This window comes from Megalobrama amblycephala, linkage group LG1 (genome assembly GCF_018812025.1).
Source record: "Megalobrama amblycephala isolate DHTTF-2021 linkage group LG1, ASM1881202v1, whole genome shotgun sequence".
Taxonomy (NCBI): domain Eukaryota; kingdom Metazoa; phylum Chordata; class Actinopteri; order Cypriniformes; family Xenocyprididae; genus Megalobrama; species Megalobrama amblycephala.
In genome coordinates, this window is record NC_063044.1 from 63,107,870 (window position 1) to 63,229,765 (window position 121,896).

At 36.5% G+C, this 121,896-nt stretch overlaps 8 protein-coding genes across 12 annotated transcripts in view; 4 read left to right on the forward strand and 4 right to left on the reverse strand.

Moving 5' to 3' along the window:
* Positions 1-11,823, reverse strand: part of itgb3a (integrin beta 3a) — a 16,270-nt gene extending 4,447 nt beyond the window's left edge. Inside the window, exons 1-13 of the mRNA XM_048208168.1 lie at positions 11,648-11,823; positions 11,323-11,408; positions 11,005-11,209; positions 8,971-9,223; positions 8,718-8,880; positions 8,215-8,376; positions 6,279-6,374; positions 6,077-6,166; positions 5,603-5,737; positions 4,897-5,326; positions 1,178-1,400; positions 828-925; positions 340-459 (exon numbers count right to left, since the gene is read on the reverse strand). Of these exons, the coding sequence (XP_048064125.1) occupies positions 340-459; positions 828-925; positions 1,178-1,400; positions 4,897-5,326; positions 5,603-5,737; positions 6,077-6,166; positions 6,279-6,374; positions 8,215-8,376; positions 8,718-8,880; positions 8,971-9,223; positions 11,005-11,209; positions 11,323-11,408; positions 11,648-11,708 (2,122 nt within the window). The 5' untranslated portion in view covers positions 11,709-11,823. The remainder of the gene's footprint in view (positions 1-339; positions 460-827; positions 926-1,177; positions 1,401-4,896; positions 5,327-5,602; positions 5,738-6,076; positions 6,167-6,278; positions 6,375-8,214; positions 8,377-8,717; positions 8,881-8,970; positions 9,224-11,004; positions 11,210-11,322; positions 11,409-11,647) is intronic.
* A 7,556-nt stretch (positions 11,824-19,379) lies between these two features.
* On the forward strand, positions 19,380-19,724 carry rprml (reprimo-like). Its single transcript, XM_048197640.1, has one exon. The coding sequence runs from the start codon at positions 19,380-19,382 to the stop codon at positions 19,722-19,724; it is 345 nt and encodes a 114-aa protein (XP_048053597.1).
* A 28,460-nt stretch (positions 19,725-48,184) lies between these two features.
* Positions 48,185-51,049, forward strand: zgc:163079 (uncharacterized protein LOC100006550 homolog). Its single transcript, XM_048162871.1, has 6 exons — positions 48,185-48,337; positions 49,100-49,120; positions 49,230-49,398; positions 49,507-49,772; positions 49,873-50,015; positions 50,418-51,049. The coding sequence occupies exons 1-6, from the start codon at positions 48,283-48,285 to the stop codon at positions 50,697-50,699; spliced, it is 936 nt and encodes a 311-aa protein (XP_048018828.1). The 5' UTR covers positions 48,185-48,282; the 3' UTR covers positions 50,700-51,049.
* Positions 51,050-54,515: 3,466 nt separating this feature from the next.
* On the reverse strand, positions 54,516-65,362 carry hirip3 (HIRA interacting protein 3). Its single transcript, XM_048208184.1, has 8 exons — positions 65,200-65,362; positions 64,535-64,655; positions 62,028-62,187; positions 61,317-61,940; positions 60,580-60,737; positions 58,025-58,175; positions 55,159-55,257; positions 54,516-55,011 (listed from the first exon to the last, which is right to left on the reverse strand). Exons 1-8 carry the CDS (start codon positions 65,265-65,267, stop codon positions 54,818-54,820), a joined length of 1,575 nt encoding a protein of 524 aa, XP_048064141.1. The 5' UTR covers positions 65,268-65,362; the 3' UTR covers positions 54,516-54,817.
* A 395-nt stretch (positions 65,363-65,757) lies between these two features.
* kctd13 (potassium channel tetramerization domain containing 13) lies at positions 65,758-73,298 on the reverse strand. The gene is made up of 7 exons (XM_048208198.1): positions 73,117-73,298; positions 71,389-71,665; positions 70,437-70,606; positions 70,224-70,310; positions 67,728-67,780; positions 67,102-67,297; positions 65,758-67,011 (listed from the first exon to the last, which is right to left on the reverse strand). The coding sequence occupies exons 2-7, from the start codon at positions 71,627-71,629 to the stop codon at positions 66,760-66,762; spliced, it is 999 nt and encodes a 332-aa protein (XP_048064155.1). The 5' UTR covers positions 71,630-71,665; positions 73,117-73,298; the 3' UTR covers positions 65,758-66,759.
* Positions 73,299-75,492: 2,194 nt separating this feature from the next.
* Positions 75,493-99,159, reverse strand: sez6l2 (seizure related 6 homolog (mouse)-like 2). The gene is given in 20 exon segments (XM_048208211.1): positions 75,493-76,730; positions 79,751-79,862; positions 80,173-80,290; positions 80,393-80,431; positions 80,547-80,738; positions 82,165-82,359; positions 82,538-82,732; positions 82,817-83,013; positions 83,090-83,228; positions 91,459-91,653; positions 93,570-93,733; positions 93,998-94,181; positions 94,308-94,493; positions 95,396-95,530; positions 95,533-95,587; positions 95,807-95,943; positions 96,096-96,317; positions 96,429-96,557; positions 96,682-96,760; positions 98,675-99,159. Coding segments are annotated over 19 exon segments (2,682 nt in total). The 5' UTR covers positions 96,740-96,760; positions 98,675-99,159; the 3' UTR covers positions 75,493-76,700.
* On the forward strand, positions 98,257-107,238 carry asphd1 (aspartate beta-hydroxylase domain containing 1). Of its 5 annotated transcripts, XM_048208242.1 has the most exons (8): positions 98,260-98,544; positions 101,861-102,033; positions 102,129-102,204; positions 102,621-103,063; positions 103,183-103,389; positions 104,740-104,947; positions 105,078-105,191; positions 106,515-107,238. In XM_048208242.1, exons 4-8 carry the CDS (start codon positions 102,638-102,640, stop codon positions 106,622-106,624), a joined length of 1,065 nt encoding a protein of 354 aa, XP_048064199.1. In that variant the 5' UTR covers positions 98,260-98,544; positions 101,861-102,033; positions 102,129-102,204; positions 102,621-102,637; the 3' UTR covers positions 106,625-107,238. The 5 variants fall into 5 exon arrangements, 4 of the variants coding, with proteins under 4 accessions (XP_048064209.1, XP_048064199.1, XP_048064190.1 ...); XM_048208233.1 differs by lacking the exon at positions 98,260-98,544 and having other exon boundaries at positions 101,275-102,033; XM_048208252.1 differs by lacking the exons at positions 101,861-102,033; positions 102,129-102,204 and having other exon boundaries at positions 98,257-98,544.
* A 1,905-nt stretch (positions 107,239-109,143) lies between these two features.
* Positions 109,144-118,610, forward strand: cabp5b (calcium binding protein 5b). The gene is made up of 8 exons (XM_048208268.1): positions 109,144-110,232; positions 110,526-110,663; positions 111,122-111,209; positions 112,485-112,515; positions 114,200-114,343; positions 114,540-114,649; positions 114,742-114,889; positions 118,217-118,610. The coding sequence occupies exons 3-8, from the start codon at positions 111,156-111,158 to the stop codon at positions 118,243-118,245; spliced, it is 516 nt and encodes a 171-aa protein (XP_048064225.1). The 5' UTR covers positions 109,144-110,232; positions 110,526-110,663; positions 111,122-111,155; the 3' UTR covers positions 118,246-118,610.
* The last annotated feature ends 3,286 nt before the right edge of the window (positions 118,611-121,896 follow it).

Sequence of the window (121,896 nt, forward strand, 5' to 3'; positions counted from 1 at the left end):
TGTGTCGCTTCACTGCCATTTATAAATCCTCTCCCATGGCCTCATGGGATACTAGCATCCATCAAATGTGCACTTCACAATCTCAGTGGAAGTAGTAGGTCATCCAGGGACTTTTTGCCTACTGACTTTACGGACATACTACTCTTCTGGAGCACTGTTTTTCGCATACTAGTAGGGAAGTATTGGATTTCAGACTCAGCGACAGAATCTGTGACAGTAGGAGAGGTACAGCCAGTATCTACCCATCTCTCACAGAGGCACAGAGAGTTTATTAGCATGAGCAATGTTTGACAGCTACATGTCACATATTGTCTTGCTCTGCCCCTTTTATCTTCTCACCTGGTTTTTTAACAAGATAGAGAAAGGATTTTCCACTGGCATCTTCATAATACTGGAAGTTCTGAACACAGTCATCCTCATCCTTATAGCTGCAATTGACTGCGTTCTTCTCATGAAAGACTGGAGAAAACAGATGATTAATAAATCAGCAAGAACAAAAACTGAACAAAATACTGCATGAAAAACTCAAGGTTAAGTCACATATAGCCAAACAAAGCCGAGGTAAATAATGGCATTAATAACAGAAATCAAAATATTGCAGTTATATACTATAAAATTAGATTTACAGTTATTTTAAATTGTAATAATATTTCACAATATTTTTTTTCAATATTTTTGATCAAATAAATGCAGTTTTATTAAGTACAATAGAAAAGACTTCTTTCAAAATCATTAAAAAAATCTTAGTATATACTTTAAAAGCAGATTTATATAGGCTACTGCGGTTGGGAGGCATGTATTGTGGATTGATTGGAGGTAGAGATTACCCAGCTCATCCACCAGCACAATCTCATCTCTGCAGACGTGATTGCAGTTCTTCTCAAACAGATCCCCTCTTTTATAATGTTTACACTCCACACACTCCCTGCAGATGCACACAGATATCCACTTTAAACAGTTAAGTAAAGAGAAAAAAAACACATAAACATACTCCACACACAAACATTAAGCTACCTAAATAAATATATACCATAGTCTATTGATTTTTACATAAATATTCTAAACTTTCACCCTACCCTTTAAGTCACAATATATATATTTTGTTTGAGATGTCACTCCGAAGAAGTTTCATCATGTTCTGTGATTCTTCTAACATCTGAACGTTATCCTCACTCACTTTTTGATGGTGCAGGCATCTGGGCAGGTGGGACACTTCTCACAGGTTGATCCATAAGCTCCTGGCTGAGTGCACTCACAGACGCCACACACGCAGTGGCCACGCCCACTACAGAGCATTCCTCCACCCCCCATACAGGTATCGGTGCGGGTCGAACAGTCACAGCTCTCGCCGGACCATCCAGGATTACAGTGACAAGACCCACAGTTGCACTCACCATTACCTAACAGAGACAACAAACAGATTCAGACCTTATAGCAATCATCTGGATCAACATGTGGATCAACATATGTGCAATCATCTGGATTAACATGCACATTGCACAATTTCTATATCCTAATTATTGTTAATGTAATTCATTTTTCCAGGAGCTCATTGCTTCTACGTTCAGTTAAACTGCTAACAGTGATTGTAAATAAATTGCCTAAATTATTACATTATTTGCTAACTGCATTCTTTAAATTGTAATGTTGACATGCTTTCTCTGTAAAGCTGCTTTGAAACGATATGTATCGTGAAAAGTGCTATACAAATAAATGTGAATTGAATTTAATTTAATTATAGGAAAATAATTTCAGGAAGGTGATTGTGAAGTTTTTCCATAAAGGAACAATTCGCCCAAAATGAAAATTCTGAAAATGAATGTATTATTTTTTCAATGGAACATAAAAGCAGAAATCCTGAACAACCTACAAGCAGCTCTTGCGATACAACAACTGTTCATAGTGACTACAGTTGCAAAATGATTCTCTATGATTCTATACCATAAAAAACAGGTAGCATTATACGTTTTCTTTTGTAAAATATCTTTACGAAACAAGAATGACACTCTCTACTGTTTATAATTCACTGCAGTAAATGTTACCTAGTCCAGTATAAAATTATTATTCCTAAGTTTTCCCCTTTTGTATAGATGCCAATGAAATTGAAAGATTAACCCCTGTGTAGGTGTTCTGTTACATCTAATTGCTTTGATAATATTTGATTTTTTAGATTCAGAATATATTTCAATATGGCATTATTGTAGAAAGCAAATTTCTGTCTTATGAATTTTTGTATTATTTTTAACTTAAGTTTAACAGTTCTGTAAACGTGCAAATTGGCAAGTAGATACATAGAGTTTTGGTGGTTTTTGTCTCTAACTGAGAAAATAATTCATTTAATTTGAAAGATGTCATCATTAAATGTATTTTGTGCCAAAGCAATGATAAATAATCCAGTTTATCCCACATAGACTGCTGTTGTGCTCACTGTGTGAAGAGTTTGAAAAGTGACATAAGTATTGAGAAATGTATCCTAGCAATTGTAAAAAACAAAAAAAACAAAAAACTGTATTATCAATGTTGAAAACAGTTGTGCTGCTTAAAGGTGCCATCGAACGTTTTTTCACAAGATGTAATATAAGTCTAAGGTGTCCCCTGAACGTGTCTGTGAAGTTTCAGGTCAAAATACCCCATAGATTTTTTTAAATACATTTTTTTAACTGCCTATTTTAGGGCATAATTAGAAATGCGCTGATTCAGGCTGCGGCCCCTTTAAATCGTGCTCTCCGCCCCCTCCCGAGCTCTCGACTCTATCACTGCATAAACAAAGTTCACACAGCTAATATAATCCTCAAAATGGATCTTTACAAAGTGTTCGTCATGCATGCTGCATGCATGCATCGGATCATGTGAGTATAGTATTTATTTGGATGTTTACATTTGATTCTGAATGAGTTTGATAGTGCTCTGTGGCTAAAGCTAACATTACACACTGTTGGAGAGATTTATAAAGAATGAAGATGTGTTTATGCATTATACAGACTGCAAGTGTTTAAAAATGAAAATAACGACGGCTCTCTTGTCTCTGTGAATACAGTAATAAACGATGGTAACTTTAACCACATATAACAGTACATTAGCAACATGCTAACGAAACATTTAGAAAGACAATTTACAAATATCACTAAAAATATCATGTTATCATGGATCATGTCAGTTATTATTGCTCCATCTGCCATTTTTCGCTATTGTCCTTGCTTGCTTACCTAGTCTGATGATTCAGCTGTGCACAGACCCAGACGTTAATACTGGCTGCCCTTGTATAATGCCTTGAACATGAGCTGGCATATGCAAATATTGGGGGCGTACATATTAATGATCCCGAATGTTACGTAACAGTCGGTGTTATGTTGAGATTCGCCTGTTCTTCTGAGGTCTTTTAAACAAATGAGATTTATATAAGAAGGAGGAAACAATGGAGTTTGAGACTCACTTTATGTCATTTCCATGTACTGAACTCTTGTTATTCAACTATGCCAAGATAAATTAAATTTTTAATTCTAGGGCACCTTTAATATTTTGAATATTAAAGTTTTTCTGTAATATTATAAATGTCTCTACTGTCACTTTTGATTTTGATTTTTGATTCACTTTTGATTATATTAACAAATCCATGCTGAATAAAAGTATTTCTTTAAAGAAAATCTTGACCCCAAACTTTTGAACAGTTAGTGCATATAAATGAATATATTCTAAATTAAACCACAGGAAGCGTGTGAATTCTGATGAATTATGAAATAATTCTGACAAAATATAAAATGATGTAACGTAATACCGACATAGTGTTATTGATGCAACAAAGCATTAAACTAACATTTACCCCAAGTTTCACAGACAAGGCTCATGCTAGTCCCAGATTAAATGCATGTTTGAGCTGTTTTAAAAGAAAGCAACTTGCACTGGCATACCTTAAAATATGTCAGTGTCATTGTTTTGTCTCAAGATAACAGACAACAGTAATGTTTTTTTCTAGGGCACGTTTATAAAAGCTACTTTAATGCCCTTATTGAACTAAGGAGTAATCCTGGCTCAATACAAACCCTGTCTGTGAAACCAAGCCCAACATTTCCCAATCTATCATATTCATTTCAACACACAGAATTCATGAAAGAAGCATAAACCAGAACATTTCAAACTGGTGCCAGTTGCATAAACACGGTCACTATGTTAAGACTAAGTCTTAAGAACTAGCAGTTAACCAAGGAGTAATCAGACTTTTCAGATTCAAATTAGACCAATCTTTGTCTTTGGTTTGTACACTGTTTTATTCATTTTGTGTGTGTATGTGTATGTGTGTGTGGTCCTGGTTTGTACAGTATAAATAAGTATATGTATTTGGAAAGTCCCCATAAAACGTGTGTGTGCATGTCTACTGACACATATATTTTCATTTATTTATACTTGCTGACTCTTATTCTTCATGTAGTTCAAACACCCATATACCAACTCTAAGCTATTGAGCTATTGTCTAATCAAACTAAAAAAACTAAAAAGCATTTAACTAACAATACCTATCACACATGCTACTCAAAGTCTCATATTTTCGACCAGTACATTATTTCATGCATTAGACTCAATGTTTAACTGAAGAGAGAATATGATGTGTGCAACCTAAATCATGTGACAGACTTCAGGCTGCTGGCACTCTGAGCAGGTAATGTGCACAGACATGCAAAACTGAAGATCATCATTCCATAACATCTAATAAATCGAGCATAAGTCAGATGCATAAGTCAGACGCTGTTTTGGTTCCAAATGTGGATCAAATTTTGACCTAATATGGTGAAACACTGTCTCTGTGATTAGCGAAAAGCTGTGTAATCATTTACAAACATGCAATGCTAAATGTATTTTTTTCCAGATATAATGAGTCAAGGCCATTGTGTCCAACCTTACCTGAACATAGCTGTCCTTTGGAACGGAGGCAGCTGAAGTTGTCACATTCACAGTACGGCCCCCAAACCTTCCCAAAATCACTCGAGCGACAGGCACACTGGCCGCACACGCAGTCTCCGCGTCCGCTACAGACCGGCGTCTCTGGGTTAGGGCTACAGCGGTCTTGTTGGCTGGGATTATATTCGCCCTCAGAGCACTCGCATCGAGAGCCCAGTCGGCCCGGATCGCACAGGCACACGCCGCACTCCAGCGTTCCATTGCCGTGGTGACAGGACGGGCTATCGGGCTCGGAGGACTGCTGACAGCCACAATCACAAGCAAAGTCCACAGTGACCTGAAGGCTGTCTTTAAAGCCCAGTGGCTTCACGATGAAGGTCCGATTCTTCTCTTTGGGACAGCCGTGAAGTTTTGCCTCAATGTTAAATGAAACCTATGGGAGAGTAAGATAAAGAGCATATTCCTATAGCTTAAACTGTAGAATTGTGGTGCTAACAATGCTAAGGTTATGGGTTCGATTCCCAGAGAATGCATGAACTGATAAAACATATGGCTTGAATGCGATATCAGTCGCTTTTGATAAAAGCATCTGTCAAATGTGAATACATTCCTTTTATTACAGAATGAATAGTGTTTAAATTGAACCTTACTGACAGGTACATAAACTATATAGTTGCTAACTATATAATTGAGTGCATCGGGTGCTGACCATATCTCCAATTTTGAGTCCGCCGCAGGACCGGACACCTTCGATGACCTCTCCATCCAGGCATATTGCGTTGATGAATAGAGATAACTCATCTGGCACACCCAACAGCTCCAGCTCAACCTTAGACCTGATCTTCTACAAAGACAAATGGCACATAGATCAAAGGTCAACCTCTCTGACTTCTCCCTTTATTTGAGTTTAAGCCCTACTGGCTTGTAATGGTAAAATACGAGAGTGTTCAGAGTGGCATACCACCTACTAAAATTGAAATGAATTTATGTATACTTTCAATTTTTTGTAATACAATCGGAGAACACACGGACACTATGTATTTGCAAAGCTAAAATCTGGTTAATTTGTTGAAACACATAAAAAACACATAAAAAATCAAAAGCAAAACAGAACACATAGTTCTCATAACTAACAAGTTCTCACAAATCGGAGACTGTATTAATTCCTGCCAAAGTGATTTACCGCATATGCATCCAGAATGAGTTGCACAACATTTCCAGAGTCTTTGGAGAGCGTTCCAACCGCAGAGCCAGGAATCAGCTCGCTGTAATTCTGTGAGAATGCAGGAAACATAAAAAACTCCCATTAATGTGTTTGTAAATGTGTGCATGTTATGCACAAATGTGTTGTAAGCATATGTTTGACAAAAAATATAGAAACTCACTCGATATAGTGGCATTATATTGCTGGTTACAGCAAAGATGAGGTTGATGTTATTCTCAGATATCTTGTCCGTGATCATGCCAAGTGAAGGATAGTCCTACAAATACACATACAATTAAAGCTGCAAGCAGCGATGAAAGGGCCCTCGCACCCGGGCTCACTGCCACCCATTGGCCTTAGGAAAACAGTGAACAGTGGGCGACATGCATGTAAGCGAGTGAATACAGGAGAATTATGCCAAAGTCATTTCGAAATGCCACACTTCCTTTCAGGTGGCGCTTTGACCGTCACTGAATATTGCCATGTTGATGTCTTCAGGCAAGGACTATCATCGAACATGTGAAGTTTGAAACAGATCGGACATTGTATGCCTGGGTTACAACAACTTCCTGTTTCATGGCGAAACATCGAACTTTGCCAGGCCGCCACGGACACGCCCTTCAGTGAAAACTCTAGATCTTCGCAATTTAACGTCTCAAAGGCCTTTAGATTAGACTGACCAAATATGACATTGATCTGATTAAAGCTCTAGGAGGAGTTCGTCAAAGTACGACATGTGGAAATGGCAAAAACTGCCAAAATTTTGTAGAGAAAATTCAAAATATCTCACTTCCTGTTGGGTTTACAAACTTTGCACCCTGGGACTTTTTTGTAGGTATTGGGCTGTTACATCTGTCTACCGAATTTCATAACTGTACGTGAAACGTAGCACGAAGGGCGCTTAATTGAAATTTTGTAGGTGGCGCTATCGAGCCGTTTTGCCACACCTAATTCTAAAACCCATATCAGATGTAAATTTTCACCACTTCTGACACGTGTGCAAAGTTTCATGAGTTTTTGAGAACGTTTAGGCCCTCAAAAATGCGATTCATTTTGGAGAAGAAGAATAATTGGCTGAGCAATTCCAATAGGGTCCTCACACCATCGGTGCTCGGGCCCTAAAAAACTATATATACTGTATATAGTTTCAAAGGTTTGCGGTCAGTAAGATATTTTTTATGTTTTTGAGGCTGCATTATTTGATCAAAAATTTTAACATATTTTCAAATGTTTTCAAAGGAATTTTCAAATTCCTGTGATGGCAAAGCTGAATTTTCAGCATCATTACTCCAGTTTTCAGAAATCACAATATGATGATTTGATGCTCAAGAAACATTTCTTAATATTATCTTATTATCACTGTGCAATAATAATAATCTAACTCTGAAACAGAGAATTAGTCACTAGGACTGAGTGTTGTGATTCAGAAAAATTCTGCTGTGCTGGCTAGCATCCTTCTAAGGATAAAAAATAGTCTTCGAGGAATTGTTTCAACCTATTGAGTAATCTGAACTATTAACCCTGAGACATTTTTAATGATCTTGTGATTCAGTTTTTCTAATCTAAATTTATGCGGGACAGAGAAACCGAGATGTTTTCTTAAATCTAAACCAATCGTATTGAGACTGATGATAATGAGTAATAGATCATGCCATACTGACTGTGAAGTGTACCTGAAATCCTATAAAACCTGTTGTATTCCTTTGTTCGGAGAGAGATTCTCTGGAATTGATGAGAACTCTCCCGGCCGTGATTAAAGCTTTGAAGGACAAAAACTGGAGTCTCTGGTTATTGCTGCAGCAAGTCAGGTTAGGAAACAAGGTTTAAGGGGGTCAAGACGTTGACCTGAAATGTTATTAAGTGTCGATTAGGAGACACTCCGAAAGATCAGGAAATTTATTGAGTGTCGATTAGGAGACGCCCCAGGAAGGTAACTTAAGTCAGGAACGTATGTGTATATATATATATATATATATATATATATATATATATATATATATATATATATATATATATATATATATATATTTATTGTATATATATATATATATATATATATATATATATATATATATATATATATATATATATATATATATATATATGTGTTGGCTGACCAGTATAGTGGACTTGTCATATTCATTGTTGTTATTGATGTGGCACTCTCCATCATGGGGCTGGACAATTCCGGCCAGCTTTGCATCCAAAGCCAAATGACTTCTGTCATCACTTGTGAAGATTAGCAAATGAGATGCATCAGGCCTCCATCCAATCTTCTCCTGGTAGAAAGAGAAAGAAGGTCATATAGAATGGTAAAGAGAACGGATAAAATGGATGAGACACAACCTAAGAGAAAATTTGAGAGTAAGTGGATATCATCGGGTTGTTTAATTTGTAGACCAACCGCTAATGTTCCCTGATGCATAAGGTTTATAGTGTATGTCCTTTTTTCTTAACAAATAATCAAAATGGAGCTCAAAATGCTTTTCTTTAGGCTTTGAGACTACAAACAGAACAACTTTACTCAGATTTATTTTTAAATATTTTTTTCCACTAGCGACCTTATTGTGTAAAGGATGAATATTGTCAGTTTTTTCTTTGTGTGTACATTTTGTCTCACCTTGCATACTACTGCTTGCATGATAGCATCAAATCCTCCCTCAGGAGCATCTCTGTTTCTGGACACTTTCTGTTTCTTCACTTCTTCTGTGAACCGCTCTACTTGCTCCGTCAGAGACAGTACATTACGATAGCCGAATTGCGGAGGGCAGGGTTCAAAAGACCTAAAAAAGACAGAAATCACCAAACTTAGTCACTTGCTCCAAATGTCATTTGCTTCTCTATTGGCCAATGTGAAATGAACTTGAGCTTACTTATGGCAAGGATTCCTGATGACTTCTTCAGAGTAAATGTACATATAAGGTGAGAGCGGTTTGTCTACAAAAGCTCCGAATCCCATGCGCAGATTACTGGTGACGCCACGTAAGGCAGTGGCCAGATCATTACCAAGTGCATAAAGTTGCTGCAGGTCGTCCTTCATGGTATTGGTCATGTCCATCAGGTAGTACAGGTCAACTGGGTAATCAGATACTTGCTTCACATTGACAGTAAATTTCTTTGAATCACCTTAAAGAAATGGGAGGGAAGTAAAAGTTAGAACTATCTAAATTTAAAGACAATGTTTCACAGACAGGGCTTAGATTAAGCCAGGATTAGGCCTTAGTTCAATTAGGGCATTTAAGTATTTTTTATATATATACTCTAGAAAAAAAAATATTACTGGTGTGCATCTTGAGACAAAACAATGACACTGACATATTTTAAGATATTTCAGTACAGGTTGCTTTCAGTTAAAACAGCTCAAACATGCATTTTAGTCTGGGACTGTCTTAAAGGGTTAGTTCAGCCAAAAATGAAAATTCTGTCATTAATTACTCACCCTCATGCCGTTTCACACCCGTAAGACCTTCGTTCATCTTTGGAACACAAATTAAGATATTTTAGTTGAAATCCGATTGCTCAGTGAGGCCTCTATAGACAGCAATGACATTTCCTCTCTCAAGATCCATAAAGGTACTAAAAACATATTTAAATCGGTTCATGTGACTACAGTGGTTCAATATTAATATTATACAGCGACGAGAATACTTTTGGTGCGGCAAAAAAACAAAATAACGACTTATTTAGTGATGGCCGATTTCAAAACACTGCTTCAGGAAGATTAGGAGCATAATTGAATCAGTGTACTATCGAATCATGAATCGGATCGCGGGTCAAACCGCCAAACTGCTGAAATCACGTGACTCTGGCGCTCTGAACTGCAGATTTGACACACAGATTCACAATGCTCCGATTCTTCATGAAGCATCACTAAATAAGTTGTTATTTTGTTTTGTTTTTTGGCGCTCCAAAAATATTCTCGTCGCTTTATAATATTAGTATTGAGCCACTGTACTCACATGAACTGATTTAAATATGTTTTTAGTACCTTTATGGATCTTGACAGAGGAAGTGACATTGCTCCCTATGGAGGCCTCACGGAGCAATCGGATTTCAACTAAAATATCTTAATTTGTGTTCTGAAGATTAACGAAGGTCTTACGGGTGTGAAACGACATGAGGGTGAGTAATAAATGACAGAATTTTCATTTCTGGGTGAACTAACCCTTTAAGCCTTGTCTGTGAAACCGGGAGTAAGACATCAGTTTACTAATAGCAGAAATTGACATGGATTCTTTGAGAGCATGATCTGTTTGGGGTCATATACTTTAAGATTTAAATATCATGTGTAAACTTCATGATTTGTTCTGATTGTACAAGATCTTGAAATCTCAAACTCAGTAACAAACTTTAAAAAACTTTAAAAAAATATGATGATAAATATAATTTTGGTCTAGTGGTTTTTGTTTTGGTCACAGTAATATATAAAAAGAATTTGAAGACTAAAATAATAGTGACATTTTGTTGTTGTTATTGCTATTATTATTTAAAAAATAAGAAAATAATAATTAAAAAAATGCTTTTTTCTTTGGGAATATAATAATAATTAAGTATTGTAACTGTTGTTATTGCATTGGTATTACTGTCATTGTTGTTAAAAAAGGATAGAAAATTGCAAAAAAATTACATTTCTTATTATTGCTGTTGTTGTTGTTGTTGTTTAAAATATATAATAAAATAATAGTTTTAATAATTTCTCTGGGACCCCAAAGATCAAGATCATAGTATCAGGGTTTTAATGTCAAAAGAAAAAGAAAAGAAAAGAAAAGAAAAGAAAAGATGGGGAATTTACCAAAAACTATGCAATGAGAAATATGTAATTGGATTGCAGTGGGAAACATGAGTTAATATATACAGGGAGCATGTATCTGTAATAAGCACATGTTTGTTTTGTTGAAATAGCATACCTGGCCTGAGGGTTAGGTGGATTTTTTGGGGTTGGATCTGAGTGATATCGCTGGCTGAACCCCTTGCCTTGTCACTCAGGGGTACGTCTTCTAGGGTCCTCATACTGCTAACTGGAAACTCAATAAACTTCACGCCACAACCAGACTGAATGAGACTGTCTTTGAGATCACACCGGGACATACCTGACCCTCCCTTTCCAAAGATCTAACACACACACAAACATAACAATCAGAGCGAGACATTTCAAACAGCCATTTGAGTGTCTATACGGGTGTGTTCATTTATGCATGTGGATGAAACTGTGTTTATTAGTGTACCTCCTGAGAGCACCAAGCACAGGTTGGATGGATCGACAGACATTCTTTACAGGTACTCACTCCTCTGGAAGTGCAAATGTTAGAGCCTAGAGTAACAAGACTGTCATTAATCTCATACACTTACTTTAAATAGTTTCTTGCTACTCTTTAGAAATTAGTTTCTTTCAAGTTCCATTTAACAGCCTCTCAGTTGTGTTGAAACAAGTCAAAAAGTAATCAAAGAGTGCAAAGAGTAATTTTAAAAAATGTTTGCAGCACATACACATTCTTTACATTCTTTGTGTCATTAACTAAACACACAACAAATAACAAAAAGCAAACTTACTCGCAGCTGAGGAAACTAGAAGTAAAACTGGTATCCAAACTTCCATCAAAATTTGTCCCATTTTAACAGAACCAAATTACAGAGGGCCTCCTGCTGAAACACTGTTTCCACTCTGATTCTCTAATGTACAAACTGGGAGTGGAAACTACCGTTCCGAGACATGTAAGGACAGATGACCTAATGTGTTTCAGCATTTCGCAAATGCAGTCTGTTTCATCAAGACACATGAAATGTGTCACCACAGGCAATATAGCCTAAGACTCAACGTGTGAGCACTCCCTTACTAAAAAATAAGTATAAGTATACTTAAGTGAAGTTCAAGTATATTTTTAATGTAGTAAGTATATTAATATCAATGTACTAGAAGTATACTTGTAAGTGTACTGTTTCAGTACTACTTGAGACTAAATTGCCCCTCTTTTGGGGTACGGTTAAACGAAATTAATTATATGCTTAAAACGGAGAAATGTTTCCTTTGAGTTTTCCACGGACAACACCATTGTCAAAACGATCCCCATTCATACGAATCCGTGGAAATGACTAAAAATTCTGCTGTCAGGCCATTAGATGGCGATGAAACACTATTTTCACAGATTCGCGTTTTTGTTGTTTACACGGAGACCGTTTTCAAAACTTTGCACTTTGAAACCCGTTTTCAAAATGTTTTCAGGCCACCAAAACGCAGTTGTTGTGTAAATCAACAGCCAAAATGCATAAAATGTTTTATGTTTTTAGTTGAAAACGGTGTCTTGTTTACACAACACCGTTTTCAGCTAAAAACTGAAAACTTTTTATGCATTTTGGCTGTTCATTTACATGACAACGGCATTTTGGGTGCCTGAAAACGGGTTTAAAAGTGCAAGCGTTTTGAAAACGGTCTCCATGTAAACAACAAAAACAAGTATCTGTGAAAACGATGACGTCGTGCACATTTTATCAACAATTGAATGTGGGTAAGTCTTATATATAAAAACATTTAACCCTTAAATGCATACCTCGGGTCTTTTGTGACCCGGGACATCATTCACTACCCTCCTCCTCGTTCATTTTTTAAAGTTACACATCAACCTTCTTAATATTCCTCAATCAATTTATTATAAAGAATATAACAAGAAAAAAATAATAAAATTATAAAAAGAATGCCTGTTTTTGCGTTCATTTTGTGTAAAAATTGTATAGGGTCGCAAACGACCCGAGGTGTGTATGAGTGTACATATATTTTTTTCTGCACAACAATAATTGAATCTTAGATGACAGAATAAGTGCAATTCACCGTTATTCCACAAGGTGCCAATGTCTGATACACAATGCTGAAGTGGCGACTCATTCAGACAGAAAACGAAATAATAAGAAAAACAAGAAATGGCTCAGCGATTTACTGCAGAACAAGTACTGAACGCAATCAAATATGACTGTAACTCTTACTGGATGGATCTGGTGAAGCTGTTAGCGATCAAAATATTGATTTTGAAGATGTTGAAAATTATATAGTTTTGAGAATACGTTTGAGATCGCGAATGTGCTCATATTCGTGACCTCAACCATAAAACTAGCCCATTATTTGCTGAATTTACTGGGAAATGAGCTCTGACGAGGACAGTGATGATGGCATAAAACATCTGCTCAAACGGAGCCCTTTCAAGCTCCAAAAGGTAACAAAATATGCTTTATTTCATTCTTCTGTAATTGTTACTCTAATATCAGAGGAGTTTTATATTATTGCGACAGGTAGAGATCCTTCTGTGTTAGATATAGATCCAGGTCGATAAAGACCCGAATATGTAAGAATGGTTGGCGAAACAGTCATGCATTTAAGGGTTAAATAAATAATAATAATAAAAAACTACATTTTAAACAAAAAGCTTTGAAAATCGCATTTTTATCAAAGACTACATTTAGATCGGATTCAGAACGATGATCAAAACGAATGAAGTAGATTGCGTCCAAAGGTTCACAGTCCTATAGCTCATCCTGGGTCGACATTTCATTCAGTAACGTTAGGCAGTTTTGATGCTGTTTAATGTTTGACAATCACGTTATTTTACATTTGCGTAAGCAATCTTCTATCACTTATTTCTGCTTCTTCTTCACCTGTGTTTTGATCCGGAGATTCTGAATTATTTCAGTTCTCTTTACGTTCACACTGTCCCTATCTCTGAAAGAGGACTCAGATCCTTTTTTTGGTCCACTTAAGTAGGAATGTGGTCTCAGACCTCTTTGTGTTCATACTGTTGCTTTTTGGATCAGTGTTTGATGGCTGACCCTATGGCCTTCAAAATTCGATCCCATTTACTAACTTATTCAATTACCAAGAAATTTGTTTGTAAAGATTTGTTTGGAGTGTTCACATATTGGCCAAAAATTAGGCCTAAACGAACCGTGCTCAGACCCCTGAAAAGAACCGAGTGTGAAAACACCCTTACTTAATTAAAATACACTTTTAAGTATATCTCGATCAAAAGATTGAGAACAAGAATGGCCAAATATACTTAGACTTTTCTGTCAGTAAGTCAAGTATACTTTAGTGCAGTTTTAAGTATATTTCTGAGAAGTAGGCCTACATAAAAAGTAGACTGAAAGTATACTTTTTTTATTTTTTAGTTTAAAAGAATTATACTAATAGCACACTTGAATAAACTTATTTTTCATAAGGTCTGAATGACATGGGGCCTCTGCATTTTGCATGCACATGTAATCAAAGGCACAGTATAGATTTCAATAAGTTATTTTTTTTCCGACAGCTTCCTTTGTTTTGTTTTTTTAGAAGTTGCTGCTTTACATAGTATAATCATCTAAATCAAATAAAACTTTTAAAAACAGCCTATTAAATATGGGGCATTTACTAATATTTGGGTCATAATTTTTCATTTTTCCATGTATTCATTTTGTGTGTTTGTTTGTTTTATTATCTAAGACTTTTGTTCAAAGAATAACTCAAAGCTGTATAATAACCACACCTTCCACCTTATTAGCCAAGTTGAACCAGTTGTTTGCCACCATCTAGTGGCCATATTAATGTTACTGAAAAGCATGTCAAACATTCACCTCAGCTATGTTAATTGCATTTAAAACATATTTCAAAGAAATATATGCACTTCACTCCTGCATGAGATGAAAATATTTCTTATGGAATTGAAAATTACGAAATTTTACTGGAATGATTAAGATCCGATAAAGTAGTAAATTAAAGTATTTTAAAAACTGTGCAAAACAACAGCAAAGAAAGAAAAAAGTAAAAAAAAATGGTCATATATAATAAAATATGCAGAATAAAAAAACGGAATAAGATAACCAGAACATTTTGGCTGTACATTATGTTTAAAAATAATTGGCAGTTATGCAAAAATATAATTCACTCTAAAAACAAACAAACAAAGTGAGAAAAAGAGAGAAACAGTAAATAGTAGTAAATTGTTAATAATTATAAAAAAATAGAAAAACACATGAAAAAAATGTTTTTGTGCACAAATTTACGTGTGCATGACCCTGAATTTTTATTTGGCCAAATACTTTATAACATCCAGCGCTGAAACTGCAAAGCTCATTCGCAGTTCGTACAATTAAATATTTTATGAAACAGGTTAACTCTGTGAATCTCTCTCTTTCCAGCTCTCAGCATTCTATCTACTTACGTTTATTTTTACAGTCCATTAAAGGAAGTGGGAATGGAGGAAAGGATGAGATGCATGCTGGAGAAAAATCACATCTCCATGCTGAGCATGAGATAGAAGCCTGAGACAGTGCTCAGATCTCCACTATAGGATATAAACTCCTTTCCTCTATAGGTGGCTCACACTTCACCTTTCTTGTTATCCATCCTACTCTCTTGCTTGTTAAATTTTGCTTGATGCTTGCAATCTGTAATGTTGTATATCACTGTGTGTGAGAGTTACTGTTATTTTTGATCATTCTGTTGCCCTCAAAGCACTGTAGTGGAAATTACAATTTGATCCACATGCTAATTGTTTCTGAACCCAGCTAAGCATTTTGACTGTGCTGTACATAGTTAAAGGTGCTCTAAGCGATCCTGGGTGGAGTAACTTCCTGTTGACGTTCGAAGTGTTGTCAAACAAAATAGAGGCTAGCTAGACCCTCCCTCCTCCTCCTCCTCCCCCTCCCCTCCGTGCTTTCTGAAACAGTCATGAACGCGCATTTAAAATCATTCTTGTCGGTTATTGGCTGGAGCGTGTTTATTATGTTTCGTGGTCCAGACTGCACCAGTTTTTTTTGTTTCCGTTTTTGGAGCTTGTGGCGACTACAGAGACCGCGTTTTTTTACAGTGTGTTCAGGGGACAGGCAGCTAGTGGATAGTGAGGAGATGTTTGCTGTATGTGACAAAAAATGTTTTGGCCTAAAAACGCGTGACATCACTTAGAGCACCTTTAAGCATGCTCTAAATGTGAAGGTGGCATGATAGAATAACATTAAAGGGTTAGTTCACCCAAAAATGAAAATAATGTCATTTATTACTCACCCTCATGTTGTTCCACACCCGTAAGTTCAGTGGTTCTATCTTAATATTATAAAGCGACAGGAATACTTTTTGAGCACAAAAAACAAAATAGTGACTTTTCAACAATATCTAGTGATGGGCCGATTTCAAAACACTACTTCAGAGCTTTATGAATCAAATCAGTGAATCGGAGCGCCAAAGTCACGTGATTTCAGCAGTTTAACCGTTTTGTTAGGAGATCCAAATCACTAGTTTGAAACAAAATATTCATAAAGCTCAGAACCTTCATGAAGCAGTGTTTTGAAATCGGCCCATAGATATTGTTGAAAAGTCGTTTTCTTGTATTCTTGTCGCTTTATAATATTAACCACACGAACTGTTTCAAATCTGTTTTTTGTACTTTTATGGATCTTGAGAGTTTGAATGGCTTTTTTTCTCAACGCAGGCCTCACTGAGCCATCGGATTTAATCAACAATATCTTAATTTGTGTTCTGAAGATGAACGAAGATCTTATGGCTGTAGAACGACATGAGGGTGAATAATTAATGACATTATTTTTGGGTGAACTAACCCTTTAACAGATTTCTGTTAGTAACTCTGTCCTTGTTATTTCTTTGATCACTAAGTCATGCAAAAAAAAAGCTTTCATAATGCTTGCAAAATGATACTAGCCTCTCTAGTGATTTGACTTTGCTTTTATTTCCTGTCATGATCTGTTCACACTGTTTTATATCTGTGACAGTATTGACGTGTGAACAGCATCTCATGTTACTTTCCAGTGAAAGTCACAACATTAGAATCATTTTATTTCTTCCCAAAAACACAAAAGGAAAGTATTTTTAGGCAGAATGTCTGAGCAGCTCTTTACCATAAAATGAAGATGCAGATTTTTACTGCCATGCTACAAAATAAATAAATAAATCAATGAAACACCATAATTATATTTATGTTTCTCTGATATACTGACATGGAAAAGTTTTCTTCAGGATTTATGAAATTAACTGTTGAACAACTTGTAATTAATAAGGAAATAAATAGCTGTACAATTTGAATCCTTGGTGCTTTAAACTCTCACTTTTTGTGACATCTGCACTGAAAACCATGTGTAGTAAAAAAACAGCATTGATGGTCAACAAGCATCACCACCAGAAAGACCATGATGGTCGACCAGCAGCAAATGAAGAAGTAGCAGAAGTATTTTTGACTTCTGGTGCTGCATGGCTTTGCTTTGTAGTTGGTCTTTGCCAAGTCTGCCACACAAGTCATGAAAAGTGAAGCCAAATCATTTCACCCCCTGGTGGCTGTCTGCAGTAAAGGTCATAAACACAGCCCTCTCTATGAGAAAAAAGAAAAAGAAAAAACACACACACCCAAAAAATGGTTTCTGTCATTTTAGGTAGCTCTTATCATGATTGTGTATGTTCAAGTGTACATTTTTCTAATAAGTTGGGTTTTAGTTAGTTATTTGATGCAGTAAAAACTGGGTGGGTGTCATGATTGACAGCTGTGATTGACTTTTTATGGATAGTAATGCGTTATGTTAATTTTATGTTATTTTTTCTTACCAGGGTAGCGTTTCCTAAAAGCATCATAAGCCTAAGTTGATCATAGATCCATTGGTGGCAATGGTTCTACTATCAACTTAGGCTTACTATGCTTTTGGGAAACGCTATGGCTTGACTTGGTAGTTTGTTTGTTTTTAACAAAAAAAAAAAGGTTCTCTTTGGCAAAAGTAAAGGCCCTTTTACACCAAAAGTGAAATGACTAAGGAGAAGGAAGTTCAACACTCTTGTTTCAGCAAAAAAAAAAAAAAGAAACACAAATGTGAGGTTTAACTAAAGTCATTTTTGCTTAGCATGTTCGAATTGAATCGTCGAATTTCAACAGCAAAGACATTGGTTAATAAAGTGACATTTTAATAATTTTAGGTTTGCTTGATAGTTTTCATTTAACTGTTTTTATTCTTTTTGATGAATACTGAATATGTTTTTTGTGCAAGTGAGATTAGTTTAATGCATGCTCACATTTAGTCTAGAAATACAATAATCATCATATTTACTAGCGCACATTACTCACAATTTCTCTCAATTGGCGACAGGAGAGGTGTCAGTCAATAAATGTGGAAACGAAGTAACTTGTGTTGCTGGTTTGAAAAAGTAACTCAGATATTTTCCTATAATGTAATAGTAATGCACTACTTTACTCGTTACTTTAAAAAAGTAATCTGATTACATTACTTGTAATGCGTTATACCCCAACACTAGCTGTAGGTGCTACTTCAGTTCAAGAACATACGCAGCGATAAAGGCTTGATAATTACTGCAACATATACATTGTTAGTTACTGGAAAGCATGCATATTTGTTGATATTATTATCTGGAATATGAACAAATAGCCACGCGGACCAGGGACTGAGGATGTGAAATCCAGTCAAATCTGTAAAACCATGAAAGCTTGATGTACCAAATATGATACTCAACAAACAAATAATTATTTACAATATTTTGTCTAAAAGTTCAATAAATGGTTCCATTTAAAAAAAAAAAATAGATTTTTCTGACAAGTATTAATATGTTTGGCATTAAGAAAGGTAATGTATCATAGGCTGCCATGCTTCATTTCCAAAGTTTTTGTAATTGGCTTCAATCCAAACACACTACAAAAAAGTGATGTCCATTGGGATAAACGCAGAGCCTGAATATGTCAAGATGAGATAATAAGACTTAGACTTCAAAAAATCACTTTCTTTAAAATATCATATAGGTGCGTCCAGCTCAGGGCGTGGGCTTCTGGTGATTTTCCAGACCGATCATGAGTTGACATTTTTGAACACAGGATCAAATCCCATTGATGAGAGCATTCTCTTAGCTCTGACAAAGAACAGTCTCCCTGGCGACATCCAGGCTGATCGCGCGCGCTCTCTCTCTCTCCCGGCCCCCCACCCCCTTCCACATGGACCATACGCATGCACACACGAAACCTGCGCGCAGGTCTCAACTGAGTTGCATTGGCTCTGCAAATGGATTGGGCGTTGATCGTGGTTGCAAAACTACTTATTGACAGCCAAGTGTGAGAGAACGCAACAGAAACGGCACTTTTTTATCCAATTTGCGTGTAAACTGGTGGCATGAACAATCCCAAATGATTTTAGGAGATACTTTTATTACTTTTTTCTCCTCACGAAACTTGCCCGACTCAACAGGCAGTTGCAGAAAGTGACTTGATGCCATAAGAGTCTCGACTGTCTTCAGCTTCAGTGTTCTGCGTCTCCCCTCAGGATGAACGGAACGTTTTTCAACCACACGGTGTTTACGCACGGCGTTCTGCTCAACCGCAGTCAAGAGCTCGCGGGGACACTAGTTGATTGCTGCACGGGTAACGGGAGCGAGGTGACCGCAAACGACGGTGGCGGGTCTTTAGTTCTCGCTCATGACGAGCGCAAGCTGTTCGTTACGCGCATGGTGCAGATCGCGGTGTTGTGCGTTCTTTCACTCACAGTGATGTTCGGGATCTTCTTTCTCGGCTGCAACCTCATGATTAAGTCCGAAAGTATGATTAACTTTCTGGTCAAGGACCGGAGACCATCCAAAGATGTCGAGGCGGTGATGATCGGACTGAGTTAGCCACGGGTGTCACCTGCAATTGTCCTCAGATTGGGAGGCAGGAAGATATGCAACTTACGTCTTTGTGTTCTGGGAAGAGAAGGCGATGTGGATGAAATGTTCTTGAAGCAAAAATGACAGAGATACAGCTGCACGTTTACAAAATGAGAATGTATTTATTCATGTTTACGTAGCTTTTTTGTATTTGAGGTCATTTTGCTTGTGATTTTTTTACATTGAAGTGTTTACACGTTTTTACCTCATAAAAAGCAGAGTATGTATTCCTGCATTATGTTTGTAAAAGTAGCTATGCGAATTATACAATGACTTTATAGCGTGAGGGGGCTCGACTTGTGAAAGGAAAATTGTAGCTATTTTGGGCGCAACTATTCTAAAAGTTCTTTATCTACAATATAGTTTAAACAAACACGAATATTTTTGTCATAACACAGTGATACACGATAACTTGTGCTTTTTTGTCGCACCCGCACAAAAATCGGCAATCGTGTTGTCATGGTTACTTCCTTGCCAGCACAATTTAACCACTTGTTAAAATAAGCGGTCTAACTTTTATTATCAATGAAAACCCTGTTTGAAACCTATATATGCTTGCATGAAGAAAAAAAAAAAAGTACATTTACAAAGATCCTCCAAATCTTGTGTTTTGACTTTCTTTTGGTGGGGGGGTCAAGCCTTATAAATGGAGAAATATTGACTTCCCCAAACTCACCACCCTGCTTTGTACTAGACAATCACTTCCAGAAGCATGTTGTTGTGTGAACGGTGACTTTTGCACCTTGAATCGCAGGTGTTTTGATTTTGAAGATGTCAAAATGTATTTTTCTTGGAGTTTAACTTGTGGCCGAGAGCACGTGAGGGGGGAGATGCTTGTCTGGTGGGGGTGTTTTCAAGTGATTTCTTCCCTGATCCCAGCGGTTGACGTCTCTCCCTCTGCATGCGCGGTGCTCGGTGTGTCAGGCACTTTCTAGGTAACACCTCAATGCTGCATGGAATATTTTGTAAACTATACTGACTTGAAAACTTGAAGTTGTGCAGCATGCTTTGAATAAAGTTGTTTAAAACATTGCATTGCATTTGTTTATTTCTCTCCAGTGGTCAGCCATGCTGAACAGTGTAAGTGAAATAACTGGACAATTTTGCCACATTTTAAAAATAAGTCTATGAAAAAGGTCCTTCTTCTGGCTTCACTTTCGATAGGTGATTGGTGCAGATAGGTCATTTTTCATATAATTCTAACACTTGCACACTTATACACACAGATACAGATGAAAATTCTCAATATGATGTTTTATTAACGTAGTTAACGTATACCATTTATTTTATCTGACTTATTTGTAAGTGTGAACTCGTGAACTGTAAACACGCATAATGTCAGGTGTCTTTCTGGTCATTTATTAGTACATCTGCAGAGAAAGTCTGGTTCTGCTTACAAGCTTATGACATAAGAGTCTAGTCTCAAGTTTATTTATTAAGCCCTTTCCACTACAGAGTAAACCAAAAGGCTGCACAATAAAAAATCTACAAATAAAACAACAAAAACACAATAATCAATAATAATAGAAAACAACATTGAATAAAAGATAAAGTACACCTTCCAAAATTTAAACATTTAAAAGCCATTGAGAACAAATATGTTTTCAAGATTTAAAAATGTCAATTGAGTGTAGATCTGATGTTAAGTGGAAGGGTATTTCACACACAGTCTTGGGCCAGCAACAGAAAATGCCCAATCCCCTTTAGTTTTGTGAGTTTTCAGAATTGCAAATAGTAAACAATGAAATGATCTTTGAGGTCTACAAGAATTCATATGAATCAAATTTGTAATATATCCTGGGGGCCAGACCATGGACAGCTTTATAGACGTAGAGCAACACTTTAATGAATCCGATATTTAACCGGAAGCGAGTGCAGCTTTTCCAAAACTGGGGTATTATGCTCCTTTTCTTTGTGGTCATGAGCAGCCTCACAGCTGCATTCTAGACCAATTGTAGTTTTGAAATAAGAGATTGAATTTACTGACTACAAAGTGGGAGGAAATAAATGCGTGAATCACTATCTCAAGATCAGCAGCAGACAAAAAAGATTTCATTATTGCAGCAGTCCTCAACTGAAAAAAGCAACTTTTTACCACACACTTAATCTGATCAGCAAATGTTAAGGATGAGTCAAAGATTACACCCAGATTCCTTATCTGGGGCCGCACATTTGTTGACCATGGACGGAAAACATCTTTTATGTCACTGTCTACCTGATTTGGCCCAAAAATGATAACTTCAGATTTAGTCACATTTAGCTGGAGACGATTTTGCTCTAACCGGCACTTCACCTCCTCAAGACATAATAACAACGATGAATGAAAAGATGATCCTCCAGGCAAGTAAATCTGAATATCATCAGCATAAAGATGACATGACATACCGTGTTTTTTAAAGAAAAGACCTAAAGGCAGCAAAAATAATAAAAACAAAATAGGCCCCAAAATGGAGCCCTGAGGAACTCCACAGTCATGAACTACAGAGGAAGATATTCCCTAAAGTCTCACTGAAAAGGATCTTTCCTTCAAATAAAAGGAAAACCATTTTAAAACAGTCCCTCTCAGACCCACAACATGCTCTATAGCGCTCAATGAGAATATCGTGATCTATTAAATCAAAAGCACTAAGGTCAAGCATAATTAGAGCTCCTTGACTACCCGAGTCCCCGATGTGTAACAAGCCAGTTCCTGCCCTGAAACCAGACTAGCATAATTTTTAGGCAAAAAAGAAGTCAACTCCAGTGTTGACACTAAAAAGTGTCATTTCCTACCTTTCCGTCTAACACACAAAACCTTGACATAATGCTTTCAGTTTTTCCAGTGAAAACACTTAAAAACTTCTTAACAACATTCTGTAAATGGAGGTATAGTGACACAAATAGGATTAAGAAACCTATTAATGGTTTGAAACTAAATTTTAGGCGAATTTGAGTGGCTCGATGTGATATTTGAAAAAATAGGCAGCTTTAGCATCCTTTACAGCTTTCTGAAACCTAAGAAGTGAAGCCCATAAAATCTGATGAGACACAAGTCTGTTCTGACCTTCCTACACTGCTGCCTCAAAAGACGAGGGCTGATGATTTGCCTTACAACACTTAATGTGATCTGTAGCATTAATTTTGATCATGGCTTGTCTAGAAAAGAAAGCTGGAAAAAACAAAGACAATGTGTTTGGAGCAAGTGGTGGTTTGCTGTTGTCTCACTAATTGCATCATCGGGTTCTGCGCTCCTATTGGTTTGTGATTTGACGGTTGTCGTCACACTGCGGGACTGTGTGTCAAATCTTCTGACACTGCCAGAATTTCGTCTGAGGTAAGATTTGATTGCAAAGGTCATTAATCGGCTCTCAGCGAAAACATGTCAAACCTGCAATCAAAGATCTTTTGGGATTCACAACATTTGTCTCAGACAGCCAAATCTTGGTCAAAATCATACAGTGTGAACCCAGCTTAAGACATCAAGTCCCAGTCAAGGACCTTTTTTTCTTTTTTTGGGCACACTGTCTGTTGTCTGCTTAGAGAGACTTTACTGTGCCTGACAGAGAGTATTCAGAGTACTCAAATGGTGGAGTCACTGCCAGTGACTGGTTTTCAGTGGTTAAAGGTTTAGGTAATAAATCGTGTCGGTTTTTGATGGACTAAAAGTGATCTTTATGGTCTTGGATATGCCCAGAGTGCCTTTAAAGCACATGCTGGAAGCTTTTTAATGTTCTGCTGTTTCCCATAAGAATTTGATCATTGACACAATATGGCTGAAATACCTAAAATCCTTGAGGTTAAGCATACCCAGGGTCATTTCACCATCACTTAGAAGGAATGATGAACCTATGAAGAGCCCTCGGCCTGTCTAAATTGCCCCACTGTCTTCGAGGAACCCATTAGTCCTGTTTCTTTGAACACTCAAATTAGAGAAGTAAAATGCTCTTCTGTACCCTGTTAACCATGATAAATGCCTTTGACTGTTCGATAGCATGAAGAGCTCTTGACACACATTACACAAGATTAGTCTGTGTCAGCCTTTTTATTCTCTCTCACCTTTTTTTTTTCAGTCGTAGTGGCCTGGAAATCTGTAGAAGCCTTGATGGGAGTTTTTCAATCCAAGCCAGCATACATGCAGATGAGAATTAACATCTTTCTAATCACATTGCAGCTCTTTTGGCATGAAATTGTTCTGGTAGGTTTGATGTGATGAAAAGCACTCAGCTAGAAAATAGAGTTTGGTTATTAGATCAAATGCCATTTGCTGGTCAAATGATTTGATGCTGAAGAAAAAGAAATGACTTGGTGCTCGGAACTGAATTATACATACAGAGTCAATTTAGTATCATTAATGGAGGCTGGAAGGGTTTTGTAGAGCAAGGCACCAAAGACATCTCCAATCATCACCTCACATCATATAAATTAATAATATTCTGGTTCACTTCCCTCTTGTTATATACTTTCCAGTATACAGTATTGCTGCAAGGTAGCATGAATAAAGGAATGCTGCAACAATAATCAAGGTGAATTTAAACTAAAATTTTGAACTGTTGTCTGGAAAAGGTGTTTATTTAAAGCATTAGTTCACCCAAAAATTAAATTTCAGTCATTAATACTCACCCTCATGTTGTTCCACACCTGTAAGACCTTCGTTCATCTTCAGAACACAAATTAAGATATTTTTGATCAATCTGATGGATCAGTGAGGCCTGCATTGCCAGCAAGTTAATTTCCTTTTTCAATGCCCAGAAAGTTAACATATTTAAATCAGTTCATGTGACTACAGTGGTTCAACCTTAATGTTATGAAGCGACGAAAATATTTTTTGTGCACCAAAAAAAACCAAAATAATGACTTTATTCAACAATATCTAGTGATGGACGATTTCAAAACACTGTTTCATGAAGCTTCGAAGCTTTACGAATCTTTTGTTTTGAATCAGTGGTTCGGATCGTGTATCAAACTGCCAAAGTCACGTGATTTCAGTAAACGAGTCTTCGTTACATCATAAGTGTTTCGAAATGTTTAGAAATTTCAATGGTTCATGTGACTTTGTCAGTTTGATTCACGCTCTGAACCACTGATTCGAAACAAAAGATTCGTAAAGCTTCGAAGCTTCATGAAGCAGTGTTTTGAAATCCCTAACCCTTTAAATACCAGATTGGGGCAAGTTGTCATGTTTTTTTACGTGTTACTTTTTTGTTGCTGTCTTAAGAATTGCTCTGTGTTTAATTGTTGTCTTTATAATTTTTTATATAAATATTACAAATTACAAATATTATTTTAAATGTATTTTTTCAGTATATTTAATCACAAAAAGTTCAATGTGTGTTCAATGAGTATCTTTTTTTCTGTGCAATAATAAATGTTCAATAGCTTTCTTTTCATCAAATAATCGTGAAAAAAATCAGTTTCAAAGTTTCCACAAAAATATTGAGTAGCAGAATATTGAGAACTGTTTTCAACTTTGATAATTATAAGAAACATTTCTTGAGCATCAAATCATCATATTAGAGTGATTTCTGAAGGATCATGTGACACTGAAGACTGGAGTAATGATGCTAAAAATACAGAGTTGCGTCACAGGAATACATTAAAATAAATGACATTTTAAAACATTCAAATAGAAAATGGTTATTTTAAATTGTAATAATATTTCACAATAATACTGTTTCTATTGTATTATTGATCAGCTAAATGCAGCCTTGGTGAGCATAAGACACTTCTTTTAAAAACAATAAAAAGTTTTACTGACCACAAATTTTGAAAGGTATGTATTCAATGGAGTAATCATCCAGACTTTTTCTGACTAAAACACATCTCTATCCTATCAGACACAACAGCCCCATATCGTGAGATCACAATAATTCCCTTATGCAGGAAAGAGGTTGGGAGAAATAATGAGTGTTTAAAAAAAGGGGGTACATGAGGCCTGATTAGATCAATGCTAAAGAAACCGCAGACACCACTGGACCCATTGATTCTGTTACCCCATCCCTCCTGTGTCTCTCTGGGTTTTTTTTCTCTCCCCCTCTCTGGCCTGTTGCTTAGTTACTGCTTAGTGTGCTGGAATTGTGGAATTGTGTTTGAGATAGAGAGGTAGAGGGATAAGCCACAGTACACAGGCTTGATCTGCGCCATTGTGTGTGTGCAGGTGTCTGCGTTTCAGTTCTCCTGACAATACTTCCTCAATAATCTCCATTACTCACCTGTGACTCCACTTTCATTCATGCACTTTGTGTTTAGACAGAAATGCCTAATAGATCGCCGGAGCTCCAGACCCGATCTGGAGGGTCAGCATGGGCTAATAACACATAATACATGTTTGGATTGAGCTCTGCTGGAGAAACTGATCTTTGACCACATGAAGCGAGTGTGTGTGATGTGTACTCCCAGAAGAGGGCTGAAAGGTGACAAAAAAGAAGCAGGAATAATTAATGCAGAAGGTAGAAAGCTTTTATTTGTGTGTGTGTGAGTGAGTGTGTGTGTGTGCAGAGCAAGTTTGAACTCTGCCGTAAGAGGGTCTCCTCACCGAGTGAGTCTGCCTTAATCAAAGCATCATTATCTGCTGATCTCACTGATACGCACTGTATTCCTAAACTAGACAAAGTCATACTTGTTTGAGTCCCTCAGTTGTCCTCAGTGTGAAAGGATGGATCTCAAAATCATACTGTCACTGCCTGAAAGGGCTCAAATATGCAAAAGATGCTGGAAAATCAAATCATTTGCAGGACCAGGAGGATTTTTCTGAAGAATGTTGGGCAGTTTAACTTCTCAGGACAAACAAGAGACTCATGAACAACCATCACAAAACAAAACAAAAAACAGTCATAGATTATCCAGGTAACCACACAGAGTATTAAGAATCAAGAGTATGTAAACATTTTTATAAATTCATCTGTTTTTTTGTCTTATCTTGGACTATATGTAAACATCTTTTATTTGAAATATCTTATTCAGGACAGTACTAAATAAAAATAGCATGCATTTTGTATGATCTCTCTTATTTTGTTAAAATAATAAACATTTTGAAGATTCTGCAAGGGGTTCACAAACTTTCAAGCAGTACTGTATATATACTGTATACAGACAGTAGTGGCCAAAAGTGATGTCTAAAGGGGGATATTTGTTTTTAATGACCCCAAGTTAAGTTAATTAAAGCATCAAAATACTATTTTTCAAAATACTTTAAATATGATGGAAGGACAAAACACTAAATTTTGTTAAAGGGTTAGTTCACCCAAAAATGGGTTAGTTCACCCAAAAAATTCAGTCATTAATTACTCACCCTCATGTCGTTCCAAACCCGTAAGACCTTCATTCATCTTCAGAACACAAATTAAGATATTTTTGATGAAATCTGAGGATTTTTTTCATCCCCAGCAAGCAACATAATTGCCACATTCAAGGTCCAGAAAAGTAGTAAAATCGTTAAAATAGTCCAGTCCATGTGACTGCAGTGGTTCAACCTTAATGCTAAGTGACAAAATTACTTTTTGTGTGCAAAAACAAAAGAAAAATAATGACTTTATTCAACAATATCTTCTCTTTATATATATATTGAGTTAAACTGTGTCAGAAACAATTAATCTTAATTATGTCAGATAACACTTAATCAAAACATGGTCAGGTCAAAGTGTCTGAATAATTTTTGGTTCCAAATTTTTATCAGTTTTACTGGTAGTCCACTGTAGAATTGGCTGAATTGAAGAATTTTTGGGTATAATATGTCACAATTTACTTTATTTTGCTATCCTCACTTACATAAATGAACTATAGTGTCTGCACCCACTAGTAAAAATATATAAATATTTATACTAGTGGGATTTCCCCCCTTCTGGTCTATGTATCCCTGCCTCTGCTGAATTATTTTTTATCCCCGGGGGGGATAAAAAAATATCCCTCCCGGGTGATGCTACTCCACAAACCTCCAGCAGAGCATTTAAAATATCAAAAACAAAATTTTTTTTATTTTTTTTTAAAAACATCGCTGAGTAAAACGCTGCGTTTATATAGAACTGTCTCTTTACGACCACAACAAACAGGAAACTTTTCAGACGCGCATTCCGACTTCGCCTCAGCGCCAGGCGCCAGTCAAACGCGCGCGGAAAAGGTGCAGGTGACGACGAGGGAGCTTCAGTTGAACAACAGTGAACTGCGGTCAGATGAGATGTTGTCAGGCTATGTCGGTTACGTCGGTAAAACTAACATGACTGTCCAATCAGCCGTTATACTGTGCTCGTGGCGCGCACTCAAGAATTGCATGCGCAAATGCGCTGCATAATTACTTTATTGTAGATGAAATAAAGCGCAAAAGAAACTACGAGCAATGACCGTCGTTGTTCTGTTGTAAGTTAAGTCATGAAATTACCAAGCATGCGGTTAAAGATGCCTCAAAACTGTGCATGTATGTATTTGTTGACATGGTTTTAAAGCTGTTATCCAATTTGTTGGCCTTAAAACGTCTTAAAAATGCATATATGTACACTAAGGAAATCTAAATTTCATGCCCCCGAACCCCCTAGCAAACTACATTTTCTGACCTCGGTAATTAAACGCTGCGTACGGCCTATATATAATATGGTACAATATAGTATAATATAGTACATTTATTTCATTTATATTCAGAGCGGTTGGCATTGACAGCAGTGGAGTGGATCACAGGTGTTAGGAAGACAAAGAAGGTGAGTAAGACAACAAGTAAGGTGAGACCAGACAACAAGTACGCAGAACTATAGGTATATATTTGGTTCCTAACTGAGATGTGACAGGTGTGGCTGCTCAAAACTCTGGTGATTGTGATCGGATGGGTGGAGCTGAAGGACCTGGTGCTGATGGCATGCTGGCTGAATCCATGACAGTACTAATACATATATATATATATATATATATATATATATATATATATATATATATATATATATAAAATACACTACATATATTTATCAAATGTATTTTGTCCAGATTTTATTTTATTTTTTTTTTGCTATGAGTTTCTTTTAAATAAACGCACATAGATACACGCACAGCTGAATTCCTACCTTTTAAGCATGGAGAATCTAATTGTGCTTGCTTTGAGAGTATGATGTTTTTTAAATAATAGCTGAAGTCAGCGACGCCAAGTCTCTCACACAAACTCAAATAAGTCAGAAGCAGAAGTAAGCACACACAGCACCATGCTGCGAGACCTCTCTGGGTCTTCTGGTTAGCGCTAGACTGCTAATGCACTCGCTGGGTGATCTCAGCAAAGTGCCATTTAGACAAAGAGAGGAGGTTTGAACCCCCCACAGAAAACAAACAGTTCTAACTATGTGGCAAAGGAAGGTTAAAAATGTATGATCTTCCTGTTTTATTCAGAATCAATTGTGATAATTATACTTAAAGAACAAAGAGGGAACAGCGCGTCCTGTTTAACTGCACATACTTGTTTGTGAGCATGTTTGTGTATGTGCAGGTTTTTTTGTGTCTCATTGCTTTGTTGAACTTCACCGCTATAGTTTCTGTGTGCAAGCATCTGCGCGGTAGGAAAAGGGAGTGAAGCCTACTTGGTTGCTAGGGGACATCTTCACTTAAATTTAGTTGCTAGGCTGCCAATTCCCTCAGTTAAGTGGAAACATCTCCCCACTTTTCTGACCGTTCACCCTGCAACCTCCTCTGTCTCTATCCATGCATCACATTCCTTTCCTTCATCTATTTGTCCAACCAAAATAACCAGCCATCTGTCACTATGCATAAAGGTTGCCTGTTGCTAAGAAGTGTAGAGCTCCGTCAGTATCTAAATTTGTGAAGTACGCAGTATTTCAGCTACATGCTGGACTCATAGGAATAGTAATATGTGTCTCATCTAGCCAGGATGATGAATAATTGTTCATTGTGATCTGCAAAAGAAAGCACAAAGGACGTTAGTAATGTGTGAAGTCCACTGAAACAGTGCGGGAGATATGCAGCATGTATGTGTTTATGCTCTTAAGCTTCTTTCATATTAATCCATGCAATAAATGATGGAAAGCACAAGGCGAGTACACAAAGAAGGGTTGAAAAACATGGCACTGCAGTCTTATTTATAGCAACAGCTGGGCTAATTGCATTCTACACAATAATCTAATTTGACCACATCATAATGCTGAAGGGTTTGGTGAATAAAGTGACCTTTGCACAAATTAATTAAGTACTTTTCTCAAACCAGCAAATCATTCTTACAGGCAGGTTGTCTGACAGGTAGAAAATAGTCATTTGCTTGGAAGTAGAATAATCCTATAATCCTGTTATTATATTTCAGTGCCTCTATTAATTAAAATACGCTTTTATCACTTTTTTTGGCAAAGAGAGTGAAGAATCAATAGTGAGCGCAGAACAGCTTGAGTTTCACAGAAAAGTTTGCTCTGGTTTTATCGACACTCCGTTTTTCATTTCTTAATTTATCCCTGTCTCTTCTCTCCCACGTTTTTCTCTGTCAGTATGACATTTGCCAGCCACCGCATGCACGCCCGTCCGCCCGCGCGCTCTCAACAAACTCGCCTGGCAGCATCTCTCGCACTGTCCTCACTTTTTCGAATTATTGGAACATTTCTCTAGAGAATACTGTACTCTGTGTAAATCAATCCAATAGACTTTGTTTGTTTCATAATTCCTGTGATATTTGGACCTGCACTGGCCTGATCTCTTGGGAAACCAGATGTCATTTTAACCTGTTCAGACCCTAATTATGTTCAAACGGCCATTTATATATATATATATATATATATATATATATATATATATATATATATATATATCCCATGCTTTACTCTAAATGCAGCCATAAACATATAATGAAAGTGAATTGGGTTCAAGGTTGTGTTGGACATTGATATTTGGACACACACCCCGAGACATTGTTCAAAATATCTTCTTTTGTTTTCCACAGGAAAAAAAAGAAAGAAAGTCATACAGGTTTTGAACGACAAGAGGATGATTAAATAATTTATTTTTGGGTGAACTCTCTACTAAATATTGTAGTAAATATATTCTGCAATATTAAATCATATTTTGACTTGATTAAACCAAGTCAAAAATATGATTTAAAGGTGCAATGTGTAAATTTTAGGAGGATCTATTGACAGAAATGCAATATAATATACATAACTATGTTTTCAGTGGTGTATAAAGACCTTACATGATGAACCGTTATGTTTTTATTACCTTAGAATGAGCCATTTCTATCTACATACACCGCGGGTCCACTTACATGTTAAATCGCCATTATGCGGTGGCATGTTTCTACAGTAACCCTAAACGGACAAACTGCTCTGCAGAGCGCGTTTGCTTGACTAGCTTCCCTCTGCTGTCTCATACGACGACATATTTGTCCTGTGTTGGCCACTGTAGCTTCTCTATATTGTCATTTGAAGACTTCTGAGTGCCGTCTGAAAATTTCTTCTAAAATAAGCATTTTTATCAAGATTGTATGTTTATGTACAGTTATTTCACTTTAATGGCACTAAAAAGGACCTATTAATTGCCATTAAGGTGAAATTACTGAACCTAAACATACGAGCTTGATAAAAATGCTCATTTTAGAAGAAAATTTCAGACGGCACTTAGAGGCTTTTGCATCTGAAGTCTTCATTTACATCCTCACCGCTAGATGACGCTAAAATTTACACTATGCACCTTAAAATAATCGACATATTCAATCTTTGCACAGAATCTTCTATATTCCTTCAGTCGCCTGATAAATAGTCTATACTACTTTTTTATCAAGTAAAAAGCAGGTAACACTTTATTTTACAGTGTCCTTTGTTACACATATCACATGTAGTTACTGTGTTAATAACTATAAATTATGCTTAATTACATGTGACTATCCCTAAACCAAACCCTAATCCTAACCCTAACCCTATAGCAAGTACATGTAGCAAATTTTTATTACTCAGTACTTAAATATATAATTACACCGTAACATGGACACCTTAAAGTGAAGTGTAACCAAAAAGCCTTTTAGCATAATTGTAAAAATGGCCACCTTCAGATCCTGGCACACGTCTCTTTGATTTTTTTTTTTTTTTTTTTTTTTTTATGTAAGTAAATGCAAGAATAAAATTTATATTGTTAATAATATTTCAAGATGAACACTTGTTGGAATGAGCAACTTAGGTTTAATTGATAATCCATACATAATTTTTAGAAAAATCATTTTTAGTTCAAATGTGAGCATCATGATACATAAGGATTTTGAGAAATGTTTCTTTGTACATCTCTCAACCATCAATTAATTGTATTGAATTATTTGTTTGCATTAAAACTAAAGGGCTTTGATCATAAGCATTTAAATATATTATATTATTTGAATATATACAGTAGAGTGACAACTGATATTTATATATGCATTTTATGTAGCCTGCTATATGGTTATAAAGATTTTATTGATTTACATTACAAACTATCAGAATTTCATCTTACTTTCTAGCACTATAAATGTCAGCAACTGCATCAAATTGCATATTTTGCCCAGTTTGGGTTGAGGACGTGTTTTATTTTTCTCCTTGAGTACGAGCACCATATTCTCTTAAAAACACTTAGTGTTTTTAACTCTGCTCTGATGTCTTGGACTCTGTTGCTCCTTATAAGATTAATGACAACTGAGATCCTACAGTGTGACATGGCTTACAGCAGGGATCATGTTCGTACAGTCTGACAAGCAACCGTAGTAAAAAACTATTATAAAGCACACAGTGTGCACCCAGCGAAAATATGAAGTCCTGCATCGGTTCAGCAGAACAAAATGTGAAGCAACCAGCCAAAAAATATCCTTAAGAGGATTTACAGTAGCTTTCCAACTTGGACCACAAAACTCAGATGGAGGTGATGGAGTATGAAAGGAGGTCAAATAGAGTCATGGATGAGTTCAATTCTTGTTATTTCTAATAAATCAATCAACACTGACTATATCTGCAAAATAAAAAAATATGCGATCACACTTTATATTAGGTTTCTTTAACTACTACACTAACATTTAAATTAATCATTTGATACAATGCACTTATTGTGTACATATGTTATTACATTACTTATATTTTAAAAATACCTGCATGTAATTACAGCTGTAATACATTTCTGTAAATACATCTTTAATTACACTGTTGAGCCTTCCATTACACCTTAACCAACCCTTAAACCTACTCATACCATCAGACCTGTCCCTAACCTTACCCGTATCCCACCTCAATAGCAGCAATACAATACAACATGCACAACATAGCACTTATTTTTTGATGCAAGTATAGAAGTTACAGACACCTAAAGTGTGACCAAACATGCTTTTTCAGTTTTGGACTGACTGCTTTAGAGGTGAAAACGGCACTTTCACTAGCAGCATTCTGTACTGGATGAAACTGATATTATGATTGTGGATTATATGCGTGTATTTGTTTATACATGCAAAGTGTGTGGCTTGTCTCAGTTTGAAGGTACACGAGTGACATCATGACTTTTAAAAATAGTAACTCCAAATGAACTCAATATTTCGATACTAACATACCTCATAAGTGCACACACACACACACACACACACACACACACACAGTGTCATCACCACCTAAAGCCTGCGATCGCAGGGTAGGGTTACCATAGCAACCAAAAGAGATAATGGCCATATAGCCGGGCACATGCCGCAGGGTGTGTGTGTGTAAGAGAGAGAGATGTCTGTGTCAAAAAGTCACTGACACTAAGTGGATGATGGCTAGACATCTTCTGTTATAATACATCAACCAGTTCAGACCTCAGCACTGATCTGAATGATCTGGATTTTTAGATCACTCAAGTGAATATTTTGTTATTAAATAAGACCATTTTATGGTATTTATTTTGTTGTATTTTATGTACTTAATATATTACCTAGTAATAATATATACCTAGTTATTACCCAGTTATTGTAATTACTGTAACAAGTACGTCATATATACATGGGGAACAGTAAAATACAGTGCTACCATTTATTTTACAGATTCTGATAAAGAAAAGGATGAAAGGCACATTCATATAATAATTATTACATTTTGACATGAAAGCTTAATAAACAATACTACCATTAATAATCTGTACCACCATTTACTGTCATTGTTCTATCAGAATACACAGTCTAGTGTTACAGAAACTTAAACAGACTGACACTAAATACTAGTACAGTGTTTTAGTGATTAAAGATGCCATCAGTCTCTAACACGAGATCCTGCTGGGACGCCTGGCACTTGCTAAATGAAACTATTAGATGAAAAATAGATCTTAACTGAAACAAAAATTAAATTTATTGCATAAATAAAATAAAATGTATATATAATATAAATATATATATATATATATATATATATATATATATAATTAAAATGAAAACTGAAAATAAAAGCAAATTCAAAATTTTAATAAATATTATAATAGTAATACTAAAATAAAATAAGTGTATATATATATATATAATATATATATATATATATATATATAATAAAATTCAATTCAATTCAATTAAAATGAAAACTGAAAATAAAAGCAAATTATAAATATTAATAACTATTATAATACTAAAATAACATAAAATAAAATATATAAAATAATATAAAATAAAATAAATAAAAATAAAAAATAAAATTATATATATATGTGTATATATATATATATATATATATATATATATATATGAAAACTGAAAATAAAGGTGATTCAAAATATGAAGCAAATTCAAAATATTAATAAATACTAAACAAACACTAAAATAACAGGTTTTAATAGAAAACACTTACTGTATCTTTTGTTGTGAATGTCAAAGGTCATGTTTGCAATTAAACTACAGTATTAAGGCACACATTAGTTCACTTGGGCAGGTTGCATGTCATGCTCTCATCCTTGAAAACCAAGAACAAAACTATGCAAGGTGAGAAAATTACAGCCCAGAGATTACATTTAACCTGAATATAGAAATAACCATGACCCAAATATGTTTAGTGTGATGAATTAATGGCTGCTGAATGCATGAAATGCTTCAAATGCAATTGAAAACAATCACTTAAACTGTAAATACTGTACATCATATACAACTTTTATTTTTGCATTTGATTTCAAGGACATCTTCTGTGCAATAAATGGTAATGTTATTGAGTTGGGTTACCATTTGTTGTCCAGAGAATACAAAAAACGTTAACCTAAAAATGTGCTAAATTGAAAGTCAACTTAAACTCAATTGTCCTAAATACATTAGGGTTACAGTGGGTACGGAAAGTATTCAGACCCCCTTATATTTTTCACTCTTTGTTATATTGCAGCCATTTGCTAAAATCGTTTAAGTTTTTTTTTTTCCTCATTAATGTACACACAGCACCCCATATTGACAGAAAAAACACAGAATTGTTGACATTTTTGCAGATTTATTAAAAAAGAAAAACTGAAATATCACATGGTCCTAAGTATTCAGAACCTTTGCTGTGACACTAATATATTTAACTCAGGTGCTGTCCATTTCTTCTGATCATCCTTGAGATGGTTCTACACCTTCATTTGAGTCCAGCTGTGTTTGATTATACTGATTGGACTTGATTAGGAAAGCCACACACCTGTCTATATAAGACCTTACAGCTCACAGTGCATGTCAGAGCAAATGAGAATCATGAGGTCAAAGAAACTGCCTGAAGAGCTCAGAGACAGAATTGTGGCAAGGCACAGATCTGGCCAAGGTTACAAAAAAAATTCTGCTGCACTTAAGGTTCCTAAGAGCACAGTGGCCTCCATAATCCTTAAATGGAAGACGTTTGGGATGACCAGAACCCTTCCTAGAGCTGGCCGTCCAGGCCAAACTGAGCTATCGGGGGAGAAGAGCCTTGGTGAGAGAGGTAAAGAAGAACCCAAAGATCACTGTGGCTGAGCTCCAGAGATGCAGTCGGGAGATGGGAGAAAGTTGTAGAAAGTCAACCATCACTGCAGCCCTCCACCAGTCGGGGCTTTATGGCAGAGTGGCCCGACGGAAGCCTCTCCTCAGGGCAAGACACATGAAAGCCCGCATGGAATTTGCCAAGATGGTGAGAAATAAGATTCTCTGGTCTGATGAGATCCAAGATAGAACTTTTTGGCCTTAATTCTAAGCGGTATGTGTGGAGAAAACCAGGCACTGCTCATCACCTGTCCAATACAGTCCCAACAGTGAAGCATGATGGTGGCAGCATCATGCTGTGGGGGTGTTTTTCAGCTGCAGGGACAGGACGACTGGTTGCAATCGAGGGAAAGATGAATGCGGCCAAGTACAGGGATATCCTGGACGAAAACCTTCTCCAGAGTGCTCAGGACCTCAGACTGGGCCGAAGGTTTACCTTCCAACAAGACAATGACCCTAAGCACACAGCTAAAATAATGAAGGAGTGGCTTCACAACAACTCCGTGACTGTTCTTGAATGGCCCAGCCAGAGCCCTGACTTAAACCCAATTGAGCATCTCTGGAGAGACCTAAAAATGGCTGTTCCACCAACGTTTACCATCTAACCTGACAGAACTGGAGAGGAATCTGCAAGGAGGAATGGCAAGAGGATCCCCAAATCCAGGTGTGAAAAACTTGTTGCATCTTTCCCAAAAAGATTCATGGCTGTATTGGATCAAAAGGGTGCTTCTACTAAATACTGAGCAAAGGGTCTGAATACTTAGGACCATGTGATATTTCAGTTTTTCTTTTTTTAATAAATCTGCAAAAATGTCAACAATTCTGTGTTTTTCTGTCAATATGGGGTGCTGTGTGTACATTAATGAGGAAAAAATGTAGAACTTAAATGTTTTTAGCAAAAAATTTAAGGGGGTCTGAATACTCTCCGTACCCACTGTAGATCAGGTAAAAAAGTAGCTTTTTAAGGTAACTATTGAAGGACACCACTTGAAAAACCACTGATAAACTAGCTGCTTTATAGTCTTGAGGCAAATTTGTTTGTGAAAGAGTGAAGATTGTCTATAGAATATCATGAAATGAGATAAAGAGAGAGACAAAGAGAAAGAAAAGACTCTTTTAGCAGCGGAAGGCTCATGTATCTAAATTCCTCTTATCACCACCTTTCATTGATTTTTTTCTCATCCAGACTTGAACAGTTTTAATAGAGTTAGTGTGAAGATACAAGCAGCTCAGATGGAAGACACCGAGCTAAATGTTGTATTTGATATCTTAGAGCCAAATGCACTCATAATAAATGAATCTGTCTTGTTTTTCCTCCCTCTCTTTCTCTCATCTTGTTTCTCAATGTGCCCACAGTGACAGGGCTTTTAAAAATAGCCTCTCTTCCTCCTGATTACGGCACGCGTCTTGATTAATTACAGTGTTTGAGGTGTTACTGTGTGGTGGGTGTGATCGTTGTGGGAGAGGAGCATTGAAATGAGTGAGAGAACCGGAGAGTGGGAGCACACTGAAGGGAATACGCAGCGCTTTCATTAAACTCTCGTGCCTCCAAAAGTTTGCTACAGTTAAAGCACTCGCTGGTTCACCAACGGACCTAACACTCTAGGTTCTTTATTGGCATTGGTGGTTCCATGAAGAACCTTTAACATCTATGGAATCTTTTCTTTCCACAAAATGTTCTTTATAGTGGAAAAAGGGTTGTTTAGATCAGAGATGCACTGTAAAAAAATATTTTCTTGATTTATTATTAAAACATTTTTTCTTTTGTCAAATCAACTTAGATAATTAATGTGGTTCAGATAACATATTATTTTGAGTTTCTGTTGATTAAACAATTGCCTTCATTGTATGAACTCAAATTTTTAATTTCAATGAACTCAAAATTTTAAGGCAACCAGGTAACTTACTTTTTTATGTTAAACCAACAATTTTTTGTTTCTTTTTTTGATGTGGAGGGCCAGTAGCCTGCAGTTATTTTGCACTACAGAAGTTATTTTCTTTGAATGTTTGATTTGCGATTCATTAGCTGCTTTAGGTAAATAAGAATAACAAAGTGTAGTAAATGGAATTAATGACAGTACATAAAGTAATAGTAATATGGTAAGTTTGCAATATCAAGCAGCATAACAAGCTGTTTTGTGCAGCTAAAAATAACTGGAAACATATGAGACCAGAAGCCAATTTAGAAATTGGCTGCGCCTGCTCTTACTTGAAAAATAAGGTGGATAGGAAGGGTCCAAAAGTCTGTTAATTGGGGATTCAAAATCTAATTTAAGCCTGGAAATAAGAGAACATCTTAGAGAAAGTTCAAAATGAAACATTATGATGGAAAATGATGAAAAACAATTCACAATTTCAATTCACATTTCACATGACAGATCATGTGACTATTAAAAATGCTCTTTGGATCATCTTAATCCTTGAGAACAAGATCATCAGGTTTTACACAAACTTGTTGATCTCATGCAGCTTGAGTGTTGCTCTCATTAAATCAAAAGAGAGCATTCAAATACTTAGACATTCTGAAAGCAGGTTCATATTTTAATTCAACTTTTGTAATAAATATAAATTGTATTAAATTAGAAAAATGCAAGATAAAAGCATTTTAACCTTTAAAGCAAATGGTAGGGAATATATTACTAATACAACAAGACTAATACTAATGTGTGAATAATTAAAACAAAAATTACACTTTGAATCAGTTGAGTGACTGACTCTCCTGTATCTTCTTTCATGCATGAAATTAAATCATGGACACCAGAAAGCAAGTGCTGCCACATATCCACTGACTTACTCATCTTGGCTTTCTTTGACCACAGCTTTCTTATTTTTGTTTTTAGCAATTGATATCAGAAATGTCAGCCTGTGGCCTGCATATTTGAGATTATACACATACCAGTGCACACATAAACACACTATATTTACAGTACAACAGTTTACCACAGAAATGTGCTGAACAATGCCTAACTTTATTGGTTCCCAACGGAGCTGAAAAAAAAAGTTACCTCAATATTGCACATAATGATCGGCATGTTCAAATGAGTTTGATACTGCTTTATTTCGTTGTGATACTGTTAATCTGTGATGTCCTTTTTACAAATTCTTTGTTATGATTTAAGTGTGACAATCTGTTCATTGATTAGATCGATTCATTTCTTCATTTGTCATACGTGTTTAGGATGCATGAGGCTGAGAATATAACGACAGATTTTCATTAAAATCTGACATAAAAATGTACTGTATGTACAATATTTCTACCTTTGTTGAGACAAAAGGCCTCCACCAATCCTTTATTTTGTCAAAAACAATTATATAGTGCCGCCCAGTGGATATTTTGGGTACTTCAGAACACTAATATTAACTGTAAGATATAATAGTTCTATAAATATATTTATTGAATCATATCATACCATAATCATACAATGCCATTTTAAAACTAAAGGGGCAAACAAAAATATTTGTTGTCAGTAAGGTACTCACAACTGAAGTTCTGCACATGCATCTTTAGGAGACCAAGTTGGCTAACCAGTCGAGCTGAAAAAACATTTTAAAGATTTTTTTTAATCTTAAGACAAAAACATCACAAAACAAAAAGAAAGAACCTGCAACACACTGCTTTAAAGTCGGCATGAAATCAAAATTGACCCTATTTACTTTGTTAGTGCATATTAAAGGTGACCCTAGAATCAGAATTTGAATTTACCTCGGCATAGTTGAATAACAAGAGTTCAGTACATGGAAAAGACATACATTGAGTTTCAAACCCCATTGCTTTCCTCCTTTCTTATGTAAATCTCATTTGTTTAAAAGACTTCCGGAAAACACTCAGATCTCCAACATAACACCGACTGTTACGTAACAGTCGGGATCATTAATATGTATGACCCCAATATTTGCATAATGCCAGCCCATTCGACGCATTAGACAAGGAAAGGCAGTATTAACGGCTGGATCTGTGCACAGACAAGGTAAGCAAGCAAGAACAACAGCGAAAAATGGCAGATGGAGCGAATAATAACTGACATGATCCATGATATCATGATATTTTTAGTGATATTTGTACATTGTCTTTCTAAATGTTTCATTAGCATGTCGCTAATGTACTGTTAAATGTGGTTAAAGTTACCATCGTTTATTACTGTATTCACAGAGACAAGAGTCGTTGCTATTTTCATTTTTAAACACGTTGCAGTATGTATAATTCATAAACACAACTTCATTCTTTATAAATCTCTCCAATAGTGTGTAATGTTAGCTTTAGCCACAGAGCATAGCCTCAAACTCACACATAATCAAACGTAACCATCTAAATAAATATTTTACTCACATAATTCGAAGCATGCATACAGCATGCATGACGAACATCTTGTAAAGATCCATTTGAGGGTTATTTTAGCTGTGTGAACTTTGTAAATGCACTGTAATATAGTCGAGAGCTCGTGTGGCAGATAGAGCGCATCTCTTAAAGAGGCCGTGCTGAAAAAATCAGTGCATAGTTAATGATGCCCCAAAATAGGCAGCTAAAAAAATTAATTAAAAAAATCGATGGGGTATTTTGAGCTGAAACTTCACAGACACATTCAGGGGACACCTAGGACTTATATTACATCTTGTAAAAAAACAATCTAGGGCACCTTTAATAAAAAGTTCAGTCATGAAACTCTAACCAAGCGCTGATTTATGGCGTTATTTTACTGTCAATTGTCGAGAGCACATTATTGTGACGCGAGAGCATATCAATGTAATGCGCGAGCGCAAATCTGTCCGCTCGCGCGCGGATTTCCTCTGCTCTCGCGCAAATCTGGACGCGCGCGCTCAAATATACAGTGCTCTCTTATGAACTGCCTCTCCTCTCGCTCAGATATTGCGTGTGCACGCTCAAACTGTTTCCTGCGTGCTCAAACGTGTCCTGCGCGCTCAAACTGCACATGTGCGCTCACGAATCTCTCTGTGCTCTTGCAGAAATTAATTTGCTTTTTGATTAAATGCTGTTAAAAGTTATAAACCAATCAGAAGAGACGACTGATCCATGAAAATGCTACGTGGAATCTTATTGGCTGAGAGTGAACTGCGCCTGGAATTCTTTCGACAAAAATATATATTTTATTTCTTTACAATTTAATAATATTTATCAAATGTAACCTAGTCTAACTGCATCACATTACAGGTCAAACCCCTATTTATCTAAACAAACAAACAAAAAATGTTTCTTAAAGTTATTGTGGTCATACATTTTGTGTTGAATTTTTTTTAAAAAAAATAGGTAACATTTTACAATAAGGTTTTTATTTGTTAACATTAGTTAATGTATTATCTAACATGAACTAACAATGTGCAATACATTACTGTAATTATTAATCTTTGTTAACGTTAAAAATACAGCTGTTTGTTGGTTGTTTATTTCACAGTGCATTTAATAATGTTAACAAATACAACATTTGATTTTAATAACGTATTAGTAAATGTTGAAATTAACATTAACATATATTAATAAATGCTGAAGAAGAGCAATTCATTATTAGTTAATGTTAACTAATGCAGTTAAATAATGATAACGCAACCTTATTGTAAAGTATTACCAACAAACATCTTCTGATTTAAGACCGAACAAGATCAGGGTCAAATCGTCATTCCCTTAATACTTAATGTGGAGATCACATATACCACCATAGTCAATTTCTTTTGAGGTCTGGAATTAATGATTCTGATACATCAAATACATTCTGATACATCAAATACATTTTAACAGTCACTGGTCACCACCTACTGGCAGAACAGTGTAACAACATTAGTTTCAACATTCATTTAGCTACTTATTTTAATTGCTGAAATCAGTGTATATTCAGACTATAAATTGTTATTGCAATACTTGCATTATTATTTAATGTTTGCAACACAGATGTAGCAATAGTATGTTGTTGAAAACACTTTGTGAAGCTGTTTAAAACATATATCTTACATGACCACTGCTTTCAGCAGCAATGCAATCCACATTAAGTATTAAGGGAATGACGATTTGACCCTGATCTTGTTCGGTCTTAAATCAGAAGATGTTTGTTGGTAATACTTTACAATAAGGTTGCGTTATCATTATTTAACTGCATTAGTTAACATTAACTAATAATGAATTGCTCTTCTTCAGCATTTATTAATATTTGTTAATGTTAATTTCAACATTTACTAATACGTTATTAAAATCAAATGTTGTATTTGTTAACATTATTAAATGCACTGTGAAGTAAACAACCAACAAACAGCTGTATTTTTAACGTTAACAAAGATTAATAATTACAGTAATGTATTGCACATTGTTAGTTCATGTTAGATAATACATTAACTAATGTTAACAAATAAAAACCATATTGTAAAATGTTACCTATTTTTTTTTTTTAAATGTCAACACAAAACGTATGACCACAATAACTTTAAGAAACATTTTTTGTTTGTTTGTTTAGATAAATAGGGGTTTGACCTGTAATGTGATGCAGTTAGACTAGGTTACATTTGATAAATATTATTAAATTGTAAAGAAATAAAATATATATTTTTGTCGAAAGAATTCCAGGCGCAGTTCACTCTCAGCCAATAAGATTCCATGTAGCATTTTCATGGATCAGTCGTCTCTTCTGATTGGTTTATAACTTTTGACAGCATTTAATCCAAAAGCAAATTAATTTCTGCAAGAGCACGGAGAGATTCGTGAGCGCACATGTGCAGTTTGAGCGCGCAGGACACGTTTGAGCACGCAGGAAACAGTTTGAGCGTGCACACGCAATATCTGAGCGAGAGGAGAGGCAGTTCATAAGAGAGCACTGTATATTTGAGCGCGCGCGTCCAGATTTGCGCGAGAGCAAAGGAAATCCGCGCGCGAGCGGACAGATTTGCGCGAGAGCAGAGGAAATCCGCGCGCGAGCGGACAGATTTGCGCTCGCGCATTACATTGATATGCTCTCGCGTCACAATAATGTGCTCTCGACAATTGACAGTAAAATAACGCCATACTGATTGGTTCTTTCTATGCCGTGGCACAGCCAATCAGAAGTAATTCCAAATCCACGCAACCATATATATCATACCCTAGCCTGCGATCGACAAGCTGCGCAACGTGAAGCGATGTTATCCCTTCTCCTCCCCAGCGCCACCTGTAGAGATCTGTTACGAGGTTCTACCATTCTTGTTGTTTTATTTGACTAAGCTGAACAAATTTGTATTGGCTCAGCAGCGTAGCAGATTTCGTACACCAAAATCAAGCCATGTTTCATGCCCCATGCCAATAAATGCAGGTTGAATTTAATCCACTCCGAGAGTTGTCATGATTGAACTAGTCTTGTGGTGAACAATGAATCCGTGCAAGTTAATACTCAGAAAAAAATTGTTTGTTTTGTTGTAATCAAAATCTGAAAAGTTACTTCCAGTCTGGAATGGTTCCTTCTCTGATGACGTCAGTTTGACGGCTTGGGTTGAAACACTTAAACCACTCCCCTCCAACCCTTAGTCTGCAATGAGTGAGAGATAAAAGGAGGAGCACTAAAGTAAAACCCTGCCCTCTATTCAATATTCCGTTTCACTTGGAAATATGTCACAACACTGGAGAAAAGTCGTTTGCAACTTCCGGTTCACGCGGACTTTAAGGGTCCAGTCCATCAAAGTGACGTTTGTAGTCTTATTACATATTATCTAATGAAAACGCATTGCATCAACACCTGGCATTTAATGTGGTAAAGTGAAACTGCATCCGAAAACCGTGGCAGCTGACTTGTAACTGTTGCCTCGCTGCCCTAACAGGCGATGACTTGTAAAGCCCTGGATACACTGCACGATTTTAGCAATCCTATAAGATCATTACTTTATCACACTATGCGACATGGATCTAGTAAACTTGGGTACGACCAAAGACTATAGAATAACACAAGACGTGTCACTCGTATTGTTTTGAATGCGAGAAAGTGTAACGCGCAATATGGCGGAATAAGTCCCGCCTTCTAAATAAGAGCCAATCGCCGACTGGTAAAGTCATCGCGTCACTTCAGCAGCCGTTAGAAGCACCGGTTTCTATAGAAACAGTCAGACGCGCGCCTCTGAAACATGGCAGAAGAGACGTTGTCATATTTGTCATCTGTTGTCATATTTCATTGGTGATTTCAAATATGAAATGTAATCGTAAGGTTGGCGAACAGTTTTGGAGAATTTGATGTTTCCCCATTCAAAGAGATAGGGCATGATGCCCAGGATGCCCGAGTGGCGTTTCAAAGATGGCCGCCGAGTGAAATGACTTGTCTTAAAGGGACTTTGGTACGACATGCATGTAGACTACGTTGATGACCTGTTGACCCGTATGCTACGATGCAAGTTTCTATAGAAGAGTCAAACGTCATCAGCATGCGCTAGTGCTAAACAAAAGACCATGTTGAATCACACTTTGGCAGCTGAGATTATTATGTGTGCTGAAAAAAAGGAAGTGGTGAAAGAAGAAGAGAAAAGAGCTTGAGGTAAGTAGTTTTAAGTTTTAGAGTCAAGTTTTATTAAGTGATATTCTTCAAGAAGCTATCCATGGGTTTCAAAGACGTCACTTCCGCTATGCCCGCCGCCATATTTGTGTCCGGTCACAGCTGCGCGCTCTGTTTAAGTCTATGGTGACAGCAGCTACAACTACCAGAGGAAGGCCAACGAAACACTCTCAGAAGGTTCACAACTACAATTCACAATATTTTAATACAATATTGTATACAATTATAATGTTATGTAAATGACAGTCCCAGCAGTTATTAATGTTGTGCATTGCTGTTTGGCTGCCAGTGGTGTGGTCCTTTCTGAATGAAGCCAATAATTCCGCCGATCTAACTCCTTTGGGATCAAATAAATTTGTAGTTCTGATGACTGTTCAAACGGCTAACAGCACCACATATCCCAGACATATTGTAAATTTGTTGTGAATCTTCTGAGAGTGTTTTGTTGGCCTTCCTCTGGTAGTTGTAGCTGCTGTCACCATAGACTTAAACAGAGCGCGCAGCTGTGACCGGACACAAATATGGCGGCGATAAAATACAGTGACGTCACATGAAACCCATGGATACGCTGTATGTCCTACGCCTTCCCTATTGTACTTATGGAAAAAAATGTAACTGGCGCCGCGTTCGTTCTATAAGTAGAATAGGGAAGGCGTAGGACAAACAGCGTAAGCTTCTTGAAGAATACGAAAGTGCGGTTTTGGTGGAAGCACGGAAGGCGATCATTTGTTTATATAAAGCATATACTTTTACATTTTTTTCAAAAATGACCAATCGTTTCGCTAGATAAGACCCTTATTCCTCGTCTGGTATCATTTAAAGCCCTTTGAAGCTGCACTGAAACTGTCAATTTTGACCTTCAACCGTCTGGAGTCCATTGAAGTCCACTATAAGGAGAAAAATCCTGGAATGTTTTCATCAAAAACCTTCATTTCTGAAACCTTCATTTTCACATGAACATCTTGGATGACATGGGAGTGAGTTAATTATCAGGAAAAGTTTATTTGAAAGTGAACTAATCCTTTAAGAGACAAAAATGTCACATTTAGATATTTGTTAAAGCTTAAAGTCCATAAGTTTTGCCTCTTTGTCGCCATCTCTGTTTGAAACCTGCAGTTGCAGTTATTTGCGAAATTATCATCTTTACGTGGGTTGTGCATCAACATGGCTCCTCAGTGCGGATGAATCTATTGCTTTGAGGAGAATGTGTGGCTGTCAGTCACCGCATCAGTGGATACTGTACTTCAGAATCACAGATTGTAGTCTTGGAAGAATGTAACATGTAAGTAACAAATCTGCCACTTTCGTTCTGACCAACTGAGAAAAAAAAGAATTACAATAAATCGTGCTGTCCAATGGTGATTAAATCTAATGATCAGTTCCTTGTTGAAAAAACAACATATGCTGGTTAGGTATGTTTTGAAGCATGGAAGCTGGTTTGAGCTGGTTTATGCTGGTCAAGCTTAGGACTATCTTAAACCAGCTCATGACCAGCTAAGGACCAGCATAAACCAGCTCAAACCAGCTTCCATGCTTCAAAACATACCTAACCAGCATATGTTGTTTTTTTCAACAGGGTTAGCTGACATACACAAGGTTAGGTCTTTACTTTGTTCTCAAATTGTTAATGCTAACAACATCAGCATTGTGTGACTATGGGTATTTAGTGTGTATTTGCGTTACCTGTAGATTTCAATTTCTAATCTCTAACGTTAATTTGTCATATCATACAATCCACCATCAAAATGTTAAGTCTGCGCTGAGAAAAGGCTATAAATGATCTGCCACCTGCAGCATCTTCACATGCATATAGTCTACTATCTGGGACTCCTTCTTTATGTAAACAGACATGACTTAATGATGTAAAGATGAATGGTGGCATGCTCAAATTTGATTTTGGATCATTTTTAACCAAAAAAAGTTATGGTCTGCAGCTTTAATTCAACATTATAAAGAGATTTAGCACAGAATAAATGACACAAAACAGTTTATTCAGTAGTTTTCTCCACTGATCGCCATTACAAATGAACAATGGGATCCTGTGTTATGCAATTTTAGTTAGAGATCCTTTGGAGGATTTTCCTATGGAGATCCCCTGAATGAGGAAACAGATATCTATTTTGCACAAACAGATTGTGGTTAAAGGGATAGTTCACCCAAAAATAAAAATTTGATGTTTATCTGCTTACCCCCAGCGCATCCAAGATGTAGATGACTTTGTTTCTTCAGTAGAACACAAATGATGATTTTTAACTGCAACCGCTGCCGTCTGTCAGTCAAATAATAGGAGTGAATGGGAACACAATCTATAAGAGTCGAAAAAACATGCACAGACAAATCCAAATTAAACCCTGCGGCTCGTGACGACACATTGATGTCCTAAGACACGAAACGATCGGTTTGTGCGAGAAAACCGAACAGTATTTATATCATTTTTTACCTCTAAAACACCACTATGTCCAGCTGCATTCAGCACTCGCTTAGTGAGGTCTGATCGCGCTCTGACAACGGCAGTGATGTCTTGCACTCATTGAAGTCTATGCGCGAGACATCCGGTTTCTCGCACAAACCGATCGTTTCGTGTCTTAGGACATCAATGTGTCGTCACGAGCCGCAGGGTTTAATTTGGATTTGTCTGTGCATGTTTTTTCGACTCTTATTGATTGTGTTCCCATTCACTCGCATTATAAGACTGACAGACCGGCAACGGTTGGAGTTAAAAATCATCATTTGTGTTCTACTGAAGAAACAAAGTCACCTACATCTTGGATGTGCTGGGGGTAAGCAGATAAACATCAAATTTTCATTTTTGGGTGAACTATCCCTTTAATAGGTACTTACCATCAAGTCACTCACTTCACCATCACAGATGATTCCCTACAGGTTGCCCCAGGATGCTGCTGTCCATTTGGGATGGCCTGACAAGAACAGAAGTGCAATATATTGACATTTATATTATGCTATTAGTAGTTGTTGTTGTTTTTTTTTTCAGAAACATACAAATGCCAATACCACACAAGCAATTACCAGGAAATGCATACCCAGACATAATTCCTTTCATTATTAAATGAATACCGAATGTGCACACCCAACAGATAACATTAACTTCCCGCATGTATCACTTTGGCAAAGATAGTAAACCATGTGCTGGGTGTTCACCCATATGCCATCCACACATTGTTCATGAAACACAAGAAGAACCAGAAGAACCAGAGAGAGGGGAAAAAATATATATAATTATTAAGTAAACTTTCCCATGTAATTGAATGCAACAATATGCACAAATATATATGTAAATACAGTTTACATAGAAATTAGTTCTGCTTGTATTTTATGAATAAAGCCATGTGTTTAAATAGCAGGAGAAGCTGTGAATTTAAAAGCCATTAACCTTTGTAGCCTTTATCTGTCTCTCATTGCTTCCATTGACAAAGGTTAAATAAAAAGGTGAATCAAAATAAAAGGAAATGTGGATATTGTGATTTATAAATAATTAACATGTAATTACATAGGTAGACCAGAGCCAGAATTTGACCAGATAGACCAGAATTTGTTGATGGCTCATAAAAGCATGAAATTTACTTTTCCTGTAATTTTAACTTTCTTCTCTGTGAAGAAAATGAGAGATAAACAGAAAAAAATGTGAGGAGTGTGTTGTAAACATGCTCCTGCTTTTGAGAGATGACATATGGGGTGAAGGTGCAATAATGAACTGCACTGTTAACAATAATAAAAGCAGCACATTGAGTGGAACAAAGGGCTACCTATTAAATGCTATTCAATTCTTGTAAAAAAGGTTTTTTTCACTCTTTCACTCAGGGCTGTTGGCAAAATTTTCATAGTAGCACTGTAACATTTTCTTTGTTCATAAAACATGGGGCATTATAATATGACAATCAATTAATTATGACAAGCAATTAATTTATACCCAGTATATACTGCAAATCTTCTATTTAATCAAAACTCCTAAAATGACTGATAGTAATAAAATGATGTGTTTTGATCATCACTGGTCTCCACACTGTAAATACCAACAACTTCCAGGAGAAAAACATCAGGTGGGGTGGAGGAAATACAGGAGTACTTCTACCTCTCAGGACATTAGAGATTTGACAGCAGTCACAACACTCACCAGAACAGAAGTATGAAGTTTAACACAGTCTTCTGTGTGGCTGGAGCCATACTGCTCAACATAGCAGGTACATCTACAAATAATTTGCTTTTGTTAAATTACTTAAGTTTATTTTTAAAGTATGTTAAATAATTGACTGAAATATTTTTTTTAAAAAATCACTTTATTTTCTTTGTGACTGTTGAATAGTAAAATCTAAAATCATTAAAATATCATGTTAATAAAACAATCATTTCTGATCAAATTTTTTTTTTTTTGCAAAAATGAAACAATAAAATATTTATCAAAATAGCCTATATTACATAAATTATATAGTAAATATATTTGCTGAATATGAAACCTGGTTACTTTTTAGTTCCTGGTTTGTCCTTGTTAAATATAAATGAAATTGATCAGCTATCATGCTTAATTATTAAGTTAGTCGCTTTTTTTAATCATCTATATGTACCACAGATAGCTGACTGTAGATTCTTTCTTATATATGTTCACATAATAACTATTATAAAATATAATATATATTTTGTAAATGTATATTCTTTTTTATCTATTTTTATCAGCTTAAGTGTTTCCTTCTGTATAGCAGGGATCAAAAAACATTCATAAATCTTGTTTTCTGTTTTATAAGAGTTCACTTCATGTGAATTGAATGAGGATATAGTTGATGCATAAGACAAAACTACTTAAATCACTTTATCGGCCCTGTACAATATATATTTTGGGATCTCCATTTTTATTGCTTAGCCAATTTTGACTGATCTGAAAATGTAGATCAACAGGACTTTAACAAAGAACTGAGTCTAAGTATTTAATTTTTTTCCCTCCTATATAGGCTCTCTGGGTCAATTAGATGGTAAGTTACAATTCATACTTATGTTCAGTCACACAGTTTTTTGTTTTTTTAATGTGTTGTACTTTTTTGAGTAGACAGGGAATTCTCATATTATCTTTTCTCTCATCAGTATGTGGCGAAGCCCCCCTCAACACCAAGATTGTGGGAGGGCAGAATGCGATAGCAGGGTCTTGGCCGTGGCAAGCCAGCATTCAGAATGCGTCCTCTGGACGCTATTTCTGCAGTGGGTCTCTAATCAGTAAAGAATGGGTTTTGTCTCTAGCTGACTGCTTCATAGGGTACGGAGGGCCCAAGTTTAATATTTTAATACGTTTTTATATGAATTTCAAGTGTCCAAGCACCATACAGTCTATAATAGTGTAATTAAATTGTTCTTGTATTTATAGTATCTCTGAGTCTGACCTTCTGGTGTACTTGGGACGTCTGACCCAAAATGGTTCAAACCCACATGAGACAAACAGGACAGTGATTAAAATCATCAAACATCCTAAATATGTTTACAGTCATGACCAAAAATTAGCTCTGCTCCAGCTCTCTTCACCTGTGACTTTCACTGATTACATTAAGCCGGTGTGTCTGGCTGCTGCTGGTAGTATATTTGTTGATGGTACAGAGAGTTGGGTCACTGGATGGGGAACAGTCAGTGCCAATGGTGAGGAACATTGCTTCAAAATCACACCCATTCAAGGTGTCACATAAATTAACTAGAAATGTTTTATGTTTCCACTGATCATAATTATTTTGTGTGACAGTACTCAAGCTTCCTGACATACTACAGGAGCTGGAGACCCCTGTTGTGAACAACTTTGAATGTGATGCTGCCTATGGAGGCATCATTACAAACAACTTGATATGTGCTGGATTTTTTAATGAGGGAGAGAAAACCCCATGTGTGGTAAGACATTTCATCATGCACTTTTTATCCAAAACGCATGCTTTTCCCCTACAATTGTGAGCAATTGTATAATTTAATCTTATAGGTCACAGTACTAAAATACCAACCCAGATCTTTATCCATTTGTCTACTGTAAAAAAAAAAAAACAGTGACATTTATGGGGAAAAAAAAAGTTGCCGTGGTTGCAAGTAAAAAAAAAAAATGGAATCAACATTATAGTTTATCAACCGTATAAACAATATAAATTCACTTCCAAAAACTGTAAAATTGCATGTCCTGGTAGATTTATTACAGTTTCTCTTGCCATTAAAATTATGAAAATTAGAGTGCATTTCATATTCATGCCTTTAACAGTTGTTGACAGTGATATTGTAGAGGTGTAAAAATGTATGCCTTTGCAGGGAGACGGTGGAAGTCCACTGGTCAGTAGGCAGGGCTCCAAGTGGATTCAGTCTGGAGTTTCAGTCTATTCGGGATGTGGTCTATCCGAAAATCCTGCTATATACGTCAGAGTGTCTGAATATCAGGACTGGATCAGCTATTACACAAACAGCAGCATGCCTGGATTCGTCCCATTCCCCCTTATTCTTTATATCGGAGATGGAGCCTCAATCATCCTCTTCCCATTTTCCCTTGCTCTTGCATTCTCCATCATCCCTCTCATCTTCTTTCACGTTTTTTAAAGATTGTGTGAGTCATGATCATTTTATTGATACAGTTCTGTAATGATACACATATGATACATAGGTGAAATGGGTGTTTCTTTTTATAATCTCTTCTTTTGAAAGAAACTTTCGTATTCATTAGATTCTGGGATAATAATTGTTTATAATAAAACACATAAAACTTTGATATAGTTCAGCATTCTCTTAAATAAGGACATTTACTGACAGGATTCATTACAAATGCACTGCATTTAATTTTTAATAAGATTTTATTCAAATAAATAGCACCTGTTACAATGTAATCATATATATTTTACTGTATTTTCCTTGAACTAATCATTTACTATGATGAATAAACAAAATACAAATGCAAGAATTATTTTTGTGAATGCTTTTTCATTATTGTATATCTCTATTGTAAAGTATGGAAGTGAGTGTTAGCATACAAAATCAAGTGAAATTCTGAACTAAAAAAATAAGGGAAAAATGTAAAAGTAATTCATTACTACTTTTATTTTCAAAGCTGCACAAACCTCATTCTATAACATTTTAAAATGTTTTTGCTTTTTAGCCACATTTAATGGGTTAAACTAGCATGGGTGTGAAAATGCATTATAACAAACAACAGAACATAAACATACTCTTGTTCATATCTAATTTAACACATGAATGATGAGTTGCTCATAAAACGCAACTTGCAAACGTGGAAAAGCTCCCAAAACATTGAGTTCATCATGATGTATCTTGATACACATTTCTGTATCAAAATTGTAGTGCAAAAGGAATCTATTTCCTTTTGCACTACAGTTTTGTTCTCATGATATGTTTTATATTTAGGACTGTGGTACTGTGGAATGACATCTCATTTCCTTGTTTATCTCTACACATACTGGGACTACTTGAACTTGAATAGCATTAACCTGGTAACCAAAACTACCAAAGGAATGTAACTTAACAGGTGTCATTTGGCACAGCATTATGAAGATTGGCATAGAATTATGATGATTCATGTGCATGTGACTTCATCCATGACCACACGCAATCTCCACGACCAGTTCCTCCAGCTCTTTATTTTAGCTCAGCCACTTTCAGTTTTATGGATTGGCACAGAATGTAGGCCAAAATCAAGTAGAATGATGATATTTTAATGGCAATTCACATGGAAATTATTATTATCATAATTATTATAGTGAATAATATTTAATTTATATAACAATATGAATATACAAAATATAGTTTAGAATGTATGTCTTTTCTTCACTTTCACACAGCATTGCAATGTGCTGTATCTTTTCTTTAAGATTAATTCCTTAAGCCCGAAGTGTCCCGCCAGCGGGACCCACCTCTCCCGCAAAAAAATTAATAATCAAATTACTCAGCAAGCTCTGACAGGAATAACACAAAATAGGTATAATTTTAAAGCTTAGAAACTCAGCTATTTAATGCATCCAACCATTTTCAACTCTAAAAGAGTGCTAAGTCATCACTCTAAAACTGAGTGTACCTAGCTACAAAAAAATTAATAATCATATTTTTCAAGACTCCTGCCATGATCATTCAAAAATAGGTGTGATTTGAAAGCTTAGAGTCTGAACTTTTTCAATGAATGTAGCCAATGTGATTAACTCCTAAGTACTGCTGAGTTATTTGCTGAAAAATAATAATAAAGAAAATCATAATTTATCATGATTAAAATAAGTCCAACATCAGCATAATATAATAAATCAATCAAGAGATTTTGATCACACAATTACGACACATAAAACCCCACAGGCGCACAGATGCTAACTAAAACTAAAATGTAGTTACATTAGATAATTACTTACAGTGGATGCTTCCGACTGAAATGAGTCCAAGATCAACATAATCCCATGCATCAATCACGAGTTACTCCACGTGAAAGAAGGACTTTAAAAATGCCCGTTAGGGGGCGACAATGGCTAAACAAAAAAGGCTACCTTGGTTCCAAATGCTGTAACTTTTGATTTCTTTATGCTATCACCACAAAATTTGCTCCAGATACAGCTCACATATAGAAGAGAATCACCAAAAATGTCCTCCTACCTTAATTCTTTCCTGAGTTATTGCATGTCAAATAAGATATGTAAAATTTCCCTTGAGCAAACTTTTATTTTTTGTCTTTTATCAGCAGTTTCTCAGCATGAGAATGTCTAAATGTAATTAATTTTTTTTTATTTAAAAATGTAAAAAGTTTTCTTTCAAATGATACCAACCTTTTTGACTGTCCTTGCTAGAGATTTAAAGTTATGAGTCGTTATTTTTGTGCATGTCACTCAGAGAAAAAAATAAAAATGTGTACCTTTGCTCTAAATGCTGAAACTTATTTCTTCATGCAATCACCACAAAATTTGATCCAGATACAGCTCACATATAAAGGAATATCACCAAAGAATGATATTGCATGTCAAATTAGAAAGATTTTTTTTTTTTTTTTTTTTTGCTGTTTATTTGCAGTTTCTCGGCATGAGAATGTCCAAATGTATTTATTTTTATTTTTCATTTAAAAAAACTCTGAAAATGCCTTCAGGGCTTATGGGGTTAAAGAACAATAATAAGATAGTTATGGCTTTTTGATGAAGATGAAAGAACTGTCTCTAGTTTGCAATTATCTACAAGCTGTGTCTTATACAGTAGGTGTGGATTTGATATTTGGCTAAAATCTGAGGCACAAAAGTATGCAGATTGCAAAGCATCCAGGAAATAAAAGTTTCCCTTTAATCGTTCACGTCTCTGTAGGAACTGAGATTTGAGACTGGCGAGCCACAATCTGGTCTCTGTAATCAGATCTTTCATTTACTATTCACTGCATAAATAAAATAATTAAAAAAAAAAAATTATTGTAAGAATTAATTTTGAGAATGTGCTGTCTAATCTACTCAAGCCTTTTACATCATTCAGAGCAACAAAAAAAGATATGAAAGAGGAGGGAGAATGTAAAACATTCTATTTAATAATTCATATGTAATTTTATTTTCAAAGCTGCATAAACCTATAGCCTACACCTTTGAGACACTTATTTCAAAGTACAAATTGAACTTGATTTGTTTTTGCAAAAAGCAAAATTTGTGATAACATGAATTTGTGTTATTTCACTTATATTAGAGCTAATACACCCAAACTATTTAATCGCCTCAACAATGAATTTTCTTTTAAAGAAACAAATGAAATGTTTGTGAAGACTTGTAGAACCAGTCTGGCATTAGTGATGCAAGCTGTGTTAACACTTCAGGTCTGTATATGAGTGTCTGAATATCAAGACTGGATCAACTCTCACATAAGCAGCAAACAGCCAAGGTTTGTCCTTCTAGAATGAGAGTGAAGACTTCCACAACCTCCTCTCATCTTCTTTTGCGGTCACATTCTCCATCATCACTCTTATCTTTTGTCTCTGTAATTTGATGGTTATGGACCTTAAATAAAGTTGAGAGTTTCTTTTAAAGGTCTAGTTTTTAACAAACTTCAACATTGATTAGTGGTTATATTCTGGGGTCATCATCAACATGAAAAAGCTTAGAACATAAAGCATTTCTCTTCATTACAAATGCATTCACTTTATTAAAAGATTTTATTTTATAATACTACTTAATATCTCAAGAACTGAATTTTTTGTATTGAGCTCACATAAGCAATCTATTCTCTGCAATGTAATCAGATTTTTCTTTTTAGAACATGTATTAAAGGCGGCAAAAATGCATTGTTTTGTCTGCATCGTGAAACACAAATACTCAAGCCTTTAAGTCAAAGCACATTTCTAAAATAATTTATACCAGTCAGCAAAAAGAGACGCATGGAAGAAGGAAGGGAAATGTAAAACAGATTCAATAAACATTTTATTTTCAAAGCTGCATGAACCTCATTCTACACTTAAATATGCCAAGTACAAACTAACAGTTATAAAACACATGAAAGTAGAGAACAAATATATCGGAAGAAATCCAAACACATCCTACAGTCGTAGAGGATGTACACATAAAATTCCTTTGAAATGTACAAACGGATTCATTAGAGCAGGTTTAACAGTTTTTAAACAGTTTGTTGTAAAATTGTGAGCAGGTGAACTTATGGAATGCACTGTATAATGCTGGAACAGATTGCAGGTACAAGGCACTTTCCATCTAGTCACTCTCCCCATCGTCACTGATGATTCCCTGCAGGTTGCCCCAGGCTGCTCCTCTCTTGCGGCCCGTGTTTGTGTGGCTGTCCCCGCTATCTGAGTCCGAGTCCACAACACGTTTATAGGCAGACGGGGGAGGAGAGGCGTTTTGTGCTGGGGGCCATGCTGCTGCTGCTGCTCTCCTTTTGGGACGTCCTGGCGAACAAAGTGTCATCTCGTTAGGTTTAGGGCCGAACAGGGTAAAAATCACAATTTTAAAATTTCCAGGTATTCATGCACATAGGAATCATTTTCTCTTGAATTCAAATGTATCTTAAGAGATACAGTATCAAGTGTCATTACCCTGAGTGGTGATGATGTTGCTGACGTCCAGCTCAGCCAGTTCCTGTGCTTCTTCTCTCTTTAGTCGAGCTTTCTTACACTTCTCTATGGAGGGCTGACCTGGGATAGACATATTTCATGGGTAATAAAACTCTTTGTACAAAAATTCTTTGACAGAAATAGGGTCATATGAAATCAGTTTCATTTTGTCCCAAATTCTTTTTGCCATTTTGTTTTTTATTAAAGGTGCCCAAGAATGCTTTTTCACAAGATGTAATATAAGTCGAAGGTGTCCCCTGAATGTGTCTGTGAAGTTTCAGCTCAAAATACCCCATAGATTTTTTTAAATTAATTTTTTTAACTGCCTATTTTGGGGCATCATTAACTCTGCACTGATTTTTTTTCAGCGCGCCGCCCCTTTAATTCGCGTGCTCCCTGCCACACGAGCTCTCGATTATATTACAGCACATTTACAAAGTTCTCACAGCTAATATAACCCTCAAATGGATCTTTACAAGATGTTCGTCATGCATGCTGTATGCATGCTTCGAATTATGTGAGTAAAGTATTTATTTGGATGTTTATATTTGATTCTGAATGAGTTTGAGGCTATGCTCTGTGGCTAACGGCTAATGCTACACTGTTGAAGAGATTTATAAAGAATGAAGTTGTGTTTATGAATTATACAAACTGCAAGTGTTTAAAAATGAAAATAGCGACGGCTCTTGTCTCCGTGAATACAGTAAGAAACGATGGTAACGATGTGCTTTAACCACATTTAACAGTACATTAGCAACATGCTAACGAAACATTTAGAAAGACAATTTACAAATATCACTAAAAATATCATGCTATCATGGATCATGTCAGTTATTATGTTGTTCTTGCTTGCTTACCTAGTCTGATGATTCACCTGCAGTGTTGAGCACATTACTTTAAAAAAGTAATTAGTTATAGTTACTAGTTACTTCTCACAAATAGTAACGGAGTTAGTAACTGAGTTACATCATTATAAAAGTAACTAATTACCAGGGAAAGTAACTATTGCGTTACTTAAAAAAAATTAAAATATGTCAAATAACTTAATGCCCCCAATATTAAATATAAGTCTAAGAATAAATTATTCTTGAACCGACTCGTGACTCATGATCCGCTCTTTCTTATGAAGTTTCTCTGTAATGTACATAACCTGTTGGTAGCCACTAAAGAAAATGTAGTTTCATATATATGTTTAAATAGTCCTATGTTATGTTTTAAATTAATTTACTTGATTATGAAAAGTGAACACCATGAGTAAGATGCATCATAAGAAGCGCAATATATCGGGAGGCATGGAGTGGGTCAGACATGTTTTAAACACTTCATTAAGTTTTGTTTGGTAGAAAGCCTTCCTTTAAAGTGAATTTCGTTTTGTAAAAATTGTATCTTAATTTTAATCAATGTTTCATTAACCAATTGCCTGGATTTAATAAATAAAAAGCAAATATAGCAGACAACATAATCATGGCAGGCGCGGACGCGATCACTGGCGCGTGAACTGGAGCGCGTCTTACAGGCTAGAGAACCGAAACTCAGCGGCTGCTTGCCTCGCAGACAAGAGAAATATATCTATAGAAAGCTTGAAATATCTAAAAACGAAAAGAAATAGGCTACTCTGATTATGTAGCCTAATCCGAATGAAATGTACATTCTCTCTCTAGGCGCGTCCAGTATATGCGGAGATGATGAGAGTCTGCAATGTCAACTTCATCTTCGCAGCCGACACTGATTAAGACAACATTACTTTATTAATAAACAATTAAAATGTCTCCTTGCTGTTTTTTGTCATATTCATAATTATTACTTTTGCCGGTTCTTTATGGCAAGCTTTATGTGTGCGCTGGAGTGCATAGCTAGCTTATAACATAAACGTCATATTAGTTTATTCTCTCCAGTATTTAAGAAATTAAATTAATATAAATGTGATTACTAACTAATGCTTAAATGAATAACACTAGTCGACTAAAAAACTTATATTTCCGATCCAGCATGTCACAAAGGGTATTCTGGTTTGAGCTCGCGCTCAGCTCGCATGCTCACAGACACACACAGAGCATCGTTCATTATTATCAGTTTAAATTAGCCTTTTTGTGTAGGCTATGACTAAACGCAGCACACACCAGAGAAAATCTTTGCAGGTCCTGTATGGCTGAGAGAGAGGGCTACTCGGATAAAAACTGCACCAGTGAGCTCAATTATAGTAACGCGGCATTTTTTTGCCAGTAACGGTAACGGCGTTGTAACGGGAGAAAAAGTAATTCGTTTGATTACTTGTTACTGAAAAAAGTAACGGCGTTAGTAACGCCGTTTATTTATAACGCCGTTATTCCCATCACTGGCTGCCTTTGTCTAATGCCTTTCATAATGTTGGGAACATGGGCTGGTATATGCAAATATTGGGGTGTATACCCCGACTGTTACGTAACAGTCGGTGTTATGTTGAGATTCGCCTGTTCTTCGGAGGTCTTTTAAACAAATGAGATTTACATAAGAAAGAGGAAGCAATGGAGTTTGAAACTCACTGTATGTCTTTTCCATGTACTGAACTCTTGTTATTCAACTATGCCAAGGTAAATTCAATTTTTGATTCTAGGGCACCTTTAAAAATTGTTTAAATTGTAATAAAAATCATGTCTAATCAATTGAATTCATGAAACTTTCACAATTATTAACATTTTAACAATCATACGGCCTTATGAAATGTGTTTTGCATGTTTGTGTACGTGTAGTAGACAAAACTGCAAGACTCATTCACACAGAGACACGCAGACTTCATATGTAAAAGCAGTCTAATTGAGGTTTAATTGTGTGTGTGTGCTCCCCCGCGTGTCCACACATGCACACTAACCTTCCACACCCAGCTCCTCCAGCTCTTTTTTCAGCACAGCCACTTTTGCCTTTACTGATCGGCAGCCGTCTAACAGCTTCTTGTAGTTCCGTCTCACACCACAGAGGGCGATGTAGCGCTTCAGCCTGGACACAGCCTTATTCTCTTCATCCTGAAGGTGAAAAATGATTAAACTCAGTTATTATATTAATCACTATCTTAGTAATTTAATAATTTCTTAGAAATAAAAATCTAAAATTAGGTTTAATAAGGGGAATATTTTTCTGACCATTTATAAACATTTAGTGTAAAATACAAGCAAATTTAAATACATTCTCAATTTGAGCAAATCTGGCTGTTATAAATAAACATTAAATACAGAATCAGCCTTTAAAAATACACAAAATATAACACAAAATAAACACACCTCTTTGAGTGTGTTGTTAGATTACATAGCTTTCCACTGTTGTCTGCCATTTCAGTTGTTGGGAGATGTTGGAAATTTCTTTTTTTGGTATTTACAGGTTGTTGTTTTTTTTTCTCTCCATCAAAATCCATTTTGAATTAGAGAACACACTTGCCGCAGAGACAATGAATGCAGACATATGAGAGCTACAGGTCACTACTGTGTCTGTAAAGGCACTAACCATAACAAACGGTTTCGATTTTGCTAGATTTCTTGTTACAACTCGTTTCCACCACGGAATTAAAAAAATGAAAAAGGTAACTGCGACTTTCTCGCAAATGTGTGATATAAAGCCACGATTGCGAGTTATCAAGTCCATTTCCTTGAGGGAAAAAAAAAAAAAGTCAGCTCACATCTGACATTTTCTTGCAATTGTGAGGTTTATATCTCACAATTCTCACTTCTTTTGTCAGATTAAAAAAAAAAAGAGAGAGAATTGTGAGATAAAAAGTTGCAGTTACCTTTTTATTTTATTTTTTTTAATTCCCTGGCAAAAACAAGCATCCATATACTTAGCCAAGAACAGAATATTGTGAAATATGTCAAATGATAGATGACAAAATTCACTACTGGGTATTTTGTCCAACATTTTAAATATCTGGAGCATTTTGCTCCAAACCAGAAATATCGTTCAAAGGTTTGAGGTCGGTGAGACGTCTTAATGTTTCTAAAAAAAAAAAAAAAAAAAAAAAGTCTCTTATGCTCACCAAGGCTGCATTTATTTGATCAAAAATACAGTCTTAACAGTATTATATTATTATATAACAGTATATTATTACAATTATTACAGTTTATATTTGAATATATTTTAAAATGTAATGTATTACTGTGAAATTATTGAATTATTACTAATATATTAATTATTACTAATTATATGAAACATTTCTTATAATTATCAGTGTTAAAAACAGTTCTGTATTTACTGTATAAACTATATATTCTGTATAAAATGCTCAATATTTTGTGGAAAACATGAAATTTTACAAATTATACTTACACAACGTTCAAAGGAAAAGCACTTATTTGAAATAGTAAAGACATTTATAATGTTACTATGGATGCACCGAAAGAAAATTCTGGGCCGAAACCAAAAGTTCTACATGCACTTGGCAGAAATTTTTTTTTTTTAATTATAATTTTTTGTTTATTGTATTAACATTAAACTTTTTAATGAAATTCAATAATTTTAACGATACTGAACCTAAAAAATACAAGCCAATAAAATAAAATAAATTTATTGAAAATAACTTACTAAAATCGGTCAGAAAATATATTAATATTAAATATCAATAGGCCTATATTATTCTTTATTTAGTTTATGCAACAGCATCAGATTTAACAGATTTATTTTTCTGACCAATTATCCAAATAATGTATAGTCCAACAAAGCTATTATTATCAGAGCATGTGAGCAGAGCATAGCGGGGAGTGGATCGGTTAACCAGAGGGTAGCGTCATTTTACCAACGTTGCCCAGCATGGCTATGCCACCACACCATGTTACAGCACAATAGTGCTATTGCAAACAGAAACAAATATACTACTACATAGAAAACTCATGCCGGCGCATTGAGCAGACTTTGCTTTTCCGATGAGCATGAGTGGTACACAAGTGGAGCGTTTGCAGGGGCCGTGAGCAAACTGAGCAGAGCTCACTTGGACAGAGCGTAATATTGAGTGTGATGTCACACCGCGCAGTGATAACGGCTAGACCGAGAGTGAAACCTGAGAGCTGAACACTGAGGGGCGGGGCGGCATCCATTTTTCTCTTTCGACCAAAAACCGAAAATGCCATTTTCAGCCAATATTTTTCGGTGGGCGAAATTTCAGTGCATCCCTAAATGTTACAAAAGATTTCTGTCACTTTTGATTAATCTAATATAACCTTACTAAATAAAAGTATTGATTTCTTTAATGCTTATGAAAAAAATGTTCCTGACCCCAAACTTTGAAACAGTAGTTTATGTATGGCTGAATCAAAGCCATGCTGATTTTCAGAATAACAGCACTCTTGCTTGTTTGATGTTGCTTAAATATAACAGACAGTAGTGAAAAAAAAAAAAAGTTGTTTGTGTGTTATTATAACTTTTGATTTCTTAAATTCATCTTGCCTTTCCTCTGGTTGTGTTTTCCCTATCCCCACTACGTTTTTTCTTTGTCTCGCTTTTTTCCCCCTCCTTCTTGCCCTTCTCTTGTTCCTCCTCATCCTCTAGTGAGGGAAGTGAAGAGGAGTCTGAGTCCTCTGCTGCCTCCTTCTGGTTGTCCTGTCCTGAAAAAAAAAAAAGAGATTAAAGGGTTAGTTCACCCCAAAATGAAAATTCTGTTATTAATTACTCACCCTCCAAGACTTTCATCCATCTTCTGAACACAAATTAAGATCTTTTTGATGAAATCTGAGAGATGTCTGTCCGTCTATTGAATGCCTTTGCAACAACCACTTTGATGCTTCAAAAAGTTGTTATATAAAAGTGGTTTAGTTCAAATTTTCTGAAGACACTCAATCACTTTTAATGATGAATAGATTTAATTTAGGCTTTTACTCACATGTAAACACTGATCAACATGAGCAGAAGCTCAACCGAATGTGAAAAAAACCACTTGATTCAAATGGATTAGTTTTCCAATCTCTTTATGAAATTTTTGAAGCGTCAAAGTGGTAGCTGCTAAGGCAGTCAACGGAGGGACAGAAAGCTCTCAGATTTCATCAAAAATATCTTAATTTGTGTTCCGAAAATGAACAAAAGTCTTACGAGTTTGGAACGACATGAGGGCGAGTAGTGAGTTTTCATTTTTAACTAAGTAGAAAGGTTTAAACGTGCACCCTCTTTGAGCTCTGAGGGATTCTTACCATTTTTCTCGGTCTCTTTAGAGGATAAATCAGCAGCATCCTCTCTTTTATCTTTCTCCTCTTCACTGTCTCCAGGGCTTTCATTTTCAGAGTTGCTCTTGTTTTTTGTGTCTTTGTTTTTCTCCTCCTCACTTTCAGAGCTGCTCCCAAACACTTCTCTCTCCACTTCTTTCACAAAATCCCTCTCTACCTGCTTCTTTTTTCTAATCTCTTTTCTTTTGCTCTGTGTCTTCGCTTTGCTCTTCACTTTATCATCCTCAGAATCACTCGCAGACTCACTTCTGGCTGGGTTATCATTGGTTTCCTCCTCACTGTCTGAATCCTCTTTCTTTTTCTTTTCTTTTGATGGTGGTTTTTGCCTGGCCTCCTCCTCATCAGAATCCTCCATCTCCTCCTCTTCATCACTTTCTATCGTCTTCCCTTTCTTTTTCGTTTTCTTTTTCTTGTCATTGTCCTTTTCTTGTGCGTTCTGCTTGCCCCGCCTCTTATTCTGTGGTTTTCTGTTAATGTTCTTTTTCTCTTGCTCCACCTCACTGTCTTCACCCATGTCTTTATCACTTCCAGCTTCTTCCTCTTTTTGCCTTCCCTCATTCATAGCTTTCTCTATTCCAGAGTCAGGGGAATCTGGAAAAGAGAGATTATAAAGTTACTCACGCAACATCCAATGAGAAAATAAAACAAGGACAAACTCCACAAGTACTACACAGATACCTGGAGAAGACTCCCCCAGCCGTGATCTCTTCGTCTTTCCCACCATTTTATTCTCTTCATCCCCATCATCATCTTCGTTGTCATCATCCACTCTTTTCCTTTTGTTCTGGCTCTTTGACGGATTCACACTCTTAATAAGAGGCTCATCATCACTGCTGGCCTGAAAATTGAAATAGGTTTCCTTTGTTAAGCCTCAACTTCAAAATGTTACTGACAAATCACACTGTTGATGTACACCATATTATCAAACAAGCTTTTGTTCTTTTCTTCTTTTTTGCATTTTTGGAAAGTTTTAAATATAAAATATCAAATCATTTGGCAAAACATTGAGGTTGAGACTCTTAGAATAGTGACACGGTATTTTTAATTAAATCTTAAGTGCAAGCAGTGGTCTAAACTGTGTCCTTCTTCATTCCCAAAAGCATCATTAACTGACTCAAGGAAAATAAATTTCAATAACGTTTATTATGTGTATTCATTCAGATTATAGTAGAGATTAGTTCTGAACCGAGTTCTTTTTGGCGCCTTATTGGGCCTGAATAGTCTAATGCACATACTTATGTGTCAAACTTCCCATCTTTGCAAGTACCCTCATAAACACAGTCATTAATGTCTTAAGTGAAAGTAAACATTTGAGAAAGAAAGTATATATTAAGACATCTATGCATTCGATCTTAAAGGATTAGTTCATTTTAGAATAACATTTTCCTGATAATTTACTCACCCCCATGTCATCCAAGATGTTCATGTTTTCTTTCTTCAGTCAAATAAAAATTAAGGTTTTTGAAGAAAACATTCCAGGATTTTTCTCCATATAGTGGACTTCAATGGGGTACAATGGGTTGAAGGTCCATATTGCAGTTTCAGTGCAGCTTCAAAAGGCTCTATGTGATCTCAGACAAGGAATAAGGGTCTTATCTAGCGAAACGATCAGTCATTTTCTAAAAAATAAAAATGTACATGCTTTATAAACACAAATGCTCATCTTGCACTGCTCTGTGATGCTCCATGCATTACGTAATCACACTGGAAAGGTCATGCGCGACGTAGGTGGAAGTACTGCGGTAGGGCGAAAAAACTCCATCTCATTTTCTTCTCCAACTTCAAAATCTTCCGACATTGTTGTTTTACCATTTTTATGTAAAGGCCGTTTGACTTAGTCTTTGCACGTTTGCTTTGTAAACACTGGATCTGTACTACCACCTACGTCACGCCCGACCTTTCCAGCGTGATTACGTAACACATGGCACATCGCAGTGCAGTGCAAGACAAGCATTTGTGGTTAAAAAGTATAACATTTTTATTTCTTTTAGAAAACGACTGATCGTTTCGCTAGATAAGACCCTTATTCCTCGTCTAGTATCGTTTAAAGCCCTTTGAAGCTGCACTGAAACAGCCATTTGAATCTTCAATCCGTTGAGAATAATCCTGGAATGTTTTCCTCAAAAACCTTCATTTCTTTTCGACTGAAGAAAGAAAGACATGAACATCTTGGATGACATGGGGGTGAGTAAATTATCAGGAAATGTTAATTCTGAAGTGAATTAATCCTTTAAAGTGACGCCAGCATAATACACCCACTGCTCTTGACTGAATCACTTTTTGTAACTTTAATAAGAATAACATATATTTAATATTTCATTTACACAGTGAAGGCTATGCAGTGTTTTTGTACATTTAATTCCTTTATACAATTTATATAGTATATGTAGTATTTATGTAGTTCTTATTTCTAGGGCTTGTAGTTTTTCAGGTAGGTCTATTTCATTTGTGTCTTTGTTCTATTGTAGTTTCGTCCTATTGCTTGTAGTTTGTCTTCAATTTAAACTTAATTAAAAATTTCAACATCATAAAAACTTTATTTATTGCAAAAATAACTATATTGGATTATTTATTTTATCATGAAATATAATATATATATATACAATATATTATATATAAATAAATATATATTTATTTATTTAATTATATATATATATATATATATATATATATATATATATATATATATATAATGATATATACATTATATTTAATGATATATACATACATATATATATATATATATATATATATATATATATATATATATATATATATATGTTGTCATGAAATAAAATGACTCGTATTGTGATATAAGATTTTGGTCATATCGCCACCCCTATGTGTAACAATTTATTTATAGGAAAACATGCTGATGAAAAGATAAAATGCTTAGCAATGTTACAATTCATTCCTGTCCATGAAGAAATAATCTCCAATCAATTTTAACCACTTTATGAGCAAATTTCACCAATAATTACTAGTGCGCTCACTCATGTAAAACATGAACATAACATTATTCCTTTAAAAAAAATGATTTTTCGGCCAACTTCAAAGCCTTCTTCAGATGACCAGTGACCTTCAATTAGTTCAAAGACTTTTTTTAAAGTGTGTTGGAGTAAATGGGATGTTTTCTGACAGATGAATGATGGTAAGATCACATGACTTTACAGTCTCTTCCTCACCTGCATCTTCAAAAGTTCCTCCTCGACAATTTTCTTCATCAACTGTTTGTCCTTGGGGTTGAGCGACTCTCTACCCACTTTCTCCAGGTATCTCCTCCGCAAAATGCCTAAAGTCAGTGTACTTGAAAGGTGGCAGAGAAAGTGAATTAGACATGCAGATGTCATTCTGATGGACCAATAGAAATCCATGCTAAATGTCACATGACTTAACACTTTACATATTTTATGCTCAACAAAACACAAGCACACTTTGACTTAATAGTGGCTTGGACATGATGTGAAGTTTTAGAGACATTTTGTGCTGTCCATTGAACTATAGGATTTCCTTCAGGCTCTTTTACGTAAGCTGCGTCACATATCGTGTCCCTTTACCATATTTATGCGACACATCCAAATTAAAGCAATTTTTGTGATGTGATCGTCTGCATGCATGAATCCAACACTATCCACCCCTTCATATCCTCGTAACCCGTTTCTTTTTCCTTCATGTCACTCTCTAGCTATTTAGTAGCCAATGTGAGACCTTACATGCGTACACTATTTCTCAAGGAGCGAGTTCATGATTCAGCTCACACTTAGACATAACATACCGTTCTTTAATATGTAATGATGACAACCACCGTTTTTAACAGCACTTTCGACATTTCTTTCAACCCGCAATTTACCTTAGGTCCGAACACTTGTGCAGTTCTCTCACAACGAACTCTCGTATCGCGTCCTCTTCTTTGGCCATGTTTTTTTACACATTTGCGCCACTTTTTACACGACTGCGTACTGTGCGTACTAAACGCGACACCCTCCCTTGGCGCGCTTTCCTGTGCACGGCTACGTTGCTTTACGACGTCATCACGCAAAATTTCCGAGAGACGCGTTTACGTATTATTTAATATTTATAACATCATACCGATGGTCAAAACGTTTCTTATGTCCGATGAATATGTCCTTATATTCGCTTATAAATATGCAAATTAAAAATATTTTAGGTTAGAGGATTTAAACGTCTTTAAATCTCAAACAGATACTTTCATGATTTATTTGGGGTTTAATTTTTAATGTTCTTTAAATTTCAGTAATGTAATATTCGCATATTTGCCATTTTAGTACGAATACGTCATTTTGACACTCTTATTATCTGTATTTTTAAGGATAATTCTTTGGAATAATATCTTTCATTCTGACATTTTTTTAAGACAAGACCAAAATAACTTCAAAAACACAAAGAATTTTACCAAAAAGCATTTTTATTGAAAATGTTAATGGAATATTAACTCGATTTGATTAATATTCCAAGACAACATTTGGACGGTTTTCTAGATTAATTGGCAGAATTAAGGAGGTGTTTTTGGTCCAGGGACAGTGAGTGCATACATTTATGGCTTACATTTGTCAATAAAACATAGATTTATGAAGTGGTTTGTAACTTAGTGGTAACTACTGTCATCATTTCAGGAGCCATCTTTGTCTAGAAATGATTCTGAATAAAATTATAACATTGTTTAGTGCAGATGTGGCTAGAAGTATTTCAATCCTTCTAACCCATTTCTGTGTTCAATGATATCACGTTAGAAACTACTGTGATCATTTACTTTTTAAACAGTAACAATATTAGTTTTAGAAATATTGTCCATCCCAAATTTTACGTACCAATCGTGAGGCACAGTTGTGTAAAACTATTTACTTGTTAAGCTTTATTTTTGCGTTACAAAAGGATGTTTAAAACTGGACCCCCTGCTATCTATGGCTGCAACAAGCTGCGCACATTTGGTCAGTTTCTAAGAAGATCTGACAGTCCTATGCAACATGACACCTCCACCATGTACCTCTCATCACTCTCAACAACTCAAGTCAGCATACATCACAGTTTACTATTAAACACTGAAATATAAACTTTCACATGGCCCATACAAACAAATCAGAACAATAAAAAAAAAAAAAAAACTTATATCACATTGAAACTTAAAAAAGTGAAAATTCTGGACAATAAATTAACTGAATAATAAATTAAATTTAACAAAAAATGAAAAAAGGTAAATTTATCTCACAGAAAAAAACAAAACTGTGCCACACTGTGGCAACTTCAGTATTATTTCTAAACTAGCCCATAATTACCCTCAACCCTCCCATTTCAGTGCAGTATTGAAAAGTTGTCTTTCTTTTCACAACCATTCATTCTATTTTTTTTACATGCAAAACAACATCGTACCATCAACACTGTACCATCTGATTCAGTCTTTGTAAACAGTCTGCTGTCCGTGACCCCTTTCATCATGCATAATATGCCTCCGAACATGAATGCGCCTCACCCGCCTATCCCCGCCCCCTACACCCGCCCCTTCCTCCTCCGACTGGCCCACACCTGGTGACGAGACGCCCCCTGACTCCAGCAGGGCCATGCCTCCCGAACCAGAGCCTCGCCCATTTTCATAGATCAAAATGTTGAGTGTCTCCTCAAAGATACGAGCTTCTGGGAACTCAACCTATGTGAACAGATGAAAAAAAAAAAATCAAGTGAGAAAACAGACATATTTATGCACACAGACAAGAGAGTTCAATTCCCTTTTGCTCACTTTGGTCTGTTTCTTCTCAGTGGCATAAACAATAGAGGTGCAGCAGACTTCAGCAATCTTGCGTCCCTCGCCGTAGAAAGACCAGCAGCATATCTCATCTCCCAACACGTCTTTAATGAACAACACTCTGCCATTAAAGCGCAGCCCCAGCTTATCGAACAGCTCGATGTTCTTCAGAAGGTTATCATCAGAGTTGCTGAGGGAACAAAGGGTAACTTTATATAGAAAAATGCACCTCTCGCTCACATTTACATTTATGAATTTGGCAGATGCTTTGATCCAAAGCGACTTAGATTGTATTCAAGCTATACATTTTTATAATTCATGCATTCCCTGGAAATTGTTGCTAGTGCCATGCTCTACTGTTTGACATACAGGAACAGTTATGCGTTTTAAAATCATTTTGGATTTCTCTTGCTGCTTCCTACAGTCTCCAGACATAATTACAAGGTGCCATTAAGCTATATAGTTTTTTTGCTAAAAATTAAGGTGTGGGAATGACAACAATTATTCATTTAGATTCAGAATAGTGATTGACTAAGTCACATTATGGTTCATATTCTTTCTGAAATGAGAAGGTGGTTTGCTCAGAGTAAACATTGTTCTTTCTGAAATAGCTGAAGTACCTGGTATAGGAGTATTTATTGTTCCCTCTGTTATTCTGCAGTTTCACCACTGGCTGTAATGAAGAAAAGATTATTTATGAAACAAATACCATTTTTTTCTCCATACTGTATGCCCATATAAGATTTAAGGATCCAAATAAAACCTTCTAGGCCAGAATGCACGACACCAAGATTAAGACAATTGTTTTTGCATTACAAGTTTCCTGAAATGATGCAAATGATGCATTATTCAATTAAATGCACTAATTTCCATACATTTCCAGAACAGAAATCTGAACACTGGATAAAGCCAGGTTCAAAATTGTTTTATTTTGTTGGCATATCAGTTAAAGGTTTTTATTGAGGGGATTTTGGATCCTTTTTTTAAAATCACATAAATCAGAAAGTACTGTCAACAGGCAGAATCAAAATCACCATGTTTTTAGTAATAAAATTAGATATAAATCAGGCAAATGATATGAACAAACCCCTCTGTAAAAACCTTCAGAATATAGATAGGAATAAATCCAGAGAGTTTGGCGTTTTTCTGGAGTGGTGTATTCCAAAGTTTGATACTGAAGTCGAGATTTCTGGCTTACTGCATGAGACTCCTTTCATTCAAAAATGGGCTTTGAATGGGCTTTGCCACAAAATCAGAAAAGATTTTAAAATGGTAGGTATCATGCATTTGGTAACTTTGTAAATGGTTACTAGTAGGGTTGCCACCTTCAATACAGAAAAATAAGGGACGCCTGCCACAGTGGGGGCCACACCCCTCGGGGCCACGATGACCACAGTCCCGATGGCGTGCCAGTGGTGGTATATCATAACTTAAAACATATTTTCATAAAAATATTAAGATTGATACCAATGGACATTATAATAAGATATCTGCTATTGAAATCAGTGTGAACAGATGCAGTCTCTCACTATCACAGCTTAAGTGGTCATATTGAATACACAGCTATGACAATAATAAACATAGGCCAACAAAGTGTGACTGAGACCACAAAAAATAAGCTTTTGGAGGAACTTATGAGATGTGAACCATATTTTATTAACTTATTAAATTAACAGATCCATAACTTAGTAATTATAAATTAAACAAATTGTAAATTGTCATTTGTTGTGAACAAAGTTTTTGGCTAAAATATTTGTCATTGTTTGCAGTAACACCATCCAAACAGTGAAACCACACCTAAATAACTGGAAATGATATAATATCTGCAAACATTTCTTATTTAAGTAAAACACTTAACAACATTTTTATTATTGTAAGTAAATATATTTATGTATTTATTTATTCCGTTTTTATATAGTCTATTGTTAATTCTATAGTATTGAATGATGCAATTATTTAAATTGGTTAAGCATAACAAATAGTTGTTTATTTTATTCACATAGGTACTATATTTTGATTAATAAGAGATAAGAGATATATATTTAATACTTAAAGTAATGCTTATGTATCTGACTGTACAACTTAACCTTAATAAACAAATCATACCATAACATGATTAATGTACATTATTAACATTATTTCTTAATAGGCAGCATATGAAATCTAACGTTATCAATCAAAAACTTGAGGTGATAAAAAAATAAAACATTTCACTATCTGCCTCAGGAGATAACCGGCGAGGCGGCGTCCCGCCCTCCTCTGACTCTGATTGGCCGTGATTCACGGCCCGTGAACCTGAAACAAACCAATCAAACCATGATGGCAGCGAGTATTACCCAATCAGGGGCAGAATAGGACGTGTCTTCACACAATGCGGGTGGGGTGATTTGCATGGGATGCTGCATAATGTGGACCTATGTAAAATACGGGACAAATCGCGTCATTTTGGCTGTAAATACGGGACGATTCCGTATTTCACGGGACGGGTGGCAACCCTAGTTACTAGAGTTGTCAAAAGTACCGACTTCGGTACCAATGGGTACTGAAATTTTAAAAATGTGACGCTTTGAGCGCTGTTGAGCGGATTCGTACGAATTCTACGGAAACTACGTTTTTACAGCGTTGATCATTGCCAATCACAGACATATACGATGAGCCGTGAACACAATGGCCAATCAGAGGCGTTTACCAATCCACTCAACAGCGCTCAAAGCGTCACATTTTTAAAATTTCAGTACCGACCAGGTACCGAAGTCTGTACTTTTGACAACTCTAATGGTTACTGAACACAACAAACTCACGCAGAAGCATGCGCCTCATTGCTTGGAAACGTATAACAAATGATAAAAATATGTTCTAAAATCGTCTCAAAAAGTCCTCCTCCGAATGCATGGAATCTGTGTCCATCACACACCACACAATCTTCTGTGAAATCAGCCAACTCCAACTGCCCATAATCTGCAGACTGGCGCTGACATTTAGCAACAAGCATCGACTCCTCCAGAGTGCAAATCTGTGCAAAAGCTGCATAGTGTATTCCAGCCCAAAGAAATATCCTTTTTCAAGTGTTGTTTTGGTCAGAAGGGGAAGTAAATATTAAAATTCTGTTATCTCACCTTCCTACATGTTGCTATCATTTTCTGTTCCTCTTTGGCTGAAGTGATCATAGGAATGTGACAACCCCTGCAGACATCTCTGCGTTTCTGCATCAACATCAAAAAAGCCATTAGCAAGTTTGATTCAAAGAAGCATTTAATTTCTATGCAGACATATCCTTCTTTAGAAGAACACTTAAGGGACAGAAACCCAAGACTAGTGGATCCTCTAACCTGTAATGTGGTGAGGCAATGCTGAACAAGACCCTGGAGCCTGTAGTACTGCGCCTCTTTCAACACTTCCTCCAGCTCCCGTGTGCTCTCCGGCAAAGGAACTGTCCCGTCCCGCAGGAAGTTCAGCACCAGGGAAAAGTGTCTCCCACATCTGTCTAGCACCACCCAGCCTTAAAAGATGAGTGAACACACATTATATTATATACACATCTGTTCTAGTTTCAGCATCTACAAAGGGTTTTTTTTTAAAGAAATTAATACATTTATTCAGCAAAGATGCATTAAATTGATAAAAAGTGATAGTAAAGACATTTATAATATTACTAAATGAGCAAAAGGGCGATAACTATAAAGATAACAATAAAGATATAGTTCTAAAAATAAAAAAGAATAGTAGAGTCCACATCACAACTATAATAATATTGGCACAGAGATTCTGGCGGACGACTGTACGCATACTGCGCAAGTCGACTTGGGCGGAAGAGCAACCTTTGACCCGACACAATGACACAAAACAAATCACCGGTCACAAATTAGAAGTCTAAAACAAGAAATTTTAAAGAGAAATGTCGGAGGATTTCGATATAAGATTAGAGGAGCTTAAATTTGTTGCACAGCCCTATTTGTTTGAACCGTGAGAGACACCTAAGCTTACGATACTCCTACATCCTGCGTCATACATCGCTTCAGGGGTTACTCATTTGGCACAAGTCGACTTGCGCAGTATGCGCACGGTTGTCCGCCGGAAGCTAGATATTTATTAATCCTCTGGAGCTGTATGGATTACTTTGATTATGGATAGATGCATTTTTATATATATATATATATATATATATATATTTTAAATATATCACCGATTGTGTTCATCTGAAAGAAGATAGTCATATACACCTAGGATGGCTTGAGGGTGAGTAAATGAGTACAACAACACATTCTCATGCTTTTTCCTTACCCTCAGAGTCTATGGTGACCTCCGTGCTCCCATCACAAATACTCCTGAGCAGACTGTCCTCCTTGCTGAGCGTCTGGACGGTGGTGTAGTGGAGAGTTCCCCCCACATTGAGCTTCACATACTTACTGCCCGCCAGGCTCCTGTCGGCCTTTCCTTCCCCAACATGGCTGGAGGACGATGAGGCAGAACCGGACACAGTCACCACATTCCCACCAGATGAACCAGATGCCTCAGCAGACATCAGGGGAGTAGAAATCAAATACTGCTTATTCACTGCCTAAAAATATAAAGCGCACAAATACAGAGCAGGCAGAATTTCAGTCTGGTTGTTATGAGATGTTACGGTGTCATTCTGAAACTATGCGGTAAAGGAATAGTTCACCCAAACTTGAATACTTCACAATTGCTTATTCACCCTCATGTCGTTCCAAACCTGTATGATTTTCTTTCTTCTATGGAACAGTTTCTAAAGAATATTCTCATTTCCATTCACTTAATGAAATTGAATGAGGACTGCACCAAAATTACAAAGCAGCACAAATGTGACCCACATGAATCATGTACTATATTCCAAGACCTCTAAAAACATGCAGTAGCTTTGTGTGAGGAACAGACCGAAATTTAGGACATTATTGATTAAAAATCTGCCCTAGCTCTCTTTGGCATGTTCACAAGAGTTCATGAAAGAATGTCCGATTTCTGAACAAACTGACCATTTCAGTCAGACTTCAGTCAGTAAATTAGTTGATCTAGTTCACAAAACTGGTCTGAATGCTTTGTTGACAAATCGGACTGATCATTCAGCACTGGAGGGCACATTTTTCCCTGAATAGCATCTGTTCATATGATTTCAAAATGAACAAATGGAACTGGGATGCAGCACACAAGTGGATATGGATACTTTAATAATGATTTTTAACATTTCGGAGCTTGACAGCCCAAGACCCAGTCCTTCACTGGATGCAAGTGAGTAAATTTGAATGTTATTTACTTAAAAAGTAAATTATGTCAGCATAATCTTTTTTGGCTGAACTATTCATTTAAAAAGAAACAGCAGGACATCAAAGCGATCTCTGGTGATTGCTCACACAATTTCACAGATGTACAAAAGACATAAAACTTTATGAGGGCAAAATAAACCAATAAATGTTGATACATCTTCAGAGGTATGCATGAACAAGGTGACATTACACCATGAATGTGCACACCTCATGTGACAACCACTGAAACAATTTCAAAGCACAACAACAAACAAAAAACATCCATAAATCAGAAGAAATACAATATTTGATACATTAAGCAATGTAAGCATTTAGCATCAGTCAAAGAGCATCTCACTGCGGAGTCCCTACAAACTCAAAAATGAGTGAATAACACCCATTTAGCAACAGTCTGGAGGGTTGTGATTGTGAATATCTGTCCACTCCACTGGGGAGGCCACAGATGTGTTTCTGTACTGATATATCAGAGGAAATGGACAGAATTAGGTCAACACATTCAGTAAGATCTTAACTCCAAGCTGAGAGATCTCGCTAATCCTCGTCTAGACCACACCAAATTTGTTTCCCACCAGTCATTTAACGAATTGACAACTAGCAGTTCAAGTGTTTCACACATTTAAAATCTGTAGAGTGAGTGTGATGTATGTGTCTTATATTGATAAGCTTATTAGCCCTTGAGCTAGCTCCTGATGACATTAGTGTGGCTGTCAACGAGCGAAACACTCACCGAGCTGGATCCCCGCGATGAGGTGCACAAAATATAACCTAATCGCTACGGACTGTTACATCTATAACAGTAAACCTGCCATTATTTTTCAACAAATCATAATTTCCTCTGTTGTCTCGCAGCTCACTTGTCTTCCTCTTTCTTGCTTGTTGTGGGTTGACAATGGCTGCTCAACCTCGCGATGAGTGTCTTTCGTTGACTGATTGGTCCGAATGAATGTCCGTCAAGCGAGTTAGTCCCGCCCCCTGTTACGGCCTAGTACGTGAAATGATTTGAAGACAAGCTGTGTCTGAATTCAGTCAGTCATGGGGCTGTTTTATTAGGTCAATGCTTTATTCTGTAACACAGAATGTATTTTAAGTTTTAAAACCTTTTTGCTTTTGTGTCTTGGGAACGTGGAATATGTAAATGAGTGTAATTTGTGTGGAGTATGCAGCTATAACAGCTTCCACTCTTCTTTCTGTGGGGATTTTTTTGCCCATTAATCATTTTTGAGGTCAGGCACTGATGTTGGATGAGAAGGCCGAGCTCGCAATCTCCATTCTTGTTCAATGGTGTTTGATGGGGTTGATTATCAGGGCTGTGTGGGCCAGTCAAGTTCTTCCACACTAAATTCATCCAACCATGTCTTTATGCTTTGTGTACTAGGGCAGTGTTTCTCAACCAGGGGTCCATGGACCCCTAGTGGTCCTTGACATAATGCCAGGGGTCCTTATAAAATATCTGAATATGATTTTTGTATATTTTGACATTTGACATGTTCCCATAAAAGAAGATAATATATGTAATATATAACTGACTATATGAATATAGGACAAGTCAACTAACGTAATAGTAAATTACACTCAATTGCATTTGTTCGTCTCAATGACATTAATGATACCAATGAGCCAATTTTATTCTGGGGTCCTTGAGGATGGTTCCAAAGATGATGGGGGTCCAGTACTCAAAAAAGGTTGAGATTCACTGTACTAGGGCACAGTCATGATGGAAGAGAAAAGGGCCTTCGCCAAACTTGGAAGCATAGTAGCATAGTCCAAAATGACTTATTAAGCTGAAGTGTTAAGATTTCATTAAGTCATTCCCACGAAACCAGTACGATTTGAGTCCCTCTGACCTTCTTCAGTGTATTTTATCTATTGGATCACCAAAATATATTTTTTAAAATCTTTTTGTATTAATTTTAAATGTCTCATTTAATAATGTTTAAAAACATGACATGCATTTTATCTTCATATTAGAAATTTAGTTTTTTTCAGTCGACACCACCAATTTTGTCATGTCCCTCAAAGCCTTCTATGAGTGTACTTGGGACATGAATAATAAAATGAGAAAAAAGTCCATTCATTTTGCCATTCTCATAAATATCCATCTGTGCTTTTTTGCTGGTAATGTTTTTTTTTTTTCTAAGTAAATTCATGATTATTCATTAAAATCACATCATTTAGTTCTGTACCTCAGTAACCCCTTAACCCCGTCACACAAACCATTCTCCCCCAATAAAAATAATGAACCGATACTTATAGGAAGTGACATCATAGAAGTCTTCTGAACAACATTGTGAGCAGACACAGGCAAGTTACCACCTTCTTTAATAATTATAACTAAATTATGTTGTGAAATTGTGTTTGTCAAGCCTAACTACTCAACCCCGTTACATCAATTAACGATAGAAAACTATTACTTGTGAAAATTATCTTTGTTATTTCAACATTATTCATGATTTCTTAATATCATGCATGCCATGCACTCTCCATTTATTCACTAGGTTTAGAGCAGTGGCCAATTTGGGCAAAAAATCACAACCCCGTCACAGTCAACCCCGTCACACCTACATTTTTATTTATTTTTTTATTTTTTAAGTTTATGAAAAAGTCATTTAAAGTTTGTTAAATTCTGTCTGAAATGTTCATATCATAAGAATACTGATTTTAGTTCAAATTCTTAAGTTAAGCCTTTGATCAAAAATGATGAGGTCGCTGTCACAAAAAGTGCCCATTTCAGGCTTTAGTATAGCAAAAGTGTGAGATTTTATGTAACTTTTATATTTGCAATTACTGAATTAGTGTGAGGGACATCTGATTAATAGGAAAATGTTGATTTTATCACAAATACATTTTATAATAATATTCAGAGAGCTCTCATAGTGTCTATAACTTAAAATAATGACCAATAATAATAAGGTTTTCATGCCTGAGATGGGAAAATATGTTTTTCTGGATGTTAAATACGTCATTAATGTTGTGTGGTGTTCAGAAAAGTAATACATTTTATATATATTTATAACTTTTAATATATAATTAATACTTTTGCCAACAGCAAGAATTATGTATCATTATTATTATAAATCATAAAGATTCATTTATGAAAGACATGTTCACCATCCAACAGAGACTTTTATTTAATCTTAAATCTCAGCAAATAAATGTCTTCATGACAAGTATATTATGTTGATAAATAAATAACAATCAAGTAATACTATAATGCAACAAAGCCCTCCACAACATGGGCTCTGGTAATGGCACAGTGGAAAAGACGAAACTCACTGCATATTAACAATAAACCATGAGATAAATAAATAAAAAAATGCAATTTATAAAAAGCATTTCAATTCGATTACTGCGTCACAGCAAGCAGTTTTTTTCTGTATATATTTTCCTCAACATAGTGCATATGCAACAACATCAACTCTGATAACAATGACAGTAAGTATAATTGATCATGAATCCTAAGCTGAAGCGGTAAAATATACAATCGTTGCGTGCCGTAAGCGAGAGGACATTCCGCTCCTCTGAAACATGGTCATTCAACATCAAGCAGAAATAGATTTTTAAGAAACAGCAAAGAACAATATGAAATGCTGGCATTGTCCTCATTATTACATAATAATGTGAGAAATACTATGGCAACCAGTGAAACATGAAGTGGCGTCACATTATGGGATGTATTTTGGCACTGAATCTGTTTTGTATACTCAATATTCAATCAAAATATTTACATTCAATATGTTCTTGTCATCATGTGTATGTATATGAATGCGTGGCCATGTACCTGTATACAAACATGGGAACATGAGAGTATAGTTTCTGTATTTCGGATTATATACGTATGTGTACTTTGTCTCACTTCTGTCAAAGTCTCTCTCGTTCTCTCTCTCCCCCATCTCACTTTTTCGTTCTCTTTCAATCCTTCACCATTTTACAGTCCTTAAGGCACAAAGCCTTCTGTTACAAAACATGCCTGACTGTAGAAATCCTACTCACAATATGTACTTGCAACAATTTTGTTGTTACTTTCAGTACTTCATTACTCTGATACCAATAACATACACACACACGTAAACACAAGCTAACATACAGAGGCACCTGTATAAACTCACAAGCACGCGCACTTGTAAAGCACAAACATCAGTGAAACGACCAAGAGAGAGGAGAGAGAGACTGTGTAGAGTGGGATTAATGTGTTGTAATTAACCGAATAAAACAAATGAATGTCTTGCGGAAAGAGAGAAAAATAACAGTATCCTTCCTTTTCTTCTCCTTTTCATTCACCCACAATTTGGATTCATCTTGAAGACTCCTGTCTCAGATGGACACCTCATACTCTCGTGTGTCCTACAGTGAGAGAGAGGGAAAAACATGCACACTTTACCAACAAATACGATGGAAAATTCTACTGAAAAGACGTTAGCTACACTACAAGCTACTAACCAAAATTAACTATTTAAGAAGGCAACATCTTTTTTTATAATATAATATAAAGGTGCGTTCACGCTGCCTCATAATTCCTGTATTTACGAGATTCTAGCTTGTAAAAAGCGTTCACATCCTCGTAGAGCTCGTAATTACATCTTGTAAGCTGGGAGTTTTCTGAAAGCTCCCACATGTACCACGTGGCCGCTGTACCACCTGACCGCTGTAGATTCATTTAGGCATTGATAGTGGTGCCATGGAAATGCATAATTCCCAGTCAAGGGACCAAAAGTACGTGAACAGCTCCGAATATAGCGTCACGTGTTGTCATTTCAAGATTCCAGTAAATACGAGGTGACGTGAACGCAGCATAATATAAAACGGTTAGTTCCTGTCCTTGATTCTGATTGGTCAATAGCTGTTTTATTCACGATAAAACACGGCTATGATCGCTTCACCCAACAGTTCTGTGTTTCACTACACAATACCCTTAGCAACCACTCTTAGCAACGTAAACTGTTTGTTCTCAATTGATATTGTTCATTGAAATGTACTCTATTATGTAGAATTGTGAGAAAGAGATCAAGTGAGTTTATTACCTGCATTCAGATTTAGCATTTTCCTTCAGGTCAGTCCTATTTTCATAATAAAACAATCTGTTTAAATGTCCGATGTATTATCCTGTCCTTTTAACAGTTTAAGGGGTTTTTCCCGTGACTGACAGTGCAATAGTCAAAGCGTTTGTTCAGTTGCGTCTTGTTCCGTTTTCAAAACAATTCAGTCTTTTCAATGTAAAAGTCTTCACTACTGACTGACTCACTCATAAAAACAATCTTTGCCGCCATCTAATGGCCTAATAATGTTAACTTCTGTTGCTGTTCACTGGTCAGGGACTATTTTTTTCCCGGCGGAAGGAAGGCTTTAAGTGAACATTTACTTCATGAAAGTTGCATTGATACATATTTTTGGCTTTAATATTTGTATTGTGTGGTAACCGTTTTATAAAAGCAATAAAGTACTCGAGGCTAGTGCTGTATCATGAATAAGTCACGACTGAAGGGGTTGCAGGCACTTTGCTTCACGTCATGCCAAACAACGCCCTTCAGCCGTGACTTAAGGTCCTTTCACATTGGACGTGATTTTGACGCGCGAATTATTCGCGCGATGGTTGTGTTTTTTGATCAGCTGTTTGTATAATGAGTGCTTCCACACCGAACGCGAATGTGCTGCTGCGAAAAAACGACGTTTATTTTTTTCACTTCAATGTTGATTTTTTTTCACATTCGAGGCGACAGAAAAGGCTTCAACCAATCAAATACAAGGAAACAAAGGTGATGTCACAGCAACAATGACGGATCATCTGATAGCTTGTGTGTCGACGCATTTACAATAGAAAACTACCTTGTGAATGTTTATTTAGACTATATGTCTAGTAGTTAAACTTCTATCTGTAGTCTATAGGCATACAATTTCCCCATTGTGGGACAAATAAAGATTTCAGAAGCCTATTTATCCTGGGCTACTCGCAGTATATGTGAGTGGGTTTCTTTTCTGTAAACGAAATGTCCAGTAGATGTCATTAGCTATTCAATCAACATTAACCTTTGACAGGTATCGCATTTCTCACGAGATTACAGCTTCTGTGGGAGTACATGCAAGTCGCTGTATAGACAAGGATAACATAACCTTCTGAGGTAAAACTTGTTGATTTTTTTTTTTAAACCTAAATTGTGTCCGTGACTATGGAAAGTGAATGTGTTGTTGTTAAGACTGGGTGCACCCAAAAACTTCCTTTCGGTCTTTGAAAAAAAATGAAAAGCTCATCTTCTCTGGATGATGAAGTGTCTATGTTGTTTGTCCTGAGCAGTTAAACTGACCAACCTTTCCAACAGGATGAAGATTATTTTGTTGAAATATATATATATATATATATATATATATATATATATATATATATATATATATATATATATATATATATATATATATTTCATTCAGCTGTCGCCGCGAATGTTTTGGAATCTTTCAGAGCACAAACGTCGCAAATTCGCGTCGCGGCTGATGTGAATGGTTTTGACGCGAACTATTCGCACGCGAACTATTCGCTTTTTCGTTTCGCTTTTCCGTTACGCGTCCGGTGTGAAAGGGCCTTTATTCACGATACAGCACAGCCTTGAGTACCTTACTGCTTACATATAATATAATATAATGGTGGTATTTATCCAAAGAATTAGGGTTCCTGAATAAATTAACTCATTATGAGTGAGACCATTAGCTAATATATATCAACACTAAATACAACAACAACAAAATAAAACATCCTAATTTTTAACGGAAACTAAAACATGATGACAAACAGCAGCATCTACTCTACCGTATAATATTTTGGGGTCAGTAAGATTTTTTTTTTTAAGAAATCAATACTTTTATTCAGCAAGGATGCATTAAATAAATTAAAAGTGACAGTAAAGACATTTACTGTTACAAAAGATTTCTATTTCAATAAATGCTGTCCTTCTGAACTATCTATTCATCAAAAAATCCAGAGGAAAATGTGTCATGTTAGCCACAAAAAAAAAGAAATTAAGCAGCACAACTGTTTTCAACATGAGTAATTATATGAATATAATTTGAAAAATATTTCACAAATTTGATTTGTATTTTTGATGCAGTTTGATTAAATAAATGCAGCATAAGAGACAAATCGTACTGACCCTGAACATTTTAATGTTGGTGTAGCTATAAATATTCTATACATAAAATAAGAGAGAGAATGCTGTGCTGTGACTTCTGCTCAGAAACTCATTTAAACGAGCGAGTCGTTTAAATGATACCATTCAAATCAACTGACTACAATAAACTTCAGGCTACAAAAATAGCAAACATATGAGTACAAATAGTATAAAATAAGTATAAATTCCACTAGGTTGTTAGCATCTTACCCCTGCCTCATAGAGAGGGTTGTTAAAGTCAGACTCCACTGTAATGGGACTGTAGGAGTGGGTGTGAGAGAGAGATTTCCAGAACAACGGTTTCCACTGCCACCTACACACACTGAGACGGTGAGAGAATTGTTAGCACAGAAGAGCTAAATAAGAAGCAGCTGTGAAGGAGGTTTTGACAATTATCAGTGAAAACAACTGAATTTTAAAGCCAACACAGAATAGTACTTGCAAGTCATTTTACTTTGGTAATGTGAATTATTTTAGAGCAGGATTTTATTTAATAATGCTTAAAAATAAATAATACATGTATTAATAAAAAAAACACTGGGTACATCTATTAAGAAAGTTAATAGGGTTCATTTTGATTTCATGTTCAAAAAATGTTTAACACAAAGCAAAAGCAGCCTCCTAAAACTTACTTGGTGTAGTACATATAGATTCCACCAATCAGAAGGATGACCAGAATGATTGGCAGGATGATAGCCAATGCAATGTTCTCACTCAGCATTTGATGAGATGCCTCTAATGACTGAGAAACTGAATAGAGGAAAGTTAATAGCATGGACATCATTACATGACACAGTGGGCCAGATTATCAAAGCGATATGAATGTCACTGATACAATGAAAATCATGTTACCCTCCAATTTATGATCATCCAGTAACCCTTCATAGGCCACTACAAACAAAGAAAACGTTATTAGTTATTAACATAAACTTATTTAGATAAAATGATTAATTTCTTCCAATAAAAATGGCAACTCCATGTATTAGACTAGTTCACATTCACATACCTTTACAGAAGGGTGGTGGGCTATTCCACTGAGAGGGGTGTCCTGGGACACAGTTGATGATGACTTCCCCAATGAGCTCGTAGCCCTCATAGCAGAAGAAACGTAGCGTCTCACCTGCCTGGTAACTGTGCTTGTACAGAGTCTGGTAACCATTGTCCGGCACGCCCGGGTTTGGGCATGGATCATATTTTACTGTTTAGCAGAAAAAAAGGCAGGCAACATGTTTAATTGATGGTTTATTGGTTAGTACATTAGAGATGAATCTTCACTGGTACTTGGGCTAAGATATTTAGCTGTATGTGTAAAGTTTTATCCTGCATGCACTAGCATTTAAAGTTTGCGGTTGGTAAGATTTTATTAAAGGGGTCATGTCATAAGAAATCAAATTTTTCTTGATCTTTTGACACATAAGCAGCCTTTCTACCATTAAAACATCCTGAAAGTTTCAGAGCTTATAACGTCCTCTTCATTATAAACAAAGCATTTCTTTAATCAAGCTCTAAAAACAGCTTGTTTGGATATTGGGGGACTTGTGATGTCACATGGGCAAATGCATTTCCATATGCCTGCCTCCAAAGCAAGACATCAATGAACAGTTTTACATAATTGCACCACAGGCCCCACCTACTGCTGTTCAGATGGCAGCTGCTTGCCTACTCCAGATGTGAACATTGTGCCAGAAGCAAATAGAGCCTATTATAGTCAATGACACTGTCTACACTGGTTACAGTAAACAGATGCCCGTTCACTTTTACTCTACATGCTTGAGTCTGCCAACAAGAGGACAAATGGAAGAGTAAATTGAAGCGTAAAGGAATGTTTGCTTTGACTCGTCCTGTTTAAACAGCTCGTTTGCATCTCTGTACAGACTTAAGAAGGATACCAGCGTCAGGAACAAGTGGATGGTTTATTTTAATGGCCTCATGGATTATATGTTTGTTCAGAGCATTTGACTTCAGATAGCTTTGTGAAGGAAATACAGTGTAATGGAGAGTTTGCAAAGAAACTTTTGTTGACAGAATGAAGCAGCCAAATGTGACAGCAGCTGCATTACAAACCACAAGTAACCGATTTCATAATGCTTTGTCTGTAAATGACAGCTTTATATGGATAATGACAAGCCTTAAAGGAGCCGCCCCTTAAAAACTGATCATTTCAGACCAAAGAATGAAGGTTGAAAATATTTTTTTTCCACACATATATATTTGTTTTTGCTTTTTTGTGTGCAAAAAAACTTGCAAAAGTGAACCTCAAGGAACATATTAAAATAATTAAAAAAAAAAAAAGTCATGACCCCTTTAATGTTTTTGAAAGTCTCTAATGCTCACCAAGGCTGCATTTATTTGATCAAAAATACTGTAGAAACTATAATATAGTGAAATATTGTTACCATTTAAAATAACTGTTTTCTATTTTAATGTATTTTAAAATGTAATTTATTCCTGTGATGTCAAAGCTGTATTTTCAGCATCATTACTCCAGTCTTCAATGTCACATGATCCTTCAGAAATTATTTTAATATGGTGATTTGCTGCTCAAGAAACATTTCTCATTTTTGAAAATCAATTTTTCCCCCACCAGACGCAATCCCTCACACACCTTACGAACATGTACTCACAGACACACTTTGGGCTGCGGTCGCTCCATTTGGGCATGCCGGTGTCTCTGCCGTGGCAGGAGATCTGGCTCGGGCCTTCCAGCTGATAACCTTGGTTACATGTGAAGCGTACCACAGTTCCCACAGCAAAACCAGACTCCGGATGTACTGAGCGTGCTCCATTGACCACTTCTCCTGGGTCAGGGCACTGCTGGACTGAAGGCACATTAAAGCCAAGAGAAAAAGAGATTGTGTACAATATTAATCAATTAATGAAACTGGCAAATAACTGGCCACCAAACGATGAACAACCATAACCCTTCACTTATCAGTGAACTATTAAGTACTCTAATGTGTTCTCTAGCCATAAAAATATGATCATAACTTGGCTCACTTTTCACACAGGTGGGCGGGTTGTTGCTCCAGGATAGATCCCATTGACAGGTGATGATGTCAGAGCCAACAATGTCATAACCAGGCTGACACTGATAGGTTAACACACTGCCTCTCACCAGAGACGGGTGGGAGGAGCTGCTCCAGCCAAACTCAATTTGCGGAAGGGCAGGGCATGTGTCATTTGGTTCCACCTCTGCAAGAAATGAAAGGAAGTGACATCACAGTAAACAATAACACGAAATATATGAAAAAGGCACAACCCTTTTGATGTATTTACCTCTGTAGTGAATGAGGAAGCCTTGGCTCAGTATAAACGTAGAGTCATCAGGATCGCTCTGAAACTGAATGGTGACCTCGGAACCTCCTGATACAACCCTGAACCTCTCTCTTGAGCCCAGGTACTGTCCAATCACATGTGACATCAGATCATGACCATCAAATAGAGTGAGGATGTCGTTATGCCGGATGTTCAAACTGCAAGCAAAAGAGAGGAAAATAGAATTAAACCATAAATAGATTTAAACACAAACAATCAAAAAGATTTACTTACATTTGTACATCCAATTCGATGCGTTTGTCCTCGCTGACATGTATTTGCCACACACAGTCCTGCCCTTTAGAGTAGCTCTGTGGCCAGTCAGGAGACAACACTGTTCCCACTGGGTCCGTGAGCTCTCCGCCACACAGAGCTGAGAAGAGGAGAAAGAGGAAACCACTGAAACCGACTCAAAATAATGTAGTATACATGCCAGACCAGTATGGGGCACTGTAATTCTGCCACAGAATACACTAAAAACGGAGAATAAGTCATGGAGCATGCGCATAAACCTTGCGCGCTGTATACAAACTTTAGTAATGCTTAGTAATAAAGCTTTACTTTAGTAAAGCTAATAGGCTCAGTAGCTTCCGCAGCACGAACACAAGCATGTAATCCACCGTTTTTGTTGTTGTAGCTGTTATGTGACGTAGCGATGTCTGACGTGGGGTGATGACAAAACCGTTTCACAAAATATACGGATTTGCTGTACACACGAAAACGCAAGGGTGTCGTTTTCCGATTTATCCACTCTGGGAGCGGTTTTAAAAAATAGCGGTTTCAGGCTCCCAAAACGTTGGATCCGTCTGGACGAAATGCGATACGATACAAAATGTTTATGTATACAGCTAAATGTGCCTCTGTGTGTACGGGCTCTTATTAGAATAGCTTTGGGGTGCGTTCACACTTGCAGTTCGGTTCGTTTGGTTCATTTGGTCCGGACCAAAGAAGAAAAAAAATTTTTTATCACCGAACCAAAAGATACCGAACCTAAAGGCATAGGGATACATTCACAACCTGATTGGTCGGATTTTATGACGTATTGCCTATTTTGAGACAGAACTTACCGAACTGGGAACTCGTGAAGAGCTTATAAAATGTGTAAAGTAGTCAAAACAGCGACGGGAATCCATCCGTCACACACAAACGATCTGCTGTGTGGAGACGTACGTCTGATGCCTGTGATGGGCAAACTCACGACTATGACAAGAAAAACTGACATGCGTGAGGATTCTGTCCTTTTTAGGGTCTCGTCTTCCTGTTTTTGGTTCGTTTACATGTCTTTGGTCCGTGTTATGTTCATATATCATTCGAACCGCACCAGAGTTCGTTTGGAAGTGGACCTAGACCCATCTTTTCAGCTGTCTCGGTCCGCTTGTTTGGTGCGCACCAGGGTTCGGATGGCAGCGTTCACATATGTTCAAATGAACTGCACTAACCAAGCAATCGCACCAGGGTTCGTTTTAATCGAACCAAACATGACAAGTGTGAACACACCCTTAGTATTATTAGGTCAGAGTGATCAGATGAGATGAAGTTCCCAATAGGTAAAATTTGAGAAGGTTTTGAAATTTGATAAGGTACTTAGAATGATCTTTGAATTAACTTTGAGTCACTTTAATGTTACAAGAATTATTTTCATAATAATTACACTACTTAAAGAGTTAAATTGACAGTTCTAATGAAGATCAACAGATGATTGTGCAATTTGTGACATACACTAAAGTTCACAAGTTTGGGGTCGGTGTGATAATGTAATGTTTTTGAAAAAAAAGATTCTTTTGTCACTTAGTCTGTATTTATTTGATCAAAAATACAGTAAAACAGTAATATTGTGAAATATTATTACAATTTAAATAACTACTTTTTTTATTTTAAAATATTTTTAAAATGAAATTTATTCCTGTGAAGGTAAAGCTGAATTTTCAGCATCATTACTCTAGTCTTCAGTGTCACATGATCCTTCAGAAATCATTCTGATATGAAGATTTCCTGCTCAAACATTTCTGATTAATATTAGTATTATAAATGTTGAAAAGTGCTGTGTTACTAAATACCAGGGTTCCCACTCTTTCATGAACACTGTCACAAATCAAGCCTCTGTGGCTCCCTCTGATCGCCGCCTGAGGTCACTGTCACCCGAGTATTGATCTTTCCCCCCTAGACTCCACTTCCCATGATCCCGTATCTGGCGCTGATCACACGCACACATGTAGCCAATTCCGTGGACTATTTAACCAGCACGCTCACACTCACTCACTGCAAAGTTTTGTTTTGCCGTGGCTAATAACTCTTGAGTGTTTATTCCTGTTTATGATTTCCCTGTGTATGACCCTGGACTGTTTTCCCTGTTTACGATATATCGCCGCCTGCCTTGACCTTTGTTCTCTGTCTGCCTGGATTGTGTATTTCCTGTTTGTCGCATGCCCTGACCTACTGCCTGGTTTAAGACTATGTCTCTGCTTAGCCCTGTTTATATCTGGTGCTGGTGATTGACCCCTGCCTGTGTATACTACGAAGTATCTTTTTATAAAGCTGCAAATGGATCCCAACTTTGTTGAGTCATCGTTACAAACACCAGATTCAAGGATTTTTTAAAGCACCATTTATTTTATATGAAGCACCTATCAAATTAAAATCCTAGCATATGGAGCTTCATGAAAGACCTCTTACAGTACTTAACATTTTAACCCTCCTATTTCATTTGCATCCATTTTAATCCAAAAGAGGTACAGAATCATTTGTACAATTTTGGAAATACAGTGGGTAAGGAAAGTATTCAGACCCCCTTAAATTTTTCACTCTTTGTTATATTGCAGCCATTTGCTAAAATCATTTAAGTTCATTTTTTCCCTCATTAATGTACACACAGCACCCCATATTGACAGAAAAACACAGAATTGTTGACATTTTGCAGATTTATTAAAAAAGAAAAACTGAAATATCACATGGTCCTAAGTATTCAGACCCTTTGCTGTGACACTCATATATTTAACTCAGGTGCTGTCCATTTCTTCTGATCATCCTTGAGATGGTTCTACACCTTCATTTGAGTCCAGCTGTGTTTGATTATACTGATTGGACTTGATTAGGAAAGCCACACACCTATCTATAAGACCTTACAGCTCACAGTGCATGTCAGAGCAAATGAGAATCATGAGGTCAAAGTGGAAGACGTTTGGGACGACCAGAACCCTTCCTAGAGCTGGCTGTCCAGCCAAACTGAGCTATCAGGGGAGAAGAGCCTTGGTGAGAGAGGTAAAGAACAACCCAAAGATCACTGTGGCTGAGCTCCAGAGATGCAGTCGGGAGATGGGAGAAAGTTGTAGAAAGTCAACCATCACTGCAGCCCTCCACCAGTCGGGGCTTTATGGCAGAGTGGCCCGACGGAAGCCTCTCCTCAGTGCAAGACGCATGAAAGCCCGCATGGAGTTTGCTAAAAAACACCTGAAGGACTCCAAGATGGTGAGAAATAAGATTCTCTGGTCTGATGAGACCAAGATAGAACTTTTTGGCCTTAATTTTAAGTGGTATGTGTGGAGAAAACCAGGCACTGCTCATCACCTGTCCAATACAGTCCCAACAGTGAAGCATGGTGGTGGCAGCATCATGCTGTGGGGGTGTTTTTCAGCTGCAGGGACAGGACGACTGGTTGCAGTCGAGGGAAAGATGAATGCGGCCAAGTACAGGGATATCCTGGACGAAAACCTTCTCCAGAGTGCTCAGGACCTCAGACTGGGCCGAAGGTTTACCTTCTAACAAGACAATGACCCTAAACACACAGCTAAAATAACGAAGGAGTGGCTTCACAAAAACTCCGTGATTGTTCTTGAATGGCCCAGCCAGAGCCCTGACTTAAACCCAATTGAGCATCTCTGGAGAGACCTAAAAATGGCTGTCCACCAACGTTTCCCATCCAACCTGACAGAACTGGAGAGGATCTGTAAGGAGGAATGGCAGAGGATCCCCAAATCCAGGTGTGAAAAACTTGTTGCATCTTTCCCAAAAAGACTCATGGCTGTATTAGATCAAAAGGGTGCTTCTACTAAATACTGAGCAAAGGGTCTGAATACTTAGGACCATGTGATATTTCAGTTTTTCTTTTTTAATAAATCTGCAAAAATGTCAACAATTCTGTGTTTTTCTGTCAATATGGGGTGCTGTGTGTACATTAATGAGGGAAAAAAATTAACTTAAATGATTTTAGCAAATGGCTGCAAAATAACAAAGAAGTGAAAAATTTGAGTGAAAAAAAGGGGGTCTGAATACTTTCTGTACCCACTGTATGTTAAAACCGTTTGCAGCTTTCTTATCCCTAATGTTAACAATCTTTCCACACTAGTTTTGGTTTTCATTTTTTATGAATCATTACTTTAGTAAAAACTGGAATATAAAGAGAATATTATAAAAATAAATTTTGCAATTGAGTGAAAAAAAAAAGGATTATATGGATTGTAATTGTGGCTTATAAAGTCAGAATATACAATATAATATAGATATAAACTTGCAATTCTGAGAAAAAAAAGAATTGAGAGATATAAATGAGCAATTCGGACTATATAAGACACAATTGTGGCTTTATATCACGCAATTCTGACTTTGTAACTCGCAATTGTGAATTTAGTGTAGAGTGGGGGAAAACGCCCCCATGGGGGAAAGCTAACTCAACATAATATGCATAATATTCTTATTAATAAACGGGTGGGTGATATGGCAAAAATTTATCGATTCATGATTTGATCAGAAATCTTTTTCATGTTGGTTTTACTATTTACAGTTACTGAGCAGTACAAACAGTCAAACTAATTTCCCTATATTAAAAAAGTAGACTTACAAGTTAACAAAATATTAACGATAAAAAAGAATGAGAGACTTTCAGCCCAAAGTGGAAGAAGATAAAAATATTAATTTAAATTAATTAATTTAAAAGTTTCTTGTTAAAGCTACTGTATTAAAGAAATTGAAAAAAAAAGAGGAAATTCTGTCATTATTTACTCACCGAAGAAGTTGTTTTAAACCCGAATAGATGTCTTCTGTTGAACATACAAGTTTTATTTTGATGTTCTAATGTTGTTCCAAACCTGTATTAATTTCGGTCTTGTGCTGAACACAAAAGATCATATTTTAAAGAATGTGAGTAACCAAACAGTTACTGGTCACCAGTAAGTTCCATAGTACGAAAGAAAATATTATGGATGTCAATGGGTACCAGCAAATGTTTGGTTACCCACGTTCTTCAAAATATGATCTTTTGTGTTCAGCACAAGACAGAAATTAATGCAGGTTTGGAACAACATTAGAGTAGATAAAGACAGAATTTATTTTTGGTTGAACTATGCCTTTAAGGACAAGTAGCAGCATGTGTTGTCTGTCCCTTTAAGGCTCATGCGTGCAATTGTTTACTTTCACTTTACACTTAACCGATGGTGTAAACCTTCTGTGTATTTGACAGTATTAGTAGTATAAGATGCGAATGATAACTTTGTCCAGCAAATGCAGTGTTTGACTGACTTTTAGAGTGTGTCCACTTTGGGTGTATCCGCTCAGAAAAGCAGGTGTCAGCCCAGCACACGGATAAAAAGTTTAACCGGCAAGGCTTTAAAACTCGTGCAAATAATAAATGATTCACAATCATAAAAGTTTATTATTTGCATGAGTTTTAAAGCCTTGCCGGTTAAACTTTTTTATTCGTGTGCTGGTCTGAAACCTGCTTTTAAAACTCATGCAAATAATAAACTTTTGTGATTGTGAATAACTGCGTGGAGACCTTTTAATAGTCTATAATCGAAAATCGCACACACCTACAGTATAAGAATGTTCATTTCAGACACAGCAAGTGTCACAGCCATAGACTGTAAAAGGTCACAGCTCAAATGTCCAAACTCCGCCTAATAACAAGCAAGGGGAAGTACCGCAATGGAAAACACTCGGACACCGACTGTAAAATTAGGACTAAGGGGGCGTGTTATAATTTTTACAAAATTTATTTCAAATTGAATTCAAGCACTTTCAAGGATCAATATTTGTTTTCAAGTACTTTCCAGGCCTTGAATTCATGTGTCTGAAATCCAAGTACTTTCAAGGCGCGTGGGAACCCTGTACTAAATACTATGCTGGAAATCATGATACATTTTTTCAGTATGCTTTGATGAATGAAAAGTTCAAAAGAACAGTAATTATTTACAACAGAATTATTTTATAACAACATGAATGTCTTTACTGTTAAGCCCAAAGTATACTTCACTTTTTATGCAAGGGTCAGCGTATAGTGCATGTGACGCAAATTTTATCATCAGAAGTAGGGCTGGGTAAAAAAATATTGATTTCTCGATTTTAATCGATTCTCATTTTTACGAACCGATATCGATTCTTAAATCCTAAGAATCGATTAGTCTAGTCTGTTTTCAGTTGACGAATGAGCAGAATATGTAGTGCCTCCCATCCAATAAATTGCAATAATCTTTGTGCTTTGTTACTTTTGATATGAAGCAAAGTCTCAGATTCAAATGACATCTTATTATGAGATTCAAAAAATAAATACCGTTTTGGCTCTGTTTAATGTGACGTGACAGATCGCTTTAGCTCCTCAGTTAAAGAGAAGCGGCAGCACGAGCGCATGTGAACATCCTCTCGCTCCGCTTTAATACCAGTTACAGCGCGAAATAAACACTACTAAACATCTGAAGGTATGTTAAAATATACAGTACAACTTACCGAAATCAGTATCATGTCTCGTGTAATCGCTCAATCAGTGTTTCAACCTCGGAAAGACGTCAAAACAGCTTGTAAACAATGTCACGTAACGTCACATTTACCTCAGAAAAACATATTCAGTGACCATAAATTCATTAGTCAGCTAGAAAAGTGAACTTATAGAGAGCAGCATATCTGATAAATATAGCTATGCACCGTATTACATATTCATTATAATTTTTAATGTTCTTCAATATTTAATGCATGTTTGAATAAATCAGTTATGATGACAGCCAGCGATTTAAATGTTTATATTTCAAAAAAAAAAAAAAACGAATTGGAGTAGAAATATGATTATGTAATTCTACACTTTATTTATCATAAAAAACACAATTGAGTGTAATTTAAGTGTTTGTATATAAATAAGTTAATTTTAACCTATAATATTATAGTAAAGTAGTACCAACTGACTCCCATGTGTAGTTTACAGCATTAGTTGAGAGATTTTTTTCCTCTACAAAATTTGCCATGTACTGTAACTGAAATACTACATCCAAAATAATCGATATTGAATCGAATCGAATCGAAAGCATGTGAATAGAAATCTAATCGAATCGCGAAAATTGTGTCAATGCCCAGCCCTAATCAGAAGAGTATGTGCATACTGCAACGCGTACTGTTTTGTAACCACGCGTAACCACAAGTTTGCGCAGCTCACACATTTAAAAAATCTTTTGCAGTAATTAGTTTATCCACAAGGTGGCAACCGTGCCCTGGGGGCTAGTGATGGGAAGTTCGGATCATTTTACTGACTCGGACTTTTGAGTCTCGTTCAACAAAATGAACGAATCTTTTTTCGAGTCATTTCGTTCATTTAGTTCATTTTAGCAAAATGTAATTAAAATGTTACGTGTTACTTCCCAAACACATCTACTACTTATGCAAACGTTGATCCCACTACAAACAATACAAAACTACAATGCTATAAGATTCAGAAATGATTAATTCATTACCTGGGTCTTCAGTTTATGACAAGCTGATTAAGCTCACCTCACCTCTTGTCTGACAAGTCTTCGGGTTTAAGTCATTCCTTAATGACGTGACAGGCAGTCCCATGCTAAACCAATGCAGTCTGAGCCGGTAAGAGAATTGATTAGTTCATTTCATGAGTCTTTCGGGTTTTTGAGTCGTTCCTTAAACACGTGACAGACCCATACACTAAGCCAATGCATTCTGAGCCGGAAAGAGAATTGATTAGTTCTCTTCATGAGTCTTTCGGGTTTTGAGTCGTTCCTTAATCACATAACAGACCCATACGCTATTTCTGACATTTCTGTCACTGTTTTTGTTACTGTTTCTTGAGGATCTGTGGTGTGTTATTATAAATAAATAAAGCCCTGTTATAAATAAAATATTGATTAATTTATCTTTTTGACTGTCTATCTGTAAATAAACACTAGGCATGCCTAAATACAAAGATTTATAGTTTTCATTTTTACTCCAATTTTGGGTTTATAATAATTGTTTTCCTAACTTGACATATTGGCTAATATAAGAGAGAAAAAGGACATTGCTCAAAACTGTGCAAGGTTATGATAACATCGAAAGCGTTATTTACTATAAATATAATGTGCTTGGGTCACGTGTATGAGTCACGTGAAAGGAACGACTCAAAAACCCGAAGCATAAAAAGAACTTTTCTCTTTCCGCAAGGCTGTGTATTTGAAGTAAAACCCGAAAGACTACTTTGGGCTTTATTTTTGACTGATTCACCCCCCGAGACGACTAATGCATCCTTGTTGAATAAAAATATGAATAAATAAATAAAATGACGCCAAACCTTTGAATGGTAGTGTACAGATGCTGTACAGGTATATGTGGCAAATATAAGAATATATGTGATGTCATACCTCTGCAGACAGGTTCACTCTCATTCCAGTGAGGGTCATTGGGGTCAACACACTCCATAACTCCTGAGCCCTGCTCCATGACGAAACCAGGAGAGCATGAGAAGGTTACTACAGTACCCAGTGGGAAGGTGATGTCGCTGCTGCTGAAGTTCCCATGAGGCAGGTAAGGTTCATAACAGTGTTCCCCATCAAAGGCTGAAAGAGAGAGAAAGAAGAGGAAGGATGGAAAATTATTAAGTGAGAGTCAAAGTATCTAAAGAACCCAGACTTGAAGGTACAAAATTGTAATTTTGAGGGGGTTTTTTTTCAAAAAGTTTGTGTGAAAGTTATCACAATAAGCAACTGCATTCTGCATTCTTTAGACAAGCATCTGATAAGAACTACAAACCCGATACCAAAAAAGTTGGGACACTGTACAAATTGTGAATAAAAACAGAATGCAATGATGTGTTTCAAATTTCAATATTTTATTCAGAATACAACATAGATGACATATCAAAAGTTTAAACTGAGAAAATGTATAATTTTAAGGGAAAAATAAGTTGATTTTAAATTTCATGGCATCAACACATCTCAAAAAAGTTGGGACAAGGCCATGTTTACCACTGTGTGGCATCCCCTCTTCTTTTTATAACAGTCTGCAAACGTCTGGGGACTGAGGAGACAAGTTTCTCAAGTTTAGGAATAGGAATGTTGTCCCATTCTTGTCTAATACAGGCTTTTAGTTGCTCAACTGTCTTAGGTCTTCTTTGTCGCATCTTCCTCTTTATGATGCGCCAAATGTTTTCTGTGGGTGAAAGATCTGGACTGCAGGCTGGCCATTTCAGTACCCGGATCCTTCTTCTACGCAGCCATGATGTTGTAATTGATGCAGTATGTGGTCTGGCATTGTCATGTTGGAAAATGCAAGGTCTTCCCTGAAAGAGACGACGTCTGGATGGGAGCATATGTTGTTCTAGAACTTGGATATACCTTTCAGCATTGATGGTGCCTTTCCAGATGTGTAAGCTGCCCATGCCACACGCACTCATGCAACCCCATACCATCAGAGAATGCAGGCTTCTGAACTGAGCGCTGATAACAACTTGGGTTGTCCTTGTCCTCTTTAGTCCGGATGACATGGTGTCCCAGTTTTCCAAAAAGAACTTCAAATTTGTATTCGTCTGACCACAGAACAGTTTTCCACTTTGCCACAGTCCATTTTAAATGAGCCTTGGCCCAGAGAAAACGCCTGCGCTTCTGGATCATGTTTAGATATGGCTTCTTTTTTGACCTATAGAGTTTTAGCCGGCAGCGGCGAATGGCACGGTGGATTGTGTTCACCGACAGTGTTTTCTGGAAGTATTCCTGAGCCCATGTTGTGATTTCCATTACAGCAGCATTCCTGTATGTGATGCAGTGCCGTCTAAGGGCCCGAAGATCACGGGCATCCAGTATGGTTTTCCGGCCTTGACCCTTACACACAGAGATTGTTCCAGACTCTCTGAATCTTTGGATGATATTATGCACTGTAGATGATGATAACTTCAAACTCTTTGCAATTTTTCTCTGAGAAACTCCTTTCTGATATTGCTCCACTATTTTTCACCGCAGAATTGGGGCAATTGGTGATCCTCTGCCCATCTTGACTTCTGAGAGACACTGCCACTCTGAGAGGCTCTTTTTATACCCAATCATGTTGCCAATTGACCTAATAAGTTGCAAATTGGTCCTCCAGCTGTTCCTTATATGTACATTTAACTTTTCCGGCCTCTTATTGTTACCTGTCCCAACTTTTTTGGAATCTGTAGCTCTCATGAAATCCAAAATGAGCCAATATTTGGCATGACATTTCAAAATGTCTCACTTTTGATATGTTATCTATATTCTATTGCAAATAAAATATAAGTTTATGAGATTTGTAAATTATTGCATTAATTTTTTATTCACAATTTGTACAGTGTCCCAACTTTTTTGGAATCGGGTTTGTATATAAATGTAAAAAAGTTTTTGAGTTAATGAAATACTAACATTTATAGTGATTTATATGGCGTATAGTGATGAAATATACATAGGCTCTTTTTGAACAGTGAACAAATCCATTTTGTTGAATGTATAGCAGGTTGTCTTACCCTCGTAACGGAGTGCCAGCAGCAGTGGGATGGAGGAAGAATCTGCTGTGAGCTCCACATAGAGAGACATTCCTTCGCTCACAAAGCCTCGTTCTGGAACGTCATCCAGATCTGAATCAAAGAGGAGAGGAGCTGTAGAGCTATTCCCACTGCGCACAATCAGCCTAAGAAAGGGAGGAGGAGCATGGAAAAAAGGAAAGAAAATTACATTAAGGGAATGGGATGATTCTGGAAGGATCAAGATCATGGCAGGTTGTACAGGAAGAGTGGTAGGTTTCGGATGTTCATTTATCAGCAGCAAACTTCTGTATAGCTATCTGAAACACGCCTCTGTGTGCACGCTTCAGGTGTGTGCGGCTGTGCCCAACACCAATAGAGATATAAGACAAGTAACTTAATACATGAGTGAGCAAGACATGAACTCTTACTTGTCATTATCTTCATCAAGAGCCACCCTCTCAAAATGAAGGTGGAGCCTATGGCCTTCCTTGGCTTCCAGCAGCCAATGACAGCTCAGGTTGCTACCACTGCTATGGTTATTTGCAGAGGGGAGGGTTGGAGAGAGGATGCGGCCAACAGTAGCATTTCTAATCCATCCTCCACAGGATACAGCTTTAATATACAAAAACATATGTGAATGCTTATACACACGGACATAAATTGAGGTGTCTTCAGTCAACTGTAGATAATGAAAAAAAAATAAATAAATAACTGAGCAGGGATAAAAATGCAACCCACCAACACACTGGGGTTCTGGGGTGCTCCATTTTGGTCGGGTGGAGTTCAAACAGGTTGCAACCTCATGACCTCTGACCTCAAATCCTGGATCGCAATGGAAGTGAGCCTGACCACCAGGATGGATGTCAGTTACAGTCACTCCACCACCCTCAGGGGAGAGAGGGAATGAGCAGGACAGGAGGAACGCTTGAATGGGTGTTTAAAAGAATAAGACAATTCTGTCATTCCTCTTATGTCAAAACAGACACATTACAATTCAATTACTGTACAGTAGAGCTGCATGATTAAGAGATGCAATCTTGATTCAAACACCAACGCAATCTTATTCCTAAATGACAATGATTTACACGTGTCTATTAAACCCTGATAAAATCACACCGGACCATTCAGATCTGCACTTGCGCTGCCGATGACCCAGAGAGAGCAGTTATCATGTATAGGTATTGGACAGCTTCACAAACAGTCTTTTCAACCACACAGCATCATTATTTCTGTCTTACAAATATTCAAAAAAATCACAGAAGTACTGTGATAAAAGTTTATATTTCAGGTATAAACACTGAGGTCTATGGTAGCGATCAAAATAGAGTAACTACTGTATCAATTACATTGTTACGCCACTAGGTGGCGACAAGTTACTGTTAAAAATGTGTTTGTCATTGAATTATTCATTCAAGAGATACACTTTAAAATACATTCAAATAAAAAACAGTTATTTTAAGTTGTGATAATATTTAGCAATATCATTATTTTTATTGTATTTATGATCAGATAAAGCTGCGTTCACATCGTTATTACCTCATAATTCCAACTTGTAAACTGGGAATTTTCTGAGAGGTCTGACTTGCACCACCTGACCACTGCAGATTTATTTAGGCATTGATAGTGTTGCCATAGAAGTGCATAATTTTCATTCCGAGGACTTTAACAGGTCAGAGTAGAATGTCACACGTTGTCATCTCGAAATAACGGTAATTACAACATGGCATGAATGCAGCATAAATACAACCACGGAGACTTATTTTCAAAACATTTAAAAAAATCTTACATACCCCAAATTTTTGAACAATAGTTAAAAGAAAAAATACCTTGATAGTGAAAGCTGAAAACACCATGATTTGCTTGCTTCAGGCTCTTATAGTGGATCTGCACTTGGTTGGTTGAGCTACGAATCACCTGACCTTCGCTCATTAGCGTCTCATTGGCCAAAAGCTCAGGAGCTGTCCACCCAGCTCCAGAATGGTAAGTGACTCCTCCTTGGACAAGTTTACTTTCTTTACCTTCAAGACAGACAGGTGGTGTTACCATAACAACAGCTTATAATGTCGTTCCCTAAGATTGCATCAAGGACAAAGATTCCAGAACTCATTAAAATGACATCGCCCATACAAATGCCAACAAGATGCATCAGCTATGCTAACAGGCAGTAACCATAGTGATCCAGAGAGAGGCTAAAGAGGTTTTCAATGGAAACCTTGGAAACAGTGAGGCTATCACACCTGTATCTCAACCCCATATCCAGGATACACGGTGATGCTGTAGGTGCACTCCAGTGGGGAAAAGGGGGATGAGGATGAGAGCGGATCAGGGGACTCGACTATTCCCTCCATTCCTGACAGGCTGGCATTGCATTGAACTTGAGAGAGACAGTTTAAAAGTTTAAAAGGCAACTTAAAATATTCATTTAGAAATCATTTATGCTCCAAGACCTGTTGAGGGACATTATATGTGAAGTTTAGAGCTTCATAATGAAAATGAATTGCTGTTTTCAACTGTTGCTTATGATACCTGGTGTGTGCACTGTTGTTATTGTTGTTGTAGTAATTAGTGTAGTTGTGGTCTCCTCTTCAGCTGGTGGTGATGTCACCGCACTCCCAAAACCTGATTGGCCTGCATGAGGTGCAGCCGATGAGGTCACTGCTGTAGTGAGGATTCCTGGTGACATCACTGTGGAGGAGGGTTCTGATTCTCTGATGGACGGGACGGCCTGGGTCGGGTTAGTAGTTGTACCTGTGAGTTAAAATCACAGATTTAAATGAAAAATTCAAATTGTGATGACGTCAAACTGGTTCGATATTGAAATTATGCAGTGTGCTGTGTTGTTTTTTAGGCAAGACTGACCTCTGCTATTAGGGGTGTGGCCCAGATACTCCTTACTCAGAAGTGCAGCATGGATGAGTTCTCCCAAGGGGCGGGGACTAGAGGTCACGGTGGGAGGAGCCTCAGTGTCTGATGTCCCTAAAGATGCACCTGAAAAGACCACGGAACTATCAGACTTAGTTTCTTTAAGCTAAAAGATTAATTGTAAAGTGATCAGCATGTATATAATCGCCTTGAGCGAATAGTAATAAACATACAAGTATGTGCACATTACCTGAAGTTAGGTGCAGCAGTGTGACAGACAGTGTCACAGCAAATACTGTGGACACCATTATTTAATATGAGAGGACAGCCTGGGTGCAAGCAAACAAGAGAAAAAAAAAGAAGTAGTAAGAGGTATAGAAGAATAAAAAGGGAAAGATCAAAGTTAAGGAAGACTGTAAGTCAAAGGTTGTGATCTTAAAGAACCCATGAAAGCGTTTTGTGACTTTTCTTTCATGTCTGTTAGATTTGAAGTCACGTGGAAACATGGATATACATAAAAATAAATAAAATTACAGTCTTTGGCTCTTCTGTGAAAACGTACCAAAATAATGATGATGATTTATAATGTTACAAAGACTTCAATCTGAAATAAATGCTGTTCTTTTGAACTTTCTATTCATTAAAGGATCCTGAGAAAAATGTATCACGGTTTCCACAGAAATAATAAGCAGCACAACTGTTTTCAACATTGATAATAATAATATATTGTTTCTTGAGCATCGAAATCAGCATTTGTGACCCTGGACCACAAAACCAGTCATAAGTCACACAGGTATATTTGTAGCAATAGCCAACAACACATTGTATGGGTCAAAATTATCGCCTAAAATCATTAGGATATTAAGTAAAGATCATGTTCCATGAAGATATTTTGTAAATTTCCTACCGTAAATATATCGAAAATGTATTTTTGTGAGTGGATATGTGTTGCTAAGGACTTCATTTAGAAAACTTTAAAGGTGATTTTCTCAATATTTTGATTTTTTTGCACCCTCAGATTCCAGATTTTCAAACAGTTGTATCTCAGCCAAATATTGTCCTATCCTAACAAACCATACATCAATGGAACGATTTATTCAACTTTCAGATGATGTATAAAGTAAAAAAAAAAAAAAAAAAAAAACCTTATGACTGGTTTTGTGGTCCAGGGTCACATGTTACAATGATTTCTGAAGGATCATGTGACACTGAAGACTGGAGTAATGATGCTTAAAATTCAGCTTTGCATCACAGGAATAAATTTTAATCTTAATATATATTAAAATATAAAAGTTATTTTAAATTGTAATAATATTTGACATTATCACAGTTTTACTCTATTTTAATCAAATAAATGCACCTTTGGTGAACATAAGAGACTTTAAAAAACATTAAAAAAAAATGTCAGACTGTCAAACTATTTTATGGGATCTTTAAAGCTAAAGTATTAGTACGAGTTACTTTTGTGAATAGGGTTTTTATGACTGAAATTTAAAATAATTTTTGATGATATCCCGCTAAATAAACTGCAGTTTCTTAATTCAGAGGTTTACAATAAGCAAACTGCAGAAATGCGTCCTCACGTAAAATATCCCCTCAAAGTCATTGGTGCTTTTGCCATATATCAAATATTATTATGGCCCTCGAGGCCTGGCAGTGCACGAGACATATGGACCCCGACGTGCCCACGTTCAGTGATCAATGATGTCACCGCTAACACGAGAGGCAGAGAGCAGGTCTGGGCTGCCAGTGGCCCAGTCACCACTACGAGCCTCATTTAGCATTTACCGCACACACCGATGCTGATTACAAAAACAGGGTTCATAATAGGCTATAAATGACAACAACATGACGATGAAAACATGTTGAGTTTATATTAGGCTACCCACACTTACAGAAATTATATCCACGGTAAAAATATGCGGGCAGATGATGCTGATGCTGACACTGCGGCCAGAGCGTTCAGATAATTTATTCAGACGCTCTTCAAAAACATCTCCTCTTATCCTTACCTATGACGCAAGACGCCCATTCCCCCCCAAAAAAAGCACTAGCAAGCCGTCTAGACTGAAAAAAAAATCCTGCATTTTCTTCTAACGAAAAGCAATACTGGGTAAATATAAATGGTTTACAATGATTTCATGAACGCATCCATTGCATCTTTAAGCAGCTGGCTGTCGCGCGAGGCAACGAGCTCGCGAAAACACCACTGTCTGTCAGAGGGAAACGAAACATATACGCACCCGCAATACGCAGTTTGTCTTTTTTTTTATTCGTCAGGATGAATCCGCTAGGTTTCTTCCCTTGTCCTGGTGATCCTGTGAATATTTCGTGTGTGTTTTTTCTCTAGCACCGCTCTCGCTGCTGCGTTTCTAGCGCGGTCCTCCGTCTCTCGCTCCTCCACCCCCTCCAAAATACCACAACTGGCGCTGCGCGTCAAACGGATTTTAAATAATCATTTGAACGCTCCTGGACCAGTTATTGTCAAACACGGGCGTTCCATTCGAACCCTCGGGAAACAATGTGACGTTTTCAATCCAAGGAAAAATCTGTTTGCCTCCGTTCTTGGTTGTATTTTCTCATTCGTTTATTTTTGTCCGTTTAGGCCTATGGCAGGGATAGCAGGTGAGTGGAACAGGCATAGATGGCAGTTCCTACCCGTATGGTTGGTGCGCGGACTGTCAATTAGCGATGTCCGAGTCGTTTTTGTGAGTCGGATCGTTTTAATGAACCGGTTCACCTATCCGTTCTGAACGATTCATCCTCGAATCAGACTGAGCCTGTCCGAGCACTTCTCGAGTCAACAACAGTCTCACTGTGACGATTTGTCGCGTGGAATAAGACAAGGCTGCCCTGTTTCTCCATATTTATTCTTGTTTGACTCTCAGTTTTTAGCTCTGCATATTTCCAGTTGTAATTTACAAGGTATCACAATTGACAATAGTCAAATTATTATAAGTCAGCTGGCTGATGGCACTACTTTGTTTTTGTATTACGCATCTCAAATCCCTTTAGCTTTAAAATGTGTTGATTCATTTTCCAGAGCTTCGGGTCTCTCTTCAAATAGCCTATCAACAAATGCAATGTCAATTAATATGTTTAATATATGCAGCACCCTTGTGAACAATCAAATTAGATATAGGAATTGTGATTAATAAAGACCCAAAACAAGATGTAAACTAAACTGACCCTTGAATAATGGCAACCCAAAAGGAAACTCAATTCTTGACTGTAAAGAGACTTGTCAATAAGAGAAAGATTACTCTCTGAAGCTGAAGGACTGTCTTGGAGGCTGATAACCCAGGTGAAAAAAAAAAGTAAATTTTTATAATGTACTTAAAGTGCTCTATTTTCGCGCACTAATTTTGTAAAAATTCTTCTTTAGTACTTCTTAAGATAATCTCAAGAATATCTAAGAGTACTCAACTGTGTTATTTTGAGACAGCATGAAATATGAACTAAAATGTGCTTTTAATATACTATCTCTGTATTTAAAAAATATGTTTAGTTATCACTTATAGTACACTATGGGTTCAAATGTACTATAAGTAGTATCTAAATACATTTTTTAAATACAGAGATAGTGTATTAAAAGCACATTTTAGTTCATATTCATGGTGTCTCAAAAGAGCACAATTGAGTACACTTAGATGTTCTTAAGATTATCTTAAGAAGTACTAAAGAAGAATTTTTAGTATATTAAGTACAAAATTAGTGTGCGAAAATAGAGCACTTTAAGTACATTATTGAAATGTACTTTTTTTCACCTGGGAAAGTAACTTAAAAAATTGAAAGCATGTTAAATAATTTTGTTTGGAAAAATTAAATGCACTTTATTAAAAACAGACAGTACTAATATCCGAGTAACGAGCAGAGAACCGATAGAGGAGCATTTTGTAAACCGAGGATTTGATGAAAAATGAAAATAACAGCAGGTGTTGACCCAAACGGTAATGCTGGATCAAAAGTTGTTATCGCAATGTCTTGACTATTTATAATCTATTACACTATTGTATGATGTTTATTACATTAGGTGTACAAACAGCATAATTGGAATATAAAATGCATGCATATGTATTGCATAATAAAACAAACTGGAAACACAGCCATGCCTAAAAAATGTATTTTTTATAAGGATAAGAATTGTTGCAACATACTATGTTCTGTAAAAGTAATTTAATATTAATTTTAAATAATAAAAGCAATGTGGTATAGTATATAATATTACTATTATAAATATTTAATAAATTAATTGTCATGCTAAGTACACACAAACATCATTCATTTGAAACATGTGGGAACTATACTGGAAGCAAAAAACATACCTAATATAATATAAGCTAAGATAGCTGGCTAATCAGGTGTATGCTATGATAGTACGAAAGCTAACTAAAAAAACAGTAAGAACAAGAGCTGCTGTGCAGCCAAAAATTATATCACTGTAAAGCTGCTTTGACACAATCTGCATTGTAAAAAGCGCTAGGCTATATAAATAAAGGTGACTTGACGTATATGAACCATGTAATTTAAAAGACATTAATGGTCATTATAACACATTTTAAACAAGATAAATCTTAACATGATTTTGCAGGAATTATAATCAGGCGCTAAAAATACTATCTATTAAAAGTCTGTTGAACCAATGTAATCACTCAGGGTCTTAAAGGAGACTCGATTCCTGGGGGGACTCGATTTCTCACCACACCTGAATGCATAGTTATATGTTACATAATAAAACCCAGCATACTGAAACTTACTTTTGCAACACACATATAAAACACAGATATATATACGTAATCAGATTCCAAAAAATCAACTTGTAATTAGAGTAAATTAGAGTATTTTTGCTGTGTATCTGTCAAAATAGTACAAGATTATCCTACAATATAGGTGACATCAAATAAGGGTTAGCACAAAAGTAATCTAAATGTAATCCAAAAGTAGTCAGACTACGTTACCAAAAATGTATAATCTAATTTTGTCATGTAATTTGTAATCAGTAACTGATTACAATTCATAAGTAATCTACATACCTATATATATATATATAGCATTTTATCATTACAAACTCCTTTCAGCCTAAATTACTTTTTCTTTATTATTAATGCACACGTTCCAAATGACCTGTTTTTATTAGCTAACTCAAGGCTGCAAACGAAAGAAAAAAACACAACCTAAAAAGAGATTAAATGACAATAAACTTTAGGGCGAAACAGGGAACAGGGTTGGGAAGCGCAGAGCACGCAAATATTTCACGGAGTAATGAAAGTGACCAGGTGTGAATCACTGAACCGTTTCTGGATCCTGTTCAGTGTTCACTGAAACCAACTGTTCGAAAGAACTGATTCTCCACAATAAGTCGGTGTTTGGTTGGTTTGAGGGTGTTTTTGTGTCCATCTCCCTGGCGCCACACTGTGGTTGTACTGCAGTAGCGCAAGACGTAGACGGCGCTCTGCATAGGAGCTGTCCAGCGTCTCGGTGCTGAAACTTGCCCCGGCGGCTCTCGGTTAGCAGCAAGAGGGTTAATAGTATTTCAAAATACAGCTAAACAACCCAGCAACGAGTGACTGGCTGATTCAGATGCGTCAGTACATGGACAAAGGTAATAAAAACATCTTCGGTCTGTTCCGTCAAGAAGGAGGAGTCGTTCTTCCATCCTTACGGAAGCATTGAATGCGGAATTTACTGTATTTGCAGGGCTGCAGATAAACAGAGGAAGGGACGTGGTGAGAACGAAGGGGGAAAGAGAGACTGAGTAAGACGTGGAGAAGTGGTAAGCGAATACAGCACAGCTTCCTATTTAAAGTGTCCGAATGGTAACTTGTAGCCTAATGTTCGGTAAAAGTCGGTTCTTTCCGTCGTCACGCTCTCTCCGGACATCCGTGTGAAATGTTTCAGCAACGTGAGTACTGAGAATGAAAGCGACCACACAAACTGACTGCAGCAGGAATCATTATGCAATAGAGCGAGAGTGAAGCCCTTGATATCTCCGAATTGAGTCATATTCATTACCTGTGGTCAGCTGGATATTAATTATTGTTCATAAACACAGAGGAAGGGAAGTCGTAGCCAAAGTCTATTAATTTTACAGACTGAAGAAAGTCTCATGTAATGAGCACAAGTTCATGAATATCGTGATTATTGAATAATTTCTTTAACAATTCTTTCTTCAATTCTGTCTTGGTGAAGCTCACTCTCTCAGAATTATGTCCTGGTCTCTGGACTTGGTACCGCTTCCCCCATGTGCGCTGTTGGGTGGACCTCCCCTCAGCGGGCTCCTTTGGACCGTCCTGCTCCTCTTCCTCTGGTACTGCTACCGTGTAGGTTCTGACCCACCATCCCACTCCGGAATGCTGAAAAGCAGCTCCAGCCGCTCCTCATTCTCTCGGTCATCCAGCCGTTCCCCGGTCGACCCTGGACACTCTGTCCCTAAAGCATCTGCGGCCATCACTATGGAGTCAGTGGAGGAAGAGGAGGGAACAGAGAGCTACTTGACACCGGTGTTGAGCCATGCTCCGTTCCCTACCGACGCTGCAGCGGGAAGCAGGAAGTTGTATAGAGCACTACAGGAGTATGCCAAACGCTACAGTTGGGCCGGCATGGGGCGAATTCACAAAGGCCTGCGCAATCAGGTCAGAGATGGGAAAAATAGGATAACTTGAGGCTTACTTGCAATTTCTTAAATATTTGTGTTGTAGCTTAAAATTTATGTCACTGCGTGTCCTTCAACTTCTTCCTCACTGCTGTCTAGGCCAGGAACAATGATCGCCCATCTATTCAGAAGCCTCATCTTTTCTACCTCCCAGATGTTCCCAGCATACCTTTCTTTCCCAGGGATGCTCATCGGCATGACATTGAGGTTTTGGAGGCCAGTTATCCCAAAATCCTTGCTGAGTTCCAGGCAGTGTACCAGAGGGGGATTGATACAAAGCTAGGGTGGAGTTACCAAGGACCAAAGGTGACTAAACATATTAGTCTCAATCAGCTATTTTTGAATGTGTCATAGTCACAGATGTAAAAGTTGCAGTAAAATATGTTAAAGGGTTAGTTCACCCAAAAATGAAATTTCTGTCATTAATTACTCACCCTCATGTCGTTCCACACCCGTAAGACCTTCGTTCATCTTTGGAACACAAATTAAGATATTTTTGATGAAATCCAAAAAGTTTCTGATCTCCAAGAGAAAGCAATGTAATTGCTACATTCAAGGTCCAGAAAGGTAGTAAAGACATTGTTAAAATAGTCCACGTGACTGCAGTGGTTCAACCTTAATGTTATGAAGCGGCAAGAATACTTTTTGTGTGCAAAAACGAAACAAAAATAACTTTATTCAACAATTTCTCCTCTTCCCTGTCAGTCTCCTATGCAGTTTACATTGTATACACAGTGTAGCACTTCCTGGTTCTACATCAAAACGGCCGGCTTATTATTGGCCAGCTCCTGCTTCAGCATCACACACATGAGTAGTGCTGCTCACGTGAACAGCATCGACCAATACTGAGCCGGCGTTCTGACATAAACACTGAAGCCTGCACTGTCTATACAACATAAACATGATGAACAAGATGAACGAAGGTCTTATGGTGTGGAACAACATGAGGGTGAGTAATTAATGACAGAAATTCATATTTGGGAGAACTAACCCTTTAATAAGATTTTTATACATCTGCACAAACTATACAATTACAGTTCATCAGAACTGTGCAGTATTGTTCACAGCTGAATTGAGAATGCCTTTTTAAATTCCAGATAGATAGATAGTTGATAGATGGATAGATGGACAGACTGACTGACTGATAGATAGATAGATAGATAGATAGATAGATAGATAGATAGATAGATAGATAGATAGCAATGAACACATCAAAATTGGTTTATAATTCCATGAAAATATCCTCCTTAGTTGCAGTGAAGTTTCTTCAAAGTATATCACTTAGTGTTTCACAGAAAACAACAACAGCAAGTGGGTTTAAAACAACACGGAGGGAGTGAATTGACATTTTTATTTGTAGGTAAACAATCCACTTGTGTTCTGCATCACTCTGCTTCATCCAGCACATTCAACAAGACTCATTCATTCTCTGGCTGCCCTTCTTGGCTTCTCTTAATATCTTCCAATCAATATCTGTACTGCACTGCTGTTAGGGATCTGTTTGCATTCAATTCATCATTCTCTCATAATAATCAGGTTATTAAAATGCTGTGTCTGTTACAAATGAGTTACAAAAGGTTCCCAGCGGGTATATAAAGAAGGAGAATGTGTTGTGTGCATATGCATGTATGTTGAGCTCATGTATTTATCTCTCAGGGCCAGACAGTGTTCCCACTCTATACCGCTGGGGTGTGTGTGGCCAGTAACTGCCGTGCGTGTCCATGTACATACCGAACCCTCCTCTCGCTCAGAACCTTCATCAGCAGTAACTCTCTGGGGTCTGCGGGCTTCTGGCTCTTGGGTCCAGGGGCCACACTGGGAGGGGCCTATGGCCCTACAAACACACGTCTGCGCTGCCATCTGGGTGAGTCACAACACTAAACCACTGAGAAAAACTCTATCTATCTATCTATCTATCTATATACACCAACACTATTTTTTTTTTTTTTTTCATGAAATTCCTGTCCATTGCAATTGCTCTGTCTCTGTGTCAGGTCTTCAGACGCCTGCTCAGTGTGAGCTGGTGGTGGGTGGGGAGCCTCAGTGTTGGTCAGAGGGACACTGCCTCCTTGTGGATGACTCTTTCCTGCATACCATCTCGCATAATGGTCAGAGAACTATATTGTACAAACCCCATTAACCATAATATGCTGAATGACATAAAGCTAAATGGGAAGAGCTGCAACAGATCTATAATCAGCTCACTAAACTACAATAAAGATAATAGACTTTCTGAAGATGAAGAATAGAGGGAAATCTGACTCCTCTCTTTCATAGATCAGAAAACTAAACAGAGTTCTCAGTTATGCAAGAGTTATGTCAGTTATGCTATGCGCTGGGGCACCAGTGGCGGTCTTGGTCCACTTCATGTCATAGATGGGATAAGACATGACCAAAGGGGGGAAAACACTTTTTAAGTATGTTACATATGTGTAAAATGGGATTAGTTGAGTGTTACATAAGCAAAAATCTGAAAGGGCACATGGATAATTTTCATTGAGCATGGTGCTTCATTTTCATTTGTGTGTCAACTGGATCTCAGATGATTCTATTAAAAATAACTAAACAAAATCAAGAAATAAAATAATCACAAATTGTTATTGACATACACTACCATTCAAAGGATTGGGGTTGGTTTATGCTCAACAAGGCTGCATTTTTTATTTATTTTTTTTTTTTCAAAAATACAGTAAAAACAGAAATATTGTGAAATATTATTACAATTTGACATACATGTTTTCTATTTTAATATTTTTTAAAATGTAATTTATTCTTATGATGCCAAAGCTGAATTTTCAGCATCATTACCCAGTCTTCAGTGTCACATGATCCTTCAGAAATCATTTGGTGCTCAAGAAACATGTATTATTATTACTATGTTGAAAACAGTTGTGCTGCTTTTGTAACATTATAAATGTCTTTGCCGTCACTTTTGATCAATATAATGCATCCATGATATATATATGACAATTTAGACAATTTAGTTACATAAGAAATGTCTGAATTTCTTTTGGATTTTTTTGTTGAGACCAGTGTTGGGGGTAACACATACATGTTAAAACATAAAGCATTACTTTCCATAAAAAGTAACTAAGTAAAAAAAAAAGTTTGTTTTTTAGGGAGTAATGCAATATTGTAAAGCGTTACTTTTTAAAGTAACTTTCCCCAACACTGATTGAGACTTTGGCAGCACTAGTCTCTTCTGAATTAGAAATTTGAGACAAAGGACAATTTTATTTTGATTAAAAATTACATGGACTCATGAATTTGTAAAAAATGAGCACGGATTAATCATGTATCATAAATACTGCAATATTCCATCAAAAAATAAGAACTGTCAATTTTGATTTCTTGGTGACTTTAAACCGTAAAGAAACTGAGATACTACAGAGATCTCAGGCGTAACCAACATTTTTCTGTTTGTCCTCTAGGGGGAGCTGAAGATGGTCCCAGAGTTATCTTCAGTGTGGATCTGTGGCATCCTAATGTGGCTGCAGCGGAGAGACAGGCTCTAGACTACATCTTTGCCCCTGAGCAGTAATTCCCAGCAGGATGCACTGGTCAAACTCACTTTATGTCATAGCAAAATGCAGAAAATTGTTGTTGTTTTAAAGTTCGCAAAACATCTTTTGGTTTAGTTGAAAGTTCATACTGAAGGTATTTATGATTAACTACCACATATTTAATGTGTCTCTTTTGAAATGTTTTAGTCAAAGTGTATCATGCAGATCAACAACATATCGACTATGTTGAGCCCTGAGCACACAGATACTGTGATGACACGTGAACAGTTTTCCAACTTCATATCTATATTTGACTTGTGCCTGTCTTGATAATCCCGCGCTCCTGTTCTATCGTTTTTGTGCCTGATTACTCCTCCTGACCTCTCTGATGTATACTGTGATATATGGTTCTCCGTAAATACTGTACTGTACACGCGAATCACGGCTATGCTATAAATCTTGTTTTATTTCATCAGATGCCAATTTATTTTCAGACCTGTGAAGCACACCGAAGACAACATACTGTATATGACCGGACTACTTGCATGCGTCGTGAATTTTGATTGTGTTGCCAACGATGCACTTGATGACTGTCCTGCAAATCAAGTATGTATTCATCTGAGTTAAAATAAACCATTTTGTTAAATTTAAACTCTCTAGTCACTGATGACATCGGAGGGGGAGGAAGTATCGGTTTACATTCACCTTCACACACTCACAGCGGGACAGTTACACTCACTCAGCACCCAATCACAAACCTGGGTTTGGAGGTCTCCTCTGTCAGCAATTTTATCTTCCTGCATTGAACCCTGTGAGAGTAGAAGAACAGAAATGAAAGAGGATAGAATATCATGAAGGGGTAGAGGGATCTGTATACAATCAAAAATGCATGAGAGACAGGGGCAAGATGACGAGACAGACATAAAGAGACACTGCTAGGATAATGTGTTTAAAAATAATCTGTGTGTGATGTAATGTGTGTTAGACAATCTGTTTAGAACTGCCATAATACACCAAAATGGCAAAAAAAAAGATGTAATATATTCTGTTAGATAAATCTTTTTTTTTTTGTATTAAAAAGTGGTTGATATTTCAACAGATGTTATAATCCCACCAGTTAATCTGACAATGTGCTTTAACACCGGATGCTGGACACACACAAAACAAGATTAAGCAGCCATTATACTTTTCACACACACACACACACACACACACAAGCTGAATAAAAGCAGTAATAAAATATGCAGCAGGAAAGACTTTTACAGTATAACATTACAAAAAAAACAAATAAAAAAATCCTGAGAAAAATGCATCACAGTTTCTAGAAAAATATTCAGCATTCTTTTTTTTTTTTCAATGTTTTCAACATTGATAACAATAAGAAACGTTATTTGAGCACCAAATTGCCATTTTAGAATAATTTCTGAAGGATCAGGTGACACTAAAGTAAATTCAGCTTTGCCATCACAGGAATAAATACATTTAACATTAAAAAAAAGAAAACAGTTATTTTAATTTGTTATAATATTTCACAATATTACTGTTTTTAACTGTATATCTGATCAAATAAATGCAGCCTTGATGAGCAGAAGAGACACAAAATCATGAAAAAAAATCTCACTGACCCTAAACTTTTGAATGGTAGCATAATTATAATTATAAATAACATTTAAAGGTGATTATGTTTTTAAAAGATGTAATATAAGTCTGGGGTGTCCCCTGAATGTGTCTGTGAAGTTTCAGCTCAAAATACCCCATAGATTTTTTTTTTATTAACTGCCTATTTTGGGGCATCATTATAGACGCGCCGATTTTATGCTGCGGCCCCTTTAAATCCCGTGCTCTCCGCCCACAGAGCTCGCGCTTGCCTTAAACTGTGCCTTAACAAAGTTTACACAGCTAATATAACCCTCAAAATGGATCTTTACAAAGTGTTCGTCATGCATGCGGAATGTATGCGTCGGATTATGTGAGTATTGTATACTGTTATATTGTTTACTTTGATTTTGAATGAGTTTGATAGTGCTCCGTGGCTAACGGCTAATGCTACACTGTTGGAGAGATTTATAAAGAATGAAGTTGTGTTTATGCATTATACAGACTGCAAGTGTTTAATAATGAAAATAGCGACGGCTCTTGTCTCCGTGAATACAGTAATAAACGATGGTAACTTTAACCACATTTAACAGTACATTAGCAACATGCTAATGAAACATTTAGAAAGACAATTTACAAATATCACTAAAAATATCATGTAATCATGGATCATGTCAGTTATTATTGCTCCATCTGCCATTTTTCGCTATTGTTCTTGCTTGCTTACCTAGTCTGATGATTTGGTTGTGCACATCCAGACGTTAATACTGGCTGCCCTTGTCTAATGCCTTTTATAATGTTGGAAACGTGGGCTGGCATATGCAAATATTGGGGTGTACATATTAATGATCCTGACTGTTACGTAACAGTCGGTGTAATGTTGAGATTCGCCTGTTCGTCGGAGGTCTTTTAAACAAATGAGATTTATATAAGAAGGAGGAAACAATGGAGTTTGAGACTCACTGTATGTCATTTCCATGTACTGAACTCTTGTTATTTAACTATGCCAATATAAATTCAATTTTTCATTCGAGGGCACCTTTAACATTTACATCATTTACTGTAATCTTTCTATATTCATAATTTATCATAAAAATAATTATAAAGATAAGAGACAACCCTACCCCTAAAAACGTTTAGATTTTGTTTGTTTGTTTTTGTTTTTCATTTTTTAATCATGATTTCAGATGCCACATGCACACATTCTCTCTACTCTCTCTCTCTCTCTCTCTCTCTCTGTTTTGAGTCATAGTTTTCTTGGCCTTGTTGTCTTTTTTCCAACACGCTCTTGACCCAAATGTGTTGATTTCGAGAGAGGTGTTTCTATTGTCCTCTCTCACTCTTATCCATAAATTAGTCATTTTATTTTGCCCTGTTTAGTGAGTTTGATTTAACAAAAAAACAGACTGTAACAAATAATTTTGATGTCAAAACATTGTGATCACAATTTTGCCATCAGTCTCCATAGTTACCGTGAGTTTTTATCCTCATAGACATTTCTGTTTATCTATTTGCGTTTCACATCTCGTCTTCAAGCTGTTCAGAGACAGCTATAATGATGTCATTTTTCCTCTTTTATCCACATCCTCTCCAAATATCTTTCCATCTGCTCCTTCTTGTAGATATTTCTCATTCTGTCACATGAGCATTTGATTTTTTTTCTTCTATTCTAATCCTCAGTTCTTCTAATCTCAGTTCCACTATCTTTCTCTCTCTCTGTCTGTGGAATGAATGGCCTGTTAAGCAGTAATCTTAGCAGACAGCACTAGTAATGGTGGTGAGTGCAGAGAGCTCTGGGATTACTGGGCTACTCTTATGCAAACACATTTCAGGATTCATGAAAATGCTTAGCATTAGCAATTTATGTAACAAACAAATCATGTATGTATGCATGCATTGAAATGTACTGACACAGCCAAACACAATGACGCTGTAGTACGTCATTAAATTCAGTCCTTATATAAAACTCATACTGTACACACATGTGGATTTATGATACATTGGCATCTGAAGTAAAAGCAGAACACTACTGCACCGAAGAGCATTTAAGGTAACCTTGTTTTGCGCTTTTGGAAAAAATTATTTAAATGTAATAATATATAGTTGAATAATTTATGAAGATTTTCAGTGCATTACATCTTAATGCAGATTTAAACAACATCCAGAGTATAAAAATCAGAGGGAAAAATTCTAAATAAAAAAAGTCAGTCATTTGCAGTCGCTTTGCCTAGTTCTGCTTAGGAAGCTGTATTTGATTTCTCTCTCGCTCTCCCACTGTCACTTACTCACTCATGCCTTTATTCTCTGACTCGCTCCCTCCCTCTGTATGGTTTAATCATTCAGGAGCTGCTGACTGACAGTGAGAAAGGTTTGCTCTGAACTGAAGAACAGGAGGAAAAGAGAGTTGGCTGACAGAAGCAACACGAAGCAGAACAAAACAAGAGAGGACTGAGCTTCTTCCACTCCTTCCTGTGAGAACAGGTGAGGGAATGAATGTTTGTGTTAGAAACTTCAGAACTGCAATATAAGAGGTTGATTTCTGTGTATACAATTGTTTTATGTGGAAAAAAAAAATTAATATTTCATATATTGAATAATTAGGCACAGGTCTATTTTAATGTTATCGTACTACATATTTTATGCATATTAATTCTGTTAATAAGGTTTTATATAGTAAAATATAAATTATATAAGATGTTTTATTTAAGAAATGCCTCAGAGGAATATGCCAGATTATAATTTATATTTATAACAAATAAATAAATATAGCAAAAATATATATATTTGAAATACCAGCAGTGGCATGTTGAGACGATTCTTACTGCAAACTTGTTATGACAATTTGGTATTATATTTAATAGTTGCAAAGTTACTTTAAATAATGTTTATGTCATCACAATGCAAATTACAGTATATTCAATATTTGAACATTTTTAAAGACACACAGAAGACGTACAGAAGAGGCTGTCAGATATGAGTCTGGGGCCGGCGTGCATTTTCCTAAGAGGATCTAAAAATAAAAACATTGTAAGTCTCTTTGGCTTTTATATATAGTTGTCTCTAGTTATCTATCCATATATATATATATATACAGTCAAACCAAAAATCATTTAGACATTTTTTTATGTTTTTGATTTATTTTTGTAGTGGATGTAGGACAAACTGTGACATATTATACCAAAAAATTCTTCATACAGTGGACTACCAGTAAAATTGATAAAAAAAATTTGGAACCAAAAATTATTCAGACACTTTGACCTGACCATGTTTTGCTTTAGTGTTATCTGACATAATTAAGATTATTTTTTTCTGACACAGTTTAACTCTGAGACCTTGTCATATTTTATTACCATTTTTTTTTAAACTATAGTGAATAAACTGTATTAATGAACGAAATGTTCAAGGTGTCTGAATAAATTTTGGTTTGACTGTATATATATATATATATATATATATATATATATATATCTGTTAAAACCCATCTAGAGTTATATATATCTGAACTGGTCTGTCTACACTCTAAAAAATGCTGGGTTAAAAACAACCCAAGTCGAGTTGAAAATGGACAAACCCAGCGATTGGGTTGTTTTAACCCAGCGATTGGGTTGTTTTAACCCAGCGGTTGGGTTAAATGTTTGCCCAACCTGCTGGGTAGTTTTATTTAAACCAACTATTGTTTAAAAATTGCTATATGGCTAGCTTAAAATGAACCCAAAATTTGGGAAATAAAAAACCAGATTTTAATTAGAGGCAACAATAATAGACAAAAGGTGAATTTTATTAATAAGCCTTAATATAAATGTAATAGTTTAATAGTTTATTAATATAAATGTATTAATAAGCAATAATAAATGTTTAAATAATATTCATTGAACATTAATAAATGGGGTTAATTTTAATTAAGCAATACAGTAATTTTTAAACAATAGTTGAGTTAAATAAAACTACCCAGCAGGTTGGGCAAACATTTAACCCTACCGTTGGGTTAAAACAACCCAATTGCTGGGTTTGTCCATTTTCAACCCAACTTGGGTTGTTTTTAACCCAGCATTTTTTAGAGTGTAGAAGAGGAATGACCTCGCTTATGCTTTTGGATATAAGAGATTAATGAGTGCTTGCAGGAAATATAATGAAATCTATCTGAGAGAGTGAGTTCAAAATCAATGCTAAGACATCAATAACAGAATGTTGCTTACATGAACCTTACATAAAGGTCATGCTCAGTTGTGCTGAATCCAAAAATGTGAGTAAATTTGTAAAAATGATGCACATATAAGGAACCCTAATTGTGCTGTTTTACAGGAGCGTCCGCTCGCTGATGAGGAGATAGACGGTAAGGGCTTTTCTTTGACTGCTTTTACTCTACAATAAAATACAAATTAAATTGTTTTTAAAAACCAAGATTTGAAAATGATATAATTTACATTTAACAGAGTCACTGATTATTTATTGAAAATGAATTAAGGTGTCTGCTTCAGAGATAAAATGTGCTATTTGTTATGTGCTTTGATGTGCTGAATTCAACTATGACAATTAAAACAACTGATTGGCTACTGTTTCCAAGACATTTAAGCTTTTACCTTTTACGTCTATGTACTGTATATTGTGTAGATAGTACCTGTCACCTGTCCTGTTTATGAAACACTTTAAAAATCAGCAAAAGCCTTTAAAAATGAATCAAAAGGCAAAAAAAACTATTAAGTACATAGTTTACTCCTGTTCAGTGTCTACTCAGCAATTCTTGGCTTGTCTATATTCATTAAATGGAGCATCTCTTGTCACTATCCAGCAATAGCATGCAAGCATTGATGGGTCCATTTAAAGTTACGATTACGAGGCATCTCTGCTCACTAAACAGAACAGAAATTTGCCCCTTTGCAAACAGCCCTGCAGAGTTTAGCTTCAACCCTAATTAAACACGCCTGATCCGGCTCATCAAGTCCTTCAGGCTTATTTGAAAACTACAGGTATGTGTGTAGGAACTGAACTTTGCAGGGCTGTGGCCCTCTAGGAACTGAGTTTTACACCCCTGCAGTATGATTTCTAGAGCTGATATAGGGAAATTCATTCAGCAGTGTGATGTAGGCATCATCCATAATTTCTGTTTAACATGATGCAATTCATATCATGTTTGGTGTAATACAGCTTCAGATTGCATCACTCATTGTTCTTCCTAAAAAGCAAGTATGTTTACACCCAGTCATAGATTTCTCAAAGATGTATTTTAGTCATTTCTGGTTTAATGTGAGATCCCTTCCCTTTATAACTCACTTATCCTCCGCCATTCCCAAGTCAAGGGTCGAATTTAGGCTACTGAGTCTGACCAATAGCTTATCTTGAAAACTAGAGCCAATCAACAATTTTAAGCATAATTTTCATTCTCAGTGACCCCTAATTATTCAATTTTGAGTACATGTATTTCAGAAGCATTTTGGCTGTAAATTAGTGTTATTTAGTTTATTAAACTGACTATTTCTTTTCTAATGTTCACTGTTTCATTTACATAACCAGATTGCATAACCTTACAGAATAAAATGGATGCAAACCAGCTGTGAAATGCCAGATGCCAACGCAATTCAATGAACAGTCAATAAATCTGAGAGTACCACTGAAACTGCTTCTATTTTATAATCTTATCTAATTTAATGTAACGTTTGCATTGTTAATACAAGTTATATTTTCATCAATTAAAGTGAAAAAATCAACATGAATAGTATTTGGTTTGTCCTCTTTTGCTTTAATGACAGAAGCACGTCAGCATCTTGAGCTTCAAAAGAGGAGAGAACATTGCTATCTGATCATACATGGTCAAATGATCAATGTTTCAGATTTACTTATTTTGATTAGTAACTTTTCTTAGCCAAAAATTGTTAAAAGTCCTACACCTTATATGTATATATAAGGGTTTCTAGGTTTAAATGAAATAACGATAATAAATCCAAGACTCTTCAATGTATTTAAAGAGTTTGTCATGTACCCAAAACTCTGGTAATTAAATTGTCTTGTGTGTGTTGCAGAGCTGCGCGAGGCGTTCGCCGAGTTTGATAAGGATAAGGATGGTCTGATCAGCTGTAAAGATCTGGGCAACCTGATGAGGACGATGGGCTACATGCCCACTGAGATGGAACTGCTTGAACTTAGCCAGAACATCAACATGAAACGTAAGACATTTGTCCTCTTCCCCTCTCGGCTTCACATATGTGCTAGCAGCTGTTTTGAGATTTGATGCACATCCAGTCAAACACTGAAACACTGTAGATTAATCTCTTAATCCATGGATGTTCCATCTATTTATTTCTCATGTGTTGATCACATAGATTTCTGCTCATCTTTATTCTCTATATGCCTCTTTTTCAGTTGGAGGAAGTGTAGATTTTCAGGATTTTGTTGACCTCATGGCCCCAAAGCTTCTGGCAGAAACAGCTGGAATGATCGGACTGAAAGAGTTGAAAGATGCATTTAAAGAGGTAAAGAAATATACATTTATTTATTTCAATCTGCCAAACATATTTCCAATTAAAAGCATAAATGAGTGTAATCTTTCTATATATTTGTCTAGTTTGACATGGACGGTGACGGCTCTATCACCACCGAAGAGCTGAGGCATGCAATGCTAAAGCTGCTAGGTGAAAACACAAACAGGAAGGAAATAGAAGCCGTGGTCCGAGAAGCAGACAACAATGGAGACGGAACCGTTGATTTTGAGGGTAAAATAGATTCATATTTCAACAAATAATAATGTAGACGGCATTTTTTTTTTTCAACAAAGGTCTAATTTAGCAGTGTCCATTGTCCATACAATTCGAAGCTATTTCCTCTTGTTTTTCTGCTGTCATTTTGTCAATGCTGCTTGTTTTCAAACTTTTTAGTAACAAACAGAAACTGTGAGTGTTAATATCAGTGGTGGACAGAGTACACAAATCAAGTACTTGAGTAGCTACTCCAGTAATAGTATTAATTAGGCCTGCTCCTTTTCAATTTTGCTTGAGTAAAAGTACAAAGTACTAGTTTTTAATGTACGTTTTAAGTATTAAAACTAAAAGTTAGCCTGCTAGATATGTTTATTTGTTTAAAGGGGACATAACATGAAAATCTGACTTTTTTCATGTTTAAGTGCTATAATCTTGTCCCTGGTGCATCTACCAACCCAGAAAACGTGAAAAAGGACAATCCAGTAACTTTGTTTTGGTAAGCCTTTCTCTGCAAGCATGTAAAAAACGAGCTGCTAAGATTTCGCTCCCTTAGTGACGTAGGAGGGGAATCTTATTATAATATTACCGCCCCTTAATCTGCATGTTTCCACCCATGGCGCCATCATTTTGTTTTCGTAAGAGACAACGGTGTACCAGTTCTAACGCCATGGCAAAACACGCAACTAAGGGGGTGAGGCCATGTTGGGCTGCTTTAGACAAAAGGAAGAAAACAGAAACATCCAGATGCATTCTGAAAGTTGTAACTTCCTCCTGAGTCTCTCCATCAGTGTCTGACTCCGGTTTGAACAATGTAAGGCTGATGCCATTACTGACAATCGTAATTTTGGCTGCGTGAGATTCTCCAGCTTTGTTGTTGTTGAGTAACTGAAGCACGAGCTGTTAAAGCTCCGCCCTCTTCTGGAAAGCTGGCCCGGAGCAGCAGCTCATTTGCATTTAAAGGGGCACACACAAAAACTGTGTGTTTTTGCTCACACCCAAATAGGGGCAAATTTGACAAGCTATAATAAATTATCTGTGGGGTATTTTTAAATTCGACACATTCTGGGGACACCAGAGACTTATATTACATCTTGTGAAAAGGGGCATAATAGGTCCCCTTTAAATAGCTCACCCTTTTACAGCAAATTTACTTCACAAACAACTGATGGTCGGTTGATTTTCTTTTACAATAATGAATGAAGATTTGGCATTAGTAACATGCATTGAGGATCTCCCGTTTTCAGCTCACTTTGAGTCGCACTTGTGAATTCAGTGAATTGTTAAAAGGGACCTGTTATGCCCCTGTTCACAAGATATAATATAAGTCTCTGGTGTCCCCAGAACATGTCTGTGAAGTTTCAGCTCAAAATACCCCACAGATCATTTATTAGAGCTTGTAAAATTTGCCCCATTTGGGTGTGAGCAAAAACATGCTTTTTTTGTGCGTGTCAATTTAAATGCAAATGAGCTGCAGCTCCCGGCCCCCTTTCCAGAAGAGGGCGGAGCTTTAACAGCTCTTGCTTCCAGTAGCCCCTCACTGCAGAACACACAAGATCCAGGGGTGGAGACGGGTAGGTTTAGATCCAGGGGTGGAGACGGGTAGGTTTAGATCCAGGGGTGGAGACGGGTAGGTTTAGATCCAGGGGGTGGAGATGGGTAGGTTAAGGGATATGTAAAGTGGGAGGAGTTGGATCTAGATCCAGGGGGTGCAGACGGGTAGGTTTAGATCCAGGGGGTGGAGACGGGTAGGTTTAGATCCAGGGGGTGGAGACGGGTAGGTTTAGATCCAGGGGTGGAGACGGGTAGGTTTAGATCCAGGGGGTGGAGATGGGTAGGTTAAGGGATATGTAAAGTGGGAGGAGTTGGATCTAGATCCAGGGGGTGCAGACGGGTAGGTTTAGATCCAGGGGGTGGAGACGGGTAGGTTTAGATCCAGGGGTGGAGACGGGTAGGTTTAGATCCAGGGGGTGGAGATGGGTAGGTTAAGGGATATGTAAAGTGGGAGGAGTTGGATCTAGATCCAGGGGGTGCAGACGGGTAGGTTTAGATCCAGGGGGTGGAGATGGGTAGGTTTAGGGATATGTAAAGTGGGAGGAGTTGGATCTAGATCCAGGGGGTGCAGACGGGTAGGTTTAGATCAGGGGTGGAGGGGGGTGGAGACGGGTAGGTTTAGATCCAGGGGTGGAGATGGGTAGGTTTAGGGATATGTAAAGTGGGAGGAGTTGGATCTAGATCCAACCTCGCCCCCTGGATCTCGTGTTCTGCAGTGAGGACCATCTCCGTACTTTGGTTACTTAACAACAACAAAGCTGGAGAATCTCACGCAGCCAAAATGAGGATTGTCAGTAACGGTGTCCAGCCTAACATCGTTCAAACCGGCGTCAGACACTGATGGAGAGACTCAGGAAGAAGTTAAGACTTTTAGAATGCAACTAGATGTTTCTGAATGGTTAATGGATAAATGTATGTAGTTCCTGCGGAGTTACGGACGGTAATATTATAATAAGATCCCCTTCCTATGTCACAAGGGAAGCAAAATCTGAACGGCTCATTTTTTCACATGCTTGCAGAGATAGGCTTGCCAAACCATAGTTACTGGGTTGTTCTAGTTTAGCATTTCCACACATCTATAATACACACAGATCTATAGTAGAACCTTTTCACATGCGGAAATTCATGCAAAGGGATCTTTAAACACCATATGCTGGACTGACCTTGTGCAGTAATTACTGAAGCTTTGAGAATGTTCTTTAATATATTAACATTGCAGCCTACAGCTGCACTTTCATTCACAGTAGGTCCAGAGGAAACAGCGGGTCATGGATGTATAAAGTGACCATTTTAGCTCAAACCTGCCATGAGCACATGCTCTCACGTGTCTCACCACACGAAAACATCCAATGACAGCAAGTGTGATCAAATGAGAGGTCAAGAATGGGCTCATTATGAACCCTGATACTAGAACTAGCTATTTGTTCTTTAAATTTCTTGATCAGTATTTTTTATATTTAAAAATATTTCCATTTATCATAAACGGAAACCATTATATATGGTTATTTTTTCTTTTGGAAAAGAGATTTTAATCTCATAATATAATATAATATAATATAATATAATATAATATAATATGTAGAATATCTATATATAAAATATATAAGAATTCATAGAAAATGCAAATATGATGCTGACTGATGGGAAATGAGAACTAAAGATATCAATAACGCATTTTAGGTTGTTGATAGTTATTATGGACTGGATACTATAAAAACAATCTCACTTTATATCAGTTTTAACTCTAGTTAAAACTTTTGCTTTGCTTTTTTTCCCCTCTCTCTCCTTTAGAATTTGTCAAAATGATGTCTAAAAATTGAGAATATACCTGAGACATTAAAGAAGGCCTGAGAAAAATCATTCCAGAGAGGAAAACATCTGCATCAGAGACTCAGTCAGACGGTCAATAAAGTCACTGACTACAGTACTATGCATATGGGAAAAGTATTTTATACTACTTTGTTTATGTATTTATATATGTATTTGCTTTGTTGTTACATGACCTCAAACACTGAATCCTCAAACTCTGTAAAAGATAATAATGTCATATATTAATATTATGTAACACATATTTCAGTGTATGTCTGATATATATGTTCAGAAGAGGATTTTGTCTTTCATTGGACATGCATACTTGAACTTTTGGCATAAAACCAAGTTAAAAAGTCTCTCGGACTGTTATTATTTTTGCATTAGTGTGTATGTCCTGATATTGTTGTAATTTGATCATCTAGGCTTTAGTTAAGCTCATCAGTGAAAAGGACATCAGAAAACTGGACCACAGTCTATCCTCTCTCTAATTCTGTATTGCATTAGTGTGTGTCTGTACATTTTTACACATATACATTTTAAACAGAAAGAGCATTACATCAGTGAATATTATGAAAGAAATGGTCTGCCATAATCTGCCTGTAATATCTGGAAGCAAATTCAATCAACATTTACCTGAATTAATGTAGCGGCCACTTCTACCAAAGCAACTTACAAGTAAGAGTGATACAAACAAATGATGACATGAGACAGTGTACTGACTTAGATAGAAAAAACTTAGATGACTGAAAGCTTTTTTTAGTGAGTAGACACCCCTCCAAATCATTGAATTCAGTTGTTCAGGTATATAAAATAGGCATGCAGACTGCTTCTACAAACATTTGTGAAAGAATGGGTCAGTGAATTCAAGCGTGGTACCGTGATAGGTTGCCACCTGTGCAATAAGTCCATTCGTGAAATTTCCTCATACTAAACATCCCATGGTCAGCTGTTAGTGGTATCATAACCAGAGGTGGGTAGTAACGAAGTACATTTATTCGTTACATTTACTTGAGTATTTTTTTGGAGAATTTGTACTTTTTATTGTAGATTTAAATGTGGGTACTTTAACTTGAGTACATTTCTAATGAAAAATCTGTACTTTTACTTAGCTATGTTGGGCGACGTTCCTCTCGTTACTTTATTTTAATGCAATGCATGTTAAGAAATGTGTCGTTTATTCCAAGCGCGCTCGTTCAAAGAGTCGATTCTGTTCAAAGACTTGATCAAACAAGTTGGGAAAACTGGCCCTGTCCCAAATGGCACACTTCATGTGCACTTTCGGACTTGTGGACTTACAATGGCCACTGCGTGCACATGTCCGTTAAGTCCACAAGACCGTAGGGTGTTCCATTCGTCATTTAAGCTTAAAGAAGGGTGCTCGTGAGCGCCCCCTTTGCGGCTGCTACTGTATGTGCCCTCGATGAGCACTTCTGCTGAGCCCGCAAGACTGTGAGCTACGCAGAGGACTTTACCCGCCAGTCAAAGCGGCATTACGTCATGAAAGCGGAAGACCGTGAGGTGTTTAGAGTGCCATTTGGGACAGGGCCAGAGTCTAAATTGGTTAGCGAATCAGTTTGAATGATTTGTTCAGTTCCTGCACGCACTGAATCATCTGAAGCGGTTTCTCACTCGGCGTGTGTTGGATGGCGGTGGCCCTCCAGTCAATTAAAAGCAAATCTGCAAAGGCATCCTATGGTTTGCCAGCGATGAAGATCTTTATTAGTTGAACTGCAGGAGGACAGAAATTATTTTTTAATAGAATTTCTTGGTAAAGACTGGTACAGTTAACACAGCAATGTGAAAAAATCTCAAGTAACCTAAAATGTGCTTAATTTAGTGACTAAACTGCTTGTTTTCAAAAATATGATTTAATATATCACTAAGTTACACTGTAAAAAATAAAATTTACGGTAAAAAAAATGGCAGCTGTGGTTGCCAGAACTTTACCGTAAAAAATACAGTAGCAATGTAAAAAAAATCTGTTAAATTTACGGTAAAATAACGTATTTCATTAACTGATATAATGTAAATTTACCAACCTAATGAAGTACTAATATCTGTTTTGTACCTTTATAATACACTGACAACCACCAAACACAGTGGTGATAAGAGTCACAAGCCAAAGTTCATCACAAGCATCTTTTCCACAAGCTGAGAAGGACAATACTAATATATAGAAGGTGCACACAGTGTCATTCACACACACACTAAACACCATCATGGTAACATGCATGAAATTTTAAAAATGCAATAAACATTAATTTAACAACATTAGATGTAACATAAAACCCTAATGTACATAACTGATTAGAAAAAAATGAGAAAAACTAAGAAGAAACAGAGTTATTTCAACAAAAATATATCAAATGTGAAGTGTCACGCAGGGAATTGTGGGAATGTCAATTTACGGTTTTTCACTGTAAATTTTACAATTAATTGTTATTTTTCACTTCCAAAAACTGTGAATTTAACGGTATTTTACCGTAAAATTACATTAAATGTACCGTTAGATCTATTACAGTTATTCACCGTATATAGTCCGGAAACTTTCTGTAAACCAATTAACAGTTTTTCACCGCAGCATTTTTACAGTCTTTCACTGTTAAAATCACGGTCATTTTTTACAGTGTACATCAAGGGTCAAATAAAATAGAAATGGCACATTAAAGTTAAAAGTTAAAATTGAATGATGAAACCATTGTTTTGTGTGTGTTTACGTTCATTGTACAGGTCGAATATAAAGTATGTTTTTGCTCAGGTGGCCAAAATGTGCGCTCAACAGAGAAAAGTTTTGCTTAGCAAGAAAAAAAATTAGAGGGAACATTGTACACAAGATGATATTTCAAATAAACGCTGTTCTTTTGAACTTTCTATTCAAGAATCCTGAAAAAAAAAAAAAGCTGTACACAAATATTTTGTACAATTGTACACAACGTTTCTTGAGCATCAAATCATCATGTAGAATGATTTCTGAAGGATCATGTGACACTGAAGACTGCAGTAATGATGCTGAAAATTCAGCTTTGCCATCACAGGAATAAATTACATTTTAAAATATTTAAAAAAAACCAGTTATTTTAAATTGTAATAATATTTCACAATATTACTGCTTTTACTTTTTTTTTTTTTTTACTGTACTCTGCATTAAATGTAGCCTTGGTGAGCAGATGAAACTTCTTTTAAAAACATTCAAATTACCCATCCCAAACGTTTGAGCGGTAGTATGTATATATATATATATGCCAAAACATTATGACCAGTCGCAGTTGAAGCAAATAGCGTTGATCATAGGCCACATATTAATGTCTGCATATTAAGATTATATGGTAAGCAATTCTCGTAAATAATGGGTTGGATGTAGGAGAAATGGGCAGGAATAAAGATCTGAGCGACTTTGACAAGGGCCAAATTGACTACTATAGGAAAAAAAATACTATGGTTGTCAATGGTAGTGAGATCTGCTTGGTTACTGACATTCTTCCAAATATCTAAATTGAAACTGAGTAAATTATGACAGAATTGTAACTTTTGGGTGAACTATCCTTTTAAATAACATCCATGACTTTTCAGTCAGACTAAAGTTGATCATGCTTTTCTTCATGATCATGCACATCTGCTCAGCTCACACTTCTCTGGCTGGTTTGCTAAGTCTGTGCTAC

What these genes read in the sequence shown, in the direction of transcription:
- rprml (XM_048197640.1), top strand. Translation starts at nt 19,380, where the DNA reads ATGAACGGAACGTTTTTCAACCACACGGTGTTTACGCACGGCGTTCTG.
- zgc:163079 (XM_048162871.1), top strand. Translation starts at nt 48,283, where the DNA reads ATGAAGTTTAACACAGTCTTCTGTGTGGCTGGAGCCATACTGCTCAAC. An exon ending in GGGAACAGTCAGTGCCAATG is followed by an intron (nt 49,773 to 49,872) that starts GTGAGGAACATT and finishes TTTGTGTGACAG; the next exon opens with TACTCAAGCTTCCTGACATA. An exon ending in GAGAGAAAACCCCATGTGTG is followed by an intron (nt 50,016 to 50,417) that starts GTAAGACATTTC and finishes ATGCCTTTGCAG; the next exon opens with GGAGACGGTGGAAGTCCACT.
- hirip3 (XM_048208184.1), bottom strand. Translation starts at nt 65,267, where the DNA reads ATGGCCAAAGAAGAGGACGCGATACGAGAGTTCGTTGTGAGAGAACTG. An exon ending in TAAAGAGACCGAGAAAAATG is followed by an intron (nt 60,738 to 61,316) that starts GTAAGAATCCCT and finishes TTTTTTTTTCAG; the next exon opens with GACAGGACAACCAGAAGGAG. An exon ending in AAAACACAACCAGAGGAAAG is followed by an intron (nt 58,176 to 60,579) that starts GCAAGATGAATT and finishes TTTCACCTTCAG; the next exon opens with GATGAAGAGAATAAGGCTGT.
- kctd13 (XM_048208198.1), bottom strand. Translation starts at nt 71,629, where the DNA reads ATGTCTGCTGAGGCATCTGGTTCATCTGGTGGGAATGTGGTGACTGTG. An exon ending in GGTCACCATAGACTCTGAGG is followed by an intron (nt 70,607 to 71,388) that starts GTAAGGAAAAAG and finishes TCATCTTTTAAG; the next exon opens with GCTGGGTGGTGCTAGACAGA. An exon ending in CTGAGAAGAAACAGACCAAA is followed by an intron (nt 67,012 to 67,101) that starts GTGAGCAAAAGG and finishes CTGTTCACATAG; the next exon opens with GTTGAGTTCCCAGAAGCTCG.
- asphd1 (XM_048208224.1), top strand. An exon ending in ACAAAGGCCTGCGCAATCAG is followed by an intron (nt 103,064 to 103,182) that starts GTCAGAGATGGG and finishes ACTGCTGTCTAG; the next exon opens with GCCAGGAACAATGATCGCCC. An exon ending in ACGTCTGCGCTGCCATCTGG is followed by an intron (nt 104,948 to 105,077) that starts GTGAGTCACAAC and finishes TCTCTGTGTCAG; the next exon opens with GTCTTCAGACGCCTGCTCAG.
- cabp5b (XM_048208268.1), top strand. Translation starts at nt 111,156, where the DNA reads ATGAGTCTGGGGCCGGCGTGCATTTTCCTAAGAGGATCTAAAAATAAA. An exon ending in CCAGAACATCAACATGAAAC is followed by an intron (nt 114,344 to 114,539) that starts GTAAGACATTTG and finishes CCTCTTTTTCAG; the next exon opens with TTGGAGGAAGTGTAGATTTT. An exon ending in CGGAACCGTTGATTTTGAGG is followed by an intron (nt 114,890 to 118,216) that starts GTAAAATAGATT and finishes TCTCTCCTTTAG; the next exon opens with AATTTGTCAAAATGATGTCT.